Raw genomic sequence first — 104983 nt, 5'->3', positions numbered from 1 at the left:
ATATTTGATTGCTCTTATTACTACTGATAGTATTGATTGCTGCATGTTGCTGCAAGATTCAAAATCTAAGTAGAATTGATCAGATCGAATGAAGCTAGGCAGAAATGATCCTAACGATCCGGTGAAAATTCTTTCAATCTGTAAAATCAGTTAAAAAATTAGACGAAGATCCTCCAGTTCTTGACCCTCCGATACTTAAGTCAGTTCGAGTCTTGAAAACAAAATGAAAAAAATAGGAGAGCAAGAGAGATCAATAGAATTGAAAGAGAACTGGATAGGAGCCAAGATTCTGATCTAGTTTCTTACCAGCAGAGTCTCCTCTAGTTTCAGAGAACAGACTTACCGATGGAAGATTTCTAACCCTCTATTTATAGAGGGTTGAAGAGACCGTTCTAGAGTTTATTAGGCCGTTAGAGGAGTTTGTTAGACGGTTAGAGAGCCACTTGTAAGTAAGTTGGCATATAGCTGTATATACGAGCTGGACATGAGATCATACCTGACCGTATTTGCCAACCGTATATAGATCGTGGCCAGTTGTGATTTGGTTGCAGAAATATAATATTCCACTTTGGTGGAGTTGGATGATCGGAGTGAAATAGAGACTAGTCAATAATCATCCCGGATATAAGAGGCACCAAGATTTAGGTCGGTAAATATCCGATCTGAATATTTCTTTATCAGCTGAGACTTGTCATCCCGAACATGAAATATCAGGTATCTCTTATTCAGGTCGGTAAAATACCGACTTGAATCTGTTTATTGGTAAGTTGATCTGTTATAATTTAATGCTCTGAGATTGATATTTTTTGATCTCATATAATGATGTTATGTATTTTGGGGCTGGTTTGGTGCACCAATACTTTGCCCTCTACTTCCTATATCCGATGTGATAATTTTTTGATCGGACTGGAAAATAGAAGTATCTTCATATTTATCTTGTTATTTGAATTTTTATCAGTTTGGATGATATTTGCCATTGAGATCGGATTTTACTAGCCAGAAAATCTTATTTTCATATTTATTTTTTGACTCAATTTTTTATCGATCAGAGATCTTATCTTCATATTTACTTTTTGACTCGATTTTTATTGATCAGGAGATCTTATCTCCATACTTGCTTTTTAGCCTGATTTTCACCAACCAGAAGATCTTATTTTCGTATTTGCTTTTTGATCTGATTTTTACTGATCAAGAGATCTTATCTCTACATTCACCTTTGGTTCGATTTAAATCGGTCAGGAGATCTTATCTCCATATTTGCTTTTTATCCGATTTTCATCGATTAGAAGATTTTATCTCGATATTTATCTTTTGACTCGATTTTTTATCGATCAGAAGATCTTTTTCTCCATATTTGCTTTTTGATCCGATTTTCATCGATCAGGAGATCTTATCTCCGTATTTATTTTTTGGCTCGATTTTTTACCGACTAGAGATCTTATCTTCATATTTATCTTTTGGTCTGATTTTTACTAGCTAAGAGATCTTATCTCTATATTCACATTTTGACTCGATTTTTACTGACTAGGAGATCTTATCTCCATATTTACTTTTGGCCTGATTTTCACTGATCAGGAGATCTTATCTCCGTAATTATTTTTCATCCGATTTTTATCGATCAAAATATCTTATCTCCATATTTGATCTCAAAGTTTTTCAGATCGGTGTTGTCGCCGTCTGAAATAAATGCACTGTGCTTCGAGAATATCAAAATTAATTACTTGGTTGAAAATGAAGAGACTTGATCTTTCAGAGAATGATCCGCCAAATCTCTTGCTATCATTACCTGGACAGGCAGTCTGCAAATATCAAATGAGAGTGCGCCATTTGTCGACACCTGATTAGCTTATCAGCTTGGGCACGAATCGGCCCATCGTGGTTAAATCTGGAGGGAGATATAACTAATCATCGCCTGACCGAGTTGTCGGATTAGTGCCAAGTATCACAAATCAGCAATAAGATCAGTCAATCTAGACCGTCGGATTGCCTATAAAAGATTTTTGCCCCTCAGTCACTGTTTATTTCTATTGTTATCATGTAGAGGTGCTGTCGAATTATGTTCATAGGCTTTTCTGTGTTGGATAGCCGTCGGAAATAGCAAGAAACTTCATCGGAGAAGAAGGAAAGGAGTTCATTTCTTCATCTCCTGATAGGATTTCACCTATCTCTTTTAGGTGCCGGTCATCTCCCATTTGTTCTTTTTCAGCTGTAGAGTAGTCTTTCTTCCTTTTTCAGTTCTTTTCATTTTCCTTTTATATTTTCTTTCAAAAAATATATTCAAGAGAGGTAGAGAGAAGAAAGAGTCCATAGATGACTTACGAATTAGGTCAACCCAGTCTTTATTGACTATTGAGATAGAAAATCTACTCTGAAAGGACCCAGAAATTGGTTCCATAGGTAAGAGCAGTTCGGATCATAGTGTAGAGTCTCCTAGGAGTGGTCTCACGGACTATCTTAATCCAAAAATAGAGGAATCTATTTTGATCGAGGAGAACCTCATAACTCTTAGAGAAAAATATGATATACCTGATGAATATGAGATGATAGTGCCAGATCCGAAAGATTGGATTTCTGAACCTTCCGAGTGTTGTATAGCCTTTTATGATGAGTCTCTTCGATCTAACCTATGGTTTTCATTGCACTATTTTTTCAATAATATTTTTAATTTTTATAGGGTCCATCCTATCTAGATAACTCTGAACGTAATTAGAATGATCATAGTATTCATAATCATATATAATTTTCTTCATATAAATCTTAAAATCTTCCTGTTTAGGTCTTTAGTTTTTTTGAAAAGGCATTCGAGTGAGAAAGGTTGGTGGTACTTTTCATCTCGAAAAAACTATAAGTTTAGACTTAGTCTTTCATCTTCAATTCACAGCTGGAAAGATCATTTTTTTTTCGTCAAGACTCCTATTCCATGGGGTCTTAGGATTTCTAGGGATGTCCGGACACCAAGCATAATTCCAAAGATAAATTCTTTTTGGGGATGAGGTAGCTCATTCAACCCCGATTACCATCAAAACATCCAAGCTATCCTCTCTGATTAATGATCAAGCATTGTATAATGCTGGTATTAGCTTGTGCTCTCCTCGGGATAAGATCGAAGTATTTTACTTTTTAACTTTATCTTTCTTTTCCATCTCCATTATTCTAAAACACATGTCTAATGCAAAAATGAGGTTCAATCCGGAAAGAGTGGAGGATAGAAAGAGGAAAAATCAATCACAGCCATTTGCTATTACCCCCACACCAAAAAGAGTCAAAGGTGTGGAACCTCCTCTTGTCCAGGTGCCATCCCAATCTTCTTCTGCTACCCCTTCTTCGATCAATTCAGGGAGAAGCGACGCCTCTCAGAGACCACAAAATTCTCTCCGGGCTTTATCACTTGAGCCCCGACCTTGTCAATTCACTTTGGCGAGGATGAAAAACAACATCCGACCTATGCCACCCTCCAAAGAGACAGGATGCAAGCCGACCGCAGCTTTCGTGGCTCCATCGAGCTCAGATGAGGGAGATATCATGACGAGAATATCACTTTTGGAGTAGCTCCGATTGGACCGCGATCTCCTTGAATCAGTGATGCCGACCGTTGATTTGGAGGCATGTTGGAAAAACAAACCAGAGGAGATTGTCAATCATGGCTTCGAGCAGCTCATGCATGTAAGTTCTTTTCCCTCTCTTTTCTCTTTTTTTTTTTTACTTCGGTAGGTGATCGATCTGAACCTTTGTTCTATAGGTTGCCATCGATTTCAAGGTCATGTAGGAGAACATGGCCTACTTGTTGAAAAATAAAGAGGCCATGGATGCCAATATGATCATTCTCCAAGAGAAAAAAAAGGAGTCCGAACTTACTACGGGACTCAAGAATCAACTTGAAGAGAAACTGAAAGCGTTGAAGGAGAAGAACCAAAATCTCTTAGATCTTCAACAAAAAATCAATGATAAAAAAAAAGATTTTCGATCTGCACACTCTAACCAAGAAGAATAAAGAATTGTAGCCGAGGCTTAAACAGGCCGAGAAGGCCAATGAGGCTCAAGAGAAGGCCATTGAGGTTTTGAAGATGCAAATTAAATAGTAGCAGGATAAGATGGCCAAGGCGGTGGAGTTATACAAGACGTCCGAGGAGTTTGAGGAGGAAGTATCTGAGAGCTCCGAGGGCGCATATGATTATGCATTCAGTTAGTACTACAATTTAATCAAGAAACAATATCTCAAGGTAGAAATCTCCAAAGTCACTCCAAAGATGACCGTTGAGATGGGTATAAAGGGAAATCTCGAGTTGCCCCTTGAAGCGGCGAAAGAGCAAACTAAGGAGTCAGATCGGGCATCTACCAAAGTAAGTATAATTGAGGCCATCACTGTGGAGCTTATATCTATTGTGCCTTCAGTCGCGATTGAGGTTTCCAAGGCCATCAAGAAACTAGAGTCCACTACAGTCGTAGGGCCCACTACCACTATATTGCTGAGAAGCTAGAGTGGATTAAAGAGGAATCAATCAAGAAGGATTCCAATGCACTGATAATCATCCGATAGATATTTTTCTTTGTTTTGGGATGTATTGATCTAATAAGGGTGTTCTTCTTTTGTGGAATATGTAAACCTGATATGGATTTTTGTTTTTATATTTTCTTTTTATATCAATGCAAGAAATATTTTCTTAGGCATCATGATTTGATATGCATCTTCTAGCAAATTTCATAGCTTGCCAGGATAAAATAACTATATATATTTTTATAGTTCAACAGAACTAAAAATTGATAACTTTAACCATAGCAATCATCAATTAATTAATTACAAGATCCAAATGTACCTTTATTTGTATGACTCAAATAGATCAGGTTCAAGATTCGACCCAGGAATCGATATTTTTGAAAAAATCCAAAGACAATCTCGCTCCAGAGATCAACATAGTATCATACCGATTCAAAACTGGTGTAAGATCACTTCGGTCTTGTCATCGACATAAGGCTCATTGGTTGATAGGGAGATCAAGCCCTTTAGGGTCATACTGGACTATTCGGATTAATATCCGCATCCTTCAGGGCCATACTAGATCAAAATTTGAATCAATACTTGCATCTTTTGGGGCTCTATCGGATTGAAATCTAGATTAATATTTGTGCCCTTTGGGATTTTACCGGACTGAAAATCTGGATTGATATTCGTACCTTTCGGGGCTTCACCAGACTAAAATTTGGATTTAGATTCATGCCCTTGGAGCTTTACCAGAATGAAATTTGGATTAATATTCATGTCTTTCAAATTTTATCGAACTAAAATTCAAATTAATATTCGTATCCTTCGGAGCTTTATCGGACTGAAATTCGGATTAATATTCGTGTCCTTCAGAATTTTATCGGACTAAAATCTGGATTAATATTCATGCTCTTCGGAGTTTTATCGGATCGAAAATTCAGATCAATATTTGTCCCCTTCGAGGCTTCATTGGATAGAAATTTGGATTAATATTCATACCTTCAAAATTTTGTCGGACTGAAATTCGGATTAATATTCATGAACTTATAGACTTTATTGGATTGAAAATTCGGAATAATATTTGTACCCTTCGGGGCTTTACCAATTTGAAGATTACATTTAGCAGATCTTATCTCCAGTCATGCCTCTAGGAGCTTGATCGATTTGAGGACTTAATCTCGATAATTGAAAAAATATAATATACAAGAAAGGGTTTATTAGAGTATTTTCATTAATAATATTTTTCTGAGATTTTCAAAATTTCAAGTGCGGGGGATAATAAACCCATCTAAATTCTCAATTCCATAGCTTCCGGGTGAATTACATCAATGATTCGATAAGATCCTTCCCAATTGGAAGCTAGTTTGTCTTGTTCAATAAGTTTTGAAACTTCTACTCATCTTAGGACTAGATCATCATTCTGAAATGACTTCGATTTTATTCGGATATTATAATACTTAGCAATTCTTTGCTTATAGGCCATCATTTTGGCATAGGCTTGTTCTCTTACTTCGTCAAGAAGATCCAGATCGATCCTCAATCAGTCAAAATAGGTTGCTTCATAAAAATTTCTGACTCTATCAGATAATAGACTAATCTTAATTGAAATCGTAGCTTCGATCCCATAGGTGAGTCTGAAAGGAGTTTCTCTTATCGAAATTTGATAAGTGGTTCGATATGCTCATAGTACAGTGTAACTCTTCAACCTACAATCTTTTTACTTTAGTGAGCCTTGTCTTTAAATCCAAAAGGATAGTTTTATTAGTAACTTCAGCTTCACCATTTGACTGTGGATGCCCAACAGAAGTGAGTCGATGATCAATATGAAACTTGGAGCAGAATTTTTAAACTTAGGGTTATCAAACTACCGAACATTATCAGTGATAATGATCCGAGATAACCAAACTGGCATATTATAGATTTTCAGATAAAATCCTGCATCTATTTTTTTTATGATTTGGGCTAAAAGTTCTACCTCTATCTATTTTGTGAAATAATCAATGGTCATTATCAGAAATTTTCTTTGGCCTACCGCTACTAGGAAAGATCTCAGTATATCTATCCCCCAAATTGCAAAGGATCAAAGGGCAATAATAGAAATAAGCTCAGCAGTAGGTTGATATTAGATATTAGCATACGTCTGGCATTGGTCGCACTTATTGACAAGATCAACTGCATCTTTTTGAATAGTTGGTCAGTAGTAATTTTATCAAATTACTTTATAAGCAAGTGATGCCTCTAGATAATTTTCACATATTCCTTCATACACCTCATGGAGTGCGTAGTTAGCTTCAGACGGTATGAGGCACCGGAGTAAAGAAGAGAATAAGATTTTTTATATAGATGATTCTCTTGAAGGACGTACCATGGGGTCTGTCTTTTAATACTTTTGGTTTTGATCAGATCATTGGGTAGAATTTCTTTAGATGTATAATCTATGAGGGAATCAATCCAACTCGGCTCTTAACCGACCTAAAATACAGAGAGCACCTCAATACTAGGCTATTCCACTATTCAATCAGTACCCTCTGATTTAGTTCGAAAAAATCCAACATAATAAGGTGCGATAGAGCACCGGTCCGAACATTTTCCAACCTAAAATTTGGAGTACTTCTAGCTCTTCAAAATTTTTGGATAGCTTTCTGATATTCTATAGATAAAAGCCATTATGGAATCCTTGGCTTCAAATTGATCCCAACTTGGTCGACGATAAATTGCGAGTCTGTAAAAATTTTAATTTTCTAACTTCGAGCTCTTTTGCCATTTTGAGATCCACTGTTAAGGCTTCATATTCAGCACCATTATTGGAAGTGTTAAAACTGAATCTTAGGACCTGCTTAGTCATAAACCCTTCAGACTAGTCAGAATTAAATGGTACCATTTTTTGAGAATTCAAAGCTCCATCCACATGTAGGATCCATAATGAATCATCTCTTTCAGAATTTGTCAGGATTGATCCATTATCTGGGACAGTACACTCTGCAACAAAATCAGTGAGTACCTGACCTTTAACTGCAATTCGAGGTCGGTAGTGGATATCAAATTCATTGAGTTCAATAGTCCATTGATGATCTGACCTGAAGTATAACTCTTTGTAAATGATCTGAATGGCTGGTTTGTCAATACTGCGATGGTATGAGCTCGAAAGTAGTCTGAGTCTTCGAACTGCCATGATCAACGTATATATATTTTTTTGATCTTTTTATATTAGATTTCTGCATCCCACAATAATTTACTGGTGTAGTAGATAGGTCTTTGGATGTCCATTTTTTTTAGATAAAAACAAGCTGACTGCACAAGTGAGATGAAAATATACATGTATAGTTTTCACCTTCGACTGACTTAGAAAGAAGAGACGGAGAGCTAAGATATTTCTTAAAATCTCTAAAAGCAGTCTGACATTCTTCTGTCCAGTTAAAATTTTTATATTTCTTAATATTTTAAAGAGTGGGAGGCATATTTCAATCAATCTAGAAACAAATTGACTGAAGGCTGCCATCCGTCCGATGAGCTGCGGATTTTTTGACGAGATCGGGCACTTCATTTTCCATAATGTTTGAATCTTTTTAAGATTAGCTTTTATTCCTCTTTGATTAATAAGAAAGTCAAAAAACTTATTTGAGCCAACCTCGAAGTTACATTTATTAGGATTAAACTTCATCCGGTGCCTTCTAAGTTCTCCAAATACCTCCTTTAGATCGGTAATATGTCGGTCCTCTTTGGTGCTCTTTACTATCACGTCATCAACATAGACCTCCATATTTCGACCAATTTGCTCTTTATTGATGAGGTATTGAATAGAGCATCTACATTTTTAAGACTAAAAGACATCATTTTGTGACAATACAAACTTCTTTCATTAATAAAGACAGTATTTTCTTCATCTTTGGAGCCATCTTGATCTGATTATAGCCTGAAAAAGCATCCATAAAGCTGAGGAGCTTGTACCAGAGGTAGTATATACAAGTTGATCAATCCTTGATAGAGAAAAGTTGCCTTCAATAAAATTTATTGAATTTTTATAGTCGATGCATATCTTTATTTGCCATTGACCTTCTTGATCATAACAATATTGGCTATCCATTTCAGATAATAAGCTTTCCTAATGAATCTTACTTTTAAAAGCTTGTCAACTTTCTCATCGATGGTCTTTATCTTTTCAGGATAAAACTTCTTTTCTTCTGCTGAATCGTTTGAAATTTAGATTCACATTTAATTTATGAATAATCACATCAGCAGGGATGCCAGATATATCAAAGGCTGATTAAGCAAAGATATCAATATTTGCTCGTAAAACTTGATCATTTTATCTTTTAAACTAGATTTGAGGTTTACATCGATCTGAATTATTTTTTTTGGATCATCTCTCAAAGTAATAGCTTCAAGCTTTTCTATCAGTTTACCTCAGATTTTTTCGAACTCATTCAATGCATCCGATTATTAATTGGTACAGTTTTTGTCAATTATTTTATTTTAATAAAAATCATAAAACACTATCAAACCACGTCTGGTCGCCACGTATTTCATCAATTTCTTCTTTAATCGAAAAATATACCAGTAGATGGTAAGTAGAAATAATAACTTTAAGAGCGTTAAGACCAGATCTGTCGAGAATAGTATTATTAGTAGATGGGACTCTGACCACTAGAAAGGTGAGTTGCATCGTTAATTATATTAGCTCTTGTCCTGCTATAACTGATAGAGTAATTTCTCCCTCGACCGCCATCGAATTTTCTAAAAATTTGATAAGAGGAGTACCGACCTGCCTGAGCTATCCGGCTAGGTTTATTTTTGAGAAAACATCATAAAACAACACAACAACAGAGCTTTCATTATCAACAAGAACTCTTTTTATATCATACTTTGCTATCATCATAAAAACGATGACAGTATCGTTATGAGGGGTCTGGATCCCCTTTACATCATTTTCAAAAAATGAAATAACATCTTCAGTTTTTTGTCTCTTGGGAGATGGGTCATTAGCACCAGGTAAGATGTCGGATATCATATTGATAACACCAACAGTCAGTCGATTGTAGTCATCAGAAGTTTCTTCTGCTGGAGGTCTATATTCCATGATTTTGGTCGGTCTGACATATTTATTGAGGTAGCCCCGATGCACCAAGGCTTCTATCTCATCTTGTAGCTACCTGTATTCCTCGGTATTATGGCTATGGTCTTGGTGGAAGCGACAATATTTGCACTTGTCTCTCTTCTCTGGAGGGACCTTCAAAGGATCAGACCTTCAGAGATGCTTTTCTCCTTTAATTTTCATTAGAATCTGAGCTCGAAGGGCGGATAAAGGGGTGTAAGAATCAAAGTGTTGAGGTGGACTTCTTGACCTTAGATTTTTTCAGGATTGATTTGAGTTTTCAGTCTACTGTATTTCATTATTCTCCCTCAACTGTTGCTTCCTATTTTTGTCCTTTCTTGTCTGTCTTAAGATAGCCTCCTCCTCCTCGATCTGGACGTACTTATGCATCTAATCGAGCATCTTATTATAAGTATTCGAAAAATTTTCATTCAGAGAAAAGATCAGACGGTTGCTCTGGAGTCCCCCTTTCAAAGTTGACATGGCAACTGAGTTATTGAAAATTTTATTTCGAGGATGGACGCATTGAAATGAACCACATACTTTCAGAGATCTTCTCATTCCTATTGTTGAACAGAGAAAAGACTATCCACATATCTTAAATGAGGTCTGTTAGTACCAAAATAAGTGATGAACAGTCTCTCAAGCTGTCCAAAAGAAGAGATGGACCCTTGTAAGAGTCTAAAAAATCATACCCTCGCTGCCTTCTTGAGGGTTGCAAGAAAAGCAATACATAATAGGATATCAGAAGTCCCTTATAAAGTTATGAGGGTCCTATAACCTTCGATATGATCTATTGGATCAGCAGAGCCATCAAAAGATTCGATGGCAGGTATCTTAAATTGATTTGAAATTGGTTCACTCAAGATCTCATGAGAGAAAGGAGATCGAAAATTGAAACTATCTTTATTCTGAGATCAACCTCCTACTTGAATCTCCATCAGATGTCTTTTAAGATTTAAGATCTTATGCTCCAGATCGTCTCCTCTTTGAACTTTCAGAGTACTGGAGGCAAATTCACTATCAGCCTCATCAACGTGGTGTTCATCTTGATGGATTGGTTGAGGATTGTGCTGAGACAAAGCATTCGAGGAAGGAGCTTCTTTCAACTGTTGCTCTTCTTTTTTTTGAAGCTGCTGAACAACTGCTGTAGAACTTGGACTTGCTGAATAAAGAAGCTGAATTATTGAGGATCAATAGTAATTGGTTGCTATAGTGGCACTTCAGGTGCTTCTTTTTTTAGAGCAGAGGGAGAGGGATGCTGAGCTCGTGCCTTGACCATCTTTTTCATAAAAGAATTCAGACCCTTCTTCTAGCGTCAATCTATTGCTGCAAGGCTTAAAATCTGGAGTAGGATGGATTAGATCGAATGAGGCTAGGCTGGAATGATCCTTTCAATCCGGTGAAAATTCTCCAATCTGCAAAATCAGTCAAGAAATTAGATAGGAATCCTCCAGTTTTTGACCCTCCGATACTTAAGTTAGTTCAAGCCTTAAGAACATGAGTGAAAAAAAAAGGAGAGCAAGAAAGATCGAATGGAACTGGAAGTGAACTGGATAAGAGCCAAGATTCTGATCTAGTTTTCTACCGACAGAGTCTTCTCTAATTTCAGAAAGTAGAACTTATCGATAAAGGATTCCTAACCCTCTATTTATAGAGAGGTTGAAGAGGCCGTTTCAAAGTTTGTTAGGCCGTTAGAAGAGTTTGTTAGATGGTTAAAGAGCCACCTGTAAGTGAGCTAGCATACAGCTGTACATATGAGCTGGACATGAGATTATACCTGACTGTATCTACCAACTGTATATAAGATCGTGGCCAGCTGTGACTTGGTTGTAGAAATATAATATTCCACTTTGATGGAGGTAGATGATTGGGGTGAAATAAAGACTAGCCAATAATCATCCCGGATATAAGAGGCATCGGGATTCAGGTCGGTAAATATCTGATCTGAATATTTTTTTATCAATTGAGACTTGTCATCTCAGATATGGAATACCAGGATGTCTCTTATTCAGGTCGGTAAAATATCGATCTGAATTTGCTTATCGGTAAGTTGATTTGTTGTAATTTGGTACTCTGAGATTGGTATCTCTTTGATCTCATATAATGATGCCACGTATCTTGGGACTGGTTTAATGTACCAATACTATAATAAGATATTGCTGTTATGATGTATTTTGCTGCAGTTTAAATTTGTTGCTGAGCTACAAGTGCAACCAATGAGTGCAAATAACACTTGATTTTGTCCAACAAAGATTATGGGTCACGTAGGATGAGTGGAATACCAAAATAGGGAGTGAATTTTACAAAATGAGAAGGGGAACAATGTGTGATTTTAGTTTTGGTTTGCTTGTTGACAATCTATATTTGGTTCCATGTGATATTGTAGGTAGCACCACAATTATATGTCAACTTTGTAAGGCTTTTTTGTTAGATAATCCTCCATCATGCCAAGGACCGTGGACATGTGGATTCTTTGGGATGCTTTAACTAATTTATTTTCTATTTGAGAGGAGTCATAACAAATAACGGTGAGATTATAATTTATTTGAAACTAAAATATATTATTAATTATTTAATGATGATAAAAGAAAATAGATATTGCTCGTTTTGATAAAAAAAAATAATGCCATACTGCCCCCAAAATGCAAATAAATATTTTTTTTTTACCAGATGGCGAGAGAAGATTGGTTCAACTCATAGATTTGTCGCCAGGTATGATAGGTAGATAGATTTTGTAGTTGCCAAGACAGTGGTTACGGATTCAATATTTGATAAAAGAAAATGGGTATCCAAAGTATTTTTGATAAAAGGATTGTCATGTCTTTTAAGGATATGCATAGGATGGTTACATCAGTATTTTCCCAAAATTATATGACAATGAAGGAGTTTAAATCAGGTTAAACCTGAGTTAACCTATATGATGATACTCTAGGTATAAGTTGTATGGTTTATATGGGATAACAAAGTATTGATTGCATCATCAATGTGACTTATCCCGACCACAAAATCCAATTTTTAGCTAGATATATGAAAAATATAGAATAAACTTGTTTTATCCTGTCTAGTTCCAGATAAAAGCTTTAATATTTGTCATCATAATTTTTACCTAGTCCAAAGAAAAGATCATTGCTAGTATAATATGTAGATAAACCAATAAGATGTGCTTGAGTGACACCTCTTTTTGTTTTTTGTATGCAGCTTTGCCCATTCCTGCAACTGGACAATTAGTTAACCATTGATCTCGTTGTCATTGCTTATTTATCAATTGCTGATATATTTGAGAGAAATTCTTCCAAATTATTTAATCAACTTCACCTCTCACATCCATCCCGTCTTCCCATGGGCCATGGCAGATCCATCTCTGAATTCTGAAGCATGTCAGCCTTCAGTTGCCCAATAAGCATTGGCATAGGTGCAACAAAGCTAAGCAGTGCTACAAACTTTATTGCAAACCGGGACACAAAAATAGGTTGTTGGCCATTCTTTATCAAACATTACTTCATTAGCATGCCACTCAGTTCGTTGATAAATATCATTCCCATGTGGGTCCAATGCTCTGAGGCTGTTTTGTTGGCAAGTAATTGACATGCATCACTAATTGCAAAAAGTAGAAGACTACACGGTTTGGTTTCCAACTATGGTTGCGGATGACATGGGGCATCCGGAGTCACGGCGAGATTGCTTGCAGCATCTACATTTTACTTATAGCACCATCACCGTAAATGAGAGAATAACCCCTTCCAAATAAAAAATCACAAAAATAACCTCCTCCAAATTAAAAAAAAAAAAAGAAAAAAAAATATGCGAATTAAAACATAGACTTTCAGTTATATCATCCATAATTTCATCTTTCAAGACAAACTCTTCCTTATTACACCATAATTGCTATACTTCCATATGCAAGTAACTTTTAGCTGCAGTACACCCTCATTGTAACGAACGAAATGGACCCTAAATTCAGATTTCATTTTCCATAGCAGGCATTAATACGCCATCGATTGCAACGAACCGGATGGACCCTTTGATTTGCCTCGTCCGGGCTCAGTATATACTCTATCTGGCGCGGGACCTGGCAATCCGAATCCCATACCGGAATAGAGCTGCGGAATATCAGACCGCAGAAGGGTTGGATCCGCGCGCAGCCTCCCCATCCGTGACCCGACGAAAATGCGGACCGGTAGATACGCTGCCGCCCAAAGAATGTATGTGTGAATTGTTTTCTTCCCCGGCACAGCTTCGCAAGTCTGTCGTTGACTCGCCACGGCCCAAGAACGTGAGAATACCTATTGCCGACACCACCAACGCCCAAAGATTAAGAAGCGGAAAAAGAAGAAAGAATCTCAGATCCGAACTCCCTCAACTTTCTCATTCGCTTCACCTAACCTACACCTCCTTTACTCCCAAATTGAAACCACCGCAGCGGTAGAGATCTGATCTCATCCTTCCCCCATCTCTTTCTCGAATCCGTTTTTATCGAAGTTGGATTCGACCAAAAGATGGTTCTCGGGAGGAGGTTTTAAGGCAACAATGATGTCCTGGAGTTCGGAAAAAGAGGAGAATTAGATGGGAGAAGCAAACTGGGACCAGCGAAAGGTATGGAAGAAGAAGAGGAGGAGACAGCGGCGGCGGTGGAAACCAAGAGCGATGGCAGGTTCTCCGGCGGGAGCCGTCCTTCTCGCGGTGGTGCAACGAGGACGGGATCGATGGATCTTGCGAATCCACCAACGCAGAAGATTCTGACCAGCCATTGCTCCAAAGAGGCGGGCAGCGAAGCATGAATCTAAGCACATCGGCTCATACCGAGGCGAATGGGAACGGGATGAATTACTCTCCTTTTGATATAGAGAACGGGATCCACACTACCGATTCAAGAACGAAGTTGGAAACATTAGAGGACTCCGCCCAGAGCTCCCTCTCTGCAGCCAATATCATCAAGGCTTTGTTTGGTATACTGGTTTGGTACACCTTCAGTACCTGTTTGACACTGTGGGTGTTTCGATCTTGATAAATTATCTAATTTTTTTATATCTAGCTTGAATGATTGCAATAATTGGTGATCTTTTCCTCTGGGTTTAGGTATAATAAGACATTGCTAGGGCAAGATATGGGTAAGTTTCCGGCTCCATTTTTGATGAATACTGTTCACTTCACAATGCAAGCCCTTTTGTCGAAGGCTATTGTATATTTCCAGTCCCGGGGTTCTGAAAGCAGAGGCCCTGCGATGACATGGAGAGATTACTTTATCAGAGGTAAGTTGATTGCCCTTGATTTGTTCTTTTTGATTATACATGTTATTGGTTTTACCAAAAAACTTAGTTGACGAGAGAAGGAAAATTATTGACCAGCTGATTAATCAAGAAGCATTGATCTTGTGCTCACGAAGTTTACAGTAACATGGTGGAACATCGGAAAGCAAAATATCAAGATTTTCATATATTGCACCAAAATTGACTACCAGATCCATTATCTGGTTTTCCTTGATGCTCTGCATGGTTTGGTGATGCATTTACATAGTGATTCGTGGACTCCTATCCATGCTCTGCCAGCTAATTTTCCTGTGCAATCTGGATCTTTATATTTGTTGAGCTGGATAATGAAAAGAACATATAGTCTGCAATCCGGTTCCATGTTATCAAATAATGACAATGAGGATGGCCAATTGGAAGCTCAATATTGTCCAAAAAGTTTTCTTTCTTTGTTGTTGTCAGATTTCTGCGTATGCTATTTGGCCTTGAGTTTGTGCCATCATGGATGTAGCCACATCAGATAGGGTTCTAACCTATTGCTTGGTTGAATTTAATTCCAAATATTGTTTTACTTGTTTGCTTTCATCCTGAAAGCAAGTATTTTGCTTCTTTATTGGGTGCCAAATTCCTGGACTTGATTATGGGTACGAAATTCATTCTTTAATTTCAGTTTTAAGTTCAGGAGGCATAATACACGTATGACATTTAATTCCATCTACAACAGTTCATTCGTGCATCAATATTATCTATTTCTTTTTTCCTTTTCATATTCCCATATACGAATCTGGACAGGTGTATTCTCCTGTTTTCTGAACTTTCTAACTGCTAATGAAAAACACATGGATTCTTCTCTTTGCAGTTGTGCCAACAGCTATTGGAACTGCATTGGATATAAACCTGAGCAATGTTTCTCTTGTTTTCATATCTGTGACATTTGCTACAATGGTGAGTTTCATGATCCATGGAAAGAATGTTTTTAAATTTCCATACTTTGTTTCTCGTATATATAGATGTTTTTTTAATTTCCAGTACTTTATTTCTCGTATATATAAAAATGGGGTTTTGGTATCTAAATCCTTTTGTTTATTTTCTACCTTTCTGAACCTATGTCCCCTCTTTTGCAGTGCAAGTCTGCGGCTCCAATATTTCTTCTTCTGTTTGCATTTGCATTTAGGTAATTTTTGACCTAAACTGATGAGTTCCATAGGATAATGCAAATATCCCATATCTGGTCTGCTTTAGCATTTCTTAAAAGCTCATTTTATCCTCCAAGTAATTGGGGAAAGATGGAACAATGGCACTAAAAGTTCAAGGGATAAACCTTTTATAAATCATCAAAAGCTTTTGATATTCTCTATTATTACGATTGATCCTTTTAGGTCCTTAACTTGAGAGATAGATTGGACTTATAATATGTTTTTATATTCATCAGCAACAACACCTCAAATATCTCACAAGAAATATTTCATGTTTGATTTCTATGTTTCAACATTGGTATTATTTCATGAGCATTCTACTATGTTTGATTAATTCCTTAAGTCAACATGTACCTGTTCTTTTCATTAAATTTTTCACCATATTCTTCTTTCTTCCTTTCTATCTTCAATTTCCATCATTTTTCATGGATATATTGTACCTATATACCTGCTTTAATCAACTTATGTGATAACTAGCTTAGGTCAAACTTGGAGACAAATTTTCTGCAAACATTATTTGGAGTTATTAGTGTCTTTGCTGTCTTTTTCATTTAAGGGTGGATTTATTAAATGCTTTTTTCAAAAAAAGTTGCAATTATTTTCTACTTTGTTTTTGCTCTAATATGTTACTAGTGACCAAGGTACGCTATCTCGGTGCTAGGCTCCATATTGGTGCCACCCTGTCATTGTGTCAGTACGCTCAGTATGAGAGCTAGTTTGGTGTACCAAGTGTTGGTACACCCTCCATAGCATATACCAGTACCGAACTAATACGGGGTTGTTTGTCTTGTACCATCCGGTTCGGTATGGTATGGCATACCTTGCTAGTGATTCATGAGGCTCTGCATGATCAGAAAATGCGAGCCATGGGCCTTGTCATCTTTAATAGGCTTTTTTTATTTCCCCTTATAATACAGAGGCTTTATCATATTTTCCTTTTCCATTGTAAAAGGTTGGAGAGTCCCAGTGTTAAGCTTCTAGGTATCATCATTATCATTTCCATGGGAGTTCTACTAACAGGTATGTCGTTTCATTAATTGCATCCATGCCATTTGTGTACTCATAAAATTACATATGGTGTTCGCCATATTTACTTTCATCTCAATGTCATTACTTAGGTAAAGTTAGATGAGAGAAATGATATAAAAATCACTTCTGATCAACATTTTGGCCATTAGAATCCTTACCTATTTAATTGAACTTCCAAACTTCTAAAATTGAAGAACAAAAAGCTGCCACTTAAAGGCTATTGAAAATAACGAGGCCTATAGATATCATCATCTAATGCAGAAGGTGTCTTAGCCTCAGTTCGTCTCTTACTTCCTCGCATATGAGTACTGTTCCCTCCATCTTTTTAATTCCTCATCTTTCATGTTAATCACTTTTGTTCTGTTCAATTTTCAAAACCAAGCATAAAATTCTTTGGATCTCACCGCCACCCCCACCACCCAAACACCCACAGCAAAATGACCCACAGTTAATTACCGCAGCGATACAAGACCGGCGTTTGGGGCGTCCATGTTGCTCTCCAAATTACTTGGTCATCTGTTAAGCTTTTGAGTGTACGGATCCATTGTGCCTTCCCTGGGGACTCAACATCCCAGTTTGCTACTGCAAATTCCTTCAATGGATTGCTTGTACTGAAAATGTAGGATGTAACTGAATTTCGAAAAACTGGAAGGACGATAGAGGTCGGATATGACTCAAAAATAAAAAAAATAGAAAAAAGAAAAGAAAGACTTTTCGTAGTGCTGTTGTTGTGTAATACGATGTCTAAGAACACATGGACGGATTTTTTCTAGTTGATTGGATTTTGCCATCTTTTCTTCTTGAATCGCATGCCTCGCTTTTTTTCCCCATAATTTGCATGTTTAATATTTTCCACTCCTAATACAATATCATGTGGACTAATCCATTTTTTATTAGTTGCCAAGGAGACAGAGTTCAATATCTGGGGATTTGTTTTTGTTATGCTTGCTGCTGTTATGTCAGGCTTCCGCTGGTGCATGACTCAGATTCTTTTGCAGGTTTGGCCATCAGTCCATGCTTTTTATTCACTTTTTTTTGCTTGAATATTTCTATTGTGAATATTTCTTAATGAAAAAATAGATCATATACCTAGATATACATTGTATTTAGAACAATATATATTATTTTCTTCTTCTTCCCTATCTAACTATTGACACTTTGTCATTGGTGCATATGGCTTCCAACTTAACATGAAGAAAGAGGCCTATGGTAAGACTTATCTTTGATGTTATATATTTATAACTTTGAAGATCTTCATAACAGTAATGAAAGACTTATCTTTGATGTTATGTAGGTCTAAAGGATCCAATTGCTCTGATGAGCTATGTTTCCCCTGTGATGGCAGTAGCTACTGCGATCCTATCTCTTGTTATGGATCCCTGGCATAACTTTAGGACAAATAAATACTTTGATAGTTCAAAGCACATAATATTGAGTGGCCTGTTACTGCTTTTGGGAGGTGCCTTGGCATTTTTCATGGTAAGTTATGTATTGAACTCCATTATCTTCGAAAGTTTATTTACTGGCCTTAGTGGCTTTCATCAGACATTAATGCCCGTACTAATCTTTTTGGCTTCTTTTGGTGCATGGACTCTAGCACTGACCTTAATCTTATTTCAGGTTTTAACTGAATATATTCTCGTTTCGGCAACCAGTGCAGTAACAGTAACAATAGCTGGCATTGTTAAAGAAGCTGTCACAATTTTGGTATGACTTGACTTTTCACTTTATGCTCTTTAGCAATTCATGTAATGTAATTTTGCTCCACATGTTGAACATCCTTTCATGCTCTACAATCACATTCTGGTTTCTCTCTTTTCTGTCTGATTTATATGTTGACATACGTGAGGATTAGGCATTTTGCTAGTTATGCATTAACTTTTTTGATCATTTCATCAGTAGAATATCATTGATGTCATCATTGTATATCAGGTACCTATGTCAAAAAATTGTTTGCCACTTAGTCATTTACTTACCTTGTTTTAGTGCTTTAGCCTTTTCTTTCATCCAATAACCAAAGCATGATTAACCTGTAAAAATACATTATCTCTATAACAGGGACATCTTGACCCATCACTTGGAGCTATTGAAAACAAACCCTCAAGATAGCCTGTCTTGGACAACAGTCTTTATTCATGGTGCCTGCCTTTATGCTAATAAACACATCCTTTATTCATTTTTTTGGATGAAAGAGATTTTTTTGAATTTAACAAGTCAACTCCTTAGAATTCATGAGATTCAGATAGCAGATGGTGTTGGTGATGTACACCACTTTTTTCCTTCCATGTCTGTTAGACTTACTCGATCATTTAGAGTTAATATCGCATCTGCTTTCTATCCATCATCACAACTTATCATAAATTACAACTATTAGTTCTGCTTATTTCCACTTACCATCTTGCTTTAATATTGGGTTAAATTGGCTGTGAATTCTTCTGTAGTTTTTCTTATGGATGAATATGTAGCTAAGGTGATATGGGTATGGTAATATGGATATGCTAAAATAAGTCGATTTGTAGTTTGGTTTATATATTAGTAACAAGAGCATGGTATGTCAGGTGGCAGTTTTTTATTTTCATGATCAGTTTACCTTGCTAAAGGGAATGGGACTCCTCACAATAATGGTTGGGGTCAGTTTATTCAACTGGTACAAGTAAGTGAACATATCTTCTATTTTCTAAAGATGTAATTTTCTTATAGTTGCTTGGCCTTTGAAGAGTTAATTTATCATACTGCTTTACTAATGGACACTCTCTAGCCTATATATCAATGATAGTTGTGACCTTTATTTATTTATTGATTTATTTTTGACTCCATTAGATTTGTTAAAACATTACTTTAGCACTCAGATCTTCACAATTTATATAATTTCTGTATGCTATCTTTTAAGATACAAAAAATAACCAGTTATCTGATATATTTGGAAAATGTTACTGCTGTGTCAAACCTGTATCATAATAAATCTATACTTCTGCTGACCATCTTAGATATCAAAAACTGAAAAAGTGTCGGCCTAGCAAAACTGAAGATACAAATCCTCTTCCACTTCCCAATGGAGCTGCAAAATACGTTATCATTGATGATGTGGATTTTCATGATGGTGAAACTTGATTTTTTGGCATCATACACAGCAGTTCTTAACTGGTAAGATCTTATAGCATTACTTTTAAGGGAAGATTGTGAAGAATTATTTTTTATTTACATTGCATGCTCGTTGCAGTTTGCTATCAATTTTTTCAATTAATCTTCACTGGTCTGCCTTGAATGTCTTCCTTTATATTTGGGAAATAATTTGTTCAATAGTTATATTTTCATGTCACACTCCCAATAATTGTTTGTAGACTCTATTCTAATTAGAGAGGGACGTGTTTCATTTTCATTCCCCCAGAACTCCTTATTGCCCTAAAATATATCTGAATTTTTATAATTTTAGCTATCAAAGGTCTAATATTGAGGAAAATATACTATTCAATGAATTTGAGAAGATAGGGCAAAACTTGTTGCAATGACTTTTAACATTATTGAGAATTCTAGTTCTTGAACCTTTTTTTCCCCAGGGGCAAATATGTATAAGCATAGAATAACAAAAACCCTCTTCTAACCCCATCTTCTATAATTGCACCTACAATTAGGGTTGCCAACAAATTATGCCAACCAAGGCCTGACGTTAAGTCAAGAACTGCACAAAGTAGGCTTAAAGCTGTCTTGAGCTTGAAGCAAATATCTTAGGTTAGACCTATGGGTGGGAGCCGATCAGATACATATAGGACATTAGTATGTCCATAATCATATCCATATCCACTTGTATTCAGTTGATACAAGTAAAAAGTATCATTTCTGAAACTAAAATTTGTATGTTGATTTGTTCTAAACTAATATGTACAACAAACTTGATATTAGCCATATCTGTATTAGTTCGAAATAGATATGGTTGCAAATTGGATATCAATCATATCCATATTGTTGACAATTCTCTCTCTATTTATTTAAAGAATCTGGATGCAAATCAGATATTCATGATAAAGAATTAGATGCAGAAAAGAACGGAGTTTAGGCTACTATCGTGCATGGCTCCGGTATCTAAAATAGCCTAATATTACTAAAAGATATCATGCAGAACTGCATCCCCATAATTAACTTTCCAAGCTTGCAAAAAGCTTCTTTCAAGTAATACAGGATAGAAACTGGCTGTTTACCATCCTCGCCGCCTTTCCCTCTCCACTGCACTTTTTAGTTCAAGCATGTGATGGGAGAAGTTTGAGCATTGCCATCTCCAAAAGATAAAGAATGAAAATGAGAAAAGCTGGGAAAAGAAATTACATATCTCAGTGAGTTAACCTGTTGACCTAATCATGGGATTGCTGTCTTTCCATGCTACATCCTTCCTTGCACCATGGTTAACTTGTCTTATGTTTAGGTCACTGGATGGTGTGGCATTACTTTGTCTTCATCTTCTTCCATTTTGGGTTCATTCCACATACACACACACACACACACACACACATCTATTCCCAACAGCATCAATAAGAACCTTTCTGGACCAGGATCTAGTGAGGTTTGCTATTGAATGTTACTGTTACCATCCATGGGAGCCTGCAAACAAGATGGGCTGATGGCTCCGAACTCTTGGAGCCTTAAAGAGTAAAATGGATGGTCAGATGGGATTTCCATCGAGGAGACAACTTTGCAATCATCTCCTAAGTCAAAAGTAGCTTCAGCAATGCCGACAGATGTCAAATGTAAGGAAGATGGCATGCTTGAGAACTTAGTTGCTAGCAGTTGGAGCAGGGGCTGAGGGGAATGCTTGTGAAGTAGTTTCATCTGTAAAACCCACAATGTTCATTTGCCATCCACTTTGGTGTCCTCCCAATGAATGTTCTCTCCTATGGAGATCCTTCATAAGATCATGGTCCACATAAAAAATTGAGCCTTATATGGTGCCAATAAGGTTTAACATCTTTGGTTGGGGCTGGGGCTGGGGTGGGGGCGGGGGAGAACTACTTCCCTTGATACAATTAAGTTGTTATAAAGGTCAATACAAAATCTGTCATTAATCTTCCACTCAGTTCTGAAATCCTCTCATCAAGTGACACCATGTTTATCGCGGTTTGCTGCTTCAATTTCCGTGATGTGCAACCACCTTCTGAATAGTTCCATCAGCCCCTGCTCTCCCCATGACTTAATAATTTCTCACAAAGGCCGTGGTTCCTCAAATAACATCATGGAAGTTTAGGATAAGTTGTGGCTAGGAAGTACCCTTCACCATATGTTTGAGAAGCTAAATTACCTATGTTGACGACTGGATTTTACTGCAAGATTGATGACTAAAACATGCTTGTTTTGTCAGTTATTAAGTTTCTTCTCTTTCCTCTGGCAAATGAACCCCATGCATCCATGTTATTTTAATGTTGCAGACAGGGTGATGAGTGTTCTTCCTAGGCCTACTGAAATCTTTCAGTTGGACTATGAGCTCAGATGACACACTCATAGTTTGCACGTTGGATTGACTTTGCAGATATCACACATACAACCTCACACATGCTGATGGCTCTGGAACGCTTGCCATTCATCTACCAGAGCACCCTTCAGTGCCATGCCAAAAGGTGACTTATCTATTTTGAATTACAATTAAAATGAACAGCGAGGAGCATAAATGTGTCCCCAAAAGTATCCTGATGCCATTGGAATAATTTCTTATAAATGTATTTTAAGCGTAGGATTTTGGAGGTTGCATGCAAATTGGTTGAAACTTCAATCATGTGTTATTCTTTTTGGCTGATTCTTTATTCTGAAATTTCTTATACCTGTTCGTTGATTGATGATGACCTGAAGATGTACAGAATTTGTATAATTATGACAGCAAACTCTGCAATCAAACGGGGCTTGGCCCTTTGGATACTTTGATGGTAATTGTTTGCCTGCCCATCAAAAACTTGAGTGTTAATGTATCATGTTCTGTTGCTGGCTTATTCAAGTGCATTTCATCCTGAGAATCACATTAATTTGGTTATAACTTTTTAATTGTTGCCAATGGTGGAATTTACGGATTGAAATGATGGAAAGACCTACTTGAGATGATGGGAGGGACAAGGAATGCATGATATGCATCATTATGCATAGATGAGGAATTTGGTGGGGCCTATGCAGATTACCACATATCGCGTACCTCTCATAAAAGTTCCTTTGTCCCTCTGGTAATACCTGAATTTTGTAAGTTTAGTGCTTACTCTCTTCTGGAATGTCCAGAAAGAAAAGTGATGTGGTCTGAGTACGGGGCAAATCATTGCCCCTTAGAGATCATGACATCCCCTTGGAAGAAATTATGACATGCTACGTTATTGGAAGTGTTTTTCTCTCTTGTACGTCACGTTACGTCTGCATAAGCTATTTAATCTTCGCAGCTCTCTCCTCTCCGCGCGCGCGCGCGGCGTTCCTCCTCTTTCCTCTCCTGGAATTTAGCCGAATGAAACCACAAGCAGTACGAAATTACAAATATCTCTACAGAAGCTTATAATGAAATAGATGTGATTTGGAACCATTATATATTGGTGGTTTCTTAAGGGCTGAAAAGAGGTAACAAGTCACCATCATCTACACTTGCCTTCTTCCCTTCATTTCTTCAAGAATTTGACTTTAAGATATGCAAAAGAATCTTTCTTCGTTGGCAAGCAGCCGGATTCAATTTTATGAAGGATCAGCAACTTCTTTCATCTATTGAAATATCTGAAAATTGATTGAAGGATATTGTGAAAGCTGATCACCTTCAGCTCCATCTTAATTTTTTATTATCTTTCTCCTTGTATTTTTCAGATTTCCTTCTTTTTGTACATATACTCTTTTTAAAATTAATCAATTATACGGGAGAAGTACCTTCTTCCACACTTCATCAAAAAAAAAAGCATGGATAGAATCTAAAATTGAGGCTGCATCGAATTTGAATAGATTCAAATTTTCAGATCTTAAATGATAGCCTCTCTATTGGACAACATTTGGTTAGATTGCAAGTTGGCTACGGAGCCATCAGGTTTTTAAGTTCTAAATGATCGAAATTTTAATGATTGGTTTTGCTTGATATGGAGCAGTCTGATAAGATTTAACATTTAACTTGTTGGGAAACCAGTTCTATAGTTTCTACGTAAAATTCAAAAAAAGATAATCGTTTTACTCATATCCCTTGCTAGCTTACATGGGATAACGTCCAAAAGTGGCTTGTCTAATCTTGACCTTATTTTGGCTAAATTAGACCTAACTCAGCATTGCTTATGAGAGCAAATCAGAGCTGTCTAAAGTGGTTCCAAGTTTTGCTTTTAACATGTAATTTTCAAACCTAGCCCAAATGCACCTAGCTTCCTAGTGGCACTTGGTAGAACACTCCAACTCTCTCATATATTGACAAAATCTTATATACATGTCTATTTATATTTATGTTCGTGGCCAACTCTCTCATAATCTGACTAATTTGGTGCCGAAAAGAAGTTCCATTTCCTACCGATCTCCTATCATACGGTGAGCCAATGCTATTGATACAAGAATTCCACGCACCAATCCAGATTTGAATTTTGAAATAAGACTTTTAAAAGAGAGTAAAACTCGTTGAAGCTATTGTTACCTTCAAAACTCTGATTACATTTTTTGCGAGCACATTCAATATATACGTAGTATTCTTCTTTTATCTTCGTGCTATGGGGCCATGACAGGCTCGCTTTTCAGCTGCCTGATAACGAGTTGTCCCCTCCGCAATCGAGCACAGAAAAGAAAAGGAAAGCACGCAGTAACGTGCTCTCCACAGCTGGAATCTCTCCCCAAACGCCAATCCCAATCCTACCATTGTCATCACTGATAACCTGTCAGACCAACCAACCATAAGACGACGTGGACCACTCCAAACATCCAGAAGCCCACCCTCACAAACCCACCCGGCTATTACCGTAATTCCTCGCTCTTCAGTCCCTATCCTTGAAACCGCTTCCCCCCTACTCTCTCTACGAATCCGGTCACCCCCCCGAGCGGATCTCCCATTAATATAAAAAGGGAAAAGAGAGCGTTCCGACACGCAGCGGCACAGACGCGGAGCGCCGGGAGATCCGAACGCGCCTGCCTCTCGGTAGCGTATTTTCTTTGCTCTGTTTTGCCGAAGGACATGGCGGAGGCGTACAGATCGGAGGATGATTACGATTACCTGTTCAAGGTGGTGCTGATCGGGGACTCGGGGGTGGGGAAGTCGAATTTGCTGTCGAGGTTCACGAGGAATGAGTTCAGTCTGGAGTCCAAGTCGACCATCGGGGTGGAGTTCGCCACCAGGAGCTTGACCGTGGACAACAAGGTGATCAAGGCTCAGATTTGGGACACCGCGGCCAGGAGAGGTACCTCCTTCTTTCTTCTACTTCCAATGGCCCGTCTTCTTTGTTTCTTTTGCTTTGCCTTGCCTTCTTGGTCTGGTTTCTGGTTCTGAGATCTGGGATCTCTGATATTTATAGGACTTGGAATGGGCGTTAGATGTCGCTAAACATTTGCATGATCTGCCGATTTCTTGGATTTCGATTAGGTGGAGTGATCTGCTAGATCCAATCCTTGGTGTTGTATGATAATGGTTTGTGAGACTTGCATTGTTGTGGGTAAGTAATGCCAGGAAGGGAGGATGGTGAGATGTTTTTTCCCCGTATTGCTTTTGGGTTTTATGCATTGTTGTGGTCTGGTGCAACCTGGGCGACCAAAAGAGGCTTTTATGGATGGAGGCGCCATTTGCTGCCTAAGAATTTGGATTAGAAATGGAACTTTGTCGATTAAGAGGGAAAGTTACAGTGCAAGGATATAAAATGGGGTTTGACTCCTCGGGGGCCGGGAACTTACATAGTGAGATGTAATATATTGGGTTCTCAACAAACTGATGCGATGTAGTTATCATGTGATCCTGTCTAGGTTGGTTCTTAATATTAGCTCCAACACGAAGTAGTTGATTGATGTTTATTTCGTTCAGTCTTCTTCGAGCAAAAATATGAACAATATGCTGTCATTTTATTGAAAATAAAACGTCTTTGCCAATCCAGAAATTTTGCTTTGTGGGGTTAATATAATAAAAGAAGTGGAGGAGCCACGAAAGGAGAAAGAAGAAAGGAAAAAAATAATTAATTTTTTTTAAAAAAATAAAAGTTATAGAAAAATGATATGTAATACATTAAATATCCTTTATAATAAAATATTATAAAAGAGCATTGTAAGATATTATTAAAAATCAAAATTAGAATGATTAATCAAAAATTACTCTAATCATATATATTTAATATAAGTGAAAAAAAGGAGAAGCAAAGAAAAAACAAAAAAAGTATTATAAAAAAAAGAGACTAAAAGATATATATCTAATTTAGGTTCATTGCATTTAGATTGATTAGGATATAAAAAATAAATTGATGTAGAGTTTAAATGTAGGGGATGGACAGATGGGGACTATGGGATTGGGTTGGGGCATTAAAAGATAAATAGAGAAGTAATGAATAAAGAAAGAGAAAGAATGAGAGAGAGGGGAAGAGATGTCAAAGTGGCATGAGAAAGGGAGAGAGAGATGCGATATGTGAGTCATTAAGAGAGAGAATATAGATCATAATTATTTTTTTCATCTTTTGATGTGGTTTTATAGGATATAAAAAAATTGATATGAGGTTTAAATATAAGAGATGGATGGATGAGGTTAGGATAGGTATTAAAAGATAAATAAGAAGTAAGTAATAAAGAAAGAGAAAGAAGGAGAAAGAGAGAGAGGTCAAAGTAGTATGAGGAGGAAGAGAGGGAGAGAGAGGTAGGACATGTGAGTCATTAAAGAGAGAGAATGTAGGTCATAGTTACTATTTTGATGTGGTCTTTTTTATCTTTTATTTCTTCAAAATTTTACATGAGATAGTGTCAATTTGTAAAATAGTGGGATCAATTTGGCTTTTCCTATTAGTACATATACATACTTTTTTTTTTTTTTTTGTAGGGTCAATTGACCCCACATTTACTCACATGCATCCACCAATGTTGCCAATGAAACTTTGGACAATGGAATGATGGTGCCATGTGATAACAACACCGGATCTTGAAATGAGCTATTGTATTTTGTATCAACTAGTTTAAGTCAAACTTGAGCTTAAATGTTGTTCTTCTAGATCTGTTGGGCCTTGCATCGTGTCAAGTAAGCCAGTGATATCAGTCCACAAGATGGATTGCTATCATGGATTTTTTTTTTTCTTGAGAAAAATTGCTGAAAATTATCTTATAGGTAAGAGACTACCAATATTTATTTATTTTTGGTTTCTAGGAAACCCATACAATGTAGACTATGATCAATGGGATGAATGTCATTTTAAAAGATCTGTCGCTGATTGTGCATGGGAAGCATTTGAGGCTAAATATTTTGAAAAGCAATCTAGTTTCACTCCGTTTGTGAGCATACACTCAAATACACACAAACAGAGGTGACTTCTACTTGTACTTCTTTATGAATTTTTCCACAACCAAATGATCATGACATAAGACTTAGCAGACTGTATGCAACAAACTCTTGTGCAAATAGTTACCTATAAGTGGACAAATGGGCATGGCCATACTAGAGAATGAGAGGTGAGACTCCATGTCCTGTGCTAAAAGCATGTTATGGGAGTTCCATGGTTATGGTTTGGGAAGAAAAACCACCTCGAACCACATTGTAGAGGCTCCGAGTCTCACTGACATGAAAGTGCTTGAGAGAGAATCTTTGTGCCAGGGGCAAGGTCTTGACACCAAGAGACTGAAAAGCTAGGGATTGAGAGCTAGGTGGATGTAAGGACCATAGAGATGGTTCTCTTGGAGAATGTTAATATGGTTCTAAGGGTTTGTAAGGGTTTCATTAGTTAGGGTTCAGGTTAAGATTTTGTAAGGTAGAAGGGGAGATGGAGGTGACTCCTTGGATTAGATTTCTAGAATGAGGGAATGTTCCCAAAATAGAGCAACCTCTCTTTCTCTTTAAATAATGCTTTGATAAAAGTGACCAAACTAAATGGAGCACTTGGATCGATATTTGAGAGATTTTGATTAGCTGACTTGGTATGAATCATTTGATTGAATGGGAGGGAGTAGCCAGGTATCAAGCGTAAATGTAGACTTTGAATCAAATCCTAAAGCTTTGTTTTAGGTTAATGGCTTGAATAGTTTAGGGTATGAAAAAATTCTTGAGGAATACGGACAAATGCAGAATTTTGGCAAGTGTTTAGATTTGTGCATGGAACAAAGATGAAATGTCCGAATGGCTAATGGAGGAGAGGCAAAATTCTTAAGAAGTATCAAGTTAGAAGGCCCTTTTGTGGAGGGTAGAAAGCACATGTGTGGTTGGATTCCAAGGTCTCACTCTTTTTTTGAGATGAGCAATGGATAGGTAGATATGATCTTACTGCTCAGTATAGTGCATTTAAGTAACAATCAAATGCCAAATAAAGTATGTGGGCAGGTATCAAGTGAGAATATGATAGGTTGAAAGTGTGTTTTATTTACAGGTGAGGGTATAAGGGCGTGAGGCTCATATAGAGAGTCCAATGCATTGGATGCTAGTGCTTGTAAGATATAGCTGGGGGACATGTTTGATATTTATTTTGAGTATCCTAAAGAAGGCTTTGGATATATCTTGGATACTCCTAGGAAACTTGGATACCTTCAGCGATGAGGGGAAGAGCTTTCAAAGTATCCTATATGGATATGGACTTTATCCATGGATTCGAATAATGACTAAATGATGATATTTATGGATGCTGATCTGATTATATGGAATTTGGACTATGTCATGGTAATATATCATTATGCTTTACGGCTTTTTCATATATATATGTATGGGATATACATTTAATCATTGTAGCTTCCTATGTGTATGGAATCATTTCTTTTTCTATTTTTGTTATATCAGCATATGCTTACCATTGCATCTCCATACCTCCTAGGTCTTAATGGAGCTTAATTAATTCCCTATTAAATTTGTAATTAATGCAGCCAAGGGGTTCATTTATTTATTTATCTTTTTTTTTTCTTTTTTGGGTGGTGGGTTGTTGGCAGGATATTGGGATAGATAAGAAAGTACAAACTATGGAAGGGTTGAATTTAGAAATCTCTCTTTGGTTGGGTTAGTTTTGGGACTCGGTCTATGGTGGTCAAGTTTGGTGGCTGTTTTTAAGTTCTAGGTCTCTGAAGATTCTATGAACATGTTTGATGATAGATGAGGTCCAAATAATCAGTTGTAGGTTGATGAGGTTCTAAAGGTGTGGTTGAGATTCAATACAGATCAGCTGTAGGTTTTGGGGGGCTAGGTTTGAATTGGATTTTAATCAGGTTATCGACAATTCCTCGACCCTAGGTTGGGCTGAGGTCTTGGAACCCATGCTCCTAACCTTAGGAGATCTTATAAGCCTAAGAAGAAATCTGATGATTTGTCCTTGTCTCATTCTTAGAGAAGAGTTTTCACTCATCTTGATTCTGCGGGATTGCAATGAGGATTATGTTTGGGCAAGACAATGTTTTATGGCAGCAGATTAGGTGAACCTCCTCTCTGCCTACATCTGTTCCATTATTCGGGGGAAAACTCTTCTCTAAGGCCCTGTCTGATAAATCTGAACGTCTATCATCCAGTTTTATAAAGTCAAACAAATTTTCTAGCATTGTGCAGGAAGACGGAAGGGCATTTTTAGGATTTCAAAGATGGGACTCACTTTTTAGGTACTTCCTTTTCTTCAAGCCAGATAAAACTATTCGGTTATCTAGGTTGAATAATTTTTTTTCTTTTTTCAAAGGTTACAGAGGAATGAGTACTCATTCATTTTTTCAAAATTTCTGGATAAACTTGTGCGGGAAACTAAGAAAGACTAGGATGTTCCCTGGCAACAATATTAATCTGCTGCTGTCTGTCAGGAGCCTTTCCTGTCTTTATCATGCTTGAATGAATGAGTTTGTGGATACAAATATCGTGTCCTATTGGTCTTATCCTTTGCATCATACTCTCAGAATTTATTAACCAGATAACCTATTTGCTAAAACAATGATCTTTTGCCAAAATTAATATTCATTTTTTGTAAGCATCAATGTTGACTAAGCATCTACTAATAATCTTTTTCCACACTTCGAAGAAGTAAATTGGGACATAATGTTCCTGTGCCGTTCCCTCTGGATGTACTTTATGATTTTTGAATATGATGATCAGCGGCTGTCTGCCTCCTTTCTACAAATGAAAACGGATGGGATGTTCTGAATATTAATTGTTTGTACAAATCAACTTGGTGATGTTGCAATGCTTTCATATATTAACATTTGTCAGAAATTGTAGGGTTGTAATCTTGCAACTGAAATTTGTATGACTAATTAAGCAAGTTTTCAAGATCAAGTTATTCTATATCTCATTTTATCAAATCAGGTTATTCTGTATCTCAATATATCAGATGACAAATCACACTTTATGGGTTGGTGAGTTGATATATTTGCATATTCAACTACTGTCAAGGGTATCATGGGCTTTTAAGTAAAGGCTATGCATGCGTGCATATGATCTCGAATGAATCAAATAACAAGCGACCACAAGGATAGGCACGTCAATTTTTACTTAATACATACTAAATATATTTATGCAAGCATCTGTTGCAATAACAGGTTGGACTTCATATCAAGTGTGCCTTACTGCATCTCTGGTTGAAGGCATGTTTATTATGTGGTTCCATCCTGTAAGTGCAGGTATCGTGCCATCACCAGTGCTTACTATCGAGGAGCTGTAGGTGCACTGCTTGTATACGATGTTACTCGGCATGCTACATTTGAGAATGTTGAACGTTGGCTGAAGGAGTTGAGGGACCACACAGATCCCAGTGTAGTTGTGATGCTCGTTGGTAACAAGTCCGACCTCCGTCATCTTGTTGCTGTTTCCACCGAAGATGGGAAGGCTTTTGCTGAGAGGGAATCACTCTTTTTCATGGAAACATCAGCATTAGAATCCACAAATGTGGATAATGCTTTTGCAGAAGTTCTGACTCAGATTTATCAAATTGTCAGCAAGAAAGCAGTCGAGGCAGGTGATGGTGCAACATCTGCTTTCCCCAGTAAAGGAGAGAGAATAGATGTGAAAGATGATGTATCTGCACTGAAGAAATCTAGCTGCTGCTCTGGTTAGCAAAGGTGATGCTGCACAATATTTGATTTCTGTATTTAGCGCATGCTTTGTATTTCTGCACAACATTTTTCATGGTGGATTTTAGACCACCATTTTGTGGGACTGATGTGCTTGAAATTGAATACATCAAGATTTTCTTACATTTAGTACTTGGATTCTTAAATCATGAAGAAATATATTTTAAGATTCATTGCGGCTCCTGGCAATTGCCATGATCAGTGGTGCTGATATTTTATGTCAAGAATTTAAAACAATCTACTTTAAGGAATAGGTTGTGCGTGCTTGTTGCATGGAGTAGGCAAAAGACTTTGTTTGCCGTCTCCAGGACCAATTTTCTTTTCATTCCTCATAAGATTAAAAGATACGAAAAAGTATGGAACTCATGGACTTGACAATGTTATCGACCAGTTACATATGTAACAGGTTTCACATGATAGAAGTAGCACCCTTTGATAAAATTTACCAATTAAATTAAGTAGGTTAAATTTTGTCGTCGAAGGATTATGAAAATAAAGGTACATGTGGATCGGAAGGCAATAACTAGAAATTTTACAAATGGCAGTCTTAGAGGAGAGATCTTTGGGGTGGACGGATGACAAATTCAAGAAGAGTAAAGTAGATGAGGGCGAGGGTAAGATTGCCTCAAGTTCCTTTGAATATATTAAAGGTGCTTTTGATTAGCCATCAAAACAATATTTTTTTATTTTTTGATTTTTAAAAAATAAAAATTAAAAAATAATATTTAAAAACATCGTAAAAAATAAAAAATTTAAAATTTAAAATTAAAATAATTACTTTATATGCAAAAAAAAAAAATTATTTTCTAAAATTTATTTTTTTATTTTTTATTTACTTTCACATATCTAATATACCAAATCAAAAAGTAAAAAGTTCGAACTCTTTTTCCTTATTGAGCTCTTCATTTCCTCATTCTTTTTTTTCTCCCATTTTGAACCTTTCTCCCTCGTCGAATTTTTCACCTGCCGTCACCAAATATTACCTTTTGCTTTATAGCAACATAGTTATCAAATATATTTTTTATTTTTTTACTTTTATCCAATAATAAAAATAAATAAAAAATAAAAAATATTTTTTAAAAATTAAAAATCAAAAAGTATAATCAAATGCAACCTAAATTTTTTCCTGATTAAAGGTGTCAATAGAGATTTTGCAATCTGCAAAATATGTTAAGTGTTGATGGAAGGTGGAGGAAATCTGAGGCAGGTATTTGGATAATTTGAAACCGGGCAAGTAAACACTTACGACGGGATTTCAGATATCAATTATTGGGATTACTCATAAATGACTGACGAAGATGGAAGCACCAATCAAAATCAAAATGTGAGATGTGAAACCTTTGCGTCTCTTAGAAGTTACGGAAATTCAATTGTTCTAGAGACAAGACATAGGACGGAAGATTACCTGGATGGCGTGCAGCATGTCTCCTTTTCTTTTGTCCCATCCCCTCCGTCGTTCTCTCGATTTGCTTTCGTCCAGAAGGCTTGTTGGCTTAAAACTTCCAAGGTTTTGAGGACAACCTCGACCAAGAAGAAACTTGGCAATTTCCAGTGTCTTGTCTGGTTGGAGATACTGGGGATTCTGTATCTGAATGGAAAGGGGACGGGTGATGGACAAGGGAGGCCAGAGTAGCGAACACGTTCCGAGTGGGTGTTTTTCTGAAATGGTGCATGAGATCGAATTCCCAAAGGTGAACAGAGACTTGACGTTTTTCCGTTTGGAGGGCCTCCGTATGGCATGCACCAGGTGCAATTGGACCGCGTCAAATCCCACGGTGGATCACACGCCACGCTACCCCTTGTATTTCGCTTGCACCTGGTTCACTTGCACCTGGTGCATGCAATAATTTCTCTTTGGGAGGAGCCAGGCTTTAGAATCAACTGAGGAGCCCTGGGACCATTAAATTGTTATTGTTATGAGCTACCATATCGCACGTTTTGATGCATACGCGCAATATGCTGCGTGAGAAAATATTAATGGTTGCAATTTCTTCTAGAGGTATATTGGAGAACTTGAGCACTAAATTTATTTGTGAAATTAGTTTATAACCCCAATGCGTCGCATGGGGATGTGATTTTTTTAAAATAATATTCAGAAAGTAAGGAAAAGAACATGTTATACCTTCGTGTCTCTCTCTCTCAATCTGTGGTGGCTGGTGCAAGTCTCATGCAATGGATTTCGTAACATATTCATATTTTTTTTATTTATTCTCTTGTTATCCTCCTCCTATTCTTCCTCTCCTCTTTAGAAACTCCGTCGCCAAAGATATCATCACCGTCAACCATTCGATATGAGTCACGATGCTGCAACCTTAACGATTTAGGAAAAGAAAAGAAAAAATAGGGAAAATAGACTCACATACCTAAAATCCTTGTGACCTTGGGGCCAAATTCCTGCCAATACTTCTCCCATTTCACTCCGATACCAAAACAATTCCTCACCTCCCTCCTCTACTTCGAATCCCCACCGCCTCTCCGGCGACCTCGCAGCCGCTGCCTTCTTCTCCGGTGGAATTCTGAATGAGACGGTGGCCGCGACATCACCGACAGCGATCAAATCCCGCGGGATGCCATGGTTCACGAGCTGGAAACACCCGAACGCTGACCCGACGGGCTTCAGAAGCTCCACGGCCAATCCATCGTTCTCTAACGATACCATCGTCTGGAAATCGATCTCTGGAGGATTCCATGGTGTTGGATTTCGGGGGAAGATCGGGTCCAGCAAATTTAGTTTGGGGAGACGGAGGGGCTGGCTCAAGAATCCAGTGAGCTCGTTGTCCTGGGGTTCTGATCGGTCGGTGCCCGGTTCGGCGATCGACAACGACAGTGGAGCAGGGGATGCGAAACTTCGGCGATGGCTTCCGCGAGCGGTGGGAGGCTTGAAGCGAACAAAGCCGGAACAGGGAAGCTTAGGCGATCGCTCCTCCCCACCCTCCCCCCCGCCTTTTTTTAAAAAGCGTCGCGTGTTAAACAGAGGTCCCACCAAGCCTTCATTTATATATATATATATATATATTTTAAAATCATATATTATATATAATTTTTAAATTAATTTTTTTATCAAAAAATTATTTATAAATCAAAAAATACCATCCATTCAGAATGTTAGTATTGCTGATTCATATTCTCAACTGTATATATCAATAGACTTCATACTTTAATCATATCATTTAATTTACATAAATAATATTTAATATAATCCTTTAATAATATAATATTTGAATTTAATATTTTTTATTAAAAATTAAAAATTATTTAAAAAAAGAGATTGGATATGTGGCCTATGGAACGTTAATTTTCTCCTAGTAGTATTTATAGATAAAAAATAATTGCTTACGTGGATAGCCCCAATTGTTCATAAACTTTCTCTCATTTTCTGTTTATATATATATATATATATATATTAGATGTGATGAGATCAACTACAAGTTGAGAGTTGAGGCATCCACATGAATCGTATTTTAAGTGAGAGAACATGCCACCTAATAACGCTCTTTGTTTATATGTGCAAAGAAATATATCAGTAATTGAAGTACAAGGGCCTAACATTTTCAATAATTGGAGTAATATCAAGCAAAGGTCTTGGGAAGTAGACTATCATATCTTTTTTCTTTCTTGCTTTCTTTTGATTTTTTTTTTTGTGTGTGTGTATTGGGGGGGGGAGGGGGGTGTTGTAGAACGGGTCTGGATATATTAATAATTTTTTAAAAATAGGGGTGGCAATTTTAGTCGATCTATCAAGTACTCAATCTAAATGGGTTGGCTTTACTTGCCCCATTTAAACTCAAAGTTATGTATGGGTTCTAGATATAATACCTAAATTGGATTCAGGTTGGGTGCGAATAATGATATACCTTGTTCCAAATCCGATCTGATATAATATAGTCTTAATTCATCATTCAATTCAGTCAATGGATGATAGCTGTCATAGTCCTATTCGGTTTAGTTGTCCCTCTTCTCTTTGCGCTACACTTCGCCCCTCCCAGCACAGTATTCTTCCATCTATTTGACACTAGATGCACCGTCGTCGATTGTGAAGTACAATAAAAGTATTCTAGGGGATAATATTAGCTTGATCATTTCTTCCAATGGAAATCCTTTTGTCTAATGCCACACTCTTTTATCCCTCCCTCCTGACTCTTCCATTACTCTATTCCTCACTACGCTACACTCTACCATCTGTCCAATATCAAACCCTATTAATCTTGAAGCTCATCACTTCCATTGGTGATTCTTTTTTCTTCAATTCTAGGACTAGGGTTTTTGCTTTCTTACCTAGGTTTCTGAATTTTCTTATCTTACAAACTCTTTGGCAAATCTATTTATTTCTTATCATTCCATTTGTTTCTCTATCTTGCTATTTTTTTTTCAAAAGAGAGCAGATATATGGAGAGAGGGAGAGAGAGAGAGAGAGCAATGATCGTTCGACATGGAGATGGATGGTGATGATATCAGTATTATGCCCGAGTGTTACATCTTCCACATGATCTACTTGACATCGTCAGTTGATTCTTATTGGTTGGTGGTGGTTTGCACCACCTTCCACTTCATACCTTGTCTAACACCATGTGGGAGCGCTTCTTGCCTCTTGATTACTAGTCAATCATGATGCACAGGCCACCAATCCGATGGAGACTCATCGAGTTTTTTTTTGGTTCTCTCTTGATCTCATTGATCGGCATTACAAGAAAATTCAATTCTTTAAAATCAATGAAACCTATGGTTGATATTTTGGTTGTATATTAGGGGTTGACATCCTACAAATTTGGTTTAACTTAGATGTCCTTAGATCTATGCCATAAATTTGATGGTTACAGTGTTTGTGTATCATTAAATTGAAAGATACCCCTTTTTTCTATTTTTGGGAAAAAAATTATTTGGAATCTACCCTTAGTCCACAACTTTATGGTACCTGACCTGATCTAACTCATTTTGTATATCCCATCTATCTTAGTCCACAACTTCATGGTACCAACCTGACCTAACTCATCTTGTCTATTCGATTTGACCCACTACAAGATGCTCCATTTACTTTACCCTACTTGATTCGAGATGGGTACGATAATTATGAGGTGGATAAGAGAATTGGCCGACCTAACCCATATCTAATATATTGCCATCCCCACTCAAAAAACCCCTTCACAGGGGAGCATTTGGATGTATATATTCTATATCAAAATTATACCCTATTCATTAAAGACAAAGCTTTTGTTATTGGAGAAGAAAGAAGTTTTGACTTTAACCACCTAAGAAAAGAAATTTTGATTGATGATGCAGCCATATATTAATTATTGACTCTATTCTTCTATAATATTTTTTTGTGAGGATCTATGCAAGCATGTATTTAGTCCTACATTAATTATTTATTGAAAAGATTTTGAGTACTTCTATAGGATCACAAAATTCAAATAATATCTTTTGATTAATTTTTTTGGATGAGGTCCTGGATTGTTATATTTTTTAACCTAATTATAGAAAGCTTGGAAAGAGAACCATATCCATATTTACCTTTAGGAATGCAATGGAGCTAAGTTGAGTCGAGTAGCTGGAAGCTCGAGCTCGACTTAACTTAAAATACTTGAGCTCGAAATTCAGCTTGAGATTGACCAAACTTTAATATCTTAGTTTGATGAAAAATAGACAAAACTCATGATCAATTTGATTCGATTCGAATATCAATCGAGCTATACTCGAATTCGAGCTCAAAATCAAACTTTAGTTTACTAATAATATATATATATTGATATATATATATATATATATATATTATAAATAAAAATAATATTATTAAAAATATATATAAATATGAGTAGGCTCGCAAGTTTTTGAGCTGAGTATCTGACTACTAGAACTCAACTCGAAAAGCTACTCGAGCTCGATAATAATCCAATCGAGTCGAGCTCAAATAGCTCGCGAGCAGCTCAACTCGTTTGTACCCCTATTCACGTTGAACATTTATACCTCCCATTAATTGAAGTGATGGTACAAGCAATATGAGGGTTTCATAATAAGGATTGTAGATGTGAAACATTGGATGCCATTATATTACAAGACTTACTTTATGGTGGCTATTGTGTTTTATAAAGTTAATCAGAGTGAGGCTTAGCATCTCATGGTTACTCACACATGCAAACCTAATGGATCATTGCCACCCAAAATTCATGAGAATCAGCCCTAAAATATGGAGCTTAGATGGAAACATGTATCACTAGTGATTTAACCTTCTTTTCTCATTAAAATTTCAATTCATCGTACAACCAATGTTCTGTTATTTATCATGTTTAAACATAAATGTAGTAAACTTGAAAACATTTAGCAGCAATAACAAACACTAGCTAGGTCCAATAGAATAATAGCATAACAAGGCCATCATATGAGCTTAGACAAGTCACTCCCATCCAACCGACAGCTTTACAACTCGGACAAACCTCCTTCAGTATTGGGACAGCCATGTGGAGTGGTCATGGTTCATCTACTCTATAAATATAATCCCATGTTTTGTTTTACGTGCTAACCATATGGTGGCTCCTTTTCCTGCGACTCTACCCCTTGTAAATCTAGCTCCATTATTGAAGTAGAAATGTGTATGCTGGAACTGTATTTGTCTTTTTCTTTGGTAACTTAATAATTATTTGTTCAGTAAACAATTGCTGCCGTGGTCTGGAGTTTTATTTGCATGAAGTAAATCTGATCGAAGCTTGTATGCCCTCTCCTTGTTCATGCCTGTGAGACGCTAAACTCGTATGCAATCTTGAGTAGAGCATCTAATCAAAGCCCCTTGGTCTAGAAAGAATGAAGCAATGCCATCTCTCATGAATTGGAAAGACCACCGGATATTGCAAGGCTCAGCTTTTCCTTTTGGCTAAATTTCTTCGAGTATTAAAGGAAAATCTTGTTGGATCCTTTGAACATAGTGTGTGCTTAATGCTTGAGAGCTATATGAAACAACTCACACTCCGCAAAATTATTTTATCAAAAAACTTTGAACAAAATAAAAGAAAGGAAGTTTAGCAAGAAAATGGTTTTATGCTAAAATAACATACAATCTTGAATCTGGGCGGTTGCAAGAGGCTTTTTAGCATCTCTAATGTGATGGAAAGGGTCAAGAAGGAATAGTTTCAGGCTATCATAATATATGATATACACGGGTTAGGTTCAAATTACGCGTGATATAACTTTTATATGAGTTAAGCCTTTTTGAATAAATGATGAGGGTCCCATATCAATAATCTAAAATATTGGATGCGATCTATATCTCTAACCTACTTATATACCAAAACTTATATAATTTAAAAATGTCTAACATATACATCAAGTTCAAAAAATATACACTATATAATTCATGTTATGATATATTCCATTATATATATATATATATATATATATATATATATATATATATATATATATATATATATATATATATATATATATATATATATATATATATATGCACTCTCTAGTCGTCATTCTACTATGTAGATACATATTTAATTCAAGCTATGCCCTACAATGAGCATCTATTTGATTTCTCTATGACCATAATGACTAAAAGGAACAACGAATATAAAATATTAACAAAATTTTAGGATTTCTAATATTTCTTGAACGTTTAGGATTTTTGAAGTATTATGAAATTTTGATCCAAGGACAATAATACATGAAATATAACAGTAACCCAAAATGGATGTCTGCATCGTTTCTTATGGGTAGGTATGATAATGAGATATTTGAATTATGCTTTCCTGAAAAATAATTTGAAATCTCTCTTAGAACACAGCATTTTTCTGATTGAAATAACGCTCATTACCTCCCGAAGCGAGCTAAGAATTCAAGCGGGCGATAGCGTACGTGTGGGAAAATGCTTTTGGCTTATGCGCGGAAAAAGTCGAGACACGTGACAGAAATAGTCAAGCTTATTGAAAGCTATCGGCCCATCCATGGCAGCACGCGCAAGAGAAGCCGATGGCCCGGCGGCCGATGCATCCCCCATGCATGTAAACAGAAATTAAATAAACGACTAAACCTGTTAGATTAAAGCTCCCATTCCCAAAAAAAGAAAAAAGAAAAATTGAAATCAGAGAAAAGAAACTATATTACGTGAAAATATCGAGGAAAAAAAAAAAAAGACCACAATCGTACGGCGCACGCCACGCCGTCATCAAATCTCCCCCCACCTTATCGCCGCCGCCTCATCCGGTACTCCCGCACCACGAGGCCGGCGCCAGCCGCGCTTCCTCTCGCCGGAACACCACCGCGCACTCCGGCAGCTCCCCGAGCCCGGCGAACATCCCGTCCTCCTCTCCATCCCCTATCTCTTCGCCGCCGCAATCATCCGGGAGCCCCAACGCCCCGCCGGCGAAGATCGAGCCGTAAAGCAGATTCTCCGCGGCCGCCGGGGGCGAGGCGGAGGATGGGGATCCTACGTCGGAGAACCACCTGAATTCGTCGTGGATCATGAGGGACGGCTCTCCTCCGATAAGATCGGAGAAGTTTTGGTCCAGATCGGCCGATTCCGGCGGGCTCGGGTGGATCGGCGAGGGGTCATCGACAGGCGGCGCTGCTGCCGGCGGAGGAGGCTTGGGGTGTTGGTGGTGGTTCTTGGGAAGGGGCCAGGGGTGGTTGTGGTCGAAGGAGTAGGTGACGACGAGCATGGTGGGGTCCACCCGGCTCCTTTCCACCTGCTTCCTCGCCGGGCAACCCTTGGAGCTGCTACACCTGTAGTACCCCCTGCGTCCAATTTATACTCTTAGAGAGATGCGCCTACTGGGCTAACGTGCGCCAAGTTCCCGGCGCGTGATAGTGGTGGGATGGAAGTTACCTCGGGTAAGGGGAGCCCTTGATCGGCTTCTGGCCGTACTTCCTCCAAGCCCAGGAGTCCGTCGGCGGAGCTCCCTCGCCGCCGGCGCCGCCTTTGGGCCGCGATCCTCCGTCGCCGGAGATGGGCACAGACACCACTCGCTTCTGGACCGACCGCCGGCTGCTGTCGATATTTATTTTTTTTAAAAAAAATAAACACAAATAAGGAAGGGAAATTAAAATCTAAGAGAGTTCCGCCGGAACGACGGACACACCTTCTCTTTTGGGAGGAAGGGAGGGGTTGGACCGCTTTCGTGTCGCCGGGCGGGCTCGGGGAGTTATTCTCGGGCGCTATTCCAACCTCCTCGGGCTCGGAATTACGTGGCTCGGTGCTGCACCGGCCGTCCATGATCGTTGTTCCCACGAGACCGGAATTAATCGCTATCCCTTGATCCCTCCGTACATGAAAAAGAGGCCAAAAAGTGTGCCAACCAAAAGAAGGAAAGACTACAGGGAGGGATGAGGGAGGAGGAATAGCGGAATAGGGTTGCAGAAGGCCGGCTTTGTGAGGGGGCTATATGGCGACAGATGGGGCAGTTCTCATTGTCATCGTTTGCAGCTATCGATGGAGTATTAAAATAAGAGTTTGGTTGAATTTTATACACGAGGTTTTGGACGCTTGCGAGGGGTCCAGAGGGCTGAGGGGAGGAGAGAAGGTTATGGGGGGAAACGCCCCAACTAAACTATTGAAAGATGTGAGAGCGACCCCTCCTCCATCCGTTCCCCATTTCCTATTTGGATTTGTTAACATATCAACACATATCTTATGGGGAAAACGAGGTGGGATCCGGCACATGATCTCTGTATATTATAACCTTCTCATTCTCTCCGTCTATCAGCTCAGATGGCATAGCAAGTCCCCCTTCCTTGAGTGTCCCGTACCAAAGCTGGAGATAAGGATTCACCATTCCATCGTGTGCTTTTTAACCGCGGAGTGGGGTAGTACCAGATTGTTAAATGGTGGCATTCATTGGTGAACTCGAAGATGGTTGGCCGGTCTGACTTCGAGGTTCCAGTAGGACCCAATGGATCACAGCGGAAACGAGCCTGGTAACGTAAATACAGTAGGCCGTACTGGGCACGGACATGCAAAGACGACCGTTAGTGTTTCAGGTTACCACCTCCTGCATTGACAGACGAGAGCACCTATATACATAGAGAGAGAGAGGCTCAGAGGAAATGAAGACCAATCAATCATTCGAATTATCCTATACATCAATCCATATGAAAAGTTGCACGGAGTTATGGCAGCATACTCCATTCTTTTTTTATATTCTATTTTTTAACATATATTCCACCTCACTTATTGACTTGTTGCCAATTAAAAATTCTTTAATCATCTCCTCTCTCTCAATTTGTCAAACCTCTTGTTTCTTAATTCAACGTGGGGAAGTTTCCTCACGCCTTCATGTTCACAGCGACGCGGCACCTCCATTTATAAAAGTCGGGTGGTTTTCTGGCCTCCCTTGACGCCATTCAAGCACCGAGTCATGCGAGCGGGAATAACGGCAGCAATAGCTGTTTCCATTAGGACGAGGAGACTTGAGGCGAAGTAGGGGTCCTAGGAGAGGCATTAGCCTCGCGGTAGGGTGGTGGTGGAGTTTTCTTGGTAGGACTTGCTCCTTTGGCGAAGGCTACGTGGCGGAGGAAAACTAGCGTTCCATCAACTTCAGCCGGGGCCCAGTTGGTTAAACTAATCCAATGGCTCGTCACGGTGAGGGCGACACCTTCGATTGACTACATTAGGTTGTCATTGTCTGGCCCTTTATTTGTGATTGAACGAGGGGGACCCACCCTACGGCTATCTCTGTAGCCTGTCTCATACGCATCCCATATTTTACGAGAGGCTGCATGTGGTTTGTGGCTGGGCATTTTGGGATCGGAGTGATCGGCACGGTCTAGATTATAAAGTGACTCGAAGAATCCACCGGAAGGAGAAATTATTAGATATATCAAGGCCAGAATCAGTGGATTAGTTCAAATCTCAGGGCATGTGTATGATGGATTATATGATGAATTCACATTTATATTTTGATTTTGAATAATTTAAATACAAGATAATGTGGGGAGTAACTATTGGGTTGATCCACTTGATCCATTTAGTAATTTTTTTCATCAGAAGATCTGCATATGCTAATATGCATTCAATCTCTATGGTTACATTGAAATACATATGGATTATATTTGGTTCGCAAAGGGTATTGATATTATTGAAATAGAAATCAGAATGATCACATTCTTCGGCGTATTCAGTCCGTTACCAAAATCAAAAGAAGATTTAAATACTAAGAAAAAAAGGGATTGAGTTTGGAGAAATTTGGGCAATCTTTATTTTCTTATAAAATTAAAATGAGAATGAGACCTTCCTCCAAATGAAATAAGAGTCACACGTTCCCATTTTGATTTCAGAGTCCAACTTGTTCTAGCCAGATATACCTCTAAAATTTACTTAAAAATTGAAGCTTAAGATGAAAGCATTGGATTTCTTGCAGAGGGACGTGTTTTAGAAGCAAAAGAAAAAAGAAAAAAAAAAAAGGTACATAGAGGTGTGGTAAGAAAGCGCACGATCTGGTTATCCCCGAGCTAGAGAAATCGACTTGCTTCCAAAATTGAAAGGACAGTAGATGCTAATATATTATATCAGGTCCAGATATTTTTTTAAAAAACTAATTGTGGAGTGACGCCAATCATTTTCGAAGAAACAATGCAACAGCAATGCACATGATATGTTTACTGTAACAACCACCAAGATTTAAATGCTGCACTTCATTTGTAGAAGAGATGGAACTGCTGGGCTATAGCCCAAGTTATATGCTATGCCTATGATCCTGAATATCATAGTAAATTGGTGAAGTGAGTGGTGCATGCATGGGTGATGGTTAGTAGTGGCACTAAATGGTCATCATCAGAAGATGGCACATTAGGTCATTTTGTTTGATGGCTGTCCATTTTCTGATGGGGGCTATCGAGTGCTGTATGGTGCTGCAGTCCAAATAGTAAATTGTAGAGCATCCATGCTCAGCAATGCTTTATCAAAAGCGGTGGCATGAGTCAGAAATATGGGTAGGCTTAAAGATCAAGACAAGCAGTAGATGAACTCTCTGCCGAAATGACCAAGTGCCTGGACCTGGTAAAGAAAGCACGTGTTCTGGTTATCCCCAACGTAGAGAAAATTAACTCGCTTTCATGCTTCCATAATTGAAAGAACAGTAGATATTAGTACATTATATCAAGTCAAGATCTTCTTTTGGAAAAAAAGAACGAATTGTGGAGTACCGCCAACCATTTCCTAATAAATAATGCAAGAGCAATGCATGTGGCATGCTTGCAAAAGCAATTCCCAAGACTTGAATGCTGCACCTTATTTGCAGGAGAGGTGGAAGCAGTGGGCAGTGTGAGGCATCGTCATAAAAATCGATAAAATATACGATAATTGATGAAATATAAATGTTTTGATGGGCTTATCACAAATTTGATGTGATTACATCGTTATAATGAATATTTATTCGAAGTGATGGACTATAGCCCCAGTAATATGCTATGCTCATGATCTCAAGTAGTGAATAGATGGATAATGGTTAGCAGTGGCACTTGATGGTTGCCATCTGGAGATAATATATAAAGTCATTTTATTTGATGGCTATCCATCTTTTGATGATGATCATCGAGTGCTATATACCATCTCATGATACAAATCACACATCATAGATGTTCCATGCAGCGCTCTACTAAAAATGGTGGCGCCAGTCAGAAATATCAATAGGAATTAAAAGCTGAGAGGGGTTGTTGGTCAAGACCAGCTGGTAGATTTTGCCCGAATGACTTCATTGGCCTGAGTTGGTAAAGAAAGAGTCAAGGCTACCAGCCTGCACGCTTGTAGAGACTGGCCAAATCGATACTGTTGCTGGAAACTGAAGCTAAAGACAAACTTCAGGCTCCATAAATCACAGCAAGTACGCCCAATGGAAGCTAGCTAGCTAACTGACTATTCATTCCTAACCCTACAGTCATTCCAAATGGTCAAGGAGGGCCCAACCGTATTGACGCTTACAACTTGATCGAAATATCAAGTGGTGCTGAACTCGTCACCGACTTTAGCATGGATCCAGGAGGTCAGCATATGTCAGGCTGGAAGCCAGTTAATTCAAGATGGAGAGAGGGAGAAAATTGTTTAGCCCTCTTCGTAGCATCAATATCTTGCAACGTGGGGCAATCTTTCTGTTTCAACTTGGATGCGTATTACCATGTAAAACATCGACATGAGTTGAAATTTTCTCCAACTTAGGGTTGTACCAAAGAAGTTCAATCTTTTTTTTTTTTTTTTTTTTGAGTTTTGCTATGATGCTCCAAAGAGCACTTTTATCATGTTAATTTTTATCTATTTCTGACCATTGGATTAAATTTGAATCATACAAATTTCAATTAGACAAGAGATCTATGTACATGACTGGCACGGTAAATAATTCAAAAAATAAGATTCATTCATATAATAATTAAATTATTTTTTTTTCAAAAATTGTTCTCCGACGGAGGAGATCTGGGGGAGGGGGGGACGGAGGCACGCCGAGGAGCCATGGCACCGGGTGAGGGGGAGGCATGGAGGATGCGACTAAGAGGAGAGGTGATGCCGCCTAGGAAGATGGGGAGTGGTGGGGTGGCAGGTTCCCCGTGGACCACGGGAGAAGGAGGGTGGTGGCGTAGAGGGCACAATCGAGAGGGGAGGCGGCGTGGGCTATCGGAGGGTATGGGAGGTTCTTCGCAGGCCGCGGGGGATAGGGGTGGTGGCACGCGGAGGGCGCGGCCAAGAGAGGAGGCAACGCGGGCTTGGGAAGGTTTTCTATGGGCCGAGGTGGACGATGGTGGTGGCGCGTGGAGGGCGCAACCAAGAGGGGAGACAGCGCGGGCCTTGAGGGGTGTGGAAGTTTTTCTATAGGTCGTGGGGGATGGGGGTGGTGGCGCGCGGAGGGCGCGACTGAGAGGGGAGGCGGCATGGGCTGTCAGGGGGGGGGGCGTGGGGGGTTCTCCATGAGTCATGGGGGATGGGGGTGGTGGCGCGCGGAGGGTGCGACCACGAGGGAAGGCAGCGCAGGCCATAGGAGAGTTTGGGGGGAGATGAGTGAAGGGGAAATAGTGATGTATAATAACTAAAATGTTCTTTATAATATTTTATCATAAAAGAGTACCAAATTTAGTTGAATTTATCAAGCCAATCTAGAACAAATATATCCATGGGCATGAAAAATAAAATATCTAACAAAAAGGATATCTATCTGTAACACTATTAGGGAATATAATTCAGTTTATAAGATTGAAGAGTTGTTTCCGTTCTCCAATAATCTTGTCTCAAAAATTCTAGTCCTTGATCACCTGCCATTCATGTGTTGCACAATAGCTCATGATTAGAGGAGCCCTGTTTGTACACCAGGCAGTGCATCACGATCTTATTCAATCATACGCTATCATGATATAGATAGACGGCATTGATTGTGGATAGGATATTTCTGGTTCAATGTCGAACTACAGAAGATCGGATGTCATATTGACCTCACGGTATACGTTCTGGGCCTACATAGTTGGTTAACCGTGCAATAGATATTTATAATATTTAAGTCCTGGGATCAACCTTACAAAAAGGACCAAGAATCGGGATTTTTTCAAGTTAGGATCCAAGTATCTGAGGAAGAAATTAACTATCCATTAACGCAAGAAGCAATCTCAGGCATGCTAAGGCGTGAGCTTTATTTCAACTCATTAACACTTGAAAATTTACAGGTGACTGTAACTTATAAAATCGTTATGGCATCAATGGAGCTGTGTGAAATGTCATGAGCAAGAATCAAACTCATATCTTTTTTCCCTTTTTCTTTTCTAGTAATCTATGTGTGTCAAGAATCCAAGATAGGGGGTCATGTGAATCCATAGTCCAAAGCAATTATCCTCAAGCTTGCTTTTTTTCAACATATCAATTACATTAGGCCTAGACCACTTAATTCTAGGATGGTCCTGTTGGACTAAGGCCGCCCCATTACTAATCCTAGTCTAGGACAATGGTCTAGGTCTTGTTAGGGATTTTTTTTTTTCTTTTTTGTATGAGAAACTAGAAGAAACAAAAGAATTTCTGTCTCAGAAGAACCAAGAAGGTTTGATATGAACAACTCCATAAGCATCAGCCCAAAGGATTTGAGCAAAGAAGGGATGAAGCCGATCATGATCTAGGTCTTGTTAGTTGAGACAAGGTTGAGACACAGTGCAACCATCTTACATTAGTTAAATTTTGATAGGAAAATGCTCTTGCTGGAGAGATTCCACAAGCTTGATGGAAAATACTCCACCTCCAATGGCTTCCGTTCTATTGAGTCCATTCTATCATTTATAAGCATAAATATGGATACATACATATAGATAATGAAATAAGTAACAAACAAATAGATGAACTATACTTACTTCTTATAGTGTTGCTTGGTTGACACTGCTACATGCACTCTAAATTTCTAAAATATATTGTGTAGGCGAATGGCAGGGCAATTCTCCTTTGGCAAGAATAGCAGTAGCACGCAATGATCGCCGTGCCTTGCACTCGTGCCAAAAGAGAATCACCCTGTTATTCATAGACCTCACATATGCCTCTGCCCATCTTCTTCAGCGAGGCTCGACGCCATGTAGATCACCGGCAATGCAAGCTTTTATAGAGAGTTCAAGCCACAAATAGTTCAGGATATCTTCGGCATATGCTTGGAAGTAGGAACTATTCTGAGGAGCTTCCTTTGTTTGCAGCCTTTTTATCTTTACCCTTTTTTAGGGGATGGTCCAAATTCTCTTGCCATCTGTTCCAAAAGCAGTACCTTTTTTCATGTCTTCAACGGGCTTCCTTCCTTACTTTCTATCTTTACCGTTTTATTCCTTTGGCCCCGGCTAAGTTTTGGTGTTTGGGCTAGTTGGGCCCAGGGTTACGTTTTACAACAACGGATTAGGCTCAATTTTGAGTCTGGTCGAATGTGACAAGGAACCAGAGTTGGCCTGGGTTTGGGCTTGATATTATTTGGTCCCAGACCAAACTTGTTCCTAGATCTAGCTGACCCAACCTATTGACACTTCAAGAAAGGTGGGGATTAGTCCCATGCAATATTTAGTTGGACCAGGTGGACCGTTGAGTTGGTGGACCAATCCAACCACAAAGCAACATGCATGGAAGCATATTTATTATGCAAGAAAATATTGATTAAAATGGTTCTATCACATATATCTTATACCAGTCAATAACAAGCCAGCACATTATTTATTATTGAAAAAAGTATACTGTTATCCAAATTCGATTGAAAATTTTAAATGAAAAATAATTTCACCATTATCCAGCGGATGACTTGTATTTTTTTAGATGGTATGCTGGTTTGTTGTTGGCTGGTACAAGACACACGTGGCAGAACCATGTTAACTAATAATTTCTTCTATTGCACTTTATTTTGATTTACCTGTCCTTTTGCATGTTGCTTCTTGGTTGGACTACTCCACCAGCTAAGTGGTGGGTCTGTTCCAACCAATAATCATTTCATTTCTAAACTCAAAAAAAAAAAAAAAAAAAAGAAAAGAAAGAAAGATAGAAGAAGAAGACTTCTAAACTTAAAAAAAAAAAAAAAAGAAAAAAAAAGAAAGAAAGAAAGAAGAAGAAGAAGAAAATGATGATGATGATTAGAGACACGGTACATGTAAACTTCAAAGACTTCACAGACATGATAGCCATAACCAAATTCTCCAAAAATATCTCAAATGTATTCTCATGAATTATATTCCTTATACTTGATCCTCTATAGAGTCGACTCATAGCGATACTTAAGAACACTTTTTAAGTAGACCCAAGCTTGTGAGCACAAAGGAATCCCTTTTCCATTCATGTTTTGACAGCCATGACCCTCACTTTGTGCCTCGGAATTCAGCATGGGAGGAACATACCCCTGGATCTTCCCTTCCGATGCTCTCGCTTGCCATCGTTATAGTTCTAGTTGCTTCGAGTACCAAGCACATGATACGCACGTGAGGAGGGAACAGCCCTGTTGTCGTTAGCCCTTCACTCTTTCAAGGGCTGTCACTAATAGATGAAGTGGCTAAAACTAAAGCTCTCGCTCTCCTACTCTGATTTAACTTTGTTATGAGATATTTCTCTGGAGTCGTAGAAGTGAAGCATATTTAATAAGTGAAAGCGATTGGAGATATGTACATTTACCCAACTGCTCGCAAGTTGTGGCAGGAGAGGTTTAATTCTCAGCATAGCATTGGATTCTTTAACATGTCTTAAATAATAGATTGTAAAGCGATTGATGGTGGAAGTTTCAGTTATGGTACTGTTATATACTCATTGGATATTATTCAGGGATCAATGCCTTTAAATATCCAACCTCAAACGTTGGACTGGGGCGAGCCAGGGCGACGAAGTGCGAAGGGTGCATTACTGGGTGATGTCTCCTTTGGCAGTGGCAAGCTTGATTGGTGCACTGAGCCCACTGCCAAAGGAGATTTGCCCACCAATTCACCTTCGCAGCCTCCTTATATTGAACAAAGCAGAAAAATTTCCAAGTAATACCGTACCCAGCACGGTTATCTATTAAGATTCTGTTTGAGATTGTTATTAACAGCAGGACTTTCCCAACTTTTAGAAATAAAGTTTTTGAAAATAAGATTTGTATAAAAAAATTATTTTTTTGTTTGGTAACTATATTTATGAAATGCTTTAAAATTTTATAAATATGATTACTAAACAGTAAATAATTTTTTATAAAAATTTTACTTAAAAAGTTCTACTACTATAGCAATTTCAAATGGGATCTAAATTATTAGATTGTCTATGGCCCTGTAACGTAAGCTGAGATATGATGTGTATACTCATGATGAGAGGCATGCGAGGTCTTGCCTTTCTTGCTCGTATCATGCTTCTCTTCTTTCTCCCTCTTATCAAACCAGAGCTATCTGTCATTTGTTCTGTTTCCTACATTTGCTAATCAGTCAGCTCGCTGGTTTTCTTAACGAAGTATTTGAGAAATTTAGACATGAAAAGTTTATGAGAACATCTCTCTACTATCAAGCAAACATGGGTGAACCAAATCATCACTCTTACTAATCTCAGTCTTACTTGGCTTTGTCTCTGTTAAGATTTGACGCCTCGAGATTCAGCCCACATTGAGCCCACAGCGAGGTTCGCGGCGAAAAACAGAGTCCAACGAGACCAAGATCACCTGAAACGGAGCTCGGATGGAGGAGATACGAGCTTTTGAAGTTGGCATGAGAATCGAGGCGGTGGAGGACCGCCGGCGACCGGCGGGAGGCGGCGGCGCACGGGACGCGCGACCCAGGCGCGCGGCCTAGGCGGGCGCGCGGCCCAGCCTGGCGCACGGCCCAGGCATGCGCGCGGCCCAAGCGCGCGCAGGCCCGTGCACAGGCGCGGCCCAGGCCCCCGCGCGTGGGCCGGCCCTGCCGGCCCTTTACCCCGATCCACCGTGGACCGGACGGTCCACAGCGGGGCCTGTAGACCGCGTGGGTGTTTCCTACGCGTTTCACGTGGTCCACGGTACTATTCCGTGGACCGATCGCGATCGAACAGCCCAGGGAGATTGCGGTGACGATCCGACGGTTCAAGAGGTTGATTTGGCTTGTTTAAGAGACCTAAACCTAATCTAATTAGGTTTTAAACCACGTTTAAGCCTTTAAAAAGGCCTGTGATGAACAGAAGAAGGTGTGGATCGGATTTGCACCATACGAAGCCCGTACAAACCTGAGAAGAGAGAGAGAGGCGAGAGCGCTGGGAGAGAAGGAGCAGGAGGCTCTTGGACAGCGATCGCCAGGCACTTCAGGGATTCAGGGGGGGTCTTCAAGAGAGAGAGAGCTTTTGTGAGGGAAACTTCAGGTGAGAGAGAATTGGGTGTACAAGGGTTGAGGGTGAGGTCTCCTCTTATAAAATTTTTTTTTTCATAGTGATGTTTGCATGCCCCGTGGAGGCGAGCCATTTTGTGGCTGATCCACATATTTTGATTGTTTTCTTTTTGTTTTGTTTCTTCTTTCTTCCTGTTGCATCGCGTGGTACTGAAAAGATCTTGGGAGGTGGTGTCCTGGCCAGACATCCACCCAACAAGTGGTATCAGAGCAAGACGGTACAAGGACACAGATTGCAGTGGTGGTGAGCAAGACTAAAGATGGAGAAGACAGGAACAATCAAGATGGAGATCAACAAGTTCGATGGTAAGAACAATTTCTCCTTGTGGCAGGCAAGGGTGAAGGACGTGCTCATCCAACAAGGATTGATCGATGCTCTCTTGTGCGATGAGAAGCCGACCACCATGGAGGTGCAGGATTGGAAACGGCTACAGATGCAGACGGTGAGTACCATCCGTATGTACCTGACGGATGAGGTGGTAATCCATGTACTGAGCGAGACTTCCCCGACGGTGCTGTGGTCGAAGCTCAAGGAGTTGTACATGGCGAAGTCTCTCACCAACACACTTTTCCTCTGAAGGCAGTTTTACCAACTGCGGATGACTGAGGGACAGAGCGTGCAAGAGCATTTGAGCCACTTCCAGAAGATCCTCACCGACCTTCTCAGCGTTGGCGAGAACGTTAAGGAGAAGACCAGGGCACTGGTTTTGCTGGCGTCACTTCCCCCTTCGTACGAGTTCTTGGTGACTGCTCTTCCAGTGGGGAAGAGCACTATCAAGATGGACGAGGTCACCGCGGCGATACTCCAGAACGAGGTTCTCAGGAGGGAGAACCCAGCTTCAAGCTCAGGTGGCGGTAGCTCAGCTTTTGTGGCTTCTGGAGGTGCAGGAGGCGGTAGACGGAGCGACAGGAGATTGCAACGAGGGCGGTCTAAGTTCAAGAGGGACTTGAGCAAAACCAGGTGTTACCGGTGTGAGGAGTTGGGGCATCTAGCCAGAGATTGCCCTCAACTTAAAAATCGGACGGTGGCTGCTGTAGCGACGACCGGCAGTGATTCAGATGGAGATGTCCTGGAGATATCTGATGAGGTATTTACTTCTTCCCAGCAGTGGATATTAGATTCTGCATGCCCGTATCATGTATGTTGCAGAGAGGAGCAGTTTGACTCCCTGGAGAATAGTGAGGGCATTGTATATCTGCCGGATGGATCGAGCTGTGCGATCAGAGGCATTGGGACGGTCAGCTGGAGGACACATGACGGTGCAGTGAGGAGATTGGGGGAGGTCCGATACATACCCGATTTCAGGCGGAATCTTATCTCACTTAGCAGACTGGATTCAAGAGGCTACAGGACGGTAGCTGGTGGAGGAATCCTGAGGGTGCTACGCGGCGATAGGATTGTGCTGGAGGGGAAGAAAGGGAGCAGAAGACATAATTACCTGGCAGGAAGTCCAGTGCGAGGTGGAGCTTTGGGAGCCAGGTGGAGCCCAGAGCGAGGTGGAGCTCCAGGAGGCGGATCGGGCACGAGACAGGAGACTCGGGAGGACGAGAGGCGACGTCGCAAGGTGAGATTCCTATTGCCGCAGGATGATGCCCCGAGCAGGTCTCAGGTCAGGAGGAGTACAGCATACGACGGAGATGGGATCGAGCAACCTGGCTCGACTCCCATGTTTGCCCATCCATGATCAGCAGGCGATTGCATCAGGGCATGGGGACAAGGAGATCCAGAAGCTCTCAGAGTTTGGAGGAGGCCGAATATCGAATCGAGGTGGAGATTGTTAGGATTTGATGCCTCGAGATTCAGCCCACAGCAAGGTTCGCGGCGAAAAACGGAGTCCAACGAGACCAAGATCACCTGAAACGGAGCTCGGATGGAGGAGATACGAGCTTTTGAAGTCGGCACAAGAATCGAGGCGGTGGAGGACCGTCAGCGACCAGCGGCGGACGGCAGCAGCGCGACCGCAGGTGGCGGCGCGCGGGACGCGCGACCCAGGCCCGCGGCCCAGGCGCGCGTAGGCCCTGCTGGCCCTTTACCCCGGTCCACCGTGGATCGGGCGGTCCACTACGGGGCCTGTGGACCGCGTGGGTATTTCCCACGCGTTTCACGCGGTCCATGGCACTATTTCATAGACCGGTCGCGATCGGACGGCTCAGGGAGATTGCGGTGACGATCCGACGGTTCAGGAGGTTGATTTGGCTTGTTTAGGAGACCTAAACCTAATCTAATTAGGTTTTAAACCACGTTTAAGCCTTTAAAAAGGCCTGTGATGAACAGAAGAAGGTGTGGATCGGATTTGCACCGTACGAAGCCCGTACGAACCCGAGAAGAGAGGGAGGCGAGAGCGCTGTGAGAGAAGGAGCAGGAGGCTCCTGGATAGCGATCGCCAGGCACTTCAGGGGTTCAGGGGGGCCTTTAAGAGAGAGAGAGCTTTTGTGAGGAGAACTTCAGGTAAGAGAGAATTGGGTGTACAAGGGTTGAGGATGAAGTCTCCTCTTGTAAAATTTTCTTTTTCATAGTGAAGTTTGCATGTCCCGTGGAGGCGAGCCCTTGTGTGACTGATCCACGTATTTTAATTGTTTTCTTTTTATTTTGTTTCTTCTTTTTTCCTGCCGCATCGCGTGGTACTGAAAAAATTTTGAAAGATGGTGTCCTGATCAGACATCCATCCAACAGTCTCAGAACTCCTTAGAGCCTCAAGAAAAAGAATATTCAGAGTCAAAAGCCACATCTTTCCTACTGTTTTCTTCAAAGACACAAAACTTCAAAAAATAGGTTCTACGGACAGAGAGGAGTGGAGTTAAAAATGTGTGGTCACAATGTAAGAGTGGAAAAATATATCTTCCCAGCGAATTGTAAGTAAGAAATAAGAGTCCGTTTGGCTAATTAGGATTTAAATTGGTCTACTCAAAAGATGGTACTGGATATTTGTAAATATAGATCTAGGACTGACCTAGAATTCAATTTTTTTATGGTTATATTGGCCCAATTCACGAATTTCATATCATTTTGGGCCCAATCATTGAAATAGACCCTTTGTTAATAAATCAAATTGATTTTACAAGTAGAATGCATATTTTTTTAAAAAATGCAGAAAATGCTTGAGAAACTGTATGGAAATTCCTGCAATCAGTTTCATGTTAGCAAGGAGACAATATAAGAGTAAAATGCATCAAGTACAATAAAACAAAAAATGAAGATGTTCATGTGTTTGTCTTGTGACCTTTGTCCATAGTCTGTTGCATCAAACTAGTGCAGTTGTTTCAAGACGAAATCAAATGTTAATCAAGATAAAACAACAACATGATATCATGTTAACTAGTTAATCTCATCCCAAAAACTTAAATTATTAAAAGAATGAGTTAATAATACATATAATTGGGCCCAAGAGAGTGACTCCATCGAGCTGTAGGGGTCCATGTATCTTGGTCACAAAATTCTTTCTTTTGGTTGCAAGTCTTTTATATTTTTAATTTACGACCTTCGCTCAGTATTTATGTACGTGCGGCCACTTGTCAGGTAAAATAATACATGCACGTAAATGCGAAGTCGAGCCTCCGCAAAACAGGAATCAAACAAGTTTCACTCCCTCGTAACCTCACCTTAAAATGACAAGAAGAGAACATGCCAGGGAATCTTCCATGCTTGTCGCTCCTCTCTCGCTTCTCCTTTTCCCATCAACAGAGCACAAAAGCAGAGCAAGTCATCTCCACTTGGCCCAAAAAATTCCCCTTATTGCTACCCACATACGCCAGAGTGTCAAATCGTTAGACATGGTGGCTTTTCTCAGGATAGGATCGACATGACATGCTTCCATTGTAAGATTACAATGGGTCCCAATGCATGCCTTTGAGGTCGTGACAAGGTAAAGAATAAAGTTGTGTGGTCAGACCTATACGTGGGAAAGATTTTATCCCCGACCTTTCTCATTCACCTTTCATCATCTCTCTTCTCTAGGTGTTGGTTTCAAACAAAATATTCTCTTTTCTCCAAGAAAAGAAGTAAAAACAAAAAAAAGTCTAGATCAAGGATGTCCGCCAGCATATGCCGTTGCCCATTGCAGTGGGCAATGGACATGTAAATGGCCAGTGCCCACCCTAGATATCCATAAATACCCAAGAGAGGGAGCCGGCATTTCTGTGGCCATCAAGCCAACAGTAGACACAAATGTGCAGTTGAATTACGGGGCAAATCTTTCTTGGCAGCCAGCCAGTCTGATACACCGAGGTGCCAATGAGTATGCCTACTGCCAAAGGAGATTTGCCCGGCAATTCACGTGCACAAGCTCTCATCACCATCATCATCATCATCATCATCATCATCTATGCCATTCAAGCCAACAGTACACATAAATGTGCAGTTGGATTACAGGGCAAAGTCTTCCTTGGCAGTCAGCCACTCTAATACATTGAGGTGCTAAGGAGTGTACCTACTGCCCAAGGAGATTTGCCCCGCAATTCATCTGCACAAGCTCTCATCAACATCATCATCTATGCCATTCGTGCAGGTTGATTTGGTCTGTTTAGTTCTTATTTTAGTTTCTATATGCATGCAAAAAAAGATTCTAAACTAAGCATAGTTTGACTCTAGGAAAAGTGTTGAAAAATAATAGTCTCACATCAGAAAAGTTTAAGAAATCCTTGGCGCTTGTGTATTCTTGGACCTATTGATATGGGTGCTTCGATTTATGATAGGATGTTAACATAAGCAAATATATTACAGGAGAGAAATCTGCAATATGATTTGCACTCATGGCCTAGCTCATGCTAGATCATTCAAAATGTGTGTGTGAATGAGAGAGAGAACAATCGAATGTGTGTGATCTTATTTTGGATTTACATAATTGGCAACCACTCTATACACAAGTATATATTTTAGCTACTACGCTGATAACCATGTAAGCTCTACAACTAGACTCGGTAGAGTCCGGCCAAATTAAGTTATCTGTTTAGATTCAGATCGAGTCTAGGTCAGGTGAAATGTTTCATGAGCGGTTTCCATTTTAGACCTTGGTTTAGTTAACAAGTAGATGAGATACATGCAACCGTGTGAAGCACACTGCTGGGCCGTGGACCAGATCTAAAGACCACTGTAGATCCCAGGGAGTGCCAGAAGAGTATATCCCATGAGGAAATAGGGGAAATTTGTTATACATAAGGAATGATCTTAAAATAAAACTGGAAAAAATAAATTTCAATGCCCTGATATTCCATAAGAAAGTAAAGAAGGTATTTGTTATAGAAAATAAATTTGCAAGAGGTAAACACTAAAATTAAAAATATAGGCAATTTGATTTTCTTTCAGCACCTTCTTTATAGAACCATATGTCATTAGCTACACGAAGGAATATTAACTCCTAGCAGTCTTATGGTCAAAAAATACAAAATTTGTTATAAAAAAAAAAAGGAGAAATATATTAAACTTATGCTATATTTCCCCTATGGCTGAGAGTTGGAAGGGCTTAGCAGAGTGGTGGGCCATTTTTGTGACAAAAGACAGTTTAAGCTCTCTATGCTCTTAATTTTGCAGATAAAGAAAATCATCTTTTCGTGAAATCTATTATTTCAAAATTATAGGAGTTTTAAAAGTAAATGGGAGATTTTGGGAGCATCACTCAGTTTGTTTGAACGGAGGATGGTCGTTGTATTTTTCAAATGAAAGAATGATTCATCTTCGTTCATACGATTTCACAATGCGATTGTGCATCTGTTATTCAAGATCTATGCATACAAATGAATGAAAAAATTTTGAGTGTTTGAGATCTGCAAAGCATGATCCAACAATTAATGTTGAAAAAAAAAAATCTATCGTTCTTTGATGGAAAGATCAACCCAAACCCCTCAACTAGCCGGCTAATTGGTATTTGATCTTTGTGAGATGAGTATGACCCGAGATCCTAAGTTATTTGGTGAATAGGAAATTCGAGTGTCCAAATAGACCAAAGGAGAGATTTTCATACACCAGATATACATTAATTAAGTCCGAACGTGATCTCAGGTAGCATGTTCATCACATTTAGCGGCATATAGTCAATGTACAAGACATGCTCATTAAGACTTAAGATTAACTTAAAAGGACATATTTTGATCATTCCACGAGGGGGATTATTCCTTGTCCCCAACTAGCGCCTATCTACACGTATCTTCTCCCCAAAAAGTGACATTTCTCATTTTTCCAATCTTTTATTCGAGAACCAATTGTTGCCTGCCAACTAGGATTAGCATGCGTGCTGAGTTGTCAACGCGTCATGCGTTCTTAAGTGGGTGACCCACCATACTGTTTAGAGATAAATTCAAATAAAAATAATTGTTTTTTATGAAAAAACCCATGGAACCACCAATTTTTTCCCGGATATGCGAATCCGTGATCCGCTGCAAAAGTGATTCCAGCAAGCAGCAGGCTGGTGGTGGGGCCAATCTTGATGTTTTTTTTGTTTCGGCTATCTCTTTCTTGCTCTGATCGGTCTTAAAAGCTGTGCGGTAGTGCGTGGACCTTGTGAGATGGAATCACGTGCTCACAGGACCGTTGCCATTAAAGCGTGGCATCTCGTCATTCCAAATTCAAAAATGGCCGATTTCTGTTCTTCCTCGCTTTGAACTTCAGCTTATACTCCATCCTTGTCTCCCTTTAGATTCTTTGCTTCACCTTTGTACACTGTCACATGGATGATGAGATGATCTTAGAAAGCCTAGACTCTCTCTGGTTCTTCTCCAATATCCTCTCGCCATCTTCTCCAATTACTTGTTTCAATGAAAAGAATACCCAGGACTCTCATCTCAGTGACCCTCGAAAGGCAAAGCAACCAGCACCAACCACTCAAATCCTTCAGTCCCACCAACTTAAGTCTCCAAATATTTGTCTCCAAGCAGTAGGGAAAGCAACAGGATCAGAAGGGCAAGCAACAAAACGAGAGAATAGTGAAGCATCCAAACATCTAAAGGAGTCCTACGTGGAACAGAGAAAGAAAAAGAGCAACCGAGAACAGGGTATGAAGAAATTACAAAGGTTTAGGGTGTTCACGGATTTGGGTTTAAGCTTTGGCGAATTGGGGTCAGATGGTAGACCATGTTGCACACTTTGGGAGCAGCAAAGAATGGCGAGGTCATATGGGCTGAGGCAGCCATTTCGTTGTTACAAGATGCCCCCAATGAGTGATGGTTTGGCCATGAAGGAGCATCTTAAATCATGGGCTCATGCCGTTGCATGCACTGTCAGGTAACTGGGTCTGGAATGTTACAACCATCCACCCTCTATTCTTTCTCTATCCTGGTAGAAATCTTTAACAAGTGTAAAAAATTTGTTCCAGTATGTTATATTCAGTCAAGATACTGTTCCTGCTGTTCCTTTTGCTGGTTTGTCAATGCTATTGTTTCCCTCTCTTATCATCATTGGGTGAAACCATGATAATATACAGGAATGCTCTTTTTTTTTTTTTTAAATATGGCATGAAGGAATGATTTGAAAAAGAGTTGGCCAATTCATAAGAGTTCTTAAGTTTAGATGAAACACAGAATGGCAGCACAACGTCATTGTCTTAGATGCTGCAATCTTTATTTTTATTTAGTTTTATTTTATTTTTTGTGGGAAGGATTAGGCACAGGGTGCCTAAACAAATTCATTTAGGTAATTAAAACAAAAGAGAAAAAGAAAAGCAAACAAGATGCTGCAATGTTTAAATAGTTTTTTTTTTAATTTTTTCTTAACATTAATATTGGGAGAGCTAGGAGTTTACACGTCCTACATATGAAAGTGAGGATGATCAGCAAGAGTCCCTCTTCAACGTTCAGAATATTATGCAAGCAGAAAGTGAGGGTGAGATTTATTTATAAAAAGCTCTCTACAAATAATTAGATATACAGGGAATAAATGATTTAGGAGAAACCCAATGGCAAAGGATTTTATTCCTTGTTGGAAATTGCCTCTGGAAGTTTGAATGTGGGAGGTCTATCTGCGCCTCTCCTTGAATATTCTCTCCATCTTCTGGCTGCTGCTGCAGCTGTCTTTGCTCTCTCCTTTGCTTCCTCCTCTGTTAACCAGAACATTTCCAAATTAATGTACTAGGAATAAAAAGCAGCAGCATCTTTTTCTAGTAGAATTTGTATTGTTTTTCTTTTCCAAGTAAAATGAAATTCTCAGGAGCAATGATCAATCACATCAGCGAATGACTTCTTTGTGCTTGTATGCTTGGAGACAGAGAAGAATCAAATTTAGTACGTGCCACATGAACTTAAAAAAAAAAAAAGAAAATTATTTTTGAACCAACCAAAGAAAAAGAAAAGCTAGTTTTCCAACTCTTAGATTGTTGGCCTTGCAGATAACCATATGGACAAAATTGTTGAGTACTTGAGATTGCAATTATATCCCATTAACACTAACAATGTGTCTTAAGCAGCAATAGAAAAGAGATTGATTTGATTACTGCGCTGCAATGATCATTTTAAATCAGTTAAGGACTGCGGGCATTAAAAACCAAAAATTATATGGGCCTAGGGTACAAAATGGTTGATCTAGAAGAATCTTTAATAACACCATTATACTTCCTCAATCCTTGTATACTGATGCAAATGGAAGAATTTATATAAGCTAACAGCTAGGAAACATCAAGGACCACCCTAAAAGCTCCCAGCATTTCAAGTATCAATGGTCACCAAGGTGAAAGGTACAATAAACATTGACTTCAGCTCTCCTGTTGCACAGACATCCAGCAACAGCTGACAAGAGGGCTAGTCTTTCTAAGGGCCAAAAATGTTGCTTGAATAACATTATTGTTAGCGTGAATGCTAAAAGCATGAAGCTTCAAGCTAAAGAATTACACAAAGAAAGTAGATTTTTTGCAGTGTTACAAGCTGCTTAGGAGAGTATTCAATAAGGACTAGAATGGTGAAAATCAACAACCACGCATGCTCCTACAACACAATTTAGATTCTCGGAATTTTGATTATCTTAGTGCAGGCATGAGTTTATCAGTTAGAGATATGTGACGTTCCATTAACTTTTGTGACATGATTAGCTCACATGATGAGAGTTGTCCTAGACTAGCACCAATGATAAAATTGGGTTTTCTTGCAATTTGAAGAAAAAGAACAGCATATAAGCACAAAGACCTAACAAAAGAGTGTTACAAAAGCAGCTCACAAATTCATTCTCATTATATGCTTTTATATTATCAATGAATTTTCTTCTTTTACAAAGAGTACCTGTGTTTTGGTAACTTTTTGGTTTTCCCCAAAGATCACTCCAAGCCCCACTTTTATCAGAGTCCTTTTGTTTCATCATTCGCAACTTAGCCTTTTCCTGCATGAGAAAGGAGAAGTACAATGCAATGAATAAACAAGATCAGAAAAGTATGCCCACATAACGTTGAAACCCAAATTGAAACCATTGCTACCACAGAATGTGTAAACAGAGCACGAAATCCTGAAGATTAGGAAAGAAAAGCAAAGGATATTAGAAGCTAAGATTCAAAGAAGATGAAGAAGAGAAACTGGGGCCTCATTCAACCAAAAAGCTCCAGATTTACTACCAAATGGGAGAAATAACTCAACCTTAAAAAGATATAGTATATGATAACAATTGTTGATGCTTCCCTACACTACCAAATTTTTCACTCAAATGCACTCATGCACGTGTGGGCGCACACACACAAAGTAATTTTATTGACAGAAAGAAACATAAGTTTGGCAATGGAAACAGAATTATTAATTGTCAAGCCTTTTCTTAGTAATAGTTCACAATAATCAAGCACAATAAACAATTGAACTGATCCTTTTGAAGGGCCATGATACATCCAAAAATACATTAAGCAATAGGTATGTGAAAGGAAAGAGATTGCAACGCATGACAAAAAGGCAAAGCAATAAATATAGAAATCATGGGCCAGGACGTAAGTAATTTAGACAAAAATTTGGGCTGATGAGTAGATAAGGTCTTAGGGAACTGGTAGTAATACCAAGATTTTTGTTTGCCGCTTTTCCCACCGTGAACTTGCCTAGCACATGCATGTAAAAGAAAATGGTCAGAACTTCAAAAAAAATGCAATAAGAAACCACTGGACAAATTTATCCATAATCTGCATAACCTACAGAAACATGTTTCTTAAATTTCAATTCAAAATCAAAAAGATAAAGAAAGGGACCAGATGGTTGCAGTTAAGGCATCGCTTTGTTCAACCTCCTTTGCATGTTAGAGTTATTGGTTATGTATTGCCATTTGGATGGACTATGGAACAAGCTACTTTTTGTGCATGCAATGCACCGTATGTTCATATATGATATGAGAATGTTATATTTGAGGGGCAAAAGGTAGCATAAATATGTATGTTAAGCTATTGGCTCCTGATTAGCGGATGCATTTACATTAAACTTTCCAACCATTGCAGCCCAATTAATATAGCATCAGAGAAACGGATTGTTGTTATTGGCCCTGTGTGGTCGCTTTGCAAACATTCAAATGACATTGGTTCACCATCAGCTACCTATATTGATAGCTCAGAACTATCACGGATTCCAACTTTTTATCAGGTACTACCGCAGAAATGGTCAAAGTTTGACAAAATCAGACGAGTCTGGTCTAGATTCTAATCCAGCATCAGATCTCAAGTCTTGCATTAGTGTCTTCTATCCCTAATCCATTTTTTTATACTGAATAATGACCCAAGATATATTCCAACCACTGCAGCTTCTTCAAATGGCAGACACCCAAAACAGATGTTGGTGTCATAATCAACTCCTTTGTAACTTATTAAGGCTTTTTAAGACATGCATTCCATTTAAATGAAATTTCAGCATTATCTTACGCACCACTTCACCTTGAGTCCTTAATGAGTCTTTTCTTGTAACTATCTAATTCAGTACCAAATCTAGTTGCTGTTATTGGGCTTTCTTTCATATGTTGCACACCCAGAGTTGAACTCCTGGCTGTTTACCATTGATCCCTCCATACATGTGTAGTGGCTTTGACCGCCTGTCTTTTTGCACTTGACCTTATGGTAGCCCACCCTCATCATGATGATGAAAGTGGTGAACAGACTGCTGAACATTCAGTTTGCTGGTGGAAGCAATTAGATCATGCATCCTGTCACCCATTGATGAGTTAAAACAGGAAGAGATGTATGTCCATGTGGATGAACAATCATGGAAATGACTCCTTAACAGAAGTTGATGCAACAAAGTCAACAGTGTTGCAGGATTCTCATGTGGATCAAATAAAGAGGTGACATGCATGAGTGTTTTAAATAAGAGAAGTTAAAGATGACATGGTGTGATACAAGGAAGGGCAGAGTTAGAACTGAGTGCCTTAGAGGAGGCACATTGAAGTTAGACAGGAAAAACATGGCTAAGATGATCAAAGAACCTATTCAGATATTCATAAGGGTTTAAAAAACAGAGGCAATAACATAATAAAAAAGTGAAAAAAATAAGGGTTGCCAGAAAGGATTTGGTGAGATTTTCACCGACGAAGTTATCACAAAGAATTTTGCCTAACAAATAAGAATGGTGAAGAAAAGGCCAAATTCTTGACCAAATAAAATGAACAAGGCCAGTTAGGGTCACATGTTTATGTTAACTTCTTCTGGTTGTCAATATAAAATATTATTAGGTGCATGAAACTGATTGAAGCATGATCCTAGATCATAATTCAAGTACTTTTTGAAAGTCAATGTGCTCTAAAAAATTAACAACTGGTATTAGTATTTAACTTGTTCAGATGTCTAGCAACAATCATTTGAATGAATAAAATCAATAGTGCATCAGCAGATGACTAGAAGTAAACTTAACAGATATAACTATTACCATTCTAAAGACATCGATGGATGAACCTCCCATTCCTGAAAGCATTAGCCCAACCTGTTGAAATGACAACCCAAATGTGTAAAGATGTTAATAAGCATCCATATGTGTGTATGTATATAGAAATATACATAGCCTTTATGATCCTCCTACTTGAAACATATCTATCCACACACACACACACATTTTGTTTGTGACACTGTTCATGTCCAGATAAGTCAAATATGCTTTTCACCCGCCAAGTTTGAAAACGTTAAAGCTAAATCTGTAATTTAAGCAAGACATCTAAATCAATGTTTCTTAACGTTTGGTAGTCTCGCTTTCCTCTACACTACATGATGGATTATCATTGAACTAATTATCTTGCCCAGCTTCATACCCTATATCATGACAAAAACCACAGATAATAATACTTAAGATGCATCGATCACTTGCAGCCCATGTTGGATGATCAAGGGTTTTGTACAACTTAGTAGGTACAACAATCAGGTCAAGTTTAACCTCGGATTGTGAAAATATTTTGTGTTTGAAACTTATGTAAATCATAATAATCTAGCATTAAAGCACAAGATCAGGAATATACATTTGGGAAAGAAGACAGTGAAATATAGAAATTTATCTTACATTCACTCTCTCCATCCTTCGCATTTCATCTTCAAGGAGAGAAACTTGTCCAGCAGAAGTCCAATGAATGCAATCAACTGGGCTGGAAAATATTATTGACACAAATGATCAATATGATATTATAAAATATCTACTAACAATAAATATCAAATAACTACCAATTAGTGAAAAATATTGTTTATTATGAATTAATTAGTTTAACCCTGCCGGATATTTATTAAGTAAATGAACAGTACAAGAGTCATGGAATGATTTTGAGGAATAATTGAGAGATAAAAATAGAATTATCATTAAATCTTTAAACATTCAATGCAGGGCATGACTTAGATGAAAATTGTTTCTGAAAATGTAAAGGCAAAAGCTTTCATGGGCCTCACAGCATAAAAGGCACAAGAATCCCAAAAAACAAGCTTTCCAAAACTAAATAATCAGAAATTTAACTATCATGCATAATTTATTGCATCATATATTCAGAAATGCCCTCAGATATGGGAGAAAATTAATTTATTAATATATGATGGGATGATGGTTTCTATAAAATAATACATTGAACTGTAAAAGTCTAAAGCTCATGTTATCACTTAAAAGTGTATTGAACATTAGCATCATTTGTTGTGTCCTGTATTTATATAAGAATTAGCACTTAATGGATGAAAACAGAGCATGGTTGAGTAGATTTCACTTCCTGAATGAGATTCAAAGGTTCTAAAACACAAACTTGATTTTAATTTAATTTCAAGAAGGAGGATCATGGTTTTTGATTTCCAAAGGACTAATAAAAAAGCCTATCACCTAAAATTTTGATTAAGATAACAATATTCATCACTTTCCCAGGCAAAGCTAAACTTAATTGAGGATGTCGCAATCAGCTAGCATCAGCTTTCAAGTAGCATTATGCATTCAAAGTGGCAAATCTCAAAAGTGCATTAACATGGATTAATTTGGGCAATCAAACCATGGATGAGTCAGTAAAAAAATAAGTTTTGGAACCATAAACATGCACTTCTTTAGGAGTGGCAAGATAATTTTGAAGCTTTAAATATCAATTTGGGCAATTAAAACATGGATGAGTTAGTAAAAAAAAAATAAGTTGTGGAACCATAAACTTGCACTTCTTTAGGAGTGGCAAGATATTTTTGAAGCTTTCAATATCAACACTAGATTATTGATCCTAATATGAGATCATAGAACTCTACCAAGCTTTCACGTGAACATTGAAATAACACAGTTTTAGCTATTCTCCTCTACCACTCACCAACTATCAATTGCTTGTTGAACCAACTCAGGATCACCAGATTGGCTGCAAACTCTTGCTCGTCCAAAGTCCTCCTCAATCCGAAACACATCTGGGGCCACATTGGCACAATTTTTACATCCTGTTTGTCCAAGAAGAAACAAAGGTTATTGATGGATGCCAATCTATAGCAGAATGATAAAGTTGATTGCCAAAATTTGCTCTTGCTCGACGGGTAGAGTGTTCATTGTCTTATTGTGCATATCAAAAATAAGATTTATGTATGCATGTATGTATCATATTTTGATGCTCTCTGATTACAGAAACAAAGTCACTCTAAGTTACAACAAAAATATCAAGAAGCTACTTGACAAAGAGAAGAAAGAAATATTTCCACTACAAATCTGCTTTAACATTAAGAATTTAATGCAGAGGTGGAGATCACCCATACCTATGCAACTAAACTCATCAACAAATGCATGATCCTTTGGGGTAGTGTCATCCAAGAAAGGGTTGATAGCAGTCAATGCATACCCATGAATTTCATCATATACCATACGCTGTACAGGATCACTAAGCACCTGCTCTTCCCTGATCCATGTTAGCTTACTGAATTAAAAAGTTCAGGACAGATAGATCCTAAACTGCCTGTTTTTAGGTTTCATGTCAATTAACTCACCGCATAAACCTCATTGATGAACATACAAAAGTTTGTGATATCTGAATCATTCCCACTCAAGTCCGGATGGCAGGCTTTCATGCAATTGTAGTAAGCTTTCTTTATCTGCTGAGGAGTGGCATCTGGAAGCTGGCATGCGTAAATGTTTATATACTGTATCAGGACCAAAACATACTAAAAACAGAGGTATTCATTCATCTATTATTCCAATAATTCTGTATTTTACAAGTATATGGGATCCAAATGAACCATCAAATAGTTTATGGTACAAGAAACAGATACAATTCTAGAAGTGATGCAGCTTGACATCCATTTTCTATGCAAAATCACCAATTCATTTTCTTGAATAAAAATAATAAAACCTTAATTGAAATTTCCGACAGAACATTCAGTATATAGCTAAAACAGAATGAACATACACAGAAAACTAGTTTAAGGCACTACAGATGAAATAATTTTATCGTTTTTTGTCTATTAAAACAGTGTATGGTAATTATCAATAAAATGCTCACAAATACACATGCTCATGTTTTATAAGCCACTAATTTCAATTTGAGTTAATCACAGTAAGAACTTTACTTCCCGTGGACAGCCAATTTAAGAAACTACAATTGCTTAAAGCATCATACAAAGAGTTGGATTTTTTGTATGTACACCTTTATAAACACCTGAAATTGCATACATACCATCGTGAATTTACTACCTATATGTATACACCTATAAATTATTTTTCTTTGCATGTCTATCTTGCAGTCAACATGCTATCTAACACCGTGAAGAAACAATATGCTTAAAATTTAAATGGTTGAAATACCATTAACTCAGCAAGGATAGACTTACAAAAAGAAATAATTTATAGGAGAATACATGCAATATATATATATATATATATATATATATATATCAAATGCTAGTTCTAAACATCATCAAGCAAACCGTAACTTCGAGTGTAGAAGTGCAATAAGCAAAAACATTTATAAGAATACATATGTAAATAGTAAATTTATAAGTAAATATGGTTTCTTCAATTCTCCTATCTATCTCCTAAAATTAGAAGCCCATGTTCTCCTATCCTCGATCAGATCTAACTCGGACCTATACAAAAGCATGGACGTATGACAAGAATTCAGAGATTAATTAAGTTCCTAAATCGTTCAGTAGACGAGCCATTTCTCGTTGAGCATTTCATGTACGGTATACCTCTCTTCCAAATATTGAATTTATAAACCATTTTTTTTATAATAATTCTCATTGTGCTTCCGTTACCATTTCTGCAACGAACCTTGATTTATACAAAATTTAGTATTACCAAACATTGCGAACATCAAAGGAGCAAACACTTTTCGGCTAACGCTATACATGACACAACATTTGTTGCAAGAATTCCCGTAAAAATTAGCCGGACAGCAAATTACTATTGGAAAAGTAAAGACTTCTTTTGGAAAAAATATGGTGCAAAGTAAAACTGTTGAGAGTTAAATTACCAGTCCAAGAACGGCGTAATAATCATCCGCTATATCATCTTGCGAGAACGAATCACCTGCTACGGCGTTGATCCTAACATCTCTTCTCCACCTCCTGAAGCAGCGGCGGCGGCGGTGGTGGTGAGCAGTCTGTGCTAAGCTCCGCCGCCGGTTTCCGGAACAGAGGAACGACGGCGAGGGGCTCTGGAATTTGACGAGCAAGTCCGCACAAAGCGGTGAGAGCAATTGGGCCATCGGCAATTAAGAAAGGGAGGAAAAAAAAAAAAATCCGATTCGATCCCAATTCCTTCTTCTTTCTCTCCCTATATTCTCCTTTCCTCCCTTCTCTTCCCCCCGCCTCTCGTTCCCTCCCACCGCGAGGCCTGGCGGTTATTTTCCCTACTATTTTTCCACGCCTCACGGCGTGATTTTTAAGGACGTGCCGATATGAGTACTCCAGTAAGCATAAGAGAACGTCGACCCTCCCTCATAACCAGAAAACATTAAGCGGAACCTGCTGAGGGTGAGGCGAGAGGCGAAGCTCCGGATACCTGTATCGTGATAACAAAGAGTTTCGCATGTATATATTGAGGAGGAGAAAATTGGGCGTGTCCAAATTTCGGGTCCAAGTATCTCGACTCATCAAGAATTTTAGTGAGAGAGAGAGCTGGTTGTTCTTGAATTTTGACATCTGCTTACATGGCACTCTCACAGCCTCAATCCTCCCTTTCTTTTGGACCGGACGCCACTCGCCAGAAACGATGGCTCATTGGCATTCCGTATGGGACTGTTCACGCTTCACGAACACGAAACCGGACAGGTATTTTTGCTGGCCCATATCCCAGGTGGGCTAACAAGTCCATAGGCCTGCCAGCTCTGGTCTGGGCCCCGGCGGACACGACCCAGAATGACCTGGTTGGCTAGCCTTGAGACGACGTGCGATTCTTGACCTGTTGGGACAAGAAACAAACGGGAGCAACCGTGAGGGCGACCGCGAGATGGCCCCCACGGCTCCGAAGCCCTCCTCCGCTTCCGTCAACGGCGGCCGCGACAACGTGGCCGCCGGGAACGGCGGGTCGCAGGATGCGACCATGGCTAAGGCTGTGGGCCTCGTCGTCTTCTCCGGCATCGCCGTCAGCATCGTCAAATCCCTCGTCTCCAAATCCGGCCAACCCCAGCGGCCTCCCACCCCCCTCCAGGACTTCTCCAAGGCAATGTCTCCAATCTTCACTCGAAGCCCGTTTCATTAGCTCTCTAGCTTCATTTGTTTAATATGTTTTTCCCCCTCTATTTTTAGCCCATGGTTGAGGAGGGATTTGGAAGTGAGTCGTGTTCGGCTCGGATCATAAAGATTGAGAAAGGGGATACTCTTTGGGATCTGTCCCAAAAGTACGGGGTAGGGTCCTTTTTCTCTTGAAGGAAAGTTTAAACATCATTTTCTACTTTATTTTATATATGGAAGCAAAACTTATGGTGTCTATATGGTGGCTTTTAGGTTTCGATTGATGCGATCAAGGAAGCAAATGGGATTACCGGGAACACCATCTATGCTGGAAAGAAGCTGGTTATCCCTTGAATGCTTGTTTGTATGGTTTTGGTTCCCACTCTTCTTCTTCTTCTTGGGGGTTTTAGGTACATATAACGAGAACTATCCTACTCCTTCCATTTTGTCATTTGATGTTAGGGCTGAAGGGAAGGAGAAGACAGTGTGTAGAGTTTGTATTAGTTCAGAAATTGAGTAATTAAGTATGTTCGTCATTGAGAGGGAGGTGCTTGGATGCTGTGAGCTGAATAGCATGTAACCATTAAGTTTGCAGGACCTGGAGAGATATAACTGTAGCATGTGATCAAGTGTACTGTCGGACATGATGTTTGTAGTGTTTATGATGAGTAGAATAGATAGCATTTACCTTGGTAACAAATCTAGTCGATTCATCATGATTTTGCTTTCTTATTTAGAACCATGCATGATCAATATGAGATGTCATGTGTTAACAATGGTGCAGCCAATGGTTCGGCAACAAACCCGCAGCCTATACAATAGGACCACTTTGGCAATGTGGTCTGTTGGTTTGACCCATACCTTTGAATCTTTTATCTATTTATTAATTGCTTTAGATGCAATTAGAATCAAATGTTTTCCATGGGTGAGAGCTTTGGGGTTACATTTTTGTAAATTAAAGATTTTGATGTGGTGCACATTGATGGCCTGCACTACAGTCTCTTCCCTCTGCTTTTTTGTTATTAGTATCAGATAACTTGATTCTAAAGCTATCAACTTGTAAATATGTGCATATGTTGGTGATGGCACCAAAGCTAAAAGACTGGAAGGTTAATGGTTTTTTTTCTTTTTTTTTTTTGTATTAAGCATCCGCCACCTCTTCTGATTTCTGATGAGCTTCAGAGGAAATGGTAAATTTTTTTCTGCAGCAGTTGGATCTGGCATTTAATGCATTCAAGGAAAAACAAGTAATAGTACTCTAGCAAATATTTACCATGCTTGGAATGCTACAATCATGTGATTTTGTCCTGTAATCCTATGCAAGTTCTAGTATGACTTTGAGAAGCAGGACCACAATTTCAAAACTGAAGTTTGCACTGCTGGTCAGCTTTTTCCTTCAAAATGTTGCATGGTATTCTAATTGCTATATTTTAGACTCTTGCATGGGTTTTCTCAATTCCCAAGTCACCATCTTTATGCCCAACAGATCAAAGACAAATATAGAATGTGTTACAACTTGCATGACCAAGGAATTAGCTATATGATGTGGATATTATGGGTGGTTGTAGATATACATGCTTTTGTGGGTGCGTAGGGTTGGGCTTCTATCTTTATATGGTTGTGCAAGTTGACATTTGATCCGGTCAGATTTCTCATATACTGTTAGCAATCAGGTGCCTCCTTTTTGTTTTAGAAGTCATGTACATAATCTGCTTGAGGTGGCAACATGATATGAGACCTTATTCAAGGGCAACATTTTAAGTGGCAATTGATAATGGTTTTTTTGCAGCAAATGTACACACACAGACACACAAAACAGGGGAAAAAAAAAAAAGAAAGAAATAAAAACCCACCAGCTGAATGCTTTGGTGTTGGTCATGCATAATATCATAGACATGAAATTCGGAGGTTAAGCTCTGTTTTGATTATGTATCTTGGGCTCTTTTTTTCCTTATCCTTTCTTGCTGAAGATCTGGATGCTGGCTATGCTACATTAGTAGAATTCTTGTTTAATTGATCTTCGCCAGCTGAGTGCCTTGGTGTTGATTGCGTATAATATTATAGGCATGGAAATTGGAGTTTAAGCTCTGCTTTGATATCGTCTCCAAGGCTCTTTTTTCCTCCTGTTTTCTTCTGAAGATCTTTATGTTGGTAATGTACATTGCTAAAAGTAAAGGGAGCTTTCTTCTCATCCTGTCTTTCTGAAGGTCTTTTTTTTCTCTCATCTTTTCTTTCTGACATAGGTACAATATCAAAGTTTTAGTCATATAATTGCATCACTACAGACTATAATATCTATAACTAAAAGCTCCTGATAGAAACTGTCTGATATGAATTTTCAATAATATCCTTAACTGACACAGAAGTGAAATGTCTATGCTATTGTAGTATTTTGTTATAGATCATAGCATATTGATTATGTTGTTACAAACTATCCTATGTAAAATGATGTTCCCGTTATGTAGCATGGTTCTTATTTTTAGTTCATAACTTTTTATCATTCAGAAGTATTATTGAAGTTGTACCTTAGAAAGAAAGAAGTCTTTTTTTTTCTAATTTTTTAATTTGTTGTGTCATTAGGGATCACTTAAGTCAAACTAATTATGAATGTTTGCATTAGGTGTTTTTGTTACAACTAGTGTCGTCTTTTCGTTATGATAATGGGTTTGTGCCTAGCTGAAACAACATAATATATAAATTTGAGCTCCTGATGTAGAAGATGATTGTCAAACTATCTTTAAGACAGAGTCAACCATTTTTCATTTTCTTTTTTTTTGTGTGTGTGTGTGTGTGTTGTTTTTGTTGTTGAGAAATGAACACATTCAACTTAGCTATTAATCATGTTTAACACCATGTGGTTCTTAATTCTCTTAGAAATTCTGTTTGTTGGATTCAATTTTCAAAGTTCCCCTTTTTCCTTTTTAAACTTACATGATCTCTAAAATAATCTGACTTTGTACTACTGTTATGTGAATCCAAGGTCCTGATTCAGGTTCAGGGATCTGCAGCTAACAGAAAGCTGTCCTCTGTCTCTGTTTCTGTATGTGTGTGTGCATACACTTGAAGTCCATAGAAAGATGGAGCTGTCATGCTATTGGAATTTAATTAGTAGGGACAAAAATTCTGCTCCATGGGAATAATGTTATTCTCCTCATTGCAAATAATTTAAAGCAATCCAATGAAAGAGTTTCATTCTGTTTTCTCCTGCCTGTGTTGCGCATAGATGCTATATAGGTGACATGAGTGGCAGTGATGCCACGATATATTATTATCCAAGTATGCTTAAGGTTTCAAGGAATGGTTTTTGTGTATTTCTGCTTTTACTTCTGGAATTTCAGTGCATCATAATGGAGTGAGGCATATGTTATCTGGTTGTCCTGGGCCTGCTTGTGATTACAAACTTGCAGCTGTTAATTTACCTGCATCACTACTCTTATTTACCACTGATTTTGCTGCCTCGGAATAATTCATTTACAGTTGTTCTAAAATAAGATAAAGCAATGCTGAATTATCAGTGGACATGGTGGCTGTAGAGTAAGGCTTCCAAAGTAGACATCAAGCTGGTGATTATACTCAATAAGTCCAATGTGAAGTCACGGGGCATGCATGGCTGCTCTTTAATTTAATAAAAGTTGACAAGTTGCATCTGAGGATTGGTTGATTCTATTCGATCGAGCTTATAGCAGCTCACGACCACCTGCTTATGCCAAACTTGGGTAAGATTATTTGCAAGATTTATATAGGCTCACAACAAAGGAGATGCACATTGAGACAACACAAAAGGGGTTCTGGTATCCTGTTACATCAAGTACTTGAGAAGTTTCTAACTCACATCTTAGGAGAGATGCTTCCAGTATTTGTGAAAGGTTCATTTGGCCAGCATTCTGAAAAGAAAATTCTGCATCTACATTTATTTGACTTTTCACCCAAAAAGAAAACAAAAGGAAAGAAGAAGAAGAAGAAGGATGGAAGAAAAACCTTTAATAGCTGGTTTATACATGTTCCATTAAATTTCTTTTGATAGCTGGATACATGAATTTGAAGGAGCATTGAAGGGTAGGCATCTCTAACCGACTCTTCTTGTGGTTTTAGCAGAGATACCGAGGGTTCTCCATTAAAAGGCAATACTTTAGCTTTAATTCTGTCCCAATATTGTATCGAAGTCATCTAATTTCCGAACTTTCAACTCTCATAATAACCCTATTAGATTTCTCTTTTTAAAAAATTATATCAATCATGTCCAAGACTTCAAGGACAATAGCATTCTGGTATTGATGGACTCTAAGTAGAAGTTCCAAGTATTTTTGGGCATAATAAGAGAAATATATTTTCTAAAATCTAAATTGATATATAGATCGTAACAAAACCAAAAGTTATTTACAGTAATATAATAATATAATATAAAATAAAATTTAAATAATTTTATGAGTAATATATTAATGTCCACCTTTGACAAAATTGACTCTATATTAGAAATCTTACTGGTAGAGAATTTCGTCATAAATAAATCTATACCAAAAAATGATTCATTAATATTAGTATTCGTAATATTATCAATAAAAAAATTTAAATATTTATTCTAATTATCTCTATTATTATAGAATAAATTATCAAGCATGCTCAATTGTGAATATATATATATATATATATATATATATATATATATATATATATATATATATATATATATATGCACGTGTGTATGTATATGTATTATATATATGTGCACGTGTGTATGTATATGTATGTATGTATATACATACATACATACACATACATATATATATATATATATATATATATATATATATATATATATATACAAATATATGTTAATTGATTTAACAGTCACGTAGGAGAGAAAATTTTTTAATTTTAAAATATTCACGGCTCAAAAATAATATTTGCGTAATATGTAAACCTAATGCATTTTCAAGGAAGGGAATCAACTAAAATATTTATCCTCCGTGCTTTCGTTTTCGAATTTTGGGAAATTTTACGAATCTTGCTTAGCCTAATGCCCCTCGAATCGTTGTGCCCAAGCAAGCGGATATAAATAAATAATTTTATAGAAATTTACAGCGGGGCATATTTTAAGCTGCTTTTACACTGCTCCGCGAGTAACCAACCATAACCCATTTAAGCCACGCCGCCGTCCCGCCGAAGACATGCGTTAGTTGGGATCAGCCGGACCCACGCATCCCACCCACCTTCGTCCGTCTTCCGAAACTCTCCTCCCTTCCACAACCCGCAATCTCTCTCTCTCTCTCTCTCTCTCTGAACAAATCACTCGCGTGATAATAACAAGAAATAAATCATCGCCAGATCAAGATTTCAGATCAGCGGCAGCTCGTCAGAGACTGTGATCATGAATCGACCTCCCACCGCGAAGAAAACAGCCTTTGCTTCCATTCTTTCCTTCTACCCGCCGACGCCGACCCCCCAACCCCCACTCCCTTCCTCCTCCCCCTCTACAAAGAACCCTAATCCCAAGATGCCTTCCCTTAGTACTGGGGTTGGGATCTCCTACCACCACCGACAGCAGGAGGAGGACGAGGATGATGGAGTCCGGCGTTCCCCTCTGCAACGCCTGTGGCGAGCCCGTGGGGTCTTCGTCCAGTGGTGAGGTCTTCGTCGCTTGTCATGGTTGCAACTACCCACTATGCCGGCCCTGTCTCGACGATGAGATCAAAGAGGGGCGTCAGAACTGCCTGAGGTGTGGGGAGCCTTACGTCCACGCCGCTGTGGGTATGTTTCTTGAGTTTGCTTCAGAAATTTCGTCGCTGTGTGATGTTGGGCATTTTATTTTGGCTGAAGCAGTGGATTGATTGTTAGCTCGAGTTTGGTAGATGTTTATGTGTTCTTGTGTTGTTTAGCCCTTTTTTTTTTAAAAAAAAAAGAAAAGCTTTTTTGCGTAGAACTTGTAGAGACTTTGCTCTGGGTTGGATGAATACGTTAGTTGTGGACATTATAACGAACAGATAACAGGCATTTTCCCCATCTTTTAATTATCTCGGCATATGTCATTCTTGATTCCTTCAAGAGTTACGAATCAACCCTTTTTTAGTAGCTTTGCCCGCCTTCATTAATTTTGTTATCAATAAAAAGGACTTTTTTTTTAACCTTTTCAGTTTATAGTTGGTAGAGCAGATTTTGTAGTTCTAACTAGATGATACTCTTGGTGAACAAATTTTTTTGATGATTTTTCTATATGTTGATAATGGTACATGAAATCTTCAGAAAAAGCGGATGTCAATTATGAGGATCAAGGTGCAAGATCGACACTGGCATCTCATCTCGAAGATTACCAGGTGGACTCATCATTAAGCATGCTTTTAACTTTTTTTCTGACAAAGGCATCTTTTTAAAAAAAATAGTTTGGTTTATTTCTTGAGACATCACTATGCCATTCCAACCATCATAATTAATCTGTTAGGAACTTTGACAAAATCTTGCTATACCTTTTAACTTGTACAGGATGAAGGCGGTCATGCCAGAAACTTGAGCAGCCTCTCTATGGTTGAAAGTGGTGGGTATTTTCATCTATGACCATCATGTTGAGTTGTTAGTTAGATTCTTTTGTAATAACTATGGTCCTGATAAAACTTGGCTTCATGTTGTATTATTCAAAGAGACAAATGGGGAATCTGGGAATCCAATATGGAAGAACAGAGTAGAGAGTTGGAAGGAGAAGAAGAAAGAGAAAAAATCTTCAAAGAAGGAGGGAAAAACACAAATTCCAGTGGAACAGCATATAGAAGAGAATGAGTAAGGACACAATGAGCATAAAGAAAATTAAATGAATTGTTTTAAGTAAATCTTTCTTTCTTCGATGAATTAAAAGATTGTTTCTTATTTAAAAAGTTATTTCTTATTCAAAAGCATTGCATTGATCTCCCTAATTTGTGTCTTTCTGCAGATCTTTAGAAGCCTGGCAGCCACTTTCAACTGTAGTTCCAATTTCACGTAATAAACTTACACCTTATAGGGCTGTGATTATAATGAGGCTGATAATTCTTGGGCTCTTCTTCAATTATAGAATAACCAATCCTGTTGACAGTGCTTATGGTCTATGGCTAACGTCAGTCATATGTGAGATTTGGTTTGCATTCTCTTGGGTCTTGGATCAATTTCCTAAGTGGTCGCCTATCAATAGAGAGACATATATTGACAGGCTGTCTGCAAGGTATGCACCTGAAACTGTGGAAAATGTGGAAATCACTTAAATACGGTAATAGGATGACTAGAACAACTATGTCACAGACGATGACTTCCTCTTATTTCAAAAAGCTGCCAAAAGAACTTACTGTTTTTTAGGGTGATTATGATATGGCTGAAATTTTCCAAACATTATTTAAGATTTAGGCTTCAATGTTGAATTTTGTTTCAGCAAACCAAGTAGTCAAACAGTTTAGGCTGGGAACAATCATTCACCATAATTGATATTTTTTTAGCAAAAATTAGAAAATAATGTAAATAATAAAAAATGATATTTACACAATAATGAACACCCCTTTATATGTACATAGAATTCATGTTTTTGTTTTCCATTTCTGCATGTGGTAGGTATAGATCATACCACTTATGCATTGACTGTTGAGGATAAATAATCTTGGCATATTGTGATTATTTTATGTTACTCTAAACAGTTATATTTCGGAATTGTAGTCTGACATGAGAACAGAAAGAGTATATATGAGTGATGATAAATTTTGAATAATATTTTCAAGTACATCCCAAGTCATTAATCATCATCCACCAGCATGCACCCACAATTGTGAAGTGAGTTATAAAGATAGTCCTCATCACCATTCTGTTTTCAAATCCTATGGAGATATAAATAGAAGTGATCCATGATTTGCAATCAGAACTGGTTGCGTACCTGTCATTTTATGGTAAAGGCCAGGGAGTTTAAGCAATCCACGATGGGTTCTGTGTATTCTGATGCTTTATTTAGATGGTACCATAAGATCACACATGTGAGAAAAATCTAGTAGCAATTGACACATAGAGTACATTTACCAATCTGTATTTCTTATTGGTGCTCCAGGCAAAAGAAAGTAGATTTCTAACCAATTAAATTTACCTTAGGGTGCAGATTAACTAAACATCTTAACTAAAATCAAAGAGTTTTCTCAGAAACGACAAATAAAACAGTAAGCTTAGAAAAGACTTTGGGCAAACCTAGCAGCTTATTCAACAATAAGACATTGAAGCAACCAATCTATCTCTAGAAAAATAAGGAATTAATTCATAACGATGGCCTTTACATCTTAGTATTTTTTATTTGCATTATGTTTCCTTCTGAGATTTTAGATTTGCAAGATATAAACTGCTTTTATAAATTTAGATACCATTCCATCAATAACGTGTCTGTAGAGTCCTATGGCATGTGAGTCCGTTCTTATTCTTGCTATAACTGAATTCGTCTGCATGCTTTAGGCTGCCAATTTCTTCTATGTTTTAAGTCATGCTATGGGAAATTTGTTTCTTGTAAAATGTTTGTAAACTATTTTAAAGTACTTATGATTTTGCCTCTTCTAAAATATTGGATGCTGTAGTCATTATCCTATGTCTGGTTTCATATTTCTTATTTTCTTCCTTGTTTTTGCTTGTGGGTGGCTATGCAACATCTTTTTTGGTTCTCTGTTGGTTATGCTTAAACATTTTAATCTTTGTATTCATAATTTTTTAGTTCATTATTGAAATATATTATTTGGTAGCTGGATGTGAAACAGAACTCTAGAAACACTGGTTGTCTAAATGCAATAATTTTGACTTAATTATCTACTTTCAGATATGAAAATAATGGTGAAGACTATGGGCTTTCTGCTGTGGACTTCTTTGTTAGTACAGTGGATCCATTAAAAGAACCGCCACTGATTACTGCAAACACTGTGCTTTCAATTCTTGCTGTGGACTATCCTGTTGAGAAGGTCTCTTGCTATGTATCTGATGATGGTTCTGCTATGCTAACCTTTGAGACTCTTGTGGAAACAGCAGAGTTTGCAAGAAAGTGGGTCCCGTTTTGTAAAAAGTATTCAATTGAACCACGGGCACCTGAGTTCTACTTTTCACAGAAAATTGACTACTTGAAGGACAAAGTACAGCCATCTTTTGTCAAGGAGCGTAGAGCTATGAAAGTGAGTGGTTGAGGGGAAGCTAAACTTTGTCTGGAATTTCTGAATTAATCTCTTTTGCTTTATCAATTGTTACTTTGTTTTCTCATAGTTAGGCTATTCAGATGTGGTCCTGGAAAGGTTGCGGTAAAACATGTGACAAAATGCAATGTAAAAAATTAAGGTAACAGATTAATAATGGTTTCATTTCATCACAGAGAGATTATGAAGAGTACAAGGTGAGGATAAATGCTTTAGTGTCTAAGGCTCAGAAGACACCAGAAGAAGGATGGGTTATGCAAGACGGAACACCATGGCCAGGGAATAATCCACGTGACCACCCTGGCATGATTCAGGTTCATCACTTTCTTTACTTGTTTCTTATCAGAATGTTAAAATATTCCCTTAATTTCAAATGGAATACCCTGGCAAAAATGGAACACCATTTCAGTTCATGCCAACTACTGACAGGTCTATTTATGAGTTTGTAAGTTCTCCCTTAGGGATCATAGGGAACAGCTGAGCAGGAAATGACTGTTTATATCTAACAATGCATTTTCATCTACTTTTCTTTTGATTTTATTTATGCTGTTTGATTGACAACTTATATTCTCGTTTGATTATTTGGATGCTGATATTTAGGAAGATATTGCTAGCTTTTAGCCACTCACAGCACATGCTGGTCTCTGTCTAGAGCCATAATGTTTATAATCAGGGAAAACAGACTGAAGCTTGCATCCAGGATTTTGTTTTTAATCCAGGGTATTTTGCAGGTTTTTCTTGGACATAGTGGTGTTCCTGACATAGAAGGAAATGTTCTTCCTCGGCTTGTCTATGTTTCAAGAGAGAAGAGACCTGGATACCAGCATCATAAAAAAGCTGGTGCCATGAATGCGCTGGTATATATTGTTATTGTTGAAATGTAAAACTGTTTATAGTTTTTTTTTTTTTATTTCTATCCTCATAATTGTAACTTACTAAACATTAAATCATACAGGTTCGGGTATCAGCAATCTTGACAAATGCTCCATACATTCTTAACCTTGATTGTGATCACTATGTCAATAACAGCAAAGCAGTTCGTGAGGCAATGTGTTTCATGATGGACCCACAAGTTGGAAGGGATGTCTGTTATGTTCAGTTTCCTCAGAGGTTTGATGGTATTGATCGCAGTGATCGATATGCCAATCGGAACATTGTCTTCTTTGATGTAAGTTCAAGAAATTAAATCCCTATGCGATACATTTTCATATCCTATTTTTATTACTGAGGGCACATCTACCATATGCAGATTAACATGAAAGGGCTTGATGGCATCCAAGGACCAGTTTATGTGGGAACTGGTTGTGTTTTCAACAGGCAGGCACTGTATGGCTATGGACCACCATCCTTACCAGCCCTTCCAAAGTCATCATGTTGTTCATGGTGCTGCTGCTGCCGCTCTAAGAAAGCTCCCAAAGATCAAACTGAAGTTTATCGAGACTCTAGAAGGGAGGATCTCAATGCTGCCATATTTAATCTAAGAGAAATTGACAGTGAGTATACTTCAGATAGTCACATTTTCAAAATTTGAATTGCTTGCATTGTTTATTATTAATCTTGGGTTACTTGATGCAGATTATGATGAATATGAGAGGTCTTTATTGATCTCCCAAATGAGCTTTGAGAAGACTTTTGGGCTGTCTTCAGTGTTCATCGAATCAACTTTAATGGAGAATGGGGGAGTGGCTGAGTCTGCAAATCCATCAACACTGATCAAAGAAGCAATTCATGTCATTAGCTGTGGATATGAGGAGAAAACTGAATGGGGAAAGGAGGTGAGCACTGTAGTGTCTTTCATACTGGTTACATACTTACATGTGTAATTGAGGAAATTTGTCTTGTTTTTGTTTGGCTTATTTTCAATTATATTCACTTTTTGTTTGGCTTGCTTCAAAAGTTATATTGACTGTTAGATTAAAGGAATTTTTGAAGGCTTAGAATTTAGTCTTTGATATTTTTGTACAGCATCATGAACAAGTAAGGAGACAGTGGTTCAGCATATTCAGGATCTTGAGTTTAGTTCTAGGATTTGTAAAGGTTCATTATTTGCTTTGGTGGGACATCAAACTGGTCTTTTGCTTGACATTTACTATAGGTTTAGATTTGCAAAATTGAAGTTTCAGAATAAACCCGTCTCAACATTCATGTTTCCAAATTTTAGGGTGTGCATCTTATTCTTCTTCTTTTTTTTTTTTTGGTTTTCTTAGAACTCGATCATATTAAAATGCTGGAGTGAGCTATCAATTGAAGAATTTCATTTGCCATTAAAAAAGGCAACGTTGGACATCTGAGGAATTGGCATCTATAGCTTTCAATCTCAGATTGGACCTGTGCAATGGGCGACCTTTCCATTTTTGTCGGTTCTTTCTCTTTTCTTTTTAGTCATTTTTGGTACTGAGTTACAAAGTGGTGGTCCTCTGTATAAAGGGCAATGTCCTTTTGGAGGAGGAAAAAAAATGCAGTTTATATCTGTAAATCTGACAAGAAACTTGGCTATGTTGACCGAGCTCAATATGTGGGAATGACCAACAATTTCCAAATCTAGATTCTGATTTCTGACATTCATTGAACAATCTGTTGAGGCAACTTTGCTTGTCAAGTTACTTGGTTAAACCTTGAAGCATACATCTACTTTTTTTGTAGCAAAATATCATAAATTTTCATATGAACCCATTGATATTTTCATTCAAATTCAGTAGTATTTGTTTATCAGATCTTTTAATTTCAAGTTTTTTTTTTTTTTTGTGATTATTCCCAAGAAGTAATTTCCCAAGATTTTGATATATAGCTTTATACTGATATGACCAAGCATCTCAAAGTAGCATGGCTATATATCGCCAGGACAACTAATTATCTTTCCAATTTGATTTATAAAGTCTATTATTAATTAAATTTACATCTGGTTGTGTGCTCTATGACTTTGATAAATACTACCTTCGTTCATGGTGCTGCCATGGTTAAGGTTCATTGCCAGACTATTTGCTGTTGAGATGTTGTTTATTTATGTCAGAATATAAGCTACTCCCTTGATATCTGACATGTGACAGTCTTGTCCTGCTTTTCTTCAGATTGCTTGGATATATGGATCTGTTACAGAAGATATCTTGTCAGGATTTAAGATGCATTGCCGTGGATGGAGATCAATCTACTGCATGCCATTGAGACCTGCTTTCAAAGGATCCGCACCCATCAATCTCTCTGATCGTCTTCACCAGGTTCTTCGGTGGGCTCTTGGTTCTGTTGAGATCTTCCTTAGCCGACACTGCCCGCTTTGGTATGGATATGGGGGTGGCCGTCTCAAATGGCTTCAAAGATTGGCTTATATAAATACCATTGTCTATCCGTTCACAGCCCTCCCTCTCATTGCTTACTGCTCTTTACCTGCCATTTGTTTGCTTACTGGGAAGTTTATCATTCCAACGGTAATGAGCTGTCCTTTCCTGTTCTATACTTCTATTATTGTTCTGACAGACACTTAACACTTGACAATAAAATGATGCCAGATTTATTGAGTTGCTGATAGTGTTTCTTTTTTCCTTTGTTGATTATTGTAGCTTTCCAACATTGCAAGTGTCTGGTTCCTTGGGCTCTTCATCTCCATCATTTTGACAAGCGTTCTGGAGCTTCGGTGGAGTGGTGTGGGCATCGAAGACTGGTGGCGTAACGAACAGTTCTGGGTGATTGGAGGGGTCTCTGCACATCTGTTCGCCGTCTTTCAGGGATTTCTAAAGATGCTGGCAGGCCTCGACACCAATTTCACTGTAACAGCAAAAGCTTCAGATGATGCTGAGTTTGGCGAGCTCTACGTGTTCAAGTGGACGACACTCTTAATTCCTCCAACGACCCTTCTCATTCTGAATCTTGTGGGTGTCGTTGCAGGATTTTCAGATGCCTTGAACAGTGGATATGAATCCTGGGGCCTCTTTTTGGGAAAGTATTCTTTGCTTTATGGGTGATACTGCATCTTTATCCATTCCTCAAGGGTCTCATGGGGAGGCAGAACCGCACTCCGACCATCGTTGTGCTGTGGTCAGTGCTACTGGCATCAGTTTTCTCCCTTCTCTGGGTGAAGATTGATCCATTCCTGAGCAGCTCAGATGGCTCCACATCCGAAAGCTGCATTTCCATCGATTGTTGAGCTTGTCAAGGTGGAAATGAAATTTGATGTGTTTATTGTGTCAGGGGAGCTCTCGGTATGGGTTCCAATAAAAAAAATTTTGTGCAATTAGCAGGAAAAAAAAAAAGACTGATTGGTGTGTGGAGATCAACTTTATACAGTGCAATAGTTCTGGAGAGTTTGTGAGAAACCTTCACTTAAACTGTATGTTATGCACTTTTTTTAATTTTCATGATATATAAATGCCAGTGCAAAGGTATTAAGCTTCTGTAGATAACACCCGTATTATCTAAAGTCTGGGATGTATGTTTCTCTTCTCGTGGATCGAACATCCTTTATTGGATGAACTATCACCTCGTTTGTGAAATTAGGTATGACGCATATTTGTTCGCATTATTCCAGATTAAGTCAATGCCAAGATCTGCTTGTTTAGATATCGAGATCCACTTCGTATTCTAGAAATCTATTTGCATGTGGTTGTTGCATAGATTGGAGTGGAGCCAACTTTCGCCAGATGCAAAATGGTGAAGTTGACAGGCACCGGTTCTCAGTTACAAATTTCATGATTGCTCGCACTATAAAATCTCACTTTACGTCTTCTGAAAGCAGGAAACAAATATTCTGACTTCACCGTCCAGTACAACCTTAGGAGACATCATGATCCTACTCTTACTGATAAAGTATATATATATATATATATATATATATATATATATATATATATTCTGCCGGTTTATGGGTGCCCCAAATTCATTTGGTACAGCTGTATAATATTGTTTTTTTTTTTGGTACAGTACAATATTGTTTTTATTTTTTTTGGTTCCCAGCACTCGGATGTTAAACAGGTAGAGGTCTAAAACTCACGGCGAACTTTGTGGTCTCATGTGTCATAGATATTCTTCTCTTGCTTGGTCTAGTCAAGAGTTGTGTTCATTTGGACTTGACCAGCATAAATTAGACATTCTCAGAATCTTGGCTTCAAGAAGCCTCCGGCATTCTTGTTGTGTGGTCAGTGTCTTATGCCATCTTGCTTGTCTCCGTCAACGCCACCGCTTGCAGAGCATAGCTACGAAATCAGCACCTTATAATTTTCACAGGAACTCTAAGACAATTTATCGTCGCTGGACGTTACTCGAGCACCCTTTTTTGCGTATTTTTATATTTATTTTGAAATGAAACGGCTAGAATGAGTGAGATGCATCTGCTAAATTATAATTATTAATTATTTTTAAAATTTAAATAAATACATGTCATCCATCAAAATCGATATATATCTAAATCTAATTGACATTATCTATAAAAGAATAGCGATATTAGGCCATTATATCCGGGTCAAACGTAACCCATTCCATAAAAACTGGGGAAGTCAGAACTTCCCAAAACCGGCACTTCACTTCAGTAAGAAACATACTAAAGGAGAGAGAGAATTACAAATGGTGAAGTTGGTCAGTCCGCTGTCGCAAATCCGTAAGACAACCGTAAGCTCGCAATAAAAGAATAAAACGAGTAAACGTAGAAAAACGACAGTTCCATTGCAAAGATGCCACCTACTGGATTGTCAACTTATAAGCAGTCTCCTTTGGTCTTTTCTTGGTGGTATCAAAGCAATGTCCTCTCGACAACCCCATGACCCCTGCTTCTCACTTCACTGCCATAAGTTAATCTACATTAATTGCATAAATTAACATCCATAATAATAATGAATTTAATTGCGGGAAAGATGAGGATTACAGAGACCAGATGCTTCTCCATCACCTGTGTGAACGCTATACTCATCTCGACTCCCGCCACTGCTACAAAACCCATTACAGAAGAAAACGAAGTAACAAAGAATAGCTCTAAAACCATTAACCCAACTCTAATTCACCGGAAAAAGAAAAGAAAACTTTAGAGCCATTACGAATTCTTCTTCCTCCTCTCAATCCTCTAATCTTCATCCACACACCCTCGAGAGGCAAATCAGGAAGATCACCAAGAAGACCAAGCACGACAGCCCGATCGCCACCCCAAGAACAAGCTTGCTCGGCCCATGGTGACCTCCGCTTCTCTTCTTTGCATCCCCATTGTCATCATCTTCGCCATCGTCGTCGGAGTAGTCGGAGTCCGACTTAGAGGACTTGTCGGGTGGCGGCGACACCGGCAGCCCGTATTTGTCGCAGGGTGCGATCCCGAGCTTCATCTTAGAAGAAAGCAGTGTGTGATTGTAGCAGAGATCGCTGTTGCCGCGCACTTTGAGGACCTCCAGCTTTTTAATGGAGGTGGTATTGAAGGGGATCACTCCCTGGAAGTTGTTGTTCTCCAAATTTAGGAACTTTAGCTCCTTCATCTCTGACAGGAACCTCGGGATGCTGCCATTGAACTGGTTCGAGCTCAGATCGAGATGGGTGAGATTCGAAAGCTGGGAAATGGAGGTCGGGATCGGGCCGGAGAGCGAGTTCTGCGAAAAAGAAGCGTTTTTGAGGAAGACGAGGTCGCCGATCGAGTCGGGGAGGGTTCCGGCGAGACCGTTGGAGCTGAGATTGAGGGTCTCGAGGTAGCCGAGGACGGAAATGGAGCTGGGGATGGGGCCTTTGAGGGTGTTGGAGGAGAGATCGAGGTGGACGAGGTCGACATTGTGCCAGTGGTGGGGGAGGCCACCGGAGAGGTTGGCGCGGGAGATGGTGAGGGAGCGGAGGTGGTGCATCTGGGAAAGGACGACGGCGGGGCTGGAGGTGGAGATGGGGACGTCGACGACGGCGAGGTCGGTGAGGTTGACGAGGCGGGAGAGCCACACGCCGGTGAGGCGGCGGAGGGAGGAGACGCAGGAGAAGGAGCGGAGGGAGGAGGCGAAGGGGGTGGGCAGACGGCGTGGGGCGGGGATGGGGCAGTGGAGGAGGGAGAGAGAGCGAAGGGTGGAGAGGGCGCTGAGGGCGGTGGAGGAGAGGTCGACGTCGGGGGAGCAGTTGGCGAGCCGGAGGGAGACGAGGTGGCGGAACGGGGCGGCGTTGTCGCAGGCGGTGGCGTTGTCGTGTGGGGAGGGGAGGGCGCAGGGGTCCCGGGTGGTGGAGAGGCCGATCGACTGGAGGGCCGTCAGCTGCCGAGGGTCCAGGGTCGACCGCCCGCCGCGGGCGACCGGAGGGGCGGGGCCCCGGGCGACCGGAGGGGCGGTTCCCCGGGCGGCCGGCGCGGGTTTCGGGCTGGGCGAGGGGGAGTGGGCGGCGTCGCCGCCGGTCCAGATGTGGGATAATAGAAGGGGTATCAAGATGACAGCAAAAGGTGGGACTTTGAGATCCATGACTCACTCTCTCTTTGCCTTCTGAGAGAGAGATTCTCTTCAGGTGAGAGCGGAGGGTAGCGAGTGGGAACAAAGAACAGTGTAAAGAGAGGGAGGGGGGAGAGAGAGAGAGGGAGGGAGAAGGGATTATTATTCTTGGAGTACGTGAAGGACCCAGCGTCGTTACGTTACTGTTCGGGATTTTTAGCAAGGACAAGGGAAACGAAAGATGGCCGTCTGATTAAAGCTGGCTTGGGCCGTTGCTAGGTGGCCGGTGGATTACAGCCGTCTGGTTGATAAAGGTGATGGAGGGTGTCGGTTTGGGGCTTGCGCGGGCTGGGTGCATTTATGGATTGAGATACAAAAAAGGTGGTACCAGCGGGGGAGAAATGGGCGGTAGGAGGGATGGACACGAGGGGTTTAATTTGAGGAACGTTTAATTAATAAAATAATTATTGAAGGATTTGAAATGATAGCGGAGCATGTTGATGTTGTTGAGGTTAATCTGAGGAGATTCACTGCACTTTTGTCTTGATGGTTATGTCGGCACGCCACTGTTTGATATGCCGCCGATCTGGTTTAGGTTCGGATTGTATCTTTTATGCAAAATAATGTTTGATCTTTCTTTTTCATGGTGTTGGTCATTAGGTCGTATCTTTTACGACTCTCAAAGCATTTCAAATATTTTTATTTATTTGTCTATATAAATTTTATATAACGGTGGATTCATGCGAAGGAAGAGGAATGGTTCATCTCGTTTTGTTGTAGTTTGGAGCTCATCTAGGAAAAGAATAGGTTTTCTTTCTGGTGGTTCAGATTGTTGGATAATGCCGACTATATGACAAGGGGGTGCTACTTTACGGTCAAGGGATCAAGTCTGGACATGAGCCAGGCAGTGGCGTTTGCTTTCTAGTTCATGAAAACGTCCAACATAGTGGATAGACTATGCTATCATGAATTTTTGTTGGACTACTTTGAAAATTTGAAAAATATTTGTATAAAGGGTTTGATATATGGATCGGAAATGCAGTAATATCTTTTTCAGTTTTTCATTTGATGTATATTTTCTAGGCTGTAGATGTCAAAGACAAGATCAATTAATAGTATGACAAGGTTGACAAGAATGTCCCCCTCAAATCATGTGTTGGTTGTTAGCTTACTTGGCTATTTTAGCTTATATTTGGATGCTCAATAACTGACAAGATTTATCTATTCGTAACTATCTTTATATCTATTGGTAATTATCTTTAAATCAATTAATCACGTGTTAGAGTGATCCACTGTCTGGTTAATATTACCGACATTAGTGGCTGTGGAAAAAGTCGATAGGGTGAAAAGGAGAATGTAAAGCTCAGTGGGTTGATTTTATTTCACCTTCTCTCATCAAATAAATTTAAGTAGCTTAAGTAGCTTTTGAAGGTTTTGACGGGGTAATTTTATCTATAACCTTTTGGTGCTTGTTAAATTGATAACCTGAATTTAGCTAGCTTTATCCGGCGACCAAAATAGATCTTGAAAGCCTGTTCCGATTTTGAGCAATTAGATCGGGCCGATCAAAATACTTGAAGATTGAAATCTACTATTACAAATATAGAAGGCAAGTGAAATGTTAGCTAGCTCCAGTGATATTTAAATTGAGAGAGGGGCAAAAAAAAAAAAAAAGAAAAGAAAAAGATTTCCCCCTATTATAAATCATGATGGGACTTGGTAAAGTAAGCAACAAATCATTTTCTTTGAAAAGAAATGTGTCATTCCACATATTTCGTTTATGATTTACTTTCATGAATGGTACAAGCATCACTGTGTCAATCACAAGGAGCACCCATGTCAACCTAATAGTGCAGTGATTAATTAGATATCGTCATCCCCGCTCTCTTGCTTCGCTGCTTCATTTAATAAAGGTGGAAAAATAGTACGATTCATTCATATATACTAACAAGAGGATGGAGGTCCACCATAAAACAAAGGTAGTGATAGGTGGACACACGAAGACCCTCCGGCTAATAATATTAACTAGGAGGCAAGGACCACTCTAAGGTACATTTCCAATACCACTATTTTTTTTTTTTGGTGAAACAAGTAAATCTTTTTTTTTTTTTTTTGATTGATAGGTTCAATAAAAGTAAAAGATCCACTTATTTATGGAGATCTACTAGATGCATGTGGTTCATTTATGTATCCATTTATTCATTTCTTTGGTGCACTCTTCCACTTCTTTGTCCAATGTGTTGTTGATTTTTTCTCATGAATCATTTGCTTATTTTGCTTTTCCTTTTAGGAATAGCCGAATGGAACATGCTGCTACCCTGTGATCAATAATCAGGGGCGGCTCAATATCTTTGGAGGCCTAAAGCTAAAACGAAGACGGAGCCAGGGAGAGGCTTCTTCCGGGCTCCGACTTTCGAGAAACGAAGGCGGACCGGCGGGCCGCCGGCCGGCGAACAACCGGAGCGGAGGGAGAGTGTCGAAAAATAAAAAAAAAATGAAAAAACTTACCGGTGGAGGTCGGGGGTGGATCGGGACACCGGATGCGGAGGCTGGAGGGGGGTGTCGAAAAACAAAAAAAAATGAAGAAACTTACCGATGGATGCCGGGGGGGTGGACCGAGACGTTGGAGGCGGAGGCTGGACGCCTGGATCGGGACGCCGGAGGCGGGAGGCGGAGGCTGGACCGCGATGCCGGATGCGCGCGAGCGGGGGCCTCCTGGGAGCGGGGGCCTAAGGCAAGGGCTTCGGTGGCCTTACCTTCAGCCGTCCTGTCAATAATAAATAGGAGGCAGCATCATGAGAGCGGCATTTTCTGAACTTTTTTACGTAGAAGGAGAGGTGCTTCTTTGATCTAGCCAACAAAGTTGATGGGATCCTGGCCCCATGCGTTGCTTGTCGCCTTGGGTGTTCTCCTCCCACATAACCATAACTCCTCTTTATTTTTTTTACCATATTGTGTGTCCTTTAGATCAGCTTGTTTGAAAAAAAAAAAAAAAATTATTAGGTATGATTTCGTTCCACTAGGCTACCTATGACTATGAGATGAAACAAGATACATGACTAGTTGCGGCTCATACTCCATATGGTATCTTCTTTTTCTGGCATGTAAAGGAGGCACCCAATCTGCTGCTTAATTTAGAGATAACTGTGAAAGAATCCCTTTCTAAGCAAATTTGCTGTGTCTTGAAGCATAGAACAGTGCTACGAAGGCCCACCCAGGCTGCAACTGCTTCTGTGTAAGGCACTGAAGTGGAAACCAGTTGCTAGCCGTACATGGTGTCCCTTTACTAGTTGGTTTATGAAGGGTATACAGTAACTAAAAGATGTGTCATCTTTTATAAAGCGACAGGGGATGCGTTTATTTTTTATATAAAGATATGACAGGAACATAGAAAAAAATTTAAGATTGTATTTGGTAGCTGACAGTGTATTCAGATTATTGATATAATTTAAAATAAATTTATTAATTAAATTATTATATTTGATATATTTTTTGGATGACAATATAAATTGTTTTGTCAATACATATCATCTCTCAGGAGATGAACTCGATTATTTTGATGAGAGATGGCTATTCAGATTATCATTTATTTGACAATATTGTAAAAAAAATTTGAATAAAATTATCTCTCAAAAAAAATTACACAAAATCCATCTCTTCATCCTCCTCCCCCGATGGCTCTCATCCTCTCCTTATTATATATGATAATATAATATGATATATTATAATATAATACACTATTATTATATTTTTATAGTAACTATATTATATTACAATAATATAGTTTATGCTAATCATTATAATATATTATATATAACCATAAATTATATTATATTATATTATTATATTATATTATTATATATATTATATTACTATATATTATTATATTATTATTATATATTAAATAATATATATTATATTATATTAATATCTTATATTAATATAATATAATATATAATATAATATTATTATATATAATAATATAGCATATTATATTATATTAATTTATTATATTATCATATAATATTATATTAATATATTGTAATATATTAATATATGAATATTATAATATATTATAATAATATCTTTTATTAATATAATATATATTATATTATATTATTATACATAATAATATAGTATAATATATTATATTAGTATATTATATTAAAATAATATATTATATATTATTATAATTTATTATAATAATTTATTATTATATTATCATATAATACTATATATTATATTAATATATTGTAATATATATTATATAAATATTATTCTATATAATAATATATTAATTATATTATTATACTATTATATTATAATATATTGTAATATATTAATATATCAATATTATAATATATTATATTATAATGATATCTTTTATTAATATAATATAATATATGATTGTTGTAGATCTGTACCTCAGTCAAGGTCGAGCTGTGGACAATCTCAGTCATAGCTAAGCTATGGGAGATGACATTTACTAGGTACAAATATGAAAGTCGCCTAGTATGACCAATCAAATTAGTAATAGTCTTTACTTCTCAACCTAATCCTACTTCACCTCGGTCACGGATGATCTACGATAGCTCGTATACCACCGACCTATATCGACAAGCAAGAAGGCAAGCGTCCGCTCCATAAACTCCGGTATCTCGCCGTGATGACCTATTATAAGTCGGCTAGGACGACCTATCCTAGACCGGCTACGGCCAGCTATCTCCTCCACCAATAGATCTATCCTTCCTCCAAATTGGAAAAGTTCAGATAAGATGGGCTCTTTCACGATCAGATCTCCTGTAAAAGAAAAATATCTTCTTCGAATCAATCTATATGATAAATCTGAAAATTATCAGAACTTCGAGATGGATACGACTCAAATTTCTCTCTTATAAATTAAGGCTCCGGGATCATCCAAGGTACGCAATTAAATTAACTACTCGCTCTTTTTTTTATTATTCTCCATCTTCCGACTGGAGCGTCGGAGGGTCTACACTGAAGTACATCCTCCAATGTGGACTTATTTTGCAGGTATTCAGGTGAAACTCTAACGGGGATTCCACCTCCACCACATCCACCTCGATGTCCAACCTCAAGTGAAAAGATCGACAGCAATAATAATATTATTATATAATAATATAGTATTATATATTATATTTTATATTATTAAAATAATATATTATATTATATTATTATCAGGTTAAGGAGTATTTTAAATATTTAATTTTATATTATCGATAATCTGATTGTCATACCAAACATGTCAATCAAATTTTTTAATAATTTTACTGTAATATTATTTACATACCAAACACAGTAATCAATATTATTGATAATTTAATAATGACAATCAAGGCAACGTAGATTATCTTCTAAGATTACACCAAATACAACTAAGTGAAGTAAATGTTAGAAGATTTAGCAATCCAATTCTTTAATTTTTTTTATATTTTTTTTTAATTTTCTCTAGAGAGAGAGAGAGTGGATGGCAACATTAATGGTAAGACAATAATACGATAACTCCAATAGGATAATTTTAAACCAAATCACACAATTAAATTGAAGTTTTCCTAAATAAAAGGTCAACATAGATGTTTTTTTTTTTTTGTAAATTCAGAGAATTCCCCTGAACCTTCTGAAGCTCATAAATATTTATAACAACTCATATGCATAACCATGTATGAGAAGGAACCACTTTATTGGAGGCTGCACATTGCCCTTTTGTTTTTTTTTTTTGGATGAACATTGACCTTTTATTCCCCCTTGAAAAAAGGGCACGCTCGAGAGGTTGCAGTTGTGCCGCCGGCGGAAGAATCAGCGGCAGTAATCTCACCAGAGGTGGCTTCTCGGTGGTGTTCACTCGAGGAAATCAATGGACCCTTGAGAAGACCTCCAAACAATTCTGCTGGATCATAGTAGATCTCCACCTCTTCTGCCCTTAATTGCTCATCTACCTGAACGGTTTATGATTGGAGCAATAACATAATGTAATGCAAGAAATTGAAATCCAACAATGTAAAAAAAATGAAAGAATAATATAAAGGATGTTAACTTTTCATAAAGAAAACCTTTTTTTTTTTTTTTTGATAAAACAGAGAAGCCAGTGACTATATTAAAATGATAACGACAGTAAGAGTACGCATAGTAGAGTACGTAGGAAGGAAGAAATACTGGTAAAATAGGTATCACATAACAAAGAAACATAATTATAAAGTGTATGAGTTGCCGATGCCGCCAACCTAGGATGGAGAGCCCGTGCCGAAAGCATGGAGCATTTGGAAGCGAACACTGAGTACGGTGGCGAATAACCAGAGCAGTAATGTGACAAAAACTCATGTAACAAGGAAAACCAACTCTTTCAAATTGAGGATAACATTCTGGATTGGCAATATCAAAACCTTCACCACCAGAACACACCCATGATAAACATTTAGAGAACTCATAGCCAATGTAATTTAACCATAGAATCATTGTTACTATTCTTTGAGAGTTTCTGAGAGTCCATCATGTAGCCCTTGTCCCTTTGTCATGTCCAGTTTCTTTCGCAATTAAGCCTTTTGTGTAAGAAGGTCCCCTGACCTAAGTTAACGACAGGATATCTAATCCTAGAAATCTAGGGATGTTATGGATTTCATATGAGATATATTATTTTCATTCTTAAAGAGATATAGGTGGAAAGAAATGGGGTTGGGGAGGTTGGGTGAGTGCATATTCTTTTAGATGCGTGTGGAATGACATGGTATTGATGGGTGCCGGCGCAAGCCTCCCATGTGTCTAAGTCGCAAGCATTTCCAGCACCAATTCAAAAATCTAGCACTAGCAAGACCAAATCCAAGTCTTTCCATAGGTAAAGAAAGGTATCGGTCGCTTAGCCTACCTAGCTAAGTGGAGCCAAGCTGAGTATAGGCTGCTTGCTTGAAAGTAGAGCTGATCATAGGCTGGGTCTGGGTACAAAAAATATTAAATTTTAAATAGGCTCAACCTAAAACACCACTAAAAATAAATAGAGATTAGGTCTGAAGCCGGGCACATCATCAGCTTTACTTGGTGGGTATCTGGATTGCTTGAACTCATCTCCAACTCGAGGTAGGCTTGGCTTCACTTATTCAATCTGGCCCCAATAACCTCTAAGTTGAGCTTTTGTCAAGCCCATCCCAACTTTTTCTTTGAGCCATGCCATTTTCTTATGTTCAGGCTTGGCTCAGCTAATAATCGAGCTGAGCTCCATACACTATTTAAGGTTAGCTTAATCCACAAACTATTTAAGCTTAGCATTTCTAATGGGTCTATGCTTGAACGAAACTGAACCCTAGCTACACATGAGCAACTTAGATCATTAGCAAAGCTCTTCACCGAAAAATGGAATGGTTACGAGCTCTTCCAAAAAATGCCATTAAGATTATCATAAAATACTATAAGAAAATAAAACTAAAGGATAATTGGGAGACATTGAAAGTAAAAGCACTATCCAGGATTTAAACTGCACTCCCTTTAAGGTTATGCCCTTAAGAGAAATATGCCAACCAACAGGGCTAATAGTTATTGGCTATTATTTTTATAATTCATGTCTATAAAAGAGCTTAGAAGCAGTGACACCAAATGTGCATTTGTTGTCAAAAACATCTTTTGGCATAAACGAGCAAGTTTATAGCCAAGAGTGGCAACATAGCCTAGATCTCAATTTACCTTTCGAGGTTAAGTTAGATCTCGATCATTAATGCTCATCAATATAATCCAAAAAAAATATCATCCCTTATTATTCTGGTCATATAAATTTAAATATTTTGATATATGGGCTTATATATATATATATATATATATATATATATATATATATATATATATATATATAATATTTTTGTGATTATGATCTTACTTCAATGTGAAAGCAGAGCCATTAATAACCCTACTATATTTGTATTTAAAGATCAAATTGGATCATGATCTCATAATTTTATAATAATATATTATTTTACTATATCCATAGATATACATATACTATTAGAATCTTGTATGGTGGTAGTATCTCATAATGCTAATATCAAAAATTTATTGTAAATAGTATGAAGCAAGATCAAAACTTAATATGCAACAATATCAGCAACAATAGTATTAATATTATTGGTAAATAATGCGAACTAATATGAAAAAAAATGCCATATTAAATTATCATCACTCTATCTATATCGAGAATATAGATTTTTTTTTTTCATATATACTCAATGAGCTTAACTTGCAATTAATATTAGCATATCAATAACATCGGTATTAATACCTATAAGAGTAGACTTATAGGTTTGCTCTTATTTAATATAATTTTTAATTTCTCAAAATATTATATTTTCTAATAGACGTTATAATGTCATAATGGTACCATGATAATTTTGACAGACCTAAATAATATTTCAAGTATAATTAATTACACTACTATGTTTTATTTTAATAATAATTTGAAAAAAGATAAAAAACACACATATGCGTTAATAGCTATTATTAAAATTTATTACTTAATATATAATGAAAGTTTCCTGTTTGACCTTATGATTATATTATTATATTATCATATTGTGTTTCAAAAGAGTTGGAAATTAATGAAGGAGAAAACCATATCCATTCGTTGCATGGGCCGATATTAATTATGGAAGCTTCTGCCCAGTCATTGTAAAAATTTATCACATGATGTGCAACAGAAATTTGACTATCAAAATCTTTTATTTACTATAATTTATTATACTACTATATTATATCTAAAAAATAATTAAAAAAAAAATCATATCCTATGCATTGTGCGCATATAGTTGACCAATATTTTTGAACCACATTTATACATCATAAACAATTTATAAGTCTTAAAACTAGTATAAAAAGTTGTTAACCTTTTATTTATTATATCCAGCCGAAATTTCAATGTTTCAGCTCTAAAACATGAACAAAGATCTTTAAAAATTTTTAATTTCATCCTTTCACTCATAAAATAAATTAACATTTTAAAAGTGCCAAAGTAATATATATATACTAGACAAAATATTTGAGACCGGTACAAAGATCTGATCTGAGTCCCACCATGACTCCAAATTTGACCAGAATTCCTTGCCCCCACCACCCCCCCCCCCCCCCCCCAAAAAAAAAAAAAAAAAAAAAAAAAAAAAAAAAAAAAAAAAAAACTCAAATTATCCCGGTCTTGGCCACTAAGCAACCAAAAATGAAGCTTGTTCAAGTGTAAACCGTCGGTTTTTTGTAGTCAAAAAATTTACGTGTGACTCTGCACTTAAGACGGAGCAGGTATTCAGAAAAAAGTTGCAAATATGATAAAGACATGATAGTCCAGTGCTTACAACCGAACAAAATAAGTTTCAGACATTTAAAACTATTATGAGCTGAGGTGCAGGAAAGTAACAAAACTTTCTAATGGTCCGCTAATAATATGCAACCAGGCAAAATCAGTTTTTTTTTTTGGCAAAACCAGAAAAAATTAGTTTTTTTTTTTTTTTTTGATGCAAAACCGGACAAAATTAGTTGTAGAGATCAAGAACAGCCAAGAGTAAGACAGGATCAGCAGGATACCTTGAGGATAGCCGTTCCATAGAACTCCACCTTTTCCCCAGTTGGTGCATGACCTTTGTAAGGCCCCTCCATGTACCCCCAGTGCCTGTACTTGAACGCGATCACCGGAGGGCCCGAGTACACTTCCATCACCTCCCACGCGAACCCGAGAGGGAACGTCGTCCGGAACAACTCGTGCGACGACTCGAAGGTCTCCGAACCAGCCTTGTAGTACTGCAAATCTTCCGGCAGGGAACTCTGCAGCAGCGCGTTGTAACTCCCCAGCTTCAGCGTCTCCTCCCCCGATAACGCCTGCCTTCCATTCACTGCGAACTTGAATTTATCCGGGTTGATGGTCTTGAAGTCTTCCAACCGGGTCTTATGAGACAACTCCATCTCCCACGTTTTGATGGCGTTCTGCACCGTCTCTTCCAGTGATCCTTTTGGCCATATCTACGAAAAGGAGTAGTCTTAATTAATAAGATCCAAAGAAAAAGCAATTAAGAGTAGAACGGTGGAAAGGAGATTTGATTTGATGGGCGTTTTACCTTTGTCCTTCCTTCTTCGAAGAGCTTGTTGACGAGATCATAGGTTGGAGGAGATCCATGTCTCCAGTGGGTGTCATCTCCTTGCCCCCTAAATAAGACCTGTACTTGTCCCCCACTGCTTTCTCCTTTGAAGCTTCCTCCATATCCATGCCCACCACGGGTGCCCAGAGGAGCAACTGGAAACTTGGACTACAGAGGAACTTTATTGTTATGTTCATATGATTTGATTCGGAATTTAAGAACCGGTGCTTATATTGTGTGATCAGCCCGACTTACCTAAAAAAAAAAAAAATTATAGATCTCTAGATTATCTGAAATTACTTTTAAGCTTCTCAATTTTTCAAATAGAATAAAACATCCTTGAACTATCAAGGCTTATTTTTAGATCTTTGCCATCCATTTTGCCACCTACTGCCGTTTAAGAATCAGTGCTTATACTAGATTTGTGTGATCAGCCTGATTATCCAAAAAAAAATTTTTATAGATTTCAGGATTAATCTGAAATTATTTTTAAATTTTAACTTTTCAGATAGAATAAAACATCTTTAAACTGTTAAAGATTTATTTTAAATCTTTCCTATCCATTCTTACTACCTACTACCGTTTAAATCCATATAAATGATAGAACTATTCTGAAATGGTTTCTAGCTACATAATTTTGATAATTGATTGTACAGATATATGTTCAGGTTATACAAATTTATGTTCAAATTACAAAGATTTATGTTTAGATTATATAAATTATTAATTTTAATAACTAAAAGTTTATGTTCAAATTACATAAATATGTACCTTGATTACACCGTTGTTTGATTCGGTTACATATTTTGATTTTTTTTCTTCTAAAATCATCCAAAGATAATTCTGTGATTTATATGATTTAAACGACAGCAAGCAGCAAAAGTGAACGGCAGAGAATTAAAATTAAATTTTTAGAAGTTCAAAGATATTTTATTCCATCCGAAAATTTGAAGATTTAAAAATAATTTTAGGATAATTAGGATCTTTAGGTATTTTTTTGTTAAAAAAAAGTTTAAAAGTATGTAATTCTGGCCGCACCCTTACGGCAGGCCCTCGTCAGGATGACAACATTGAGAATCCTTCGGGATCCCAAACGCGCACTGAGAGGATAAGAACAAGGATATTTTGATGTTATTTGGTTAGGGGGGCTAATCAAATTATGACCCGAGATATAATTAGTCTTATGGAGTTTTCATGACCCAAAACTGACGAGGGACGTGCGGAAGACGCGCAGGTTGGCACTATTGAATTAGTGGTCTCAAAACATAATTAATCTAGATTGGTACAAATTTATTAATATATTTATATACTTGCCAATTTCTGCATCTTCATGTACTATATCTTCATTTTTCTATGCATTCTTAATTACACGTCCAATGCACAATCGGGAGTTGGGTATGAGACATAATTGGTTAGGATTCGTTTGATTAGGATATATTAGATTCGAGACAGTTTGACTATTCCTGTGAATCTTTATTTAAAAAGTTTTTTTAAAAAAAATCATCTAAAGACTGATATCAAAAGAAAAAAAATTTACAATATTTGAGTGATAAAAAAATTAAAATGACACAAAAAAAAAATTTCTATATTTAATTGAAGGTAATCATATATAACCATATTGATAAATTAATCATAACAATATTTTTGAATAAATAATTCAAATAATAACTTTTTCTCTTCGATTCATTTGAGGTCATTTATCGGCCCCTTACATAAATGTGACTATTTTGGATATCAAAATATATTTATATGAAAAATAAATATTATTAAATTAATTATGCATATATTAGAAATATATTTCATGTTATAAATAAATTTAGTATGTTTTGATATATAAATTAATTATTAATAAATACTATGTTAGATTTATTGATATTTAGTAAATATTTCTTAATTATCTATTAACTAGTTGTTGCGGCCAATCCGCTCGTCGCCTGGTCGCCGAGAACGAACGCCTGCAAAAGAAAGTCCGCACTGACCGGAGGCGGCTCCGGCGGAGACCCTCCGACAGTCAAATCAGAGAGGAAACTGGGCAACAGTGAAAAGAAGACAGAGAGCTCAATCGAGAGAGGGAAAGAGAGAGAGAGAGCAAGCCTGGGAGTTTTTTCCTCAGAGCCCCTAGCACTGTTGCCTTCCCCGATATATATAGTGGAACGTGGTATGGCGCCGTCATTAATGGCGCGGACAATTGAAGAATTGTCAATTCACCGTAGACTGTCAGAGTCGCCGTAAAGGTGTCAAATCACCGTGGGGCTGTCAAATCGCTAGGGTTGACCCATGCTCTAGGTGGGATAATATCCCTAGGCGGCAGTGCCGCATGCTGCTGTCAGGACCGACAGTCTCTGACAGTAGTACGGCGATTGGAGGAGTCGACCGATCTTGGGTCGGTGGCCAGCTGAGGGGCATCGGGTAGAGATTCGAACCCTCCGACGGTCAGTCGGGCGTGTCGTGGGAGTCGGGCATCGGACCTCCTGGTATAGTCGGTCGGGAGGGCAGAAAGGGTCTGCCCGACCGACGTACCTTCGGTTGGTCGGTCGGTTTCAGTCGGTCGATCGATCGAAAGGTCGGCCGGTCGGTCGGTCGGTCGATCGGTCGGTCGGCCGGTCAGTCGGTATATCCCAACAGTTGCCCCCCTCACTCTTGAGCCTGACCCGTGCCACCACGCAGGCGAAAGGAGTGGATTCCTTGCCACGTCCTGGACCTAGTTTGCCGATCACACCGACAGATGGTCCGGTCAGGTCGATGTCAGACGTCCAGTTGTTTGATGATGGGACGTCAAACAATTCGATGCTAGGCGATCGGGTGCCGAACGATTAGGTGTCCGGAGATCGGGTGCCGGACGATTCGATGTCAGACGATCGGGCGCCGGACGATTCGGTGTCAGACGACCGGGCGTCCCATCGGGAACTCGAATCGCCGCGGGCGATTTAACTCTGAACCGCGGCCCTTTCGCCACGTGTTGGAGGTCGTTGGGCCGGCATCCTCCGCATTTAATGAAGGCAGTGCGGCCTTCCCGGGATGCCGCCACGTGTCGTCCATCCGAGGGATCTCGGTCGGTGCGGGGTCATCTTGGCCATCGAACGGCCCTATATATATAGGACCACTTGCGCTTGAAGCCCCATCTTTGACGATTTGCTGCGGAGACTCTGCCCGAGTGCTTCTTCCATCGTCGCCGGCAGCTGCCTTCTCTTCCGCTCTCGCAAGGGTCCACCCGGGGTTCGTGCTTCCTCCTATTTTGCCTTAGCTTTCCTTTAAACCTCCTTCCTTCCGTTTCCTTCTTCTTTGGTCTCGCCTTTCTTGGTTCTGGTGCGATGGCTGGAAACTCATCTCGGGGGGCTCGATCGGGAAACCCGACCGATGACCCTCGGTCGGCTCCGAAAGTTTAGGTTTCCTCGCTTTCGGGACCGAACGTTGATCGGCTTCGGAATCAGTATCGTATCCCAGAGCAGTTCCAACTTTCCGCCCCCGGGGTCGGCAGTCGGGTTAACAACCCTCCGTCGGGCCAGGTGGCACTGTACGTCGAAGATCTTCGCGCGGGTCTTCGGCTTCCGATTTCGGAGTTCGTCCGGAATCTGCTGGATTATTACGGACTTTGTCCGGCGCAACTGGCGCCGAACTCTGTCCGTCTAATAATCAGCTTCGCCCTATTGTGTCAGCTTCTGCCGACCAACCCTCGTATCTCTCTCTTCCGGGCATTTTTTATCCTCCGACCCCACCCTAAGGCCCGAGGGTGGTGGCTCTTCAACCCCCGGAAGGATCTTTCCTTCATCACTGGCCTTCCATCGTCCATGCACGGGTGGAAGAACCAATTTTTCTTTGTTTCATCTTCTTCTCCCTGGGGCTTCCCTTTTCACTGGGGCGTGCCCCGAACTGAGGCGAACGAGAACAGCCGGGTGGAGGCGGATGACCGGGAGGACTTCCACCGACTCAAGGACATGTCGGTCCCGAAGCAGAGGGAGCTTGTTACCGAACAAGCCCTCTATGACGCTGGCCTGAGCTTGGTCCCCCGTCTAGGTATCGCCCGATCCACCGATCGTCTCTTCATTTGGCTTTCATTCTCTTGCTTATATTAATATTTTTGTCGGTATCGCAGGGACACCGTCGAGGATGAGGCCGACCGACGCCGAAATCCGACAGTATGCGGCGAGGAAGAGGCCGGCATCGGGGGCCGGACCTTCGCGACCGTCGAAGAAACCCTCTACAGCGGCGCCGACCGTCGAGGCATCGGCGACCGACTAGTCGGAGCCGGTGATAGCACTCGCGGCTCCGGCGGTGCAACCGGAGGAGCGACGGGCGGAGGAAGCAGCTGAAGGGACGTCGGCGGCTTCGCCGACGGGTGTAGCGTCGGATACGGTTCGGGAACCCGAACACCATCCGACGGCGTCTGCGGCTGCAACGGGGGGTGCCACATCGAACTCGAGCATCCCCTCCTTACCGGATCCGCTGGCTGGGGTGGCCGATCGGGGGAAAGCCCCGATGGACCCCGCTGATGACACAAGGTCGGGGAGTCGCACTGTGCCGCCCAGCGCTCAGTTCCCCGAAGGAGCGTCGGCGCTGGCCGACCACAACCTGGCCAGGAGGCTGTGCCAGGGGATCCTCCTCCCGACCGACGTGGAGGTGCTGAGGTCTCGGCAAGTAACCGAGATGCTATCTTCGTTTTACCCGACCATGGTCGGGGTAAGTTTTACTTCGCCTCCCCTTTCTTTAGTGTCTTCATTATTTCATTTTCCTGACGTAGTGCCCGCGTTCGCAGCTGATCTATACCATGTCCGAACTTGAAGCCGGGTACCGGAGATTTGAAACGTCCGGGCGGCTTGGAAGGACAGAGCGGCGACCGCCGAAGCCGATCGGGCAATGCTGGTCGAACACCTGAAACAGTCGACCGACCGGGAGGTGAAGTTGGTGGACGAGGTCTCTCGTCTCGGGTCCGAGCTCAAGTCGGCCCGAAAAGAAGCCAAACGCAAGGGTCAGACTGCACACCGTCTGCGGTGCGAGCGGGACGGCGTCGCCGCCGAACTCGAGGGCGAACGCGAGCAGCTCCGGGTCAGTCTGGAGAAGCTCGCCAGGCTGAGGAGGATCTGTCGATCGCCCAGGCCGACGCCGACATAGCGAAGGCAGAGGCGGAGTCGGCGAAAGACTCTCTCGGCAGGGCAGAAGCGGAAGCAAGGTCGGCGAGGAGTCGGCGAGTCGGGCGGTGGACGATTTCGTGGCACCGACCAGTACCGAGAGGAGATGTTGGAGTCCGGCTTCGCATCATACCAGATGGGGTACGAGGATGGTCGGGATGCGGTTCAAGCCCTGTACCTGGAGCTGGATCTCAGCAGCATCGTCCGCGGGAGTCGAGGACCAAGCCACGGAAGAGATGGCCGACCCATCGTCGGGAGGTGTCGTCGTGGCGGGAGAGGCCATCCAGGAACAGATTGCCGAAGGAGAGACGGCCGCGACTCGTGATCCGCGCCGACCGCCAGTCCGTTCCGACCGACGATCCTGTTCCGGCAGTCGACCAAGTGCCGATCGTGGTGGACACGTCGGTCATCCCCGAGCTTCCTCGGTCGAGGAGATTGACTCGAAGGATGACCGTGGCCTCGTCCTCTTTTATCCTTTTTGTTTTTCTTAGAACACTTGTAACCGGGCTTCGGCCGATTTTGTAAAGCCTATTTTGATCTCTAATGAAATCAAAGTCTTGGACTTAAATTTTTTCCTTTGCCTGTTTCCTTTTCTCACGTGTTGTAGATGCATCCGAACACGTAAGTCGCTAACCCATATAGATCGGTTAAGACGTTCGGCAACTCGTGCCGCCACGAAGGTAGAACAAGTCCCGACTTTGGATCGGCCTCCAATGGTCGAGGTCGTAAGTCGGGCGTCCTTCCCCATGCCGTGAGTCGGGCGCGTTCGTTGAGTCGAAAGCCGACCGACCGCCGGATAATGGTTTGGCAGTCAGGTCTCTTCCGACGGTTCAGTCGAATGTCGTCCGGCCATTTAGTCGGGGGATCGACGATAAGTCGGATCCCGATACCCTTGTGTCGGGTATTTATACTGTGCCTCATGATATACGGTGGTAAGCCGAATATCTTCCGGCCGGCCGTAGCTCGGTCGGTGAGTCATGAATGCGACTGAGGTCGCATTGTGTGATAGACGGTGGTAAGCCGAATATCCTTCGACCAGCCATAGCTCGGTCGGTAAGTCGCGAGGGCGGTCGCGTAGGCATTTCGTCTTTCTTTGGTCGGGGCTCAGTCGGTAGGTTAGCCGACGGTCTGGCCCGAAAGTTCGACCGTAGAAGAGTGTCAACTCCCGTCGCCGTGGATGGCCTTTGTGAGCGCTCGATACGTCGTTGGCGGTCGGGCCGTCGGTTTCACGCGGATACCGAGTCCGAGTCGGGACGTCGGGACCCGACCTTCTTGGTGAGCGCCGATCGTCAGTCGAAGAGTTGGAACTCCGAAATTTCGAACTGGATTTGTATTCCGAATGAACAAGTACAAGGTTCATTGGTGATACAACTTCAGGTTGTCGGCGTTCCAGGTCCGGGGAATGGGTTTCCCTTCCAGAGTCTCCAGTCGGTAAGCCCTCGGCCCATAGGTGTCTGCTACCATGTAGGGCCCTTCCCAGTTCGGAGCCAGCTTCCCTTGGTCCAGGGGCTTCGAGACCTCTGCCTTTCTCAGGACTAAGTCACCAGGCCTGAAAAGCTTTGGTCTGACCTTGGCGTTGTAATACCGGGCTACCTTCTGTCGGTATGAAGCCATGCGAAGTTGGGCCTCGTTCCGCAGTTCGGGGAGGAGGTCTAGGTCGGCCCTCCGACAATCAGAGTTGTCCGGCTCTCGATACCGCTCGACCCTGGTAGATGGCAGTCCAATCTCGAGTGAATCATCGCCTCCGTCCCATAGGCCAAACCGAAAGGCGACTCCCGGTCGGAACGCGGGGGGTCGTTCGGTAAGCCCACAGAACGGAGCCTAGCTCGTCGACCCAGAGGCCTTTGGCTTCATTTAGTCGGGTTTTGAGCCCGTGTAGTATGGTCCGGTTGGTCACCTCGACTTCGCCATTGGACTGTGGGTGTCCGACTGAAGTTAGTCGGTGCGTGATGTGAAACCTTGCGCAGAAGTCTCTGAAGTCTTGGTTGTCGAATTGCCGCCCATTGTCGGTGATGATGGTATGCGGCAATCCGAACCTGAAGATGATGGATTTTTGGACGAAGTCCTCCATCTTCCGTTCGGTAATCTGCGCCAGGGGCTCGGCCTCCACCCACTTGGTGAAGTAGTCGATGGCGATGACTATGAACTTTCTTTGACCCGATGCTGGAGGGAAAGGACCGAGAATGTCGACCCCCCACTGAGCGAAGGACCATGGAGCGACAATAGGAGCGATTTGGCTGGCCGGTCGGTGCTGTACGTTGGCGTACTTCTGGCAAGGTTCGCACTTTCGGACCAACTCAGCCGCGTCCTTCCTCATGGTGGGCCAATAGTAACCCTGTCGCAGGACTTTGTAGGCTAGGGATTTGCCCCCCAGATGACTTCCGCAGATTCCTTCGTGCACTTCTCGGAGAGCATAATCTGCGTCGGTCGGTCCCAAGCACCTGAGCAAGGGAAGGGAGAACGACCTTTTGTAGAGTCGGCCATCCATGATCACATATTGGGAGGCCGACCATCGGAGCCGCCTGGCCTCCGTGGGATCTTCAGGGCCGATCCCGTCGGTCAGGAACCGGACAATCGGGTCCATCCAGCTTGGTTCAGCTGTCAGTTGTAGCATCTCTTCGGCCCGGTCGATACTCGGCTGCTCGAGGTTCTCCACGAACGTCCGCCCAAAGAGTCGAAAGCCGAGGTCGCCAGTCTGGAGAGTGCGTCGGCCCGGGCGTTCTCCGTCCTAGGGATGTGGAAAATTTTGAAATATCTAAGGCGTGTCACGAGATCCTTCACTTTCTGGAGATATTTTGCCATGGCTGGGTCTCGCCCTCGAATTCACCTTTGACCTGCCCCACGATCAGTTGAGAATCGGAGAACGCCCGGAGGCTGTCGATCCCAAGTTCCTTCGCCATCCTCAAGCCGGCAAGGAGCGCTTCATACTCGGCTTGGTTATTGGAGGCTTTGAAGTCGAATCGGAGGGCGTACTCGGTGACTACCCCGTCCGAGTTGGTGAGCAGGAACCCAGCCCCACTCCCTTGAGCGTTCGAAGCTCCGTCGATGTGCAGTACCCAGGTGGAGACCGGGTCTGGCTCGGAGACCGCATCTCGTCCCGGGTCCATACCTTCCGACCCTTGGTCGGCCGTCGGGCATTCGGCGATAAAGTCGGCCAGGACCTGGGCCTTTAAGGCAGGTCGCGGTCGGTACTGTATGTCGAACTCGCTAAGCTTCATCGCCCACTTCGCTAGTCGTCCCGAGGTATCGGGTCGGCGCAATATCGCCCTCAGGGGCTGGTTGGTGAGAACCACAATGGCATGTGCCTGGAAGTATGGTCGGAGTCGCTGTGCGGAGACGGTCAGGGCGAAAATCATCTTTTCCGTCTCCGAATATCGGGCTTCCGCGCCGCGGAGCACTTTGCTGGTATAGTAGATGGGCTGATGGGTTCGGCTCTCATTTTCTCGGGCGAGCACCGAACTGACCGCCTCTGGGGAGGTGGCCAAATAGAGATACAATGTCTCCCCGACCCCCGGCTTTACTAGCAGCGGCGGGAAGCCAGGTACCTCTTCAGATCCTCGAAGGCCCGTTGGCACTCGTCCGACCAAGAGAAGCCCTTCGCCTGCCTCAGAGTTTTGAAGAACGGGAGGCACCTTTCAGCCGATCGAGAGATGAATCGGCTGAGGGCAACGATCTTTCCGTTCAGTTGCTGGACCTCCTTCTTGGTGTTTGGGTGACGCATGTCGATGATCGCCTTTATTTTCTCAGGGTTGGCCTCGATCCCTCGCTGAGAAATCAGGAATCCGAGAAACTTCCCTGAGGTCACCCCAAAAGCGCACTTAGTCGGATTCAGCTTCATTCGATGTTGTCGTAGAGTGCGGAAGGTCTCTTCGAGATCCTGAACATGATCCGGAATCTGCGCACTTTTCACCAGCATGTCGTCCACATATACTTCCATGTTGCGCCCGATCTGGTCTTTGAAAACCTTATTGACAAGTCGTTGGTAGGTGGCGCCGGCGTTCTTCAGCCCGAAGGGCATCACCCGGTAACAGTAGAGGCCCTTGGGGGTCACGAAGGCAGTGTGCTCCTCGTCTTCGGGCGCCATCCGGATCTGGTTGTACCCGACAAAGGCGTCCATGAAGCTGAGCAGTCGAAATCCGGACGTCGCATCCACCAGCTGGTCGATCTTTGGAAGTGGAAAGCTGTCTTTTGGACAGGCCCGATTCAGGTCGGTGTAGTCAATACAAATCCTCCACTTCCCGTTGGCTTTCTTGACCATGACGACATTGGCGAGCCAATCGGGATATGTGGCTTCTCTGATGAAGCCCGCCTCGAGCAGCTTGTCCACTTCTTCGTCGATGGCCTTCTGTCTTTCGGGAGCAAAAGTCCTTTTCTTCTGCCTCACCGGCCTCATCGTCGGGTCGATGTTGAGTCGGTGGGTTATTGTCTCTGGGGGGATGCCCGACATATCTGCTGCCGACCAAGCAAATATGTCGGCGTTGGCCGTCAGCAGCTCCGTCAACCGTTGCCGTTCTGGGTCGGGTAGTTGAGACCCGACCCAAACCTTCCGGTCGGGGTTTTCCGCAATCGGGACTGACACGAGCTGTTCGGCCGGCGAGCCCCGTTCTTCCTCCTCCCGTTGGTCCAGTTTGTCGATCGTCAGGGAGCCCCTCGACTCGTCGCTCCGAGCGGAGATCTGGAAGCATCGGCGAGCGAGCTGTTGGTCTCCGCGCATCTCCCGACTCCGTTCCTGTCGAAAACCGAACTAGGAGATGGTACGTCGAGACGATCTCCTTGAGGGCGTTAAGTCCGGGTCTTCCAAGTATGGCGTTGTAGGCCGAAGGCACTTGGACAACCGCGAAAGTCAAATGAACCGTGCTTTGCCGTGGTTCGGTGCCGACCGTCACGGCAGGGTAATTTCACCTTCCGTCGCGACGGCGTCCCCGGCAAAGCCTACCAAGGGCGCAGGGACCCTCTTGAGTCGGTCGGTTGATAGTCGCATCCGGGAGAAGGTCGAGTAAAACAAAATATTTGTTGAACTTCCATTATCTACAAAAATTCTTTTTACATCATAATTGGCTATTGTTGCCGAGACAACAACAGCATCGTCGTGGGAGTTTGGACGCCCCGAACGTCTTCCTCCGTAAAAGTAATCACGTCGTCCGGGCGCAGCTTCTTCGTGGGCTCCCCTCCAGCAGTCGTCCCCGGGCCAAGTCGTTTGGAAATCATATTGATGACCCCAGCCGTCGGCTGATTAGTCGTCGCTTCCTCAGTCGGCTGGGGTTGTCGGTCGGCCACTGGCCGAGTCGGCGGGTTCCTCCAAATTTATCGAGATACCCTCGGTGGATGAGAGCTTCGATCTCATCCTTAAGCTGGATGCATTGCTCAGTATTGTGGCCGTGGCCCCGGTGGAATCGACAGTACTTCCGTCGGTCGAGGCCTTTTGCCTTCAGAGGCGGAGGCCGTCGCAGGTATTCTTCCCCCTCGATCTCCATCAAAATCTGCGCACGGGGAGCGGAGAGTGGAGTATAGGAGTCATACCTGGGGCGTGTCGGCCTTGGAGTCTGCCGTCGGGGCGACTTTTGGTTTCGTCGCGGGGGCGAGACCCGACCATCGGTCGGGGGTCTGCTAGATTCGGCGGGGTCCCGACCCTTCCTTCGCTTTTCCTTCGGACCCTTGAACTCGGCTGAGCGCGGTCGGAGGCTCCTTCGTCCGCGCACATATACTTGTACGCGCGCTCCAGCAGTTCGGCATATGTGCGGGGGAGGGTCTTGTCCAGGGAGTAGGTGAATCGGGACGCCCTCAGTCCCCGTTTCATGGCTGAGATGGCCATGTCTTCGTTGAGGTCCCAGACCTCGACCGTGGCCGTATTGAATCGCACCACGAAGTGTCGGAGCATCTCATTTTCTCCTTGTTTGAGGGAGAAGAGGCTGTCCGACGTTCGCGGCGGCTTCCGACTGGTACTGAAGTGAGCCACGAAAGAGTGCTCGAGCTGTCTGAAGGAGTGGATACTTCTCGATCGAAGACCGGAGTACCAGGCCCTGGCAGCCTTGCGGAGCGTGGCGGGAAGCCGAAGCAAAAGAGAGCGTCAGTTGCCCCTGAATCGTCATGAGAGCTTTATAGCTCTCCAGGTGATCGATTGGGTCAGTGGAGCCATCGTAGGGCTCCACGTGCGGCATCTTGAACCGACCGGGGATCGGTTCGTCAAGGATAAGTCGGGAGAAAGGTTGGGCGGTCTGGAAGTCA

The 104983-nt window shown here is 39.9% G+C and overlaps 8 protein-coding genes, 1 long non-coding RNA gene and 1 pseudogene across 10 annotated transcripts; 5 read left to right on the top strand and 5 right to left on the bottom strand.

The window, feature by feature from the left end:
• The first annotated feature begins 3582 nt into the window (after window positions 1-3582).
• Window positions 3583-22801, top strand: LOC105047485 (probable sugar phosphate/phosphate translocator At1g06470). Its single transcript, XM_010926418.4, has 13 exons — window positions 3583-3663; window positions 14128-14561; window positions 14652-14824; window positions 15681-15766; window positions 15946-15995; window positions 16970-17037; window positions 17944-18044; window positions 18243-18255; window positions 18341-18525; window positions 18667-18753; window positions 19605-19699; window positions 20034-20190; window positions 22562-22801. The coding sequence occupies exons 1-12, from the start codon at window positions 3583-3585 to the stop codon at window positions 20155-20157; spliced, it is 1497 nt and encodes a 498-aa protein (XP_010924720.2). The 3' UTR covers window positions 20158-20190; window positions 22562-22801.
• Window positions 22802-24957: 2156 nt separating this feature from the next.
• On the top strand, window positions 24958-31337 carry LOC105047487 (ras-related protein RIC2). Its single transcript, XM_073259025.1, has 3 exons — window positions 24958-25396; window positions 26826-26839; window positions 30763-31337. Exons 1-3 carry the CDS (start codon window positions 25187-25189, stop codon window positions 31193-31195), a joined length of 657 nt encoding a protein of 218 aa, XP_073115126.1. The 5' UTR covers window positions 24958-25186; the 3' UTR covers window positions 31196-31337.
• Window positions 30628-34118, bottom strand: LOC140858428 (uncharacterized). The gene is made up of 4 exons (XR_012142002.1): window positions 33576-34118; window positions 33335-33516; window positions 32618-33103; window positions 30628-31206 (listed from the first exon to the last, which is right to left on the bottom strand). It is a non-coding gene; the product is annotated as an uncharacterized lncRNA (long non-coding RNA).
• A 5165-nt stretch (window positions 34119-39283) lies between these two features.
• LOC105047488 (probable WRKY transcription factor 65) lies at window positions 39284-40639 on the bottom strand. Of its 2 annotated transcripts, none has more exons than XM_010926424.3 (3): window positions 40287-40639; window positions 40034-40195; window positions 39284-39942 (listed from the first exon to the last, which is right to left on the bottom strand). In XM_010926424.3, exons 1-3 carry the CDS (start codon window positions 40418-40420, stop codon window positions 39405-39407), a joined length of 834 nt encoding a protein of 277 aa, XP_010924726.2. In that variant the 5' UTR covers window positions 40421-40639; the 3' UTR covers window positions 39284-39404. The 2 variants fall into 2 exon arrangements, with proteins under 2 accessions (XP_010924726.2, XP_010924728.2); XM_010926426.3 differs by having other exon boundaries at window positions 40034-40192.
• Window positions 40640-56568: 15929 nt separating this feature from the next.
• Window positions 56569-57356, top strand: LOC109505983 (uncharacterized). Its single transcript, XM_019851197.3, has one exon. The coding sequence runs from the start codon at window positions 56649-56651 to the stop codon at window positions 57204-57206; it is 558 nt and encodes a 185-aa protein (XP_019706756.1). The 5' UTR covers window positions 56569-56648; the 3' UTR covers window positions 57207-57356.
• A 422-nt stretch (window positions 57357-57778) lies between these two features.
• Window positions 57779-66172, bottom strand: LOC105047489 (chaperone protein dnaJ C76, chloroplastic). The gene is made up of 9 exons (XM_010926427.4): window positions 65798-66172; window positions 64314-64442; window positions 64086-64215; window positions 63656-63776; window positions 62401-62482; window positions 61780-61833; window positions 59937-59975; window positions 59185-59281; window positions 57779-58013 (listed from the first exon to the last, which is right to left on the bottom strand). The coding sequence occupies exons 1-9, from the start codon at window positions 66029-66031 to the stop codon at window positions 57886-57888; spliced, it is 1014 nt and encodes a 337-aa protein (XP_010924729.2). The 5' UTR covers window positions 66032-66172; the 3' UTR covers window positions 57779-57885.
• A 537-nt stretch (window positions 66173-66709) lies between these two features.
• Window positions 66710-67698, top strand: LOC105047490 (uncharacterized). The gene is made up of 3 exons (XM_010926428.3): window positions 66710-66987; window positions 67074-67172; window positions 67272-67698. Exons 1-3 carry the CDS (start codon window positions 66775-66777, stop codon window positions 67350-67352), a joined length of 393 nt encoding a protein of 130 aa, XP_010924730.1. The 5' UTR covers window positions 66710-66774; the 3' UTR covers window positions 67353-67698.
• Window positions 67699-72259: 4561 nt separating this feature from the next.
• On the top strand, window positions 72260-80553 carry LOC105047491 (cellulose synthase A catalytic subunit 4 [UDP-forming]). Its single transcript, XM_010926429.4, is given in 14 exon segments — window positions 72260-72746; window positions 73239-73309; window positions 73476-73527; window positions 73631-73766; window positions 73918-74184; window positions 75796-76141; window positions 76336-76473; window positions 76891-77016; window positions 77115-77327; window positions 77409-77652; window positions 77735-77934; window positions 79228-79581; window positions 79714-80074; window positions 80077-80553. Coding segments are annotated over 14 exon segments (2919 nt in total). The 5' UTR covers window positions 72260-72556; the 3' UTR covers window positions 80298-80553.
• Window positions 80554-81957: 1404 nt separating this feature from the next.
• Window positions 81958-83674, bottom strand: LOC105047492 (receptor-like protein 51). The gene has a single exon (XM_010926430.4). The coding sequence runs from the start codon at window positions 83548-83550 to the stop codon at window positions 82210-82212; it is 1341 nt and encodes a 446-aa protein (XP_010924732.2). The 5' UTR covers window positions 83551-83674; the 3' UTR covers window positions 81958-82209.
• A 5380-nt stretch (window positions 83675-89054) lies between these two features.
• LOC140851012 (pathogen-related protein-like) lies at window positions 89055-93826 on the bottom strand (annotated as a pseudogene).
• Between the last annotated feature and the right edge of the window lie 11157 nt (window positions 93827-104983).

Source organism: Elaeis guineensis, chromosome 6 (assembly GCF_000442705.2).
Source record: "Elaeis guineensis isolate ETL-2024a chromosome 6, EG11, whole genome shotgun sequence".
Taxonomy (NCBI): domain Eukaryota; kingdom Viridiplantae; phylum Streptophyta; class Magnoliopsida; order Arecales; family Arecaceae; genus Elaeis; species Elaeis guineensis.
Note: the sequence above shows the minus strand (reverse complement) of the source record. Positions and strands in the feature narration are given on the sequence as shown.

Bases quoted from the DNA above. Each gene is read 5' to 3' on its own strand.
- LOC105047490 (XM_010926428.3), top strand. From the start codon at position 66,775: ATGGCCCCCACGGCTCCGAAGCCCTCCTCCGCTTCCGTCAACGGCGGC. The intron at 66,988-67,073 runs GCAATGTCTCCA...CTCTATTTTTAG, and splicing joins CCCTCCAGGACTTCTCCAAG to CCCATGGTTGAGGAGGGATT. The intron at 67,173-67,271 runs GTAGGGTCCTTT...GGTGGCTTTTAG, and splicing joins ATCTGTCCCAAAAGTACGGG to GTTTCGATTGATGCGATCAA.
- LOC109505983 (XM_019851197.3), top strand. From the start codon at position 56,649: ATGGATGATGAGATGATCTTAGAAAGCCTAGACTCTCTCTGGTTCTTC.
- LOC105047488 (XM_010926424.3), bottom strand. From the start codon at position 40,420: ATGGACGGCCGGTGCAGCACCGAGCCACGTAATTCCGAGCCCGAGGAG. The intron at 40,196-40,286 runs GTGTGTCCGTCG...AAATATCGACAG, and splicing joins CCTTCCTCCCAAAAGAGAAG to CAGCCGGCGGTCGGTCCAGA. The intron at 39,943-40,033 runs GTAACTTCCATC...AATTGGACGCAG, and splicing joins AAGGGCTCCCCTTACCCGAG to GGGGTACTACAGGTGTAGCA.
- LOC105047492 (XM_010926430.4), bottom strand. From the start codon at position 83,550: ATGGATCTCAAAGTCCCACCTTTTGCTGTCATCTTGATACCCCTTCTA.
- LOC105047485 (XM_010926418.4), top strand. From the start codon at position 3,583: ATGCCGACCGTTGATTTGGAGGCATGTTGGAAAAACAAACCAGAGGAG. The intron at 14,562-14,651 runs GTGGGTGTTTCG...CTCTGGGTTTAG, and splicing joins TTCAGTACCTGTTTGACACT to GTATAATAAGACATTGCTAG. The intron at 19,700-20,033 runs GTAAGTGAACAT...TGACCATCTTAG, and splicing joins AGTTTATTCAACTGGTACAA to ATATCAAAAACTGAAAAAGT.
- LOC105047489 (XM_010926427.4), bottom strand. From the start codon at position 66,031: ATGGCCCAATTGCTCTCACCGCTTTGTGCGGACTTGCTCGTCAAATTC. The intron at 63,777-64,085 runs GTATGGGTGATC...TTGGACAAACAG, and splicing joins TGATGAGTTTAGTTGCATAG to GATGTAAAAATTGTGCCAAT. The intron at 62,483-63,655 runs GTGAGTGGTAGA...AATATTTTCCAG, and splicing joins CAACAAGCAATTGATAGTTG to CCCAGTTGATTGCATTCATT.
- LOC105047487 (XM_073259025.1), top strand. From the start codon at position 25,187: ATGGCGGAGGCGTACAGATCGGAGGATGATTACGATTACCTGTTCAAG.